This window comes from Choloepus didactylus, chromosome 13 (assembly GCF_015220235.1).
Source record: "Choloepus didactylus isolate mChoDid1 chromosome 13, mChoDid1.pri, whole genome shotgun sequence".
NCBI classification, from domain to species: Eukaryota; Metazoa; Chordata; class Mammalia; order Pilosa; family Megalonychidae; genus Choloepus; species Choloepus didactylus.
In genome coordinates this window covers 95,770,606-95,909,244 of record NC_051319.1, presented here as the reverse complement: position 1 = coordinate 95,909,244, position 138,639 = coordinate 95,770,606, and the positions used below count along the sequence as shown (strand labels likewise).

General features: G+C 41.5%; 3 protein-coding genes across 5 annotated transcripts; 2 read left to right on the top strand and 1 right to left on the bottom strand.

The window, feature by feature from the left end:
- The first annotated feature begins 20,797 nt into the window (after positions 1-20,797).
- SLC36A2 (solute carrier family 36 member 2) lies at positions 20,798-62,084 on the top strand. 3 transcript variants are annotated; one of them, XR_005211435.1, is made up of 11 exons: positions 20,798-21,079; positions 24,022-24,112; positions 24,691-24,779; positions 25,321-25,416; positions 29,014-29,098; positions 32,531-32,749; positions 35,157-35,255; positions 49,140-49,306; positions 51,282-51,451; positions 60,605-61,140; positions 61,677-62,076. XR_005211435.1 is itself a non-coding variant. In XM_037801808.1 (10 exons), exons 1-10 carry the CDS (start codon positions 20,916-20,918, stop codon positions 60,816-60,818), a joined length of 1,362 nt encoding a protein of 453 aa, XP_037657736.1. In that variant the 5' UTR covers positions 20,798-20,915; the 3' UTR covers positions 60,819-62,084. The 3 variants fall into 3 exon arrangements, 2 of the variants coding, with proteins under 2 accessions (XP_037657736.1, XP_037657735.1); XM_037801808.1 differs by having other exon boundaries at positions 49,140-49,274; positions 60,605-62,084; XM_037801807.1 differs by having other exon boundaries at positions 60,605-62,082.
- Positions 62,085-77,048: 14,964 nt separating this feature from the next.
- Positions 77,049-106,591, top strand: SLC36A3 (solute carrier family 36 member 3). The gene is made up of 9 exons (XM_037801449.1): positions 77,049-77,139; positions 79,109-79,197; positions 81,706-81,801; positions 88,219-88,303; positions 89,197-89,415; positions 90,894-90,992; positions 92,674-92,840; positions 103,239-103,408; positions 106,323-106,591. The coding sequence occupies exons 1-9, from the start codon at positions 77,050-77,052 to the stop codon at positions 106,589-106,591; spliced, it is 1,284 nt and encodes a 427-aa protein (XP_037657377.1). The 5' UTR covers position 77,049.
- A 12,103-nt stretch (positions 106,592-118,694) lies between these two features.
- GM2A (GM2 ganglioside activator) lies at positions 118,695-136,341 on the bottom strand. Its single transcript, XM_037802055.1, has 4 exons — positions 135,951-136,341; positions 131,140-131,292; positions 120,761-120,943; positions 118,695-120,397 (listed from the first exon to the last, which is right to left on the bottom strand). Exons 1-4 carry the CDS (start codon positions 136,038-136,040, stop codon positions 120,242-120,244), a joined length of 582 nt encoding a protein of 193 aa, XP_037657983.1. The 5' UTR covers positions 136,041-136,341; the 3' UTR covers positions 118,695-120,241.
- Positions 136,342-138,639: the final 2,298 nt, after the last annotated feature.

The window sequence follows — 138,639 nt, the reverse complement described above, 5'->3', positions numbered from 1 at the left end:
GAGGACACTGGGGTCAAAACAACAGATGTCCACACAAAGTGGACATTGCCATCCAGATGACAGGAATCATCAGGTGAGGATGACAGGACTTATGAGAACCAGTGAGGATTCAGTTGTGACATTAGCCAACTTAAGGAAAGGCTCACAGTATCTTCAAGTAAAGAGTGTTAAAAATTCTAGAGCAGGAGGAAACTAAGTTCAACACTCATCCCTCTATTTTTAAAAGGCTTATTCTGAGAACCTGAACAAAGACCCACAAAATTCCTGGAATTCTTGTTGTGCCAGGAGGGTGATGTGTTCTGACTCCATGTGGAGAAGACATAGAAGCTGGGGTTAAGACCCTCTCAGAACTCACCCTATGTGTCTCTTCTTTGAGTTTCTTCTTATTTGTATCCTTTTACTATAATAAAACTAAAATCATAAGTACAGCACTTTCAGTCAGTTCTGTGAGTCATGCTAGTGAGCAATTGAACCTAAGGGGGTGGTGGGAACCCCTGAATTTGTAGCTAGTTGGTCAGAAGTGTGGACTTGCAACTAGTACCTGGAGGGCCATCTTGTAGCCCTGAAGGGATTGCCCTTAACGTCTCTGGCCTCACTCTGGATAGTAGCTGGTAATTAAAAATACTGCAGTTGCTTTTGAAGTTCTTGTACTCCTTTTAACTACCAATTCCTCCATCCCATCTTTTGTGCTATTTTTGTCATATATTTTGCTTTTATGTATGCTATAAACCCACAATACGTTGCTACTATTTTTGCTTTAAACCAGGGATTATCAAACTTTTTCTTAAAGGGCAAGATAGTAAACATTTTAGGCTTGTGGTCCATACAGCCTCTGTTGCAACTACTCAACTTTGCCATTGTAGCTCAAAATCAGCCACAGACAATATGGAAATGAATGGGCATGGCTGTGTTCCAATAAAACTTTATTCATAAAAAATAGGCAGCTGGTCCATGGGTTATGTTTTGCCAGTCTCTGCTTTAGATAGCCACATCTCTTTTATGGCAATTAAAAATAAGGGAAAAATGTCTTTTAGGTTTTCCTTTATTTTAACTATTTCCAAACATCTTCATTTCTTTTTGTAGATTCACATTTGTGCCTGGTATCATATTCCTTTATTCTGAAAAAGTTCGTTTAACTTTTCTTGTAGCACAGAGTTTATTGTTTTAAAAAAGTCTTTATTTCTCTTTCATTTTTGAACAATATTTTCTCCAATCAAATATATTACCCACAGTTGGGTGGGTTACATCTCCATGGAAACAACCCAATCCAAAGATTCCAACCTAATTAACACTAATACATCTGCCCCAAGACTGCATCAAAGAACATGGCATTTGGGGGGACATAATACATCCAAACTGGCACAATGACCACAAAACAATACTACACAATTTACAAGAGCACATACAGGACAATATATGCTAAATACATCAGAATATTTGCTTTAGTGGGGAAGGGGCTGGTACTAAGCAGCTTTTCTCAACCTCAGCACTATTGATATATTGTATTGGATAATCCTTTGTTGTGGGGGACTGTCCTGTGCGTTGTAGGATGTTTAGCAGCATCCTTGGGTTCTAGACTTTAGAATCCATTGAAATAAGCAAAATGTCTCCAGATATTGTCAAATGTCTCCTAGGAGGCAAAATTGCCCCCAGCTGATAATCACTGGTATAGGTAAAGAGGGAAGATAGATAAATAAACCCAGGGAGCAGCCTCACATGAGCCCATGATGATGGGATAGCAGCGCACCGAGAACATGATTGATTTAACCATTGCCACCTGAGTTCCTGAAAGAGTGGGCAAAAATAAAAAGTTCCTGCCAAATTGCCCTCCAAAGCAGCTACACAAATTTGTATTCCCAGAAGAATATGAAAAGATTTCTTTCCTGACACACTTGCCAACCCGATATTACTAAACTTCTTTTATGTTTTATTTCTAATTTTACCAATCCGAATGGTAAAAATAATTCATTTCATTGTTTCCCTAAAGTTGAGCACTTATTCATATGGTTTTTGGCTATTTTTATCTCTCTTTTGTATCTGAGATATATATATATATATATATATATGCTTATGAGTGAATATTTGATATCCAAGGGAAGAAGACAATGCCTTCTGTGAGAAGTTTTTTCATGAATGTAGAAAACTTCCATTGTTTCATTATACATCAGATGTTTATTAAGTTCTGTTATGCTTTCCTACATGTTTTCCACTTATGTAATTTGGATGCCATAATGGCTAAACTCTTTTCTAATGTAAGAATTATAGAAGATAATTAAGCAACTCTTGAAAACAAAGAAGGTTGAATGAAGTGTGTGGGAAAAAGAGAGCCCTAGATTCAAAGGAGCAGCTGGGCAAAACGGGTCTCTATTTTCAGGGCAGGCTCCTCACAGCTCAGTTTCTCCAGACTCATTCATTCAACACCTACCTATTGAGGGTGAGACCCTGTTCTATGTCCTGGCCAGCTCCTGAAAAGGATGATTCTCTTCTCTAAGAAACAACTAAAGGCAGAAATTCAGCTATTCAGTCTGTAGATTTAAAGATATTTTCTTTAAGATATTCTCTTTAAAGATATTCTCTGTGAACAAAAATATTCCATAATGTTTTATCAAGCTTCCCCCGGCTCTAACATCATTCTGAGAACATTAATGAATTCTTACCTCTAGCTATTTAGTAGACAAAGACAAAGGAGAAGGACTTTTCCCAAGTCCACAAAACAACCAAGGAGAGATAAGACTCATAAAAGCCAGTTTCCAATCTCCTATTCTTAAAGACTTAAGAAAATTTGTCTCTGAGCCTCAGTTTCTTTCATGCCCAACTCACCTCATAAAGCCTATGAAGATCACAGATGCTAACAATATGAAAAAAAGGTATTGCTATATTGATAGATGAGCACTGAAAAATTCAAAACATTGTAGGGATTATATTAGGCCATAGAATATCAAAACTGGAAGAATTTAGTGGTAATTTAGCCCAACTCCATCAAATCATCTTCTCTATCCTACCATTTTATAGACAAGCAAACTGAGGCTCAGAGATAGAATATGACTTATTCAATAGTCACAAAGAAAATGCCAAATATTTTACTGTCATTTTGATTGAGAGGTGTGTTGGTTTGAATGTATTATGTCCCCCAGAAAAAGCCATATTCTTTGAAGCAACCTTGTGGGGCAGACATATTAATGGGGATTAAGTTGGAACATTTGGATTAGGTTGTTTGCATGGAAATGTGCCCCACCCAACTGTAGGTGATAACTCTTAATGGATAATTTCCATGGAGGTGTTACCCTGCCCATTCAGGGTGGGTCTAAATTAATCACTGGAGCCAGATACATGAGCTGACAAACAGAAGGAATGCACCCAGCTGAGAGTGACATTTTGAAGAGGAGCTACAGCCAAGAGGGACATTTTAAAGAATGCACAGAAGCTGAGAGAGTAGCTGCAGATGAGAGACAGTTTGAAGATGGCCGTTGAAAGCAGACTCTTGCTCCAGAGAAGCTAAGAGAGGACAAAGGCCCCAAGAGCAACTAAGAGTGACATTTTTGAGGAACAGCAGCCTAGAGAGGAATGTCCTGGGAGAAAGCCATTTTGAAACCAGAACTTTGGAGCAGATGCCAGCCACGTGCCTTCCCAGCTAACAGAGGTTTTCTGGAAACCATTGGCCATCCTCCAGTGAAGGTACCCGGTTGCTAATGTGTTACCTTGGACACTTTATGGCCTTAAGACTATAACTGTGTAATCAAATAAACCCCCTTTATAAAAGCTGATCCATTTCCAGTGTTTTGCATTCCAGAAGCATTAGCAAACTGGAACAAGAGGACATTGTGTTATTAGTACATCGAAATTCATAAACACTGGCTTTTCTTTCCATGTGATAGTAACAGAGACATTCTTGCCCCTTTCCCCATCCCTGGTGTGCCTCCCATCACAGTATGCCCCAGAGTTGGAACTAAGATAAAGCACAGGAAGGGGGTGAGGAATCTCTGTTTCCCACATTACTTGACTATTTTACCAAAAAAATTGAAAGTTTAATAATTTCTACTTCAGCCTTTATCAAATCCTTGCCCTAAAATAACCACATTAAATTTATCCCACCATAATAACCTGTCAGGTCAAGGACATTCCCTCTCTGTTCCAGTGAAATGTTTTCTAAAGTTCTACCATGCTGGAAGGCTTCAATTCTAGGTGTGCTCCCTGCTGGGGGGCTTTAATTCTACGTGTGCTCCCTTCCAGGGCAATTGGAAACCAGGTGTCCTCTCTCCCCACAGGTGTCTCGGCCATCCTCATCCCTCCGGACCTGGTCCTCTCCCTGGTGGGCTCCATGAGCAGCAGAGCGCTGGCCCTCATCATCCCGCCCCTCCTGGAGATCCTCACCTTCTACCCAGAGGGCCTGAGCCCCCTCACCATCGTGAAAGATACTCTGATCAGCATCCTGGGCTTTGTGGGCTTTGTGGTGGGCACCTACCAGGCCCTCCACGAGCTCATGCAGTCAAGACACTCTCTCACCTTCCCCAACTCCACCAGCACCTTGGAAGAGGGAACAATTTTCAACTTGACCCTTTCTTTTTCACTCTTTATTCCAGTTTGCTAATACTGCCATAATACAAAATACCAGAAATTGAATGGCTTTTATAAAGGGGGGCTATTTGGTTAACAAGTTACAGTCTTAAGGCCATAAAGTGTCTGAGATAAGGTATCTACAATGGGGTACCTTCACTGAAGGATGGCTGATGGCATCTGAAAACCTCTGTTAGCTGGGAAGGCACATGGCTGGCGTCTGCTTGCTCCCAGGTTGCATCTCAAAATGGCGTTCTCCAAAATGTCTTTGTCAGCTTCCAACGGCCACCTTCAAAACGTGTCTCTCAGCTGCAGCTAGCTGTGAGCTCCTTCTGTCTGAGTTTGTATAGGCTCCAGTGAACTAATCAAGGCCCACACTGAGTGGGCGTGGCCACACCTCCATGGAAATTACCTAATCAGAGTCATTACCTACAGTTGTGTGGGTCACATCTCCATGGAAACAACCTAATCAGAAGGTTCCAATCTAATCAACACTAATGCATCTGCCCCCACAAGATTGCATTAAAGAATATGGCTTTTTCTGGGGGATATAATATATGCAAACCAGCACACTCCCCAAGCTTATATTTTAGCCTTGTTTGTGAACAAAGATCCTTCTTCAATTCCTAATATGTATATTTTATGAGGCCACCTCATACTGGGCAAAGAGCACAGGAATAGGGTTGGGAGAGCTGAGTTCTAATCCTGAGCTCTGTCACTTACTTCTCTTCTGATCTGGCCGGGGCCACTTCTCCTTGGAGGCCTCAGTTTTACAAAAGCAGTTGAAGAGCCCAGAATGTTGTTGTGGGGGCATAAGAGAAAGTCTATGGATGAGCACACTTTATAAAGTGTTCTATGAATATCAGTTATTATTAGTTCATTCTTTTTTCTGTGAGGGCTAGTCCAGGAGGCTTGAAGAGAACCTCCCTTTCTCTGAGCCAGGCTGAACTACTTTTTGTCCCAATAGCTTGGGAACTGAGGAAATGCTAATCTGTGAGCCAGGAGACCTGGTTACAGAAATAGTAATGGCCACCATTGGTTAAGTCTTCACTATGGTCCAGGCGATGTACAAAGGGAAAAAGGACCTCACACATACTATCCCATTAAATCATCCTGAGAACCCTGTAAGGTAAATAGTACCTTCTCCATTTTATAGGGGAGGACACTTAGGCTCTGAGATGTGAGGTAACCAGTCTAAGTCATACAATTAGCAAGTGGCAGAAGCCCATGTTCCTAACAATTAAACACTATCACTACCTCAGCTACATGAATTTAGACAAGTGACTTCTCCTTTCTGGGCCTCAGTTTTCCCATCTCTAAAATAAGAGGGTTGACTAGATTATCTCTGAGGGCCCTTTCTAATCCATCTTGGCTTTCCCCACTCAGAGGCTTCTTAGCAAGAGGCTACCTCCCTGCTGGTTTGTGAAGCCAGTTGCCACTTTGCCTCAGCCTTCTGTAGCACCTAGAGCTGGCTGTGTCCCCAAAGCCTGTCAAGTGGGGATTAGAATGCTATTACTGGGCACCTTTACCAGAGGAAGGTGCTGTGAGTTCAAACACAGCATCAGAATTACATGGACAGCATCTTGATTCAGTGGGAACAGCACTAAGCAGCAGTTCTTACAGAACTAGATTTTAGTCCCTGAACTTCCCCTAGCTAGTTGGGGGAATTGGCATATGGTGGGTTCGCCTTCCCAGCATCCTCGCCTTTCTGGAAACAGTGCCCTAATTCTACCTTGGGAACCACCTTTCCTCCACTTCCAGTCTATATGATTTCAGAGGAGTAGACTATACCCTGACTCCAGAGGTGGGCACATGACCCAGGCTTGGAGAATCAGTGCATTCAATCCCCCTGGCCATTGTATTTTTTTTCTGGGATGGGTATATGATTCTAGGGCTTATGAGTCATTGGATTTGATTGAAGATATCAGGAAGGGGGTACTGTTTGTGCTGAGGTTTCCTTAGCTCCCAAACCCTCTTTTTTTTTTTTTTTTCTCCCTTATTGAACATGAGCAGGAAATCATCAGCAGGTAGAAGGGGAAAGACAGGTCCAAAGTTAAATTTGACAAAGAAACGTGTCCCCATTTCTGTAGCAGTCTTGAACTGAATTTATAGCAAATAGCAATGACCAAGAAGAGAAATTGACTTCAATTATAATCCTTCCTAATGCCCAGCATTAAACCTGTCACTGACACCTCACAACGTGGGAGGAATTTTTTGAACTGCTTTCCTTCTTTGCCTCTGTGTGGGTGGATGGGAGAGTGGGTGCTTGAAACTAGACTTAAATGTCTGAACTTCTCCTTTCAGAGGTTCAGGAGGAGAACCAGTCCCTGAGAGGGGCATTTCAGGGAGAAGAATGGGTACATTGGAGATATCTACTATGTGCTGGCACGGCAATAAGAATGAAAAGGATCAAACACAGTCCCTCTCCTCCTAGAGTTTACTGTCTTCTACTGCGACCAGACAGGAGTGAAGCTATAATTCTGACCCCTCTCTTTTTCTTCTAGCACTTTATAAGACCCTCCTGTATCCTTAAAATACTGTTTTCAATTTTTGGATTTTGTTACCAAAATAGCATATATGCCTTTACAACTCAAAACTATTGATATTAAAATATGAAATTCTTACCTCTACTTCCATCTCTAAGTCTCCACTTACACTCCTACAATACAGGATGAACTACTATAGATTCTTCCAGACCTTTTACAAGCATATACAAACATGTATATAATATGTGTGTATATATTGTGTGTGTGTGTTTTGTATATGTGGGTGTTTGTGGGTGTTCATGTATGTGATTTCTTACTTATTTTTAGAAAAATGGGATCATACTAAGTGTAATGAGCATTTAATATTACACAATAATACATCCTTGGCATCCTTCCACATCAGTATATATGGATGTACTTGAGCATTCTTAACAGCTACAGCATTTTACTCAATAGAATTGCAATAATTTATTTAACCATTCCTCCCTTGATGTACATGAAAGAATATATATGCACCCTTGTGTATATGCACCCTTGATGTACATGTCCCTGAAGGACATCTCCAGTGTCTTGCTATGACAGACACTGCTGAAGTAAAAAGCCTGATGTATAAGTGTGCAAGTATTTCTATAGAATAGATTCCTAGAAATGGAATTGCTGAGTTAAATGGAATGTGCTTTTGAAAATTTTGATAGATATTATCAAATTAACTTCCGGTGGTAAGTCATAGTTATTTTATTTTATTTTATTTTTTTATAGTTATTTATTTATTATAGGTGTTGGCTTGTGCGACTATGGGGGTTGGCAAGACAGAACCCTGTAGGCAGGCTGCAAGCCAGAAACACTGATGAAGGAGATGCTGGCTGGCTGGTTGAAACAGAGGAAGAAATTCTTCTTTCTGACTTCTGAAATCTTCACTTTTGTCTTTTAAAACTGCCAACTGATTGGATGAGATTGCTGAAGGCCGTTCACTTTGCTGATTGTAGATGCAATCAGCCATAGATGCAATCAACTGATTATAGGCGCAAATCCATCTACAGAATGCCCTCAGTAACAATGAGGCCAGTGCTTACTTGACCAAACAACCAGACACCATAAGCTGACCAAGCTGACACATGAACTTAACTATCAGTCATAGTTATTTTAATGTGTTTTCTTTGGTCAATGGATCAGTCCTGCTACCATGCTTTATCTTGCATTATAGATTCTAAGATCAAGTTTTATTTCCCCTCTGTGGTCATCGTCTATCTCTGCTACCCAGAGATTCCTTCTTCTGGTAATTTTTCCTTTGGAAAACAACCTCTCCCTACTCCCCAGCTAGTTCTGGTGAGACTGACTCTGTCTTCCAACTCCAGGGGTAGCATATGACCGCAAACCTAAACTATTAGTCACAGTGGTTGGTTCAGGCACATGAATGTGTCCCAATCTCAGTAACAACAGTAAGTACCAAGGTCTATTTCTGGAGTTTCTGGGAAAGGTAGGGTGTATCCATGAAATTATGAGTCCTTCTTGTCCTCCTACCAAGTCAGAGCCTAATCCAAACAACTCCTCACTCCAGCTGAGATCCCCCATGGACAGGGCAGGGGTGATCTCTCCAGACTCCATCCGCCACCCCCCCATCAATAAAATGAGGAGGTGAGGCTCCATGATCTCTAAAGTCATTTTAGCTCATGACTGTGCATGCATGACACACAGAGAAGCAAAGGCACTTGTTGTGGTACAGACATTTATCTAGGTAGGAGAACATTTCAATAAAGAAATAGAAATTATAAAAAGGAACACAAGATCACAAAAACTGAAATAAAAATTCCCAAGAGGGATTTAAAAGCAGATTGGAGGTGGCAGAAAAAAAAGGGTGAGTGAACTTGAAGAAAAGACGATTGAAATAATCCAGTCTGAGGAGCAGAAAGAAAAAGGAAGAAAAGTGAACAGAGCCTAAGCAACCTGTGGGACACAATCAAGTGTACCAATATAGGCATAATGGGAATCTAAAAAGGAGAAGAAAGAATATTTGAAGAAATAATGGCTGAAACTTCCCAAATTTAAAAAAAGACATGAATATACACATCCAAGAAACTTAATAAACTCCAAACAGGAAAACTCAAAGGGAACCACATCTAGACACATAGTCATCAAATTGCTGAATGACAAGGACAAGCAGAGAATTCTGAAGGCTGCGAGAGAGAAGCACTGCATTATGTATAAGTGAGCCTGGATGAGAATAAACATCAATTTCTCATCAGAAGCCATGGAGGCAAGAAGACAGTAGGACAAGTATTTAAAATGCTGAAAGAAAACAATTGTCAAAAAGAACATTACATCTGGTGAGACTGTTTTTCCAAAATGAGGGAGTTATTGAGACATTCCCAGATAAACAAAAGCTGAGGGAGCATGTCACCACTCAATTTGCCCTGCAAGCAATACTAAAAGGAGTTCTTCAGACTGAAAAGAAAAGACACTAGACAGTGGATTGAAGCAGCACAGAGAAATGAAGACCTCCAATAAAGTTAACCATGTGGGTAATTATAAATGACAGTACTGTTGTATTGTAGCTTTTGGCGTGTAACTTCACTTTTTACTTCTTACAGGTTCTAAAAGGCAAATGCATAAAAAGTAATAATAAATCTATGGTTTGGGAAATACAGCATATAAAGGTATAATTTGTAGCATGTACAACAAAAAGGTGGGTGGAATAGTGTTTGTTGTATACTTGAAGTTTAGATGGTAACAAATCAAACATGATTGTTACAGATTTAGGATGTTAAATTTAAGCTCCATCATAAGCACAAAGAAGTTATCTGAAAAATATATACCAAAAAAAATGAAAAGGAACTCAATATGTTATACTACAAAAAAGTCAAATAAATATGAAAGTAAGCATTAATGGGAGATTTGGAGGTTAAAAAGGTAAAAGACTTACAAAGACAAAATAGCAAAATGACAGAAGAAAGTCCTGCATTATCAGTAATTACTTTCAATGTAAAGGGATTAAACTCTCCAGTAAGAAGGTAGAGATTGGCAGAATGGATAAAAAGTCATGACCCAGCTAGATGCTGTTTACAAGACACTCACCTTAAATTCAGAGACACAGGTAGGTGGAAGGTGAAAGGAGGGAAAGAAATATACATGCAAATAGTAGCCAAAAGAGAGCTGGGATAGCAATACTAATATCAGATAAAGCAGACTTTAATTCAAAAACTGTTATGAGGGACAGAGAGGCCACTATATACTGATGAAGAGGTAGTTCAACAACAAGACATAACAATTATAAATATATATACTTTTACTGGTAGAGCCCAAAATATATGAAGCAAATACTGTCTGATTTGAAAAAGGAAATAGACGGATCTACATTAATATTAGGCTATTTCAATGTATTACTTTCAATAATGGATGGACCATCTAGACAGAAGATCAATAAGGAAATAGAAGACTTAAATGATACTCTAAACCAACTAGAGCCAACAGACATATATAGAACTCTTCACTCAACAGCAGCAGAATAGACATTCTTCTTTAATGTACATGGGTCATTCTCCAGGATAGACTATATGTTAGGTCACAAAACAAGTCTCAGTAAATTCCAAAATATTGACATCATACCATGTATCTTCTCTGACCATGTGGAATGAAGCTAGAAATAAATAACAGAGGGAGAACTGGAAAATTCACAGATATGTGGAAATTAAACAACATACTCTTAAACAACCAATAGGTCAAAATAAAATCACAAGAGAAATTAGGAAATATCCTGAGGCAAATGAAAATGAATACATAGCATATCAAAACTTATGGAATGCAGCAAAAGCAGTGCCGAGAAGGACATTTATAGCTCTAAATGTTTATATTTAAAAAGAAGAAGGATCTGAAACCATAGACCTAACCTCACAACCAGAGGATCTAGAAAAAGCAAGCAGAAGGAAGGAAATAACAAAGATTAGAGTGGAGATAAATGAAATAGAGAATTAAAAACAATAAAGAGAATCAAGACAACCGAAAGTTGGTTCTATGAAAGTTCAACAACATTGACAATTATTTAGCTATACAGACAAATTAAAAAGAGAGAGGTTGCAAATAATTAAAATAAAAAATGAAAAGGGGAACATCACTACTAATGCCAAAGAAATAAAAAGGATTATAAGAGGACCCTATAAACAATGATATGACAACAAATTAGATAACCTATATGAAATACACAAATTTCTAAAAACACACAAACTACCTACACAGATGCAAGAAGAAATTTAAGATCTCAACAGACTAAAAACAAGTCACGAGATTGAATCAGTAATTAAAAAAAAAAAAACCTCCCAACAAAGAAAAGTGCTTTTCTTTGTTGGGACCAGATGGCTTCACTGGTAAATTTTGCCCAACATTCCAAGAATTAACACCAATCCTGCTCATACTCTTCCAAAAAATTGAAGAGGAAGGAACAGTTCCTAGCTCATTATATGATGACAGCATTACCCTAATACCAAAGCCAAAAACAAAAAAATTGCAGACCAATATCCCTTACGAATATAGATGCAAAAATCCTAAAAAAAAAAAGAAACAAACAAACAAAAAAAACTAGCAAACCAAAGCCAACAGCACATTAAAAGGAGTATACACTATAACAAATGTACTTTACCCCAGGAATCCAAGAGCTGTTCAACATAAAAAATCAATTAATGTAATACGCTGCATTAATGGAATGAAGGAGGAAAAAAACATGTGATCATCTCGATGCAGAAAAGGCATTTGACAAAATCCAGCACCCCTTCTTGATTAAAAAATACTCAGAAAACTAAGAATAGAAGGAAACTTCCTCAACGTAATAAAGGACATATCATATATGAAAAATCCACAGCTAATATCATCATATTCAACAGTGAAAAACTGAAAGTTTTCCCCCTAAGATCAGGATCAAGACAAGGATGCCCACTTTCACCACTGCTATTCAACATTGTACTGAGAGTTCTAGCCAAAGCAATTAGGGGGGAAAAGAAAGACAGAAAAAAAAAAAGGCATCTGAATTAGAATTGAAGAAGTAAATCTTTCCCTATTTGCAGATGAAATGACCCTATATATAGGAAACCCCCAAAAATCTACAAGTAAGCTACCAGAGCTAATAAAAATTTCAAAAAAGTGTGAAGGTTCTAGACAAACATGGAAAAATCAGTGGTATTTGTATACACCAGCAATGAAAAATCCAAAACGGAAATCAAGAAAACAATTCAATTTACAATAGCAACTAAAAGCATCAAATATCTAGGAATAAATTTAAGCAAGTATGTAAAGGACTTGAACACGGAAAAATACAATACATTGCTGAAAGAAATTAAAGAAAGACATTCTATGTCCATGGATGGAAAAACTAACTATAGGTAATATGTCAATGCTACCAAAAGAAATTTACAGATTCAACACAGTCCCAATCAAAATTACAACAGCCTTCCTCACAGAAATTTAGAAGGCCTCATCAAATTCATGTGGAAGGTAAGGGGCCCCAAATAGCTAAAACCCTTTTGAAAAAGATGAACACAGTTGGAGGACTCACACTTCCCAATTTCAAAACTTACTGCAAAGCTACTGTAACCAAAACAATTTGGTATAAGCACAAGGAGAGTCATGAAGGCCAATGGGATAGAATTGTGAGTCCAAAAATAAGCCCTCAGGTCTATGTTTAATTGATTTTTGACAAGGATGCCAAGTCCACCCAGTGGAGAAAAAAAGTCTCTTCAACAAAATGGTGCTGGGAATACTGGATATCCACATGCAAAAGAATGAAAGTGGACCCCTACCTCAAGTCATATACAAAAATTTACTCAAAACTGATCAAATACCAAAATGTAAGACCTAAAACTATTAAACTCCTAGAAGAAAACATAGGGGAATATCTTCAGGACCTTATATTAGGCAAGGGGTTCTTAGACTTAACACTGAATTGCATGAACATCAAAAGAAAAAATAGATAAATTGGACCTCATCAAAATTACAAACTTTTTTGCATCAAAGGACGTTATCAAGAAAGTGAAAGGACAACCTTTACAATGGGAGAAAATATTTGGAAATTGTTCAAGTTTGTTTATGCGCCATTTTGCAAAACATCAGAAATGGATTGGCTTTTATACGGGGGTTGATTTGAGTACAAAGTTACAGTCTTAAGGCTGTAAAGTGTCCAAGGAAGGCATCAACAATAGGATACCTTCACTGGAGAAAGGCCATTGGCATCCAGAAAACCTCTGTTAGCTGGGAAGGCACATGGCTGGCATCTGCTCGCTCCCAGGTTGCATTTCAAAAGGGTGTTCTCCAAAATGTCAGCTTTCAACGACTGTCTTCAAAATGTCTCTCAGCTGCAGCAAGCATCTGGGCATGCGTGGCTCTTTTAAAAGTACTCCAGTAACCAATCAAGATCCATGCTGAGCGGGTGGGGCCACACCTCCATGGAAATAATCCAATCAAAGGTATTAGTGGGTCACATCTCCATAAAAACAACCTAGTCCAAAGGTTCCAACCTATTCAACACTAGTACATCTGCCCCCACAAGATTGCATTAAAGAACATGGCTTTTTTTCTGGGGGACATAATATATCCAAAGTGACCCAGAAACCATATATATTATGAGGATATAATATCCACAATATATAAAAGCATTCCCATCACTCATAAACCAAAAAAAAAAAAAAAAAAAAAATCTAATTTAAAAATGGGCCAGACACTTGAATGCACATTTCTCCAAAGATATACAAATGGCCAAAAAGCATATGAAAATATGCTCAACATCATTAGCCATTAGGGAAATACAAATGAAAACCACAATAAGATACTTCCTCATACCCCTTAGAATGGTGATTATTAAAAAGGAGAAAATAGCAGGTCTTGGTGAGGATATGGAGAATTAGGAAACTGCATACGTTGTTGGGAATATAAAATGTTGCAGCCACTGTGGAAAACAGTTTGATGTTTCCTCAGACAGTTAAGTGTAGAATTACCATATAACCTGGCAATCCCGTTTCTTGGTATATATCCAAAAGCACTGAAAGCCAGGGACTCGGCTATAAGCACCAATGTTCATAGCAGCTTTATTTACTATTGCCAAAATTTGGAAGCAACCCAAGTATCCATCAACAGATGAATGGATAAATAAAATGTAGTATAGTCATACAATGGAATATTATTCCACCATAAAGTAGAATGTAATTTGATACACGCTACAACATGGATGAAACTTGAGGACATCATATTGAGTAAAAAAGCGAGACACAAAAGGACAAATACTGTATGATATCATTTATATGAAGTAACCCGAATTTGCAAATTCAAAGAGGCAGGTAATAGATTACAGGATACTGGGGGCAGGCACGAGGTGGGGAATGCTGAGTTAATGCTTAATGAATACAGAATTTCTGTTTGGGTGATGGAAAGTTTTGGTAATGGATGGTGGTGATGTTAGCACAACAGTTGAATGTAATTAGCACCTCTGCATTGTATACATGAAAGTGGTTAAAATGGGAAATGTTATATTATATATATGTAACCACAATAAAAAGTTTTTAAAGAAGGAAATGAGGAAAACGTCATTGGAAACTGAAAGAAAGGGAATCCTTGTTATATAGTGTCAGAAAGTTTACCTAAATTGTGTCCTACAGGTCTGTGAAAAGCATAACTTATAAGCAATGAAGCTGAATGTTTAGTTGAGGAGATTTCCAAGCAAGGTCCTGAAGGTGTAGCCTGGTTTCTTCTTGGTGCTTATAGTAAAATGGGAGAGGAAAGAGATAAATTGAAGAAAGAACTGTTAAGCCAAAAAGGAATCAGCACTTGGTGATTTGGAAAATTCTCAGCCTATTCAGACTGCAAAAGACAGTAAAATTAGGAGATTCACTTTCAGAAAGGTGTGCTCTGAAGAGAAAGAGCGTTTAGCTGAATACAGCCTTTTACTAGTACTTAGTGTTTAAAGATACAGCTATTCATTCACACAAAGGGCTCTCTGAAGAGATTAGGTGTGTGACTCGATCAGCAGAAGCCAGGAAAGGAGACGGAATTATCCAGGAAAGATCTGTGGAGGACCCTCTTATCTAATGGAGTGAATCCCAAGCCATACAATTTGGAGCAGGAAGAGATTTTGGGAAGGTGAGTTGCTTCATCACTGGCTGCTGTGAGGAAATAGTTGGTAGGCAAGGAAGAGCGGAAGCTAGGAAACTAGTTAGGAGGCTATTGCTCTCTTCAAGTGAGAGATGACGCTGGCTTGGACAAGGATGAAGGTGGTGAAGATGAAGGATCACAGTGAATATTAAGTAATACAATGTGCGTTAAGTACCTGGCACACAGGAAATGCTCAATAAAGGGTAACCCTCTTTATGGTATTTATTACTATTATCAATATCATTATCATTATTATTACTTACTTCTGCTGAAAGCATAAGCTTGGCTGAAAGAACACTGCTGGATAGTATGAGCAGAGTTGACACCTGCAGCAGATAAGGAAAGCCCCACTGCGTCCTCATTCCCATTCACCAGGAAAAGTCATTTGCTGAAACCACTGACCTTTTCCCCCTTCGCAAGTGACTCCCCCTGCAACAAGTTTGGAAACATAGAAATGTGTCTGAGCCTATACACACATATATAAATTACCTAAGTACATAATTAGGCCACTTGAGGGAGTTGGGGGAATATTTCTTAATTTTACAAATGCACGGTAAATCAGATGGACCTTTGGAGATTAGACCTAATCCTCCAGAGATTTACCTAGTATTATAATATTTGCATGAAAACTCCTCAGGATATTATTAACTGGGGTTCTCTCTCTCTCTTTCTCTCTCTCAGTCACACGCACACGCACACGCACACACCTCTTCATTTCCACCAGCACCTTAGTCCAAGCCACTATCATCTCTTACTTGGTCAGCAATCACCTTCTCTCTTCTCTCCTCACCTCCTGTCTTGCTCTGCCACCATCCTTTCTCCACCCAGACCTTCAGTCCAGACCCCTCCGTTGACTTCCCAGCACACTCAGAATAACATGCAAACTCTTTGCCATGGCCCACACAGCCCCACCTTCCCCTGGCCTCCTCTCGAGCTCCGTCCCCACCCTCTCAGGATTCCAGCCTCCTTTCAGCTTCTGGAACTCTCGGCCACTCCCTGCCCAGGGCCGTCTCCCTTATGCTTGCTCAGCCTGGAACACCCTGCCCAGTTCCTCACCCCCACCCCAGCCCGATTCACAGCAGCTGGCTCCTCTTCTTTTTGGTTCTTGGCTCAGATGCCACCTCCGCAAAACCCTTCCCTGACCAATTTAACTAAATTGCCTCTTTGCCTGCCCACCCCCTTCATCCTCCATGACTATGCCTGTCCCTTTTCCTCGTGGCGTTTACCATCATTTGCAATTATTTGTTTCTTTTCTGGTTTGTTGTCTGCCTTCCCCACTAGCTGGTGAACTATCTGACAGGTACTTGTTTGGTTTGTTCACCACTTTCTCCTGAGTTCCGGTTTAATTAATCAAGAGGCAGGGACTTGGTAAATATTTGTTGAAAGAATGAATGACTCTTCCTATCTGAACTGCATTTCAAGCAGTTGGGAAGTAGTGGAAACAGCAGAGCTTGAATCAACAGCACTGGGCTGGGTTGCAGTCCCAACACTACTTGCACACCAGTGATCTCAGAGTGTCCCTTCCCCTCTCCGAGCTCAGTTTCCCAACTGGTAAGATACTCAACCTCCACAAAGTGACTTTTGAAGTTCCCCAGTGGTGATAAAGTGATGTCATAAAAAATAGCTGCCCTGTCCAGCTGCTAAGTGTGACCCAGGCACAGTACTGGTCCTTTTTCTCATTCTCTCCTCTCACCTGCCTAGAGAGGTATGAATGGCATCGTCAGCATTTTACAGAAGAGGAAACCAAGGCACAGAGTGGTGACCAAGCCAGAAAGGGGAGGAGTACTGGTCAGATTGAAAACATTGCCCTTTATCCGTGGATTATGTCCTTCACCAGCTTTGGCAGGGGGAGGGGTAAGAAATGATGGTGAATGATGAACGTGTTCTGGAAATAGTGGTGATGGTTATGCAACATTGTGAATGTACTTAAAGCCATTGAGCTCTAAACTTCAAAATGGTTAAAATGGTCAATTGTATGTTATATATGTTTTACCACAACAAAAACTGGGGAAAAAGCAGAAAAATTAAAAGAAATAATGGTGATATTTTTAATGCCCTTACAGGGAACAATAACAATTTGGCAATCTATGCCAGTCTCTAAAATTTATTTGGAAATTGTACTGACGTATGAAATCCCAAAGTCTTGGAACCACATAAACTATGTACATGAGAGTCTTTAATTATTTTGAAGTTTCCACCATGTACTAGGCATAGTGGGGGGATGCAGAAATGGTTAACTACAGTTTCAGAGGTGCACTGCAGAGGCCTGATTCTAGTACTAACTGGGTCACTTAGGGCAAATCAAACAACCTCTTTGAGTTCTGTTTCCTCATCTTTACAATAGGGGCAGTAAGAATGTCCAGCTCATGAAATGTACTTAGTCTAGATCTTGGCACATAGAAAATATTCAGTACACATGAATTGTTATTTTCATTATTATATAGATGAGGGAGGAACCATAATCATTATCCCCAGGCTAGTAGCTACCTGAAGAACACTCTGGGGGACAAGGATGGGTGGTTAATTTCAACCTGGGCAGGGTTTTCATTTTGTCTCTGGACTCACCAGCTTCTAGCCCGTAGGAGTACTTGTATTCAGTCCCACCAGATAACATGGCCTCAGTTAAGTCCTTTCCCAGATTCCTTCCTTGGTTCTCTAATCTATTAAAAGGGGGAAATAATTCCCACTCCATAGAACAGTGGAGCTCAGACTTTGATCTGTATCAGAATCACCTGGGGCACTCGGTAGACATTAGAAGGCTCAGACCCTATATGACTTCAATGGATCTGGGTCTCTGTGTTCTTTATTATCCCCTCCACATGGTTCTGATAAACCCCAAGTTTCAGAACTGCCATAAAAGAATAAAAGAAATAAGGCTCTCCGCTCACTCTAAAGAGTCATGGAAGATTAAAATCATTATTCAAATCCCGTTTGTTCCACCTTCTATGGCGATGTCAAGTGCACAGGTTGTCCTCACACAAGTCACACGTGCTCCCACCCCAGGGAAGCTGGGAACTGCCCCCTGGCACTCAGTGGGGATGAAAGACACAAGCATCACAGAAGACCCCACCTAAGTCCCTGGGGTCCTTGGTCCTTCAGAAGTCATCCATAGTCTAGTCCTCATCTCACGAAGGGGAAAACTGAGGCCCAAAGAGGGGAAATACCTTTCCCAGGATGACAACAAATTTGGGGAAGAGCCATAAACCCAGGGCTCTGGATACCTGGACTAATTTTAGAAGGGCTTATTTTGGGGCCTCCACCCTGGGAGAAACACTCTGAACTGCTAACAGGTAGTACAACAAGTTGGGGCTCTGCAGGAAGGGGCCTCCAAATTTTCTTTCCAGCTGATGATGTCTGGAAAGGGCCCCAGCTAAACTCTGATAATCCAGCAGCCCTTCTCCAAAAAGTTTAAAGATTAACTCAGGGTTCTTGTCACTGCCTGGAGAGAAAAGCAAGGACTAGCATCATATCTAAGAAGCTCAAGCTTCTTAACAATGTTATTTACTAATCTTGTTGCCTGAGCAGAGATCTGAGATTATAATTGAATTACGGAATCTGGGATTTGTGAATGGATAGGTTGCATCATGCAGGAATACTTGCATGTGATGGTGCAGAGTTGACCATGCAAGTGAATAGACAATGTTTTTCTAAGTACAAGTGTTTCAGTTGATTCAGGGCAAGAAACTTGAAAGGTAGAGCCAGGATTCAAACCAAGGAGGCGGCATTGTGGTCAATCCTGCAGGCTTCAGATGTGAAAAGACCTGGCTAGGGTTGAGTTCTGCTTGGCCGAGCACTGGCTGTGATCTTGGGCAAACCATTCTTTACATCCCTGAGCCTCAGTTTCTAAATCTGTAAAAACAAATAGCAATGCTCCCCAGAGAAGTAGCCAGACTTTTTGGGGCCAGACACTTATCCATTGGGCAGGGGACAGGTGTTAGTAGTGGAGAAGACACTCTTCAAGAAAAAGAATACAAAATTACCCTTACCCACGGGACCTTAGCAAGAGTCCCATGCAAGGAAGGGACCTAACAAATCTGCCTCTATTGCTCCCACTTAGAAATTGATGTAAATTTACGTAACACTCTTAGCACATAGAAAGCACTTAATAAAGGTTAATTGTTGTGATGAGATGATGGTAGGGACCGTGCTATAGCTTGAGTGAAATGCTGACTTTTTTTTTTTTAATTCAGTTTTATTGAAATACATTCACACACCATACAATCATCCATGGTATACAATCCACTGTCCACAGTATGATAACATAGTTATGCATTCATCACCACAATCTATCTCTGAACATTTTTCTTACACAGAAAGAACCAGAACAAGAATAAAAAATGAAAGTGAAAAAAGAACACCCAAACCATCCCCCATCCCACCCCATTTGTCCTTTAGTTTTTATCCCCATTTTTCTACTTATCCATACACTAGATAAAGGGGGTATGATCCACAAGGCCTTCACAATCACACTGTCACCCCTTGTAATCTACATTATTATATAATTGTCTTCAGGAGTCTGGACTACTGGGTTGGAGTTTGGTAGTTTCAGGTATTTACTTCTAGCTATTCCAATACATTAAAGCCTAAGAGGTGTTATCTATATAGTGCATAAGAATGTCCACCAGAGTGACCTCTCGACTCCATTTGAAATCTCTCAGCCACTGAAACTATTTCGTCTCATTTTGCATCCCCCTTTTGGTCAAGAAGATACTCTCAGTCCCACGATGCCAGGTCCAGATTCATCCCCAGGAGTCATATTCTGCATTGCCAGGGAGATTTACAACCCTGGGAGTCAGGTCCCACGTAGGGGGGAGGGCAGAAATGCTGACATTTTTGAAGGAGGAAGATGGTCTAAGCCATTTGTCTGTCACTGAAGCAGAGATAAAACGGCAGGGAATAGGATGCTAGAGAAATGCCCAAAACCTTTATATGCTGAGGTTCTTTCCTCATGCCCTGTGTGACCTTAGGCTACTCACACCCTGTCTAGACCCCAGTGTCCTCCTAGTAAAATGGGCTGTCCAAAACAATATCTTCTGCTCTCTCTGGAGTATCACAAAAAGCTAAGAAGTAGTTACAGGTGAACAATTGTTCCCTTTTTCCAGGAAAGCAGAGCTCCCAGAAGTGACATCTTATACCAGATGGCACAGCCAGTGAGAAGTGGAAACCACCAGCCTGGGCTGAATAAAGAGCTTGGGAAGTATAAGTGTTCTCCTGGAGGCAGTAATAGGGTACCTGTTAAAATCTCTGATAATTTGGGCTCAGGTCCCAACTCTGTCACTTTCTAGCTGTGTGACTCAGGCTGGTTCCTTTAGTTAAAGGAAGCTCAGGTTCCTCTTTATTTAATTTATGGGATTAAACAAGAATGTATAGGTAAAGAACTTAGAAGAGTGTCTACCCTTAGTAAAGTGCTTAATATTAAATATTAATTATTAATTATTAAAATTACCAGCATAATGGTCATTGCCATTAGGTAATACCCGTAAAGGTGAGTGACTCCTTTCCCAAATCCTTCCCCTCCCCTCCTCCTCATCTTCCCAGGAAAGGCAGTTCCTCCACTGGGCTTCCTCAGGCCCAGAGGAAGAGGAGGTACCCTGTGGGGGAGGTGGGCGGGGCCTCACTCTTGCTTGGCCAGAGCCTGCTAAGGCACAGGCCACTGATCTGCGGTTTGGACCTGCAGTAGACACCCTCCTGCTTGTCTCCTTCCAGGACAGACCTCCTTTTCATCTTGAACCCTTCCTTTCTGAAGCAATCATGCCTGTGACAAAGAGTGTTGAGAGTGCCCCTGGAACTGTTGCCCACAAACTGGACCTCATGTCCCCTCCAGAAAATGCCAAGAAGCTGCAGAACAAAGATGCCATTTTCTTGGACAGAAGCCCTTCAGACTCGCTGTGCTCGGAGAAGACCGAAAGCATAACGTGAGTGCTGTTTTCTTCCATCCCCCTTTCTTGACTTCTCTCCTGGAAGCTTGCATTGATTGGCAAAATCCTTGAGAAGGGTACATCTGATCCTATCCATTATACAGATGGAGAAACTAAGGTTGCAAAAGGTGAAGTCAGAGGCTGAGTGGAGATGAGATCTTAAAGGTGCAGGAGTGGAGAATGTCATAAAAGCCTCTAGGGTAATCCAACCCCCAAGGTGTGCAGTGGGGAAAACTAATCCTAATGATCTCAGGCCATACACTGAGTCATTGGGAGGATAAGGGCTAGACCCCAGTGCTGGTCCTAAAGCCGATTTTGCTCCTAACCCAGCTAATGCTGAGAGGAGGGCAAAAGCCCCAACCTCTTGGAGGAAAAGGTATGACCTGAGTTTAGAATTTTAGTGACCTTCCTGACAACCAAAAATAAGTTCTTCCCCTATTTTTACTCTTCTGGGGTATCCTGCAGTTTCCCCAGACTCTACTCCTTCAGATGGGAATTGCAATGATGACACCAAAAAGCACAGTATATGGAAGATTCCTGTTTCTTCCATTTCCCCTGGGCAGGCTTTCAAACAATGGCAATGAGGGGGTCTACTGAAAAAGAATGAGCAGAGAGGCCGAGCTGCAGGACTCCAGCTCCCCTTCCCTCCATCTCCCTTAAAAAAGAAAGAAAAAAAGAAAAAGGAGGAGGGTGGAGTAGAGATGTTCTGCTGCTTTAAGAAGAAAGTAGAGAAGAAAGAGCACTGGACAGAGAATCAGAAGGCTTGAGTTCAAGTTGTGAGTGGCTCCTTCCCTTCTCTAAGCCTGTTTTGCCATATGCAAAATGGGGATAGATTACTGGGCAGTGTGAATTAAAGGAAACTGGATCTGAAGCTGTGGGGGAGTAGGGGAGGGATCTGGGAGGGAGAAGTCACTATAAGGGGAAGGCAAAGCCCCTCTCCACTGCCACCCTGGGGGACAACTTAGGGGCTGGAAGCAGTGCCTGGCACTGCCTCAGTTTCATCTGCCCCACGGAGAGTCCTAAGGGCTGCCAAGAACCAGGGCAGTCTCTCCGGGTCTTGGCGCCATCCACCGCCAAGTGAGGGTATTTCTCAGTCAGAGCTCTGGTGTCCTGAGCTGGCACAGGGGTTGGTGGCAGTTTCGGCTGGTTAAGAATCATAGGATTAAAGCAAGTCAGAGCTGGAGGGGCCTGGTGGGTTGCAGGGAAGTAGTGGGACAGACTGGGCAACCATGGTGCCTCCAGTCACATTACCCGGGTTGGATTTCCCACCTTGCTGCTTACCAGCTTGGGAAAGCAATGTAACTTCTCTGTGCCCCATTTCTCCGTGTAAAATAAGACTCCGAGACTCCGGAGAGTTTGCACCTCCCAGAGTGGCTGTAAAGGTCATTTGTGCGTAAACCCACTGGGTGCAGTGGCTGCAGGACTATGATGGGTGATGGTCTGAGGTCACCAGGGGAGTTTGTCCTAGAACCCAGGTCCCCTGACTCCCAGTCTGGTGCTTTGCACAACTAACCACACCATATTTTTAGGCTGGCTGAGTGGTCCAAAGTTCAATTCTGATTCCCTAAGACCTTTAGTTAGAAATTTCCAAAGTGACCAGTTGACCCTTTCCTATTTGCAAAACAAACTCGCCACTGGCCCACTGTACGTTTGCAGGGCTTTGTCAGCGATATCGACACCCACAGTTACAGAGAAAGGCACGCGGGGACTCTCCACCCCCCTCTTTCCCTTCAATTGTTCTCTTTAACTCTTAAAAGATTGAAGGGAAGATCCTCAAGAAATTAGAGGATTTAGGAGTTTAGCATAAAAATAAATAGGGGTTTGGGGCAGTTTTTTCAAAATGTCAGTGCTCCTGACATTTACAGAGGCTCAGCAAAGTTGACCACGCTGCCCAAGATGACATAGCTTGTCATCCCTGGTTTGTCCAGACCCAGAGACCAGGCTCCTTCCAAAATACCTCTGCTGCTATTCAGAATAAGTCTCCTAGTTTCCAAGGATATAAACCCAATGCTCACCTTGGTTCAACCTTGTCCAGGTACAAAGAGGTGTAGAAATAGGCTTGTTTTGTAATTCACCAACAGAGAGGGTACCTCCCTGGAATTTCTTTCCATGATGGTGTAGACCATGTCTCATGGACCCACCCTTACATCTGCCTTAAAGAAAGGATCTGAATGTTTTCTTGGGGAATCTATGCTGTTCCCCAGCCCTGGTGTCCTGAGCTCGAAAATAAATACCTCTGGAGCCCAAGCTCCAAACCACCCTGTCCCACCAGACTCCACCTGGGAATCCAACCTATTTATGGAGAAATCACAATGATTTTTTTTTTTTTTTTGCCTGCCCTTTTCTCTGAGTTTAATCCTGTCTCTGCTACTAATTTTATGACCTTGAGCTGGTCACTGCCACTTCTCTGAGTCTCAGTTTCCTCAGTTATGAAATGGGGTTGGTCCATTACTCATTCTGTCAGGCTATTTCTGGGAGGCAGTGCAGTAGAGGTGGGGGTGAAGAACAGGGTCTCTGAAGCAGCCCTTGATTCAAATCCTGGCTCCTCAATATATCCTTGGGCAAGTCACTAATAAAACTCGGTGTCTAAGTTTCCCCAGCTGCAAAATAAGGAAAATAAGAGCACCTACTTCATTGTCTCAAAAGAGAGTTAAGTGACATAATTTATGTAAAGTACTTAGCACAGTGCCTGGCATATAGTGAGTGTTATAATGGCACATAATGAGTGTTAGCGGCTGAAACCAGCACAGTTCCAGGAAAACCAGGATGCTTGGTCACCCTACAGGAGGCCCCAAACTGGCAGGCAAGGACAAGGGGACTGAGAGATGGCCAGGGCCCACCTACCCAGCTGAACTCAGAAGTCGGTCTGCTGTGGGGAGCTAACTGCTGCATGTCACCTCCACAACTCCACATCCTCACATCTATTTCTTCTCATTTAGATGGTTCCAGGCTTTGGTTCACCTGGTGAAAGGCAACATGGGCACAGGGATCCTGGGGCTCCCCCTGGCTATGAAGAATGCAGGCCTCCTGGTAAGAGGGCTGCTGCTGGGGAGGCCACTTGACCTGGGTAGCAGGCGAGGAGGTGGGAGGAGACGCCTTCACCGTTTATAGCCTGACATGAGTGGTCTGTCTGGGGGGCAGCTTGGTCCAGACCTGGTACTGAGACATCTAGCCTGGCTTTGAGTTCGGCTCTGCCATGGACTGCGAGTGGCCTTAGCAAGTTGTTTGTCCAGTCTCAGGGCTTTAGTTTCCTCCCTAGTAGAAAACAGGTTGGAGCGTGGTCAGTGTTCTAATTGTGCTCTATAGAGCCCTGCATCTCCTCCAGGACACCTCAGAGGCCACCATGGGGGCACGTGGGCAGGATCCTGGGTCCCCTACTCCCTCCCACAGCACCCCATTGTAATTGCTTCATGTAGTTCAACAGAGTTCCACCAGAGAATATATTTGAAAAAGTAGCTTTTGCTGTGACAAAGGGATTGCAAACCTGTTTGCTAGAAAATCCCTTGGGTTCTTAATGTTATCTGAGCTACCAAATCCCTCCTCACAGCTTTCTTCATGGGCCTGTTCTCTTCCCTCTTTCCTTGCCCCTTGCCTCCCCCTTCCTGCAGTTGGGCCCCCTCAGTTTGCTGGCAATGGGAGCCATCGCCTGCCACTGCATGCACATCCTGGTCAGGTGTGCCCAGCGCTTCTGTTGCAGGTGAGGAAAACAGCTCCTTCATGTCAGTTCCTTTGGTATGTGGTTATCAAGGACACCCCTGAAACATCCTGCACATAATAAGAGTTTAATTCTTCATTTTCTCCAAGAAGGCTAAGAAAAAGAGAAAAGCACTCAGGGCAGGGGCATAAGGTGGGTTCTCCCATATTACTCAATAGGTGATCTCAGTCAGGCCATGGTGCTTAACTGGTGGCCTCATCTGTCAATCAAGCATAAATAATCCATACCCAACCCTGCCTCAGAGAACAGCTGATGGGATCACAGCTATGAAAGCCACTACCCCTGCAAGGTGTGCGTTATACTCTTGTTATCTAGTAACCATGTCATTTGATAGATGAGGAAAGAGTGCCGCCAAGGAAATGCCACCAGGCATCACAGCCTGTACTGGAATTTAGGTCTCTGCACCAGTGTTCCTCCAGTCTCCAGCTGCGCCCTGTCTTCCTTTGTGTGTTTCCTGAATTTTGAGTATGTGATCATAATTTAAATTATTTCTTGTTGACTATGTATGCCGTCCCTCCTGCAGACTTAACAAACCCTTCATGGACTATGGCGATACTGTGTTGCATGGGCTAGAAGCCAGCCCCAGCACCTGGCTCCGGAGCCACGCCCAGTGGGGAAGGTACCTTGATCTTCCTTCACCTGCAGTGGGGTAGGATCCAGGAGGAGGGCGTGCTGGTGTGAGGGATGTCGTCTTCCCTGGAAAGTGGTTCATGTGGCACAGAATGGTGGACTTTCCAAATGGAAGAGATTCAGTGGCAACATCCCTGACCCAGCCCCTCCTTGTATACTCCCAATGGCAGGGTGCTCACTCATCTGCTATGCACCCTTAATATTATTTATGCTTTTATTCAACAAGATTTATCCTGTTGCTATCTACCAGGCACTGGAAATACTGTGGGGAAAAAAGACAAATAATGAGGTCTTACCCTCACAGAGACTATAGGCCAGTGGGAAAGACAGACAACTGAGAACACAGGAATTTAATAACCACTGGGATAAGTAGTATGAAGGACAGAAGTACTGGTTGCTACCGAGCAGGTAAGGAGACGTGTGTGGGCTGGGGTGGGGGCTTCCTAGGATGGGACAGTTGAGAGGAGTTCTGAAGGAAGGGGTTCTGAAGGGTGAGGGATTACCTATGGCAAAGTGGAGAGGAGACTTCTCTCCAAGAAGAAGGGAGCATCCGTGTGAAGGCCCCAGAGCAGAGAAGAGTGTGTGACAGGTTCAAGGTAGAGAAAGAATAGGTGGCTTGAGGACAGAGTCAGAGAGGGGAAACTGAAGAAGGATCTAAAATATCTGGATCAGGTGCCAGATCAAGCTGGACATTTTAGAGCCTCTTAAAGATTTTCTATTCTTAAAAGCAACTAGGAAGTCTTTGGAGGGTTTTTAGCAGGGTTGTGATCATATTTACATTGTTTAAAGATCTGTTTGGCTTCTGTGAGAACAGATTGCAAGGGTGCAAGAGTAAATTTAGTCAGACCATTGAGGAGGCTGGTCACAGGTCCAGGCAGGCAGCACTGGTGGCTTGGACAAAGCTGGTGGCAGTGGGATGGAGAAAAGAGAACTTGGTCGTGAATTGCTCCCTGAAATTGAGGGAAAAGGATTCAAGGATGACTCAGAGTTCTGACAACTTCTATTTTGGACAGGTTGGGTTTGAGTGCCTGAGAGACATCCAAGTAGATGTGGAGATGTCCAGTGGGTAGTTGTAGGTATAGGTTTTAGCCTATCTTCATATACAGAATTGAAGTCATCCAACCTTGAAGCCAGGGTGCAGAGAAGTTCTCATAGGGAGAGAGTATATAGTGAGAAGAAAAGAGAGAAAAAACCAAGACTTAGACTTTCATTGAGCTAAAGTTTTTCTCCCTGCAACTTCCACCTTTTAGCTCTCAGGAATAACAGAGACCATCAACCCCTCTGTCCTCTGGTACTTGGGACTAAATTTATTCCTTTGTCTTTGTTTTCAGTCCTGCCTTCCTGTTTTTCTGAACACAATCTAGATTGTCAATGGCTGTCTTGAACTATGATACATCAAACCAGTGCAGTACTGGAGATGTGTCCTGCCCATGTAGTGTAATCTGAAAGGGCACCATGGGCCTAGCACCCCACCCCCACCCCCAACCCCCAGCCCAAAGCCCATAGTCTTATTAATTCAGCCTGTGAGAAGACTAGGAAGGCTATGAGATGATAACCAGAATTTTCCCAATTTTGTGACCTTAGAGGAGATTTTTACCCAAATCCACACACAGCCCCCAAGTCCCACAGTACCTCAAATCCTTCAATTCAGGATTTGGCATATATGTTGGGCATATAAAGTAGCTTTTCCTACCCCATTTAGGAACCTTGCTCCACTAATTATCTCCTCCTACAACTGGAACTTCTTTCTTATGGGCTCTTCATCTCAGCAGCTAAGTGTATTCACATATCTCCATCTTGCAAATAAAAAATAAATAAATAAGTAAGTAAGTAAGTAAGTAAATAAATAAATAATAAATAATGCTTCCCGGACCTTACACCATCCTCTAGCCTCCAACCTATCTCATGTTGAACATATTGCCGCTGAAAAAAATTTTACTGTATACCTACAAGATGTCAGGAAGTGCTTTAGGGAATCAGTCTACAATGATGAACAAAATGAACACCATCTAGACAGGAGATCATGCTCTGGCTTCTTAGAAGTCCAGCCCACCAACTGACTTTACCTCCTCACAGCACATTCACACCTCTTTCACAGGTCATCAGGCTTTTCCATCCTTATAAATTCTACTGAAGTTCTTTCTACCAATGTCCTCAAAGACCTCCTTGTTGTACTTTTCATAGCCAAAAGAACTTCTCAGTAGCAGTGGGTACAATGGACTATTCTCTTCTTGAAACATTCTCTCCCCACTTGACTTCTATTAAACCCTTTTTTTTCCTGGAGTCTCTCCTACTTTCTCACCATTCCTTAGTACTCATCATAAAGTTCTTTGTTTTCATCTTCCCTTTAAACGTTGATGTTCTCCACAGTTTGGAATCCTGCCTTCTCCTCTTCTCACTCTTCACAATCTCCAATAAGTGATCTTCTGCCTTCTCAAGACTTTATCCGCTATCCACAAATAAAAAGTTCCAGGTGCTAACATACAGTCCTTCCAGAACATCTCCTATAGGAAACTCAAGCTCAACAATTCAGATACTGTATGCGTCATTCTGTCCCTTCCCATAAAACCTGTTCTTCCTTCTGAGCTTCCTAGTTCATTTTGTTGCCCAAACCAAAAATCTATAAATCCCCTTAGAATATTTCCTTTCTCTTTCCCCTCAGATACAGGGGGTCATCAGGCTTTGTAAGTTCTAGCTCCTGAGTATCTCTTAAAATGCTTTAATTCTCTCAATTCTAATGGTCCTGTTTCAGTCCAGCCTGCTGCCATCCTCTGCCCCCTTTATTTCCTCTCCAGCCAGTCTCCCCATCCTTGGTCCTGCCTCTTCCAATGGACTGGCCATGTGGCAGCCAGAGAAGCTCTCTTTTCCGAGTGCTGAAAGACCTCACTTGGTCCTTCTCTCTGTCATCTTCATCACCTTCTTTTCTTCTTCTTCCCCTCCTCCTCCTCCATTTCCTTCTCTCCCCTCGTCCATGCCCCACCTCACTCTTCCCCTTCCAATTCTTCTTTATCCTTTAAAACTCTTGCTCAGGTATCCATTTTTCTAGGAAGGCTTTCTGTATGCCCTGTAATTTGGGTAAAATCCCTTTTTTATGTGTGTGCCTTCATGCCATATTATACTATCCTTTGTTCGTCTCACCCATTAGTCTACAAACTAGACAGGAAAGGACTATGTGTTATCTGTCTGTGTAGCTTCAGTGCCTAGTGGTATCTGGCACATGGTAGAAAAAAATTTTTTTAGTTAATGACAGCTTATAAAAAATCTTGTATCTATTGTCTGACACCAATTAGCATAAATTATGGGGAATGCCAGAGAGTATGTTTCTGAGGGGAGGCTCCCAACCATGAGGAATTTTACGACTTGCTGAGCTGCGAGTGTGAGGGTGTTGAAAAACATTTCTTTAAAAGAACCATTGTTGCCTCATTTCTTACTGCCACATTGTTGATTGTGGTGGCAGAACCGAGGGTGCTGGTACAGGGCCACCAACCCCTGGGGACAGAGGGATAGAACAGCAAGAACTAGAACTGGCAAGCCAACTTCTTTTATAACAAGTTTTCTTTTCCTCTCTCTCTCTCCTCCCTTCTAGGCATATTGTGAGCTTCTTCCTTATAGTCACCCAGCTGGGCTTCTGCTGTGTGTACATTGTGTTTCTGGCTGATAATTTAAAGCAGGTAGAGTATTCTGGAAGAGGTGGGAGGAAGAGGACAGGGAAAAGGAGAATTCTCTGGTAGTTGTTTGTTTAATAAACAATTGCTTCTTCTTTTTTTGGGCCCTGGTGCTCTCAACATTAAAACAAGGGACGTTAAACTTGATGCTATCGAAGAAACTAAATTCTCCCTAGTCCATGTATCTGTGAATTTCTGTAAGTGGTTACTTTGGCCACAGTATCCTTTGTCCAGTATCTTGGAACCTGTCCTCAAGGTTAGTCTTTGAAATCCTGAGCTCTAAGGACCTTTGGATTTTATCAGTCCTCCTGCCTTGTTGTGTAATTGTCCTTGACCCTTCTAAAATTTACATGGGTCGTTTTTTATGATAACTAATCTCCTTTGGGTCATCTTTTCCTATCTTTAGTCACATATTTATGTCTTAAAAGTAACAGTTGTCCCCAGGAAGTTCTTTTGATTTAATCTAAAGGTTATCTTGCAGCAATTTGAGCAAAAAAATAAAATAAAATACCAAAGGTCATCCTTAGTCAAACAAAAAATTTTAAAAAGAAAACCATTCTTTGGGCTTTTTATCTAATTGTAAAAGTAATACCAGAAGTTAGGAAATTTAAAAAAGTTAAAAAGAAGGAAAAGACCTAGTAAGAATGCAGTTAGCTTCTTTTTGTGTCAGGTTAAGTGGGAAGCATTTTTACATGCTGCTCTTCACTTACTTCTCTCCACAACCTTATCAGAGTAGGTTTGTGTTAGGTCCGGAGCTGTTCAAGAATCCACACAACACAGCGAGTCGTAGTTTAAGTAGAGAGTTTAAGGTTTATCAGAGGAAGAAAACAGGTGGGAGCCATAAGAAAAGAAAAAGGAAGAAAATGGCTCCAGCCCTCTATCTGAGAGCAGCATTTTTTAAAGGAAAAACCCACGTGGGGAGGGAAGGGTGTTGGGGGAGAAGGGTGCCTGCTGAGTGCGTCCTGTGCCTCGATTGGGCGAGTGCCTATCAATTTCTAGGCTGACAGGGTTGCTAGGATTTTGGCACATTATTCTTCTTAGAAAAGCAGCTGCGTTATCTATCGAGGGAGAGCAGGCCTTTTCGGTTGTTCATCTTATGGAGATATCTGACCTTGCGTTACCCGCCCTTGAGGCACCACTGTGGCTGGAACAGCCTTGAACAGTCTTCATTCTTTAGTTTATGGGGCACCTATTTCCTGTGAGATAAGCAGCAGGGCCCCTGGATCAGACATTCTTCTATACGTTAGACTCTTTTTTGGTGGGTCTGACAGTTTGTTATGCCCATTTTGCAGATGAGAAAATGGAAGCAATACGCTCTGTAATGCATATATGGCCACAGGGTCAGGATTAAAAACTCAGGCCTTTTGACACCAGAGCTCAAGTTCTTAAACACTATGCTATATTGCTTCTCAACACACACACACACACACACACAATAAATTAAAATAAAATATTTTTAATGCAACTACTCATGGTCATTTTAACACAGCATTCACTAGTTAGCATTTTGCAATGTCCTTAAAGTTTTTATCCTAACTTCTAATAGTTCCATAATATCCCATCACACAGATTGACCATAGCTTAATCAGCCTCCTCTCTCTCTACTATAATCTATTGCAGTAGCATGCAAATCTTTGTGCACCCCTTTATTTCCTTAGTATATATTTCTTAAAGTGGAACTACTGGGTCAAAGCATCTGATTGTTTTAAAGGTTTTTAAAACACATTATAGACTGCTCTTTAGAAAGATGATATCTGCAAACTTTATTCATCATCTGCCTAGAGACAAGGCAAGCACTCTCTTGAGGAATTTTTAGGCTATGTTTGTTTTAAAATATCTAAAAAGCTAAATATCAATATAATATTTAGGTATAGGGTCACGACATCACCAACAACAGCCTGAGGTCATGGAAGTGTAATTCTGAACTAAATGGGAGACATAGTTTTCCAAACGTGCAGGGATAGGAAAGATCACTAGAGCAAGGGAAGGCTACCTCAAGGAGCCTTTTGAGCATCTGCACTGGGCATTAAAAGGCATATTGGGGGAGAAGTGGTGGCAGCTAAGGCAGGAGAAGTGAGTGAAAACATGGAGGCAGAATGTATAGCACTTGCCCAAAAGCAACAGACTGGTTTTGTTTAAGAAGGTGTGGGCTTTCACAAAGGAATAGCCTTGAGGGTTGGGTGAGGTTCATTTATGGAGAGCCTTGAATGTCCAGCTAATGTTCCAGGTATTTTTTCCCTTCCGTAATGAGGAATCAGATAAAAACAAGATTTACTGATTCATTTAAGTATCTATGGTCTGTCATTAAGTGGAAAGAGGATTTCACAATAAAAGAGTATAGACTATGATCCCAGTTTTGTAAAATAAAACAGATATGTATGATACATGTAATTTGTGATATTGGATAGAATGTATAGATAAATATATATTCTGAGGTGATATCATGGCTAGCCATGGATACTGAGATTATCAATGCTTTTACATTTTCTTCTTGTTTACCTATGATTTCTCATTGTTCTACAGTGAATTGTATTGCTTGCATAGTAAGACTGTCAGTTAGCTCATCCTGAGTCTAAACCAAGGGTTTCTCCACCCTGACAGGGGGTGTTTGAAAATGTGGGTGCAGTGTTTCTTGTTTTTCACAATGACTGGGGATGGTAATAACTTTTGTTGGGTGGAGTCCAGGAATGTTGAATATTCTGCAATGAATGGGCCGGTCCACCCAAGGAAGAGTTCTCTCATTCAAAATGCCAGGAGGGTTCCAACTGAGAATAGTAAGTTTTGTGTTTTTGGTTATAAGTAAAAGAAACAGATTCTAGGGGACCTAAGCAGACTTTAGGTTCTGTGGAAGGATACTGGATGACTTACAAAATGACAGGGAATGCTAAGATACAGGGCTTGGAAAAGAACAGGAGCCAGGGCAGCTAGGGGTGTCTAGATAGTAGAATAATGCACAGTTTCTTCAGGGGTGCACGATCAGATTTAATTTTTACCTTCATATAGTTCTGTCCTTGTGTTACTTTGCTTGAGATTTAGATTCCCGAGAGAAATTCTGAATGCCCTAGTTTGAGTCAAGGGCCCATCCTTAAGCTCTACCATGTGGTTGTGATTTAGAGTCCTCCAAGTCTGCATTTAGTGGTGAGAGATAATTCACCAAAAATAAATCGAAATCGGGAGGAATGGATGTTGGGTTGGCAAAAGCCAACAAATAGCCACTATAAATCCAGTTATTTCTTTTTTTATTAAAGTTATTCATGCAGCCTCTTTAAGGAAGAATGGGGCAGAATGTTCAGAATAAGTCCTAAATTCACTCTAACTCACCCAGAGACCTTGGCATGAGATACTCCACCTCTTTGTGTGAGAGAGTTAGGCAGTGCCTAACCGTGTGGCCAGAAGCTTTATCCTCTCCTCCTCTGGCTTTTCCTGCACCTTCCTCAGGTAGTGGAAGCTGTTAACGGAACAACCAACAACTGCCATCGCAATGAGACCATCATGCCGACCCCCACCATGGACTCGCGCCTCTACATGCTTGCCTTCCTGCCCGTCCTGGTGCTGCTGGTTCTCGTCCGGAACCTCAGGGTCCTGGCCATCTTCTCCATGTTGGCCAACATCAGCATGCTGGTCAGCCTGGTCATCATCGCTCAGTACATTGCCCAGGTCAGTCACATCACACCCCTCCAGGGGGCAGGCCTTTGTGTCAATAACAGACAGAGCTTTTAGACACCTGGGGCGCACCCTGAGGGTGGGCGTCTCAGTTTACCAGGGCTGCTATGGCAAAAACCTCGAAATGGGTTGGCTTAAGCAACACAGAAATTTATTCTCTCAAGGTTTTGGAGACTAGATGCCCAAAATCAAGGTCTGAACACTGTGCTTTCCCCTGGAGTCTGTAGCATTCTGGTGCTGACTTGCCACAGTCTTTGGGGTTCCTTAGCTTGCATCTCTGCTTGTGTCTTCTTCTGGCTTCTACTTCTCCTGCTCAGTCATCTGTTGTCTCTGTCTAGATTTCATCTCCTTATGAGAACTTCAGTCATTTGATTAAGACACAACCCAATTCAATCTGGCCTCATCTAAATGGGATCCTTAGAGATCCTCTTCACAAATCAGTCCACACCTTGACTAATACTAACATCTTTAAAGTCCTATTTTCAAATGGGTTCACACCCATGGAAACATGGGTTTTAAGACTTGAACCTATCTTTATGCAGGGCATGGTTCCATCCCCAACAGAGGGTAAGTGTGTTCTGTACTCTTCAGCCTGGTACCTACCACAGGGTAGTGATCCTTCTGTCAGGATGTCACTATGGAATCTCATCCTTCTGGAGATCTCCTCTCATATCATTTCTCCAACACCTGCTTTTATGTCAAATTGTAATTATTTTTAAAAAATGATCCTTTGGGGGGAAAACATCTTTATTGGGGAACCAATTCACCAGTTCATCAACCATTCATTTAAGGCAGATGAAAAGCAGATTTTTCTAACATAGCTAAAATGTATTGAATTTGCATCTTATATACACTAGTCTACAGGCAACCCCTAGGGAACTCAAGAGAATAAAGCTAATACTTAATCACAGAGGTATAAATAGAAGTCTCAAAAGGACCGTGAACAAATCTATCACAATGTTAACTAAAATGTCTTTGAGGCTGAGTTATGGATATTGATTCCCCCTCAATTTCCTACTTTTCTATCCTTTCCAGTTTTTCTTTTTATAAAGGACAAAATTACATAGAAATTTAAATCCCAGAACCCCTTGGCATACAATTACCTTTCAGATGTTTTTCTCTTTCTGAAAACTTAAGAAAAAAAAAGTTATATTGTCCATAAAATTTAGTGAAGGTAATGAATTAGATATTTCCGAATAATTGCATATTAGTTTTGTATTTCTCAGACAGTACAGATGATTTCTGCAAAACTGAATTTCCTAATTAGATAGCTGTCTCTGAATTATTTTTGGATTCTTCCATGGGCAGAGAATAGAGAAATGGTTTTGTGATTATTTGCACATTCTAGGGCACAGGAAATATGAACCATTTTTCCACACACTTCCCTCCCCTTCAATTTATAGCTCATTGAAAAAGTAAAGTAGATGTTCGTATTTAAGTAATTGCTTTGGGCTCCCTAGAAAGTCATTGTAACTATAGTCACAGTGACTTCCAACAGCCTTGACCACTGTCCATTAAAAGGTGTTCTTCCATGCTTTATGCCAGGACTAACCTGTGGTGTGTAAGATTTTCTTTTAGAGACTTTTTTTGGGGGGGGGGGTGAGGTCAGGTAATATGAATTTAATTCTAGTGCTATTTTATTTTTTAATTTTTTGCAAACACTCCTCCTTCCTCCCCTCCCCATCTCCCTTCCCACATAACTTGTAATCTGCTTTCTATCTCTGCAAATTTGCTATTTCCAGTCATCTCTTATAAGTGATATCATATAATTTTTGTCCTTATGTATTTGCTTGTTTCGCTGAGCATAATGTTTTCAAGTTCTTTCATGTTGTAGCATGTCTTATAACTTCATTTTTTTCTTATGGCCAAATAATACTCAATTGTGTATGTGTACCACATAATGTTTTTTCATTCATTTGTTGATAGGCATTTGGGTTGTTCCCAGCTTTTGGCTATTATGATTGATGCTGCTATAAACAGTGGTGTACAAGTATCTGTTTGCAGCCCTGTTTTCACTCTCTTAGGGTATGTATCTAGAAGTGGGATTTCTAGTGATATGGTAATTCGATATTAACTTTTTGAGGAACCACCATATGCTTTCCACAGTGATTGCACCATTTTACATTCCCACCAACAATGCATTAGAGTTCCAATTTCTGATAAATCAGACTCCCTCCGTGATCCTTCAGAACTTTGACAATACCTCAATGTTGCTATGTGCTGGCTTTTTGGTTTTGTGCAGTGTTAGAACCAACTGATCTGTGTGTGGCTTCCTTTGAAGTTTTCTGAGCTTTTTGACATTCTATTAAAAATATTTAGGTCTACTCTCAGAGTACTCACCTCTTAAAGGAGCTCAAGTGTACTTTGAGAGTGAACATCATCCTATTTTTCTCTCCTGTAGGGAATTCCAGAGCCCAGCAGGTTGCCCCTGGTAGCAAGTTGGAAGACCTACCCTCTCTTCTTTGGAACGGCTATTTTTTCATTTGAAAGCATTGGTGTGGTAAGGTTTGACTTGGGGTGGACTTTCCTTGGTGTTCTGAGTGGCCTTTGGAAAGGGACCTCAGAGCTCTGAGTTTCTGTGTCCTCTTGGCCATTGTTTTGGGCCTCCTGGAAAATGCACATGGGAGAAAGTGACCTCTCGTCTCACTTGGGCCTGTTGTCATCAGCAGGAGAACAGTAAGTTACAACAGAGAGGCAGTCAGGAGACAGTTTTATTTTCATTCCAATACATCTATTAAACATTTGTCTCCATGTCACATAACCTTCTTGGACGTCAATTTCCTAATCTTTTAAAGTCAAGAATTTAATTAAGCATAAATGAATTTTAAAGTGGAAAGTACTGTACAGGTATATTTACAATGGGTTATTATATAGTCTCTACTTTCAATTTGAGGAAGGGTAAGACCATTTATATATATTTTAAATTTATTTATAATTTTCATATAATAAAACGCACTTTATGGTATACATTCCTATGACATCAGAAACGTATTTTCATGTAACCACTACATAATCAGGCTACAGAACAATTCCCCAATCACCAAAAACTCTCTCATGCTGCCCTGTTATTGTAACTTCTTCACCTACCACTGACCCCTAGCAACCAACAATCTCTTCTGTTTAAATTGTTTTATCTTTTCCAGAGTTTCATGTAAGTGGAATCATGCAGTGTATAACCTTTTGAGACTGGCTTCTTTCACTTAGCCTGATGTATTTAAGATTCATCCATGTCATGTCATGTATTAATAACTTCTTGCTTTCTGTTGCATGGACAGAACCACAGTATGTTTATCCATTCATCTAAGGGCATTTGGGCTGTTTCTAATTTTAGGCAATTATGAGTAATGCTGCTATAATCATGTGTATACAGGGTTTTGTGTGAACCTAAATTTTCATTTCTCAAGGAGTTGGATTGCTAGGTCACAGGGTAATGTATGTTTAACTTTATAAGAAATCGCCAAACAGTTTTTCATAATGGCTGAACCATTTTACATTCCCATCAGTTTCTCTGCATCTTTGCTAACTTGGTATTTTTTTATTTTAACCATTCTAATAGCCACGTAGTAGAATTTCATTGTCATTTACTAATGGCCAATAGTTTTGAACACCTTTTTATTTGCTTACTTGACATCTGCATATCCTCTTTGATGAAGCATCTATTCAAATCATTTGCAATATTTTTTAAATCAAATTGTTTTCTTATTGTTGAATTTTTTAAGTTCTTTAGATATTCCAGATGCAAGTCCTTTCTTGGTTGTGTAATTTGTAATATTTCCCCCAGTCTGTAACTTGTTTTTTCAGCCTCTTAGTGTCTCTCACAGAGAAAAAGTTTTTAATTTTGATAAAGTCCAATTTATCAAAATTTTTCTTTTATGGATCATGCTTTTGGTGTTGTATCTAAAAAAATTTGCTTAACTCAAGGTCACAAAGATTTTCTCCTATGTTTTGTTCTAAACGTTTTATAGTTGCCATTGTACATTTAGATCTATGATCCATCCTGAGTTAATTTTTGTCTAAGATATTTAAGCACTGAAGTTCCTTTTTTTTTTTTTTTGGAATAGCATGCCCAATTGTTCTAGCATTATTTGTTGAAAAGACCATCCATTCTCCATTTAATTGCCTTTGCACCTTTGTAAAAAGTTACTTTACCACATATGTATAGGTCTATTTCCAGACTTTACATATTATACGTTGATTCATGTGCATCCTTTCAGCAACACAAAACAGTGTCGATAACAAAAGATTTATCTTAAAATCAGGTAGTGTGAGTGGTCCAACTTTGTTCTTCTCTATCTAGGTCCTTTGCCTTTCCGTGTAAATTTAAAAATCAGCTTGTCAATATCTATAAAAATTCCTGTATGGATTTTAATTGGGATTGTGATTTTGATTAGCTTTAGCTTGTTTTGTTTTGTTTTGTTTTGTTTGTAGATATCCTTTAAGTTAAGGAACTTTCCTTGTATCCCTAGTTGGCTGAGAGTTTTAGCATGAATAGATGTTGAATTTTGTCAAATGAATTTTCTGCCTCTATTTATATGATAATATGATTTTTCTCCTTAGTCTGTTAAAAGGCTAAAAGACATTGCTTAGTTTTCAATGTGTGAACCAGCCGTACATTTCCAGGAGAAACCCCATTTTGCCATGCTGTATTATCCTTTTTATATATTGATGTATTCTATTTTCTAATATTTGGTTGAGGATTTTTGCATCATATTCATGAGGGTATTGATCTGTATTTTTATTTTCTTGTACTATCTTTATCTGTTTTGATATTGTGCTAATGCTGGCCTCATAAATAAGTTAGGAAGTGTTTCTTTTTCTGTCTTCTGGAATAGATTGTGTAAAATTGGTATTATTTCTCCCTTAAGTATTTGGTAGAATTCACTGTGAAGCCATCTGCAACAGGGGTTTTCTTTGTTGGAAAGTTTGTAACTACAAAGTCAATTTCTTCAATATGTATAAATTTATTAGGTTATCTATTTCTTCTTGAGTGATTTTTGATAGTTTGCGCTTTGTAAGGAATTGGCCACTTTCATTTAAGTTGTCAAATTTATGGGTCTGGAATTTTTCTTAGTGTTTCTTTATTATTTTAATGTCTGTGGAGTCAGTGGGCTCTTTTGTTCCCTATATTGGTAATTTATATCTTCTCTCTTTTTTTTTTTGTCAGTACAACATGAGGGTTATCAATTTTATTAATCTTTTCCAAAACTAGCTTTTGGTTTCATTAGCTTTGCCTATTATTTTTTCTGTTTTTGATGTCATTGATTTGTGTTCTTTTATTATTTTCTTTTTTCTGTTTGCTTTAGGTTTAATTTGCACCTATTTTTCTGGTGAAGTGAAAACTTAGATTATTGATTTGAGACCTTTCTTCTCATCTAATATATAAATTTAATTTTCTGTATTTCCCTCTAAGCACTGCTTTCACTGCATCCACAAATTGTTTTTATTTTATTTTCATTTTCTAATTTCCCTGAGACTTATTTCTTCTTTGACTCATACATTATTTACAAGTGGGTTGTTTCTCTTTAAAAATTTGGGGATTTTCCAGATACTTTCCGGAATTGATTTCTAGTTTAATTATTTTTAATTCAGAGAATGTACTTGGTATGATTTCAATTCTTTGAGCTTTGCTAAGGTTTATTTTTATGACCCAGAATATGGCCTATCTCAGTGAATATTCTATGTACACTTGAAAAGAATATCCAAGCTGTTGACTTGAGTGCCATATAGCAATTAGATCTAGTTGTTTGAGGATCTAATTGACTTCACCTGCATCCTTGCTGATTTTCAACCTACTTATTCTATTGATCACTAAGTATCACAGCCCAAGAGGGCCATGCCAGTCCAGAGGCCAAAGAAGACAATGAGCATTTTCTGATACATGAAACAGGGTGAGAAGTCCTGGAGAAATCATTAGGGCTCTCTCAGGCCAGGCAGGCCTCGCCTTCACAGGGAAATCAACCATGTGTTGCAAAAAGGGTAGAAAGCCTCTTATAAGGGTTTAAGACAAAGGCTTTCCTAAGGGTGGGGGGAGCATAGATGCAGGAATAGGTCACTTTGACCTGGGGGGTGGTGCAGGAAGGACTAGAATAGCACTTGAACAATTACATTTTGCTCTTTTTGTGAGACTAAGAGCCTCTCACTTCCTGCCTGCTTGCATAAAGTTGCTTTTTTTCTTAAAAAAGATCAATTTACCCTTTTTCTCTTTACTGGTTTAGAAAGACAATAGGTTAAACATCTAGCTGCCTAGGTCATGCAGACTGCTGGGCACCAAAGACCTGCAGGTCTGTTTTGCTCAGGCCAGGGGTTGCCACACTCAGAGAAGATTGTTGCAATTTCAAAGTATTTCATAGATTTTTCTATTTCTCCTTTAAATTCTGTTAGTTTTGTTTCATGTATTTTGAGGCATTATTGTTCAAGTATTGTTTGAGGCATACACATTTAGAATTGCTATGTCCTTTTGTTGAATTGACCCCTTTAATCCTCTATATCCTTAGTAAATTTTCTTGTTTCAAATTCCATTTTGTGTAATATTATTATAGCCACTACAGCTTTCTTTTGATGAGTATTTGTATGATATATCTTTTTCCATCTTTTCAATGTTTTTTATTGAGGCAAAATTCACATAACATAAAATTCACTATTTTAACCATTTTGAAGTACACGATTCTTTGGCTTTTAATACGTTCACAATGTTTTATAACCGTCACCACTATTTTAATTCCAGAACATTTTCACCACCACAAAAAGACACCCAATACCCATTAAACACTCACTCCCAGCCCCTGGAAATCACTAATCAGCTTTCTATCTCTATGGATTTGCCTATTCAGGACATTTCATCTAAATAGAATCCTAAAATTTGGCCTTTTGTACCTGGGATCTTTCACATAGCATGATGCTTTCAAGGTTCATCCACCTTGTAGCATTTATCAGGATTCCATTCCTTTTTAGGACTGAATAATTATTCAATTGTTTGGGGATACCATATTTGGTTTATCCATTCATCCATTGATGCACATTTGGATTGTTTCCATTTTTGGCTATTATAAACCATGCTATAAATATGTGTACAAATTTTAGTTGAATGCCTTTTTTCAATTCTTTTAGGTATCTATCCAGAAATGGGATTGCTGGATGTAATGGTTAAGTTCATGTGTCAACTAGGCTGGGTTACGGTGCCCAGTTGCTTAGTCAAGCAAGCATTGGCCTGATTGTTACTGTGAAGGTATTTCATGGATTTAAATCATTGGTCAGTTGATTACATCTCTGGTTGATTGCATTCTATAATCAACAAAGGAGATTGCCTTCAGCAATAAGGGAAGTCTCTTCAATCAGTTGAATGTGTTAAAGGAAGAACTGATGATTTCAGCAGGATATATATATCCTGTCAGTTCTGTTTCTCTGGAGAATCCTGGCTAACACACTGGGTCATGTGGTAATCCTATGTTTAACTTTTTGAAGAACTGCCAAACTGTTTTCCACAGTGGCTGCACCATTTTACATTCCAACCAGCAATATATGAGGGTTCCAATTTCTCCACATACTCACCAACTCTTGTTATTTTCCATTTAAGTTTTTTTTTAAATAATAGCCATCCTAGCAGGTTTGAAATGGTATATCATTTCATGTGCTTCTTGGGCATTCATATATCTACTTTGAATAAATAGCTACTCAAGTCCTTTGCCCATTTTTTAATTGGGTTTTTATCTTTTTGTTGTTAAGCTGTAAGGGATCTTTATTTATTCTGGATTCTGAACCCTTATTGGAGATATGATTTGCTAATATGTTCTTCCATTCTGGGTCATCTTTTTAATTTCTTGGTAAGTGTCCTTTGAACAAAAGTTTTTTTTTTTTTTTTATTTTAATGAAGTCCAATTTTTGTATTTTTTCTTTTGTTGCTCATGCTTTTGGTGTCATATCTAAGAATCCACTGCCAAATCAAAGGTCATGAAGATTTACTCCTATGTATTCTTCTAAGAGTTTCATGGTTTTAGCTATTACATTTAGATCTAGGAGTCATTTTGAGTTAATTTTTGTATTTGGTGTGGTTAAGTTTCAACTTCATTATTTTGCATGTGGATATCCAGTTGTGCCACCACCATTTGTTGGAAAGACTATTCTTTCCCCACTGAATGGTGTCAGGGGTTTGTCTCTTTACACCTCTAACCTGTGATCTCCTTTAGAAAAGGCCTGAGACATCAGGTTGTGATTCAGTCAGTTTTGGCTTCATTCAAGCAATCACCCACTCAAATAAGCGTATAGAGACAGACAATGGTTTAAAAGTAATGAGCACTCAAGACAAGAATTCAAATTCAACACATATTTACTAAAGGAGTACTCAAGGTAAAAGGAACAAGTTTACAAAGTAAAAATAAATTGATACATTATCAAGCTTGGGGACTTCTGCCCCTTCCAGATGCAGCTGGATATGAGATCAGAAGACCCCTCCAGTTTAAGTTACAGAATGGTTATAGAACTTTTTATTTAGGATACTTTCAATTAAATCATATTCTATTTTTATATTTGAACCATGGATGATGACTACAGGTGGTGAACTACGGGTGAGTCAAAAACAAGGGAGGGTATTTACAACATTATTAGAGATTCAAACTTAATTTGATGTAAGGCTTCATTTCTGGACTTTCAATTCTATTCTGTTGATCTATATGTCTAGCCTTATGTTAGTACCACACCGTTTTGATGATGGTAGCTTTGAAGTAAGTTTTGAATTTGGGAAGTATGAGTCCTCCAATTTGCTCTTCTTTTTCAAGATTGTTTCAGCCATTCAGGATCCCTGGCAATTCCTCATGAATTTTAGGATCAGCTCATCCATTTCTGGAAGAAAAAAAAAGCAGTTGGAATTATGATAGGGATTGCATTGAATCTGGAGATCAATTTGGGAAATGTTGCCATCTTAACAATATTACATCTTCCAGTCCATGAACACAGGATGTGTTTCCATTTATTTAGCTTTTCTTTGATTTCCTTCAGCAATATCTCATAATTTTCAGTATACAGGCCTTAAACTTCCCTGAATGATTTTATTCCTAATCATTTTGTTCATTTTGATGCTTATGTAATTACACTTTTGTACTGTTCATTTGCTAGTATATTGAAATACAACTGATTTAGTTATGTTGCTCTTTATCCTGCAACTTTGTTGAATTCATTTATTAGCTTTAATACTTTTATGTGGATTGTTCCACTTTGCTAATGTTGCCATTATGCAAAATACCAGAAATGGATTTGCTTTTATAAAGGGGGTTTATTTGGTTACAAGTTTATAGTCCTAAGGACATAAAAGTGTCCAAACTAAGGCATCAAAAAGAGGATACCTTCACTGAAGAACAGCTGATGGCATCTGGAACTGCTCTGTCTAATTGCCCTGTCTAGGACTTCCAATACATGTTGAATAGAGGTGGGAAAAGCGGACATCCTTGTCTTGTCCCTGATCTTAAGGGGCAAGTATTCACTCTTTCACCAATAAGTATTATGTTAGCTTGGGTTTTTCATAGATGTCCTTTATCAGGTTGAAGAAGTTCCTTTCTATTCCTAGCTTGTTTTTGTCATGAAAGGGTATTGTATTCTGTCAATGCTTTCTCTATATCAATTGAGATGATCATGTAGGGTTTTTTCCTTCATTCTATTAATATGGTATATTACACTGATAGGTTTTTATTTGTTGAAACAAAGTTGCTCTCCTTGGATAAATCCCAGTTATTCATGGTTTATAATCCTTTTAATATGCTGCTGGATTCAATTTGCTAGCTTTTTGTGGAGGATTTTTAAAATCTATATGCATAAGGGTTACTGATCTGTAGTTTACATGTGATGTGCCATTCTTTTTTTTTTAACCTATTTAAGGCATTGTGTTAAAAGTGGGTTTCTTATAGATAGGATATAGTTGGGTCCTGTTTTTTATTCAATCTGACAAGCTCTGCCCTTTATTTGGTGTGGTTAGACCATTTGCAGTTAACGTAACTATTATGGTTGGATTTAGGTCTACATTATTTATTTATTTTCTGTTTTACCATTCTTTTCATTTTATCTGTTTGCCCTTTCTTAAGCTTTCTTTTGTCTTATTTTAATACATTTTAGTATTGCATTTTAATTTCCCTGTTGGGTTTTTTACTATATGTCTTTCTGTAATGCTTTTAGTGGTGCTCTACAGATTACAATAAACAGATATAACTTTTCAGTCTATTTAGAGTTAATATTTTATTACTTCAAGTAAAATGTAGAAATCTTATAATCACATAGGTCCTTTACTCCTCCCCCTACTTTATGTTGTATTGCCATATATATTATATCTAAATACATTTAAAAATCATCAGATAATGTTATATTTGTTGCTTTCAACAAACATACATAGTCCTTTTGATAAACTTCCTAGGAGAAAAATAGTCTATTATATTTACCCAGTTTGCTGGTTTGAATCTGTTATGTACCCCATAAAAGACTTATGTTCTTTTAATCCACTCTTGTGGGGGCAGACCTGTTGTGGATGAGATCTTTTGTTTAGGTTGTTTCCATGGAGATGTGACCCACCCAATTAGGGGTGGGACCTTTTGATTAGATTATTTCCATGGAAATGTGACCCTGCCCATTCAAGGTGGGTCTTAGTTTACTGGAGACCTTAAGAGAGGATCCCCAGATGCTTGCAGAGAAACACCCCAGGAGAAACAAGCAAGGATGCGCAGAGATGCTGAGAGACATTTTGGAGAGAAGCTAAGAGATGTAGTCCAGAGTTTGCCCCTGGGAGAAGCTAAGACAGAAACCCAGAGACATATTGGAGAAAGCCATGGAAAAAGCTAAACCCAGGAAAGAAGGTTCAGCAGATCCAGCCATGTGCTTTCCCGTGTGATAGAGGAACCCAAGACGCCATCAGCCTTTCCTCAGAGAAGGTATCTACATCTTGATGCCTTAATTTGGACATTTTCATGGCCTTAAAGCTGTAAATTTGTGAACTAATAAACGTCCATTGTAAAAGCCGATCCATTTCTGGTATTTTTGCATTCCAGCAGCTTTAGCAAACTGGAACACCCAGATATTTGCCATTTCTGTTGCTCTTTTCTTGTCCCTGAAATCCCAAGTTTCCCTCTGGTATCATTTCCCTTCACATGAAGAACATCCATTAGCACTTATTTTAGAGCAGGTTTTCTGGTGATTCATTCTCTTAGTTTTCTTCATCTGAAAATGTATTTACTTTGCCTTCATTACTGAAGAAAATTATTGCTTGTATAGAATTCTTGGTTAACAGATATCTTTTATCTAGCTTTTAAAAAATATGGTCTTCCTTCCTTTTGTCCTCAATGGTTTCTGATGAGAAATCTTTGGTCATTTGAATTATTTCTCTTTAATATGTAATATATTGGTTTTTTGTTTATTTTTAAGACTTTTTTCTTTATCTTTCTTTTTTAGTAATTTGATTGTGATGTGCCTGGTGTAGTTTTCTTTGAGTTTGTCCTGTTTGGTGTTCACTTAATTTCTTGACTCTGTGAGTGTATGTCTTTTAATTTAGGAAGTTTTCACTTTTTTTTTTTGTTTTTTTTTCTGCACATATCTCTTTCTCTTCTCCTTCTGGGACTTCAGTAACATAAATGTTAGACCTTCTGATATATCCCCCACAAGTTTCTGAGGTTGTAATTATTTCTTTCCATCTTCTTTCTCTCTGTTGTTAAGATTTGATCACTTCTATTGCTCTATCTTCAAGTTCACTAGTTGTGTTTTTCCATTTCCATTCTGCTTTTGGGCCCATCCAGTTGATTTCTTGTTTCTGTCATTGTATTTTTCTCTTCTAAAATTTCCGTTTGGTTTTTTAGATTACTTCTACTTTTTTGGTGAGAACTTATCTTTCCATTCATTTCCATCATGCTTTTTCTTACTTCCTGGAGTGTGGTTACAATAGCTGCTTTAAAGTCTTTGTCTGATATTTCCAGCATTTGAGTCATATTAGGGCTGGCATCTATTGTCTTTTCCCTTGGGAGTTGTTAAGATTTTCCTGTTTCTTTCTTTATAACATAGGTTTGGACTATATTCTGCACATTTTGAAAATTATTTTATGAGAATCTGGGGCCTGTTAAAGTCCTCAAGAGAATGTCTTTTTTTTTTTTTTGGTTTTGGTAGGCAATCACCCTGGTTAGATTCAGATTACAAGTCCTGACCCACTTTCTGTGGGTTGTGGTTCCAATGTCAGATTAGTTTTCTGAGCCTTGCCAGTGATATTCAGGTCCACCCTGCATGTGCTACCCAAGAACCAGACTGGGATGTGGATAAAGGTCTACATGATAGTCAGTTATCAAAGACTTTGCTTTAATGCACAGCTCTGGGCTGAGCCCAGGACTTCATTCACAGATTTGTTATTGGGCCAAGGTGGTGGATTCTTTTACCTGATGTACTCAAATTACCAATTCCTGAGACACTGGGGCTTCAAAGAGAGAAAGAGTTTTATTGCTAGGCAACGAAGCAGAACAGATGGCCTATCAGCCCAAAATCTGTCTCCCCAAACTGCAGTAATTCTGATAGTTTTAAAGCATCAAAAGATGGGCAGGTTTTAGGATAATGAGTACAGTGGCCCCAAATGATGTAATTAGAGGTGATCTACTTACTGAGCATGCGCAGATTGATTACATGCTTACTCACAGAATGTATGTAAGAAAATGGCAGCTTAATATGATGTGTGATTTTTAGTATTATAATGAGGTATAGGTGACTTGTAGGTTAAAGTCTAAGCTACTATGCATGTCAGGCAGGCCCATTTTGGTTAGATCCAGCTTCGGTTAGCAAGATAACTTTGGACTTGGGGTAGGTTAGTTCTGGGCTGACCAAAGACCCTTCATTAGTAAACATTAGGGGCTATCTTTGGTGATCAAAAGACTTCAAAGTTGAAAAACTGGATGAATGGGTACAAGTGAAGATTAGTCACGATATTTTTACAATCAAAAGGGCACAAGATAAAGGCTGTATAGTCATTATCAGAGATCAAGGAAGCTGGATTGCAGTTCAGGTTTCAGGTATTTCCCTGTGTCTACTCTAATGTACCAGAAAGTAAAAAGGAATATCTATATAATGATTCGGTAATCATCATCAGTCCTTAAATCCTAACTTCTCGGTTACAGATTTAGAGGTTCCATTATCTAGCTCCCTCCTCTCCATGATTTCCTGTACTCACCACTCCCAGAGCTCCTTCTTCCTGGTTCTCTGGCTAGAAAGCCAGGGTTTTAGCCTCCCCATGCTATCATGCACTTTCTGGGACTGCATCTGCCTCCTGGGTTAAGCACTGAGAGAAAAGAGAGAAAAAAGAGAAAATATATGCAAGGATTCCCCTCAGGGCCGGCTTCACAAATGAGCACCCTGTACAGTTACACAGGACCTCACCCTCAAAAGGCCCCACATTTGGTTTGAAGCTCTGTTGTTAGTATCTTGACATTCTTGATTTTGAATAAGGGGACATGCATTTTCATTTTGCAGTGGGTCTCTCAAATTATGTAACCAGACCTGATTCCCCCACTTGTTCTTTGGACTCCCAAAGCCACTTTTCCCAGTTCCTCTGGTCTCAGAGAAGGTTTTATCTCAGACTTTTAGGTGCCCCTGTGACCACCACTGCCACTGATACCACCAGAATATTGCTTTGTACCTCTGGCTTGTCTTGAGGCCAAGACCTGGAGAGTAAAAAAGAAACAAGAAACAGGGATTCTCTCCACACTCTGTCCCACAGGGGCCCCTACTCTAGGTCCTCTGGCCAGAAAGGGAAGGTTTCTCTTGGAACTTTTTCTCTTTGCATCCACTGCATAGTTCTAGGATTTAGGTTGCCCTTGAGTCTCAATTGGAAGATATGGGGAAAACATCAGGAAATTCATTGCCATATAATCATTTTTCTCATTTCGATTTCCCTCCTTTATCTGTTACCAGACAAACATGGTAGATTCTCTGCCTGATGCACTTAAATGATCAATTCCTGAGACACCAGGGTTTCAAAGAAAGAGTTTATTGCTAGACATGAAACAGGAGATCAGATGGTCTACAGGCCTGAAAAACAAATCTGTCTCCCCAAGACTAGGGAGTTCAAGGCTTTTGTGGATTCTAACAAGGGGAGATGAAGTCATTACAACTTCAATAGCAAGTATAAGCAGAAAGGGAGAGAGACATTGCTTTTATCATTTCAAAAGCAGATATAGGCAGAAACAATTTACAAATGTAAAGAGTGAAACTGTGCTGCAGCCAGTTAATGGTTGGGTCTGAGATGATTCAATTTCCTCCAGTTGGGGAATTTGCCCCTACAAGTTACTTTGAGAAAAAGAGGAGATAAAGGGAGTACCAGCTTTTACAATCACAAAGGCACAAGGTAAAGGCTTTTACAATCATTATCAGAGATTTCTTTTGATGCTCTTTTGTTAGTATCTGAATTATGGTTCAGAGATTTCAGATATTTCCCTCTCTCTACTCTAATATACCAGAAATTTGAAAGGAATATTTATATAATGATTCAGTTGTGATAATCATTCTTTAAATATCAACCTCTCCATTACAAATCCACCTGCTATTATTTACTTTTCAGAGTGGCTTTTATGTATTCTATCCAGGGTTTTTAGTTATAATCAGGGAGAGTGCCGTCTTACACGGCATTGGAAGCACTTTGTTTTCAGAATTATAGACACTCATGGCAAAAAGCAGAGTGCAGTGTTTAAGGGAATGATTTTGGAGGCAGAATTTGCTTGACTTTTATCTTAGCCACTGCTATTCTCTGAACCCCAATTTCCCAACTATAAAATGATGATAATATTTGTTCAACAGTATTTATGCAGCACCTATTATGTGCTGGTGATTCTTAGTATCAGAATTTAAATTACCTTTAGAAGTTTCCTAGCCCAATATCCCATTTTACAGGTGAGCAATCTAAGCCCCAGGCAGGAAGGGGACTTTGGCTAAATCATGAGGTAGGAATTGCTATGTCTGTGACCAAAACCCTGTACTCCTGACTCCAGTCCCAGAGACCTTTCCACTTTGTCAATGGCCATTTATCTCTGATTGATTGATTGTGGTGAGAGGAAGAGAGCCAGCAGTTAGGGCTGGATAATTATGAAGCAAAAATGTGTTGCAGGGTGGGAGGGCTCAGGTTGGATTGTCTGCTCTCCACATTAATTCCTCCAAACACTTTCCTGACCACCTGCCAGGGCTCGGGACCTACACCCAGCCCAGAAGACAGTGGAGGGGCACAGCGATGACACAGCAGAGCACTCCCCTCAAGCATCTTCCATTGGTTGAGGGTGAGGGTGGTGAGCACATGTAGGACAAAAAAAGGTTTTAATAGTACAAAGGACTATACACTGAGTCTCTATTTAGTAATAAACATACCCAATGTTATGGGACTATAGGCTTTTGGACTTTGAAGGACACCCCTGGTCTGCAACCTGGATCTGCCACTTACAAGTTGTGGAAACTGGGCAAGTTATTTCATCTTCAGAATCTTGCAAATACCAGCCTTCTAGAGTTGTGATCTTCACAGTATTAAAAATAATAACAGCTGACATTTATTGTGTCCTTATTATGTGCCATTAAGGGGTCATGTGCTCATGTAATTCTCCAAAAAAAAAAAAAAAAATTCCCAAAGGTCAAGTTTACTTTTGTGCCCGTTTTCAGATAAGAAAACTGAGGCACAGAACAGTTAAATAAGACTATGCATGTAAAGTGTGCTTATTCCAGAGCATATAAAGGAGAAGATGGGGGCAGTCTCTCAGCCAATAGTAAGAAGAAATTGTCTGTGATGAAAGGCTGGAGGTTTGGTTTAAAAAATAGAGGTGATTCTCAGACGACCAAGAGGCCCAAGAAACAGACTGCTCTCAACCTGGGGGAAGAAGTGTCCTGAGACAATAAGAGTAAGACATTAATTGAGGGAAAATAAACTGCTGGGGAAACCAGGAAGCCAGTCTCCAATCCCAGCTCTGTCTCAGCCCACGGTGTAAAACTCAAGGGGCACTTCCCTTCTCTGGATCTCAGCCTCCCCATCTGCAGAGTAACGAGAGGAGTGCACTAGAATTGGGAGTCTCACTCAAATGCCTTGGAAAGAGGCCAGGATAAGTCAGTGAGAGAGGGAGAGGTGGGGAAGGTGGGGACTGGTGAAGTAGAAGAATGAGAAGAATGCTGTGCTCAAAGGCATTCATAACCCATTGTCTAAAAACTGATGCTGGGGAAAAAAAAAAAAAAAAAAAGCAGCTGCTGACCAGATCCAGTGGCCTACCCCAAGGTAAGATCTTGGTCTAGATAACCTGATGGGCCCTTCCAGCTCTGAATAGCCCAGGGCTCATATTGTGACTCCATGCCTTCCTTCCCTGTGTTCAGGTCTCTCTTTTTCCTCCACTCTCCCTACACGGTGGTATTTCTATAGGTTCTGCCCCTGGAGAACAAGATGAAGGACGCCCGCCGCTTCCCAGCCGCCCTGTATCTGGGAATGTCCATCATCACTGCCCTGTACGTCAGCATCGGGGTCCTGGGCTACCTGCAGTTTGGAGATGACATCAAGGCCAGCATAACCCTTAACCTGCCCAACTGCTGGTACCTTCTCAGGGTCTCAGGCATTGGGGAGTCAGGGCTCGGTGGGACTGAGTAGGTCACTTGTGCCTCCCTTCCACAAATGGGAGACTGAGGTCTGGAGGGCCTCCACCGAGAGAAGCAGAGTTGTCACTGGAAACCTGGGCTCCAGGTTCTCCATCAGGGGGCTCTTCCTTAGACAGCAGCCTCCCAAGTTGAGTTAAACCTTGATACCTTAGTGTGAGGAGAACATGATTTGACAAAAGAGGGAAAAGGCAAGAGAAGGAAGGGACACTGGGGAAGAGCAAGAGGTAGAGAGAGGAGCAGGTGGGTGGCAGCACTTCCGATTACATTTGACAAGACTGCATTACCATGGCCAATGGTGCAATCCTCCGTGTCAGAGTAGTGAGAATGAAAAAGCAGTAAAACAGACATTTTGGGGAGACATTGAAATATGTAAAAATTTTATGCTCAAATGTGCCCAATTCATGCAACAAATAATTAGCTGGCACAGACTTCAATAGCACCATATTCAAATAGGCACATGAACACACATTTGTACTGTAGGGCCTTTTCTCCTACACTGGTGTGTGTTGTTAATTACAAAGCCTCTGTCTTTTTGTGGGGGCTCTCACATGGAAGCTTAATTTGCCTAAATGGAGCTCCTTTCCCAACTCAATTAATGTCATCAACAAAGTATTACTGCATGCCAATCATGTGCTGGTGTCATTCTAGACACGTAGGTGTGGAGGGTGCAGATGTGAGTAGACTATGATCTTGGTGCTTCATTACCTTCATCATCTGTGATCCTGTGGAATGGGAAGGGGTAGATCGTGTATGTACACAAACTATAACATGGAGCAGAAAAAGAAGCCTCCAGAGGAGCAAACAGGCCTTAGAGATTTCCAAGGAAAAAAAGCCCATCCAAATGGGACAACAAGGAAACACAGCATATGAATGAGGGTTCAAGCTTCAGGTTCTGGTACTCCTGGGACTTAGTGCCACTTAACTTCTATAAGCCTTAGTTTTCTCATCTATAAAGCAGAGTTGTTGTGAGGATTAAGCTGGCCAATGTCTAAAAGCATCTGGCGTGCAGTACCTGCTAAAAATGGGAATTTTTAAAAACGGGTGGAGTTTGGACAGATGGAAATGGGGTAGATGGTGTCCTAGGCAGCTGGACTGATGTGAGAAAAAGCCACAGAAATATGGAATTTAGACTTTTTAAGGAATGGCCAACACACACACACACACACACACACACAGTTTTACTAAACATAAGAGATGCATCCACCATATCAATGGACCAAAGGAAAAAAATTATCTTGATGAGTCCAAAAAGCCTTTGATGAAACCAAACAGTCCCCTGAATCCTCACACACCCTCTGCCCCTAGCTCAAGTTCTGCAAGCAAACCTCTGTCTCTCCTTTACACGCTAACACACACCCCCAAAACACACATCTTATTAATAGACTGCCTCTTCCTCCAAATGATTTTGGATTCTGCAGTTCTCTCTCTCAACCAACTAGAAGCATTTGTTGAGCGCAGGTTATGGGCCAAGAGCTTTGGGGGACCCAGGGAATTCCAAAAGACTGACAGGTATCACAAAGGACCAGAGTCTTACAGCCCAAGGTTTTTGCTCTTAGTCACCACCTGTCTTCCTGGCCAAGGAACTGGTCTGAGCCTCTCTTTCCTAGAGTCTCATGTTGAGCTTCTTATGAGACTGGTTGTGAAGGTGCTGTGTACATCCACACTCAAAGATTCTTTCTATTTCATTTAGAGATGACCCTTTCAACTGCTCCCATTTAAATCCATGACACTTCACTCTATTGTCACCACATGCCCTGGTGTGACTTCTTGACTCTCAGGAGCTCCCTCCTCATCATTTCAGACAGAGAAACAGAGGCCCAAGGAATTGTCCCAAGTCAGAGGTTAAGGGTCCATGGGGCCCAGTGTCACAGAGCAGCAGCCTCAGAGAGCCTTGCTGTGGTTTGTCCTGCAGGTTGTACCAGTCGGTCAATCTCCTCTACCTAGTTGGCATCCTGTGCACCTATGCCCTGCAGTTCTACGTTCCCGCAGAAATCATCATCCCCTTCATCCTCTCCCGGGTGTCGATGCGCTGGGCACTGACAGTGGACTTGTCCATCCGCCTCGCCATGGTCTGCCTGACCTGTGAGTAGAAGGCAGGGTACACCGTTTCTTTGTTCTTTGGCTGAGGGCCATCAGGAACCAGCCAGGTGATAGATGGAGGATGGTCATGATAAGCAAAACTTATTGAGCACTTAGTGTATTTCAGATACCATGCTAAGGCTTTGCAAGTATTAACTATTTAAACTCAACAACCCTTTCTTACATGTACCTAATTAGACAGATTGTGTGTATGTGTGTCCATTCCGAAGGGGTGGCACAGTTTGTGGAATAAGAAGCATCATAGTAAGAACTGACATTTATTGAACACCTACTGTCTTCACAGGTACACTTATGAGGTAGGACTATTTATTATAAACCCTCATTTACAAATGAAACTGTGGCAGGGAGAGATTAATTGGCCAAGAGGTGCCATAGGTGGGATTTGAACCCAAGTCATCTAAGTCTACAGCCAGCACCATCCCCTCTAGCACAGAGGTTGAAAATGGACAGCCAGTGAGTCTAATAAGGTAATAGATGTGTTTTGCTTGCTCCACAATGGTTTATCAATTTGGGCCAACATTAAAATTTTGGGTGATCTCACAAATCCAAATTTCTAATGTTTCTTGGGGGAAAAAATGAATAAAACTATTTGAGAAGCTTGGGGTCATATTCCCCATTGATTGCCATCACCTGGAACTCCTTGCTTCCTGATCTTGTAAAGGATAGTCTAGTACTGCTTTGTTCTTTTAAAGAGAAAAAAGCCCATTTTGTCTATTTTTGTATCAACTTAAGAATGCACATATTCTCTTATTCAGAAATTCCACTTGTAGGAATTGATCTAGAGCTACAGTGCCTCATATGCTTAGTGATAATATACAAGGATGCTCCTTCTAGCATTGTTTATAACCAAGAATTGGCAATAACCTAGGTGTCCATCAAAGGGGGATTGATTTAATAATTCCCTATTAAAGAATGTCATATACCTGTTTAAAAGATAGCGATAGAGGGGGTGGGGCAAGATGGTAGAATGATGAGGTGCAGGTTTTAGTTACTCCTCCAGGGCAGTAGGTAGAAAGCCAGGAACTGTGTGGACCAGACACCAGAGATCAATTTGACTTTGGGCATACTTCATACAACATGCATGAACACGTGGAAAAGCTGAGATCAGTGAAACCTGTAAGTTCTCGTGGCCAGGGGACCTGTGCCCCTCCCTGCCAGGCTCAGTCCCATGCGAGGAGGGGCCATCGGTGCTGGGAACCAGGAGGGAGAAGTGCAGTTGTGGCTCTTATTGACACCTCAGATGGCTGATCCAAACTTCAAACACAGAGACTGAGACCAGACACCAGAGAATCTGGGAGCAGTCAGCCCAGCAGAGAGGAGATAGGGCTAGCAAAAACAGCAAACAAACAAACAAACAAACAAAAAACCCAAAAATAAAAACAGAGACTTTTTGGAGTTCTGGTGATCATATACTGGAGAAGGGCAGGGCTCAAACAGAGTCAGGCTCATATGCAAATCCAGAGTGTGAGTTTCCTTGTCTGAAGAGCTGGTTTCTCTGCTTTCTTGATTGTTCCTTAATGACCCTAATCTCCTTGTCTCTTAGCATTTCAATAGCCCATTAGATCTGCAAGGAGGGCTCTTTTTTTTTTTTAATCTTTTTCTAAGATAGTTACTTTAAGAAACTCATTACAGAAAGCCTCAAAGACTTGCAATTTGGGCCCAGACAAGAGCAGAGCTAAGAGGGCTCTGAGACACAGAGCAATAAGTCCAGTGGCTGAGAAAATTCGCTAAACACCACAACTTCCCAAGAAAAGGGGAGTGTCCCCTTACAGCCATCTTTCGAGTGGGCTGGGAATGCTCCTGCCCAGCACCAGTGCCACAGCTCAGAGCTGCCCCAAACAACCCAGTGTGATGGAAGTGTTTCCATCAACACATGCACACCCCACAATATTGGGCATGGACAATAGCCTTTCCCACACCCTCAGCTAATTTGTCCCAGAGCTGGGAAGGCAGAGCTGTGTGAAAAGGGGAAAATTAACATGCCCCATTCAGCCATCCTTTCAGCAGACTGGGAACACCCCTACACAGCCCTGCGGCCCAGAACCTCCCTTGGGGGATGGCACTCACCTGTGACATAATACAGTTGTCCCTCAGCAGAGAACCTGGGAGTGCCCGGCTTGGAACAGGGACCCACTTGCAAGTCCCAGGGACCATATGCCAATACTAAGGACTTGTGGGTCAGTGGCAGAGACAAACTGTGGCAAGACTGAACTGAAGGATTAGACTATTGCAACAGCTTTAAATCTCCAGGAACACCTGGGAGATGTGATTATTAAAGCCGCCCCCCCGCCAACTGCTTAGACACACACCCCATATGCAGGGTGGGCAACACCAACTACACACGCAAGCTTGGTGCACCAATTGGACCCCACAAGACTCACACCCCCACTCACCACAAAGACAAAATGGGGGAGAACTGGCTTGAGGGGCAGGTGGCTTGCAGATGCCACCTGCTGATTAGTTAGAGAAAGTGTACTCCACGAAGCTGGAGAACTGAAAAATTAGAGATAAGGGCTTGAACCAGTCTACATATTCTAAAAGAACCATATCAAGTTAAGCAAATGCCAAGAGGCCAAAAACTACAGAAAATTTAAAGCATATGAAAAAACCAGATGATATGGATAACCCAAGCCCAAACACCCAATCAAAAGATCAGAGGAGACACAGTACTTGGAGCAATTAATCAAAGAACTAAAGACAAACAACAAGAGCATGGCACGGGATATAAAGGACATAAAGAAGACCCTAGAAGAGCATAACAAAGAAATTGCAAGAGTAAATAAAAAAACAGATGATCTTATGTAAATAAAAGAAACTGTTGACTAAATTAAAGAGATTCTGGATACTCATAGTACAAGACTAGAGAAAGCTGAACAGCAAATCAGTGACCTAGAGGACAACAGAATGGAAAATGAAAAAACAAAAGAAAGACTGGGGAAAAAAATTGAAAAAATCAAAATGGACCTCAGGGATATGATAGATAATATAAAACATCCAAATATAAGACTCATTGGTGTTCCAGAAAGGGAAGAGAAGGGTAAAGGTCTAGGAAGAGTATTCAAAGAAATTGTTTGGGAAAACTTCCCAAATTGTCTAAACATCATAAATACACAAATCGTAAATGCCCAGTGAACTCCAAATAGAATAAATCCAAATAAACACATCCCAAGACATATTCTGATCAGACTGTCAAATACTGAAGAGAACCATCAGTATGTTGCACACAAGAGCAAGTTCTGAAAGCAGCAAGAGAAAAGCAATTCACCACATACAAAGGAAACAACATAAGACTAAGTAGTGACTACTCAGCAGCCACCATGGAGGCAAGAGGCAGTGGCATGACGTATTTAAAATTCTGAGAGAGAAAAATTGCCAACCAAGAATTCTTTATCAAGCAAAGCTCTCCTTAAAATTTGATGGAGAGCTTAAATTTTTCACAGACAAACAAATGCTGAGAGAATTTGCTAACAAGAGACCTGCCCTACTTGAGACACTAAAGGGAGCCCTACCGACAGAGAAACAAAGAAAGGCGAGCGAGATCTGGAGAAAGATTCAGTACTAAAGAGATTCAGTATGGGTACATTAAAGAACATTAAGAGAGAGAGAGAAAAAATATATCTGACAAACATAAACCAAAGGATAGGACGGCTAATTCAAGAAATGCCTTCACAGTAATAACATTGAATGTAAATGGATTAAACTCCCAATCAAAAGATATAGATTGGCAGAATGGATAAAAAAAAATGAACCATCAATATGTTGCATACAAGAAACTCATCTTAGACACAGGGACACAAAGAAACTGAAAGTGAAAGAATGGAAAAAATATTTCATGCAAGCTACAGCCAAAAGAAAGCAGGTGTAGCAATATTAATCTCAGATAAAATAGACTTTAAATGCAAGGATGTTATGAGAGACAAAGAAAACCACTACATACCAACAAAAGGGGCAATTTAACAAGAAGAAATAACAATCATAAGTGTTTATGCACCCATCAAGGTGCCACAAAATACATGAGAGAAACACTGGCAAAACTAAAGGAAGCAATTGATGTTTCCACAATAATTGTGTGAGACTTCAACACATCACTCTCTCCTATTGATAGATCAACCAGACAGAAGACCAATAAGGAAATTGGAAACCTAAACAATCTGATAAATGCATGGGATTTAACAGACATATATAAAACATTACATCCCAAATCACCAAGATACACATTCTTCTCTTGTGCTCACGGAACTTTCTCCAGAATAGATCATATGCTGGGACATAAAACAAGCCTCAATAAATTTAAAAAAAAATTTAATTATTCAAAGCACATTCTCTGACCACAATGGAATACAATTAGAAGTCAATAAACATCAGAGACTTAGAAAATTCACAAATACCTGGAGGTTAAACAACATGATCCTAAACAATCAGTGGGTTAAAGAAGAAATAGCAAGAGAAATTGCTAAATATATAGAGACAAATGAAAATGAGAACACAGCATACCAAAACCTATGGGATGCAGCAAAAGTGGTACTGAGGGGGAAATTTATAGCACTAATTGCATACATTAAAAAGAAAGGAAGAGCTAAAATCAAAGGACTAATAGATCAAATGAAGAAGCTAGAAAATGAACAGCAAACCAATCCTAAACCAAGTAGAAGAAGAGAGATAACAAGGATTAAAGCAGAAATAAATGACATAGAGAACAAAAAAATATAATAGAGAGGATAAATAACACCAAAATTGGTTCTTTGAGAAAATCAACAAGATTGACAAGCCCCTAGCTAGACTGACAAAATCAAAAAGGGAGAAGACCATATAAACAAAATAATGAATGAGAAAGGTGACATTACCGCGGGTCCCAAATAAATGAAAAAAAATTATAAGAGGATACTATGAACAACTGTATGCCAACAAACTGGATAATGTAGAGGAAATGGACAATTTCCTGGAAACATATGAACAACCTAGACTGACCAGAGAAGAAACAGAAGACCTCAACCAACCAATCACAAGCAAAGAGATCCAATCAGTCATCAAAAAGCTTCCCACAAACAAATGCCCAGGGCCAGATGGCTTCACAGGGGAATTCTACCAAACTTTCCAAAAAGAACTGACACCAATCTTACTTAAACTCTTTCAAAACTTTGAAGAAAATGGAACACTACCTAACTCATTTTATGAAGCTAACATCAATCTAATACCAAAACCAGGCAAAGATGCTACAAAAAAGCAAAACTACAGGCCTATCTCCCTAATGAATATAGATGCAAAAATTCTCAGCAAAATACTTGCAAATCGAATCCAAAGACACATTAAAAAAATCATACACCATGACCAAGTGGGATTCATTCCAGGCATGCAAGGATCGTTCAACATAAGAAAATCAATCAATATATTGCAATATGTTAAGAAATCAAAAGAGAAAAATCAAATGATCATCTCAATAGATGCTGAAAAAGCATTCAGCAAAATCCAACATCTCTTTTTGATAAAAACATTTCAAAAGGTAGGAATTGAAGGAAACTTCCTCAATATGATAAAGAGCATATATGAAAAACCCACAGCCAGCATAGTACTTAATGGTGAGAGACTGAAAGCCTTCCCTCTAAGATCAGGAAAGAGACAAGGATGCCTGCTATCACCACTCTTACTCAACATTCTGCTGGAAGTGCTAGCCAGGGCAATCTGGCAAAAAAAAAGAAATAAAAGGCATCCAAATTGGAAAGAAAGAAGTAAAACTGTCATTGTTTGCAGATGATATGTTCTTATATCTGGAAAACCCTGAGAAATCGACAATACAGCTACTAGAGCTAATAAATTGAGCAAAGTAGCGGGATACAAGATTAATGCACATAAGTCAGTAATGTTTCTGTATGCTAGAAATGAACAAATTGAAGAGACCTCAAGAAAAAGATACCATTTTCAAAAGCAATTAAAAAAATCAAGTACCTAGCAAAAATCTTAACCAAAGATGTAAAAGACCTATACAAAGAAAACTATATAACTCTACTAAAAGAAATAGAAGGGGACCTTAAAAGATGGAAAAATATTCCATGTTCATGGATAGGAAGGCTAAATGTCATTAAGATGTCAATTCTACCCAAACTCATCTACAGATTCAATGCAATTCCAATCAAAATTCCAACAATCTACTTTGCAGACTTGGAAAAACTAGTTATCAAATTTATTTGGAAAGGTAAGATAACTCAAATCGCTAAAAACAATCTAAAAGAGAAAAACGAAGTGGGAGGACTTACACTCCCTGACTTTGAAGCTTATTATAAAGCCACAATTGTCAAAACAGCATGGTACTGGCACAAAGATAGACATATTGATCAATGGAATCAAATTGAGAATTCAAAGATAGTCCCCCAGATCTATGACTGACTGATCTTTGATAAGGCCCCCCAAAGTAACTGAACTGGGACATAGCAGTCTTTTCAACAAATGGGGCTGGGGGAGTTGGATATCCATATCCAAAAGAATGAAAGAGGACCCCTACCTCACACCCTACACAAATTAACTCAAAATGGATCCAAGATCTCCATATAAAAGACAGTACCATAAAACTCCTAGAAGATAATGTAGGGAAACATCAAGACCTTGTATTAGGTGGCCACTTCCTAGACCTTACACCCAAAGCACAAGCAACAAAAGAAAAAAATAGATAAATGGGAACTCCTCAAGCTTAGAAGTTTCTGTACCTCAAAGGAATTTGTCAAAAAGGTGAAGAGGCAGCCAACTCAATGGGAAAAAATTTTTGGAAACCATGTATGTGAAAAAAGACTGGCATCTTGCTTATATAAAGAAATCCTACAACTCAATGACAATAGTACAGACAACCCAATTATAAACTGGGCAAAAGATATGAAAAGACAGTTGTCTGAAGAGGAAATACAAATGGCCAAGAAACACATGAAAAAATGTTCAGCTTCACTAGCTATTAGAGAGATGCAAATTAAGACCACAGTGAGATACTATCTCACACCAGTTAGAATGGCTGCCATTAAACAAACAGGAAACTACAAATGCTGGAGAGGATGTGGAGAAATTGGAACTCTTATTCATTGTTGGTGGGACTGTATAATGGTTCACCCACTCTGGAAGTCAGTCTGGCACTTCCTTAGAAAACTAGACACAGAGTTACCCTTCAATCCAGCTATTGCACTTCTCGGTATATACCCGGAAGATCTGAAAGCAGTGACACAAACAGATATCTGCAAGCCAATGTTCATAGCAACATGATTCACAACTGCCAAGAGATGGAAACAACCCAAATGTCCTTCAACAGATGAGTGGATAAATAAAATGTGGTATATACACACGATGGAATACTACGCGGCAGTAAGAAGGAACAATGTCGTGAAACATATGACAACATGGATGAACCTTGAAGACATAATGCTGAGCAAAGTAAGCCATGCACAAAAAGAGAAATATTATATGTTACCACTAATGTGAACATTGAAAAATGTAAAACAAATGGTTTATAATGTAGAATGTAGGGAAACTAGTGATAGAGAGCAATTAAAGAAGGAGGAATGATAACCTAATAAGAACAGATAAGCTGTCGTGGGTAAATTTAGCATTCTGGGAATGCCCAGGAATGACTATGGTCTGTTAATATCTGATGGGTATGGTAGGAACAAGTTCACAGAATTGTTGCTATATTAGGTTATTTTCTTGGGGTAGAGTAGGAACATGTTGGAAGTAAAGTAGTTATCTCAGGTTAGTTTTCTTTTTCTTACTTCCTTGTTATGGTTTGTTTGAAATGTTTTTTTTTTTTTATTTTTTATTTTTGATATAGCTGATTTAAAAAAAAAAAAGGCTTAATTAAAAGAAATGAAAAAAAGTATGCAGACCCCCCTTGAGGAGCTGGTGGAGAATGCAGGGGTGTTGGGCTTCCCCACCTCGATGGTTGCTGATGTGCTCACAGACATAGGGGACTGGTGGTTTGATGGGTTGAGCCCTCTACCATAGGTTTTACCCTTGGGAAGATGGCTGCTGCAAAGGAGAGGCTAGGCCTCTCTATAATTGTGCCTAAGAGCCTCCTCCTGAATGCCTCTTTGTTGCTCAGATGTGGCCCTCTCTCTCTAGCTAAGCCAACTTGGCAGGTGAAATCACTGACCTTCCCCCTAAGTGGGATCTGACACCCAGGGGAGTGAATCTCCCTGGCAACGTGGAATATGACTCCCGGGGAGGAATCTAGAGCCAGTAATGTGGGATGGAGAACATCTTCTTGACCAAAAGAGGGATGTGAAAGGAAATAAAATAAGCTTCCGTGGCAGAGAGATTCCAAAAGGAGCCGAGAGGTCACTGTGGTGGGCACTTTTACGCACAATATAGACAGCCCTTTTTTGGTTCTAATGAATTGGAATAGCTAGCAGTAAATACCTGAAACAAGCTACAACCCAGAACCCATGAATCTTGAAGATGATTGTAAAGAAATGTAGCTTATGAGGGGTAACAGTGTGATTGCGAAAGCCATAAGGACTGCACTTCCCTTTGTCTAGTTTATGGATGGATGAGTAGAAAAATGGGGGAAGAAAAAAAAAAAGGCACCCAGTGTTCCTTTTTACTTTAATTGTTCTTTTTCAATTTAATTTTTATTCTTATTACTTTTGTGTGTATGGTAATGAAAATGTCAAAAATTAATTTTGGTGATGAATGCACAACTATATAATGGTACTGTGAACAATTGAATGTACACTTTGTTTTGTATGACTGCACGGTATGTGAATATATCTCAATAAAAATGAATTTTTAAAAAAAAGATAGCTGTAGACCTATACCTTGACATGGTAAGAGAGAAAGGAAAATCAGCAAGTATTCTAAGAGTATCCTATAATTATTTTTGTTTTTTAAAATGCCACAAGCGTAGGTATATGTTTATATTAATGTATATACTTGGAAAATGATTGGAAAGAGATATGCCAAATTTTTAATGTGTACCTCTAGGGAGTGTGACTGGAGGTTTTAGAGGACTTTTAAGTTTCACTTTATGTCTGTACCATTTGACTGTATAAGAAATGAATATTTTTTAAAAAAAGAAAGGGTATTAAAAGCAAACTTTAGAGTCTTGGCTGAGCATGAGATCATTTCTCGGCTTACCTATAGGGCTGGGTCTTTTATCTCTCACAGGTGTCTTGGCCATCCTCATCCCCTGCCTGGACCTCGTCATCTCCCTGGTGGGCTCCGTGAGCAGCAGCGCCCTGGCCCTCATCATCCCGCCCCTCCTGGAGATCCTCACCTTCTACCCAGAGGGCCTGAGCCCCCTCACCATCGTGAAGGACACTCTGATCAGCATCCTGGGCTTTGTGGGCTTTGTGGTGGGCACCTACCAGGCCCTCCATGAGCTCATGCAGTCAAGACACTCTCTCACCTTCCCCAACTCCACCATTTTTATTCAGTGAGAAGAGCACCCTGCCTTAGCCATCAATCTCTGGATTTTAATGATATGGATCTCTTTTCTATGTATTATCTTCATTTTGCTGCTTTACCTTTTCTCTGGACCAAGTTATGGTGAAACAAGCAAGCACTCACCAGCTACAAGGTCTAAGTGGTTATTAAAAATTTGTTTTGTTTATTCCTTTTCTTTTCATCTCTAGATTCCACTACTTTGAGAGCTCTCCCATGGAAGGCTCTACATTTTGTCCAACTTTTTGGCCATTCAAAAGGTGAATTTCACATCTGGATTGAGGCCATAAAAGAAGAGGCCACTAGGGGGCACCCAAGTGGCAGCAACTGGTAGAGGGAGGAGCTGTCAGCTAAGGCTGGCCAGGCTTGGGTGAACAAACAGTTTCCCCTCTTCCTGATCTGTTTAAAGTGCAAAGATAGAGGTGGAGACACAATCTCCAGCCCAGCAAGCTATGCACAGCTCCAGCGTCTAGAGGTTCGATGTGAGATTTGACTCTCAAACAGACAGAAGTAACCACCCACATTAAGCCAAGTGCAATCATCTTTCCAAACCGCTGGATAAAGTTTAGGGCCAGCTCAAAGATCCCAACAGTGGACAGGAGGCGTGGAAGTAGATGTGCCTATAGGAGCGGGGGTGCTCGGACATTAGTCAAATAGACCTTACCTCTGAATTCTTGCAACAAGCATTTCTTGATTGCCTGCTTTGTGCCAAGCAGAGTGCAAGGCTCTTGTGGAAGATTGCAAAATCGACCACAGATTTCCCTTGATCATGTGACTTTGCAATTCCTCTTTTTAGGAGATGGGGTCTCTAACTCCACTCCCTGAACCGGGGCTTGGCCTGGTAACTCGTTTGGGTCAACGATGCATTAGTAAATGTGCTGCAAGCAAAGCTTTGGAAACAGCTTGTGCATCAGCACTTGCATCTCTTGCTGCTCCGTGGAGCTGAGACCACCAAGTGAAGAAGCCCAGGCTACCCCATCAGAGAAGGAGAGACCATGTGAAGCAAGATGAGTCCTCTCCGCTGAGCCCCATCCCAAAGAGTGACCAGCGTGCTGTCTTCCAGACTCGTGTGTCTATCCATGACCATCCAACCCCAGCCAAGCTGATTGCCCAGATGACCCACAGAATTGTGGGAAATAAAAAATTGTTGTGGTTTGGAGCCATAAGGGGGGTGTGTGTGTGTCTGTGTGTGTGTGTGTGTGTGTGTGTGTGTGTGTGTGTGTGTGTGTGTTTAATGCAGCAAAAACTAACTGATACATCTCCAAAGGGGATACATTATGAAAGAGAAAAGGCTTCCTGCCCTGAAGAATCTAATCCACTGTCCACTGGGAAAGAATGACAGGTGATTGATTAAGTAAAATACCATCATAGATTACCATCACTGCCCTGGGGAACCAGAGCAGGCTTCCTACGGGTGGTACCATTTGAGCTGGACTTTAAGTAGAACTTAGTTCTCCCGCTGCTGAACCTGGCCCTCTTTACTCTGCACTGCTGCCTTGACATCCAGCATCTTTTCTCATGTCTGACCTGTGCTGGTGGCAAGGCCCAGTCAACCAGAGGCACCAACTCAACCTTCCTGCTGGTGACTGCAACCTCCCTCCCCAAAAACTTACAAATATTGGAGAAGTGTACTTAAATAACTGAGTAGATGTTGAAGGAAGTTCTATAGTCCCCAGAGGGGAAACATTTCTCATAGTACTGTCTATGGTTTATGGGGGTAATCCATGCTTGTTTCAGCCTCATTTTTTAAAATTAAATTCTGTTTTATTGAGATATATTCACATACCATACAGTCATCCATGGTGTACAGTCAACTGTTCACAGTACCATCATATAGTTATGCCTTCATCACCCCAATCTATTTTCGAATATTTTTCTTACACCGGAAAGAATCAGAATCAGAATAAAAAAATAGAAATAAAAAAGAACACCCAAATCATCCCCCCCATACCACCTTATTTTTCATTTAGCTTTTGTCCCCATTTTTCTACTCATCCATCCATACACTGGATAAAGGGAGTATGATCCACAAGGCTTTCACAATCACACTGTCACCCCTTGTAGGCTACATTGCTATACAATCGTCTTCAAGAGTCAAGGCTACTGGGCTGGAGTTTGATAGTTTCAGGTATTTACTTCTAACTATTCCAGTGAATTAAAACCTAAAAAGTGTTATCTATATAGTGCGTAAGAATGTCCTCTTGACTCCATTTGAAATCTCTCAGCCACTGAAACTTTATTTCGTTTCATTTTGCATTCAGCCTCATGTTTTAAGGGAAAATTTGAAAAAGCCCCTTCCTGCTTATTTTCATCCACTCATCCTTCCTGTGCAGGGAAGATGGGGAAGTGGGGATGGGGAGATCACCCCAATTCCTAAGGCCTCGTATACTCTGCAGTGTTACTTTCAGAGCTGATAATAAAGTAGCCTACTCTTTTGGGGGGTCACTGTCTACCTCCTGGGCTTCCAGAAGACACTTCATGAGCACAGATCCTGCTTAAACTGGGTAAGAGCTGGCCATCTATAACACAGACCCCTAGCCTCCAGAGTCCCTATTGTGTGAGGGAACTATCATAGCCTGAGCAGACTAAAATGCAGACTCCATCAAAATGGTTTGTCTTGTTTGTTGTTCAGTCTGCAGTGTCTAACATGGAGCAAGCCCTCACTCAGTAAGGATTGGAGCAATGAATGAATGAAATGGGGGAGAGGAAATTATGCTCCTTTTTAGGGCATAAGAGGTTGGAGAGATTTCCACTGACACTCAGAGGAGGGGCAGGCTCAGAACATTGATGTAGTAGCAGCACTCAAGGTTGATCTGGGCAGCACCTTGCCCACCGCCTCCCTCATAATCTTCCCAAGCAGCTCCTCCCTGCCATCCTCAAATAAATCTGCAAAGCGCAGTGGTCTCCAGCTTGCTATACAAGGGCAGCTTCAAGACCAGACTGCTGATGCCCATGCCATCCTTCCTGCTGCTCCGGAGTCACCCTTGCCTCCTCTTTCTGACACCCCCCGTCAAGTCCATCAGCACAACCTCTAGGCTTTATCTTAAGACTATATCCATGTCTTGGTTTCCTGGCTGCTCTCCATTTCAGAAGTTAGAAAGCTTGCTTCTCCCCAGGGTCAATATCTTCTAGTTGGCCGGCAACACTTGGTGTTTCTTGGCTTCTTCATCACATGGCAATGTCCTCTCCCTTCTCTTTCAGGTTCTGTTGACTTTCCGCTTTTTTCCCCTCCACATGGCTTTCTCCTCATAAAGTCTCCATTAGTAGGATTAAGGCCCTACCTCATTTGGTTGGGCCACACCTGAATTAAGAAGGACATTTTCAAAAAGTCCTGTTTACTAGGGGTTCACACTTGCAGGGATGGATTAAGAACCATTTTTCTGGGGTACATGATTCAACCTACCATGGTCCAGAATCCTTCAGCTTTCTCCCTGCCCTAAACCATAACAGACTGTCCCCTGGGTCATTGAAAAAGCCTCCTAGATGATTGCCATCACCTCCTCATCCAACCCCCTGCTTTTGCCCTTGTCGCCGTTCAGTCTGTTCCCAACAAAATGGCCGGAGCAGTCCTGTTAAAATATCCTGTCACCTGTACCTCAGATGCACTTCCTTTTCAAAGCTGTTGGTGTTCAAAGCAGCTGGCACTTTCTCTCTAGTGTCAGCAGGTGGCACTGTTGTTTTCCAGTGGATTTAGGATTATAGACCAGAAACAGGATCATGTGTTTCTCATTTTATTAAAACCTAATCATATACTATTTTTCTTCTTATAAACTCCACAAATGTTCAACTGTGCATACTTAATTCATAGGTTAGGAATGAACTGCTGTGCATATTTGTCATGGCATACTCTTGACTGTGATTTATCTTCAGTGCTTTGAACAGAGGGATGGACCCCTTTATGTAAAAGCCATTATTCTAAGGAACATATGGTTGTGCATATTTCATTCCTGAAATTCCAAATTGCAAATCCTTTACTATATATTAAAATATATGACTACAATGTGGAATAACTCTATACAAAAATAATATTTAACTTTTGGACTATATTCAGAAAATGGTAAAATATTATAAAAATTACTCTTGGGGTCTGTGATTGAAGTGGGTCCTCCTCACGTCCTGGCAGAACTCCCCCGGGTCCATAGGAGCTGAGAAGAGGAGCCGTGGTTGCGCAAGGCTGCCAGATGGACATGGGATCTAAGATGGCAGCATAGAGAGGAGTGGAAGCTAAGTAGCCCCCTGGAACAACTGAAAAAAAACACAGAAACAACTAGTAAATAATCTGGAATAACTGCAGGGGGACAAATGTGACCGACCACTTGTCATACACTAACCTGAATTGGGAGGAATGCCCAAGATCACAGCATAAAATCTGTAAGTAAAAACTGCGGATCCAAATCGGGAGACTCCCTCCCTCACAGACCAAGCTACAAAACCTCATGGTGCCAGAGAGAAGCTTTCTCCCAGGAAGCGAACATAGCTCAGCTGACCTTGGAGAGCCGGAGGGTAGCCTCAGACTAGCTCTGTTCCTTTTTCAACTCAGTGGAGGAGGCCTCTGCCATTTTCAGTTCCCAGTTCTGTGACCCAGACAAGGGTATAGCACAGGCAGAGAGAGACCATTGAAATGCTAATGATCTCCCCCTAAGGCATCTATCGTCTCTAAGAGGAAAGGGGTGGGGCCCAGCTCTACTACCTGCCTTTCATTCAGAACTTACACCAGTCAAAAATTATAGGCTAATTTTTGCATCAGGCAGAGAGCGCCCCTGCACGACCCAGGGGCCCAGGGCCTCCCTTGAGGGATGGCGCGCACTAGTGATGTAGCACAGCCTTCCCTCAGCAGAGGTCCTGGAAGATCACAGCTGAGAAGGGGGGCCCACTCGGAAAACCCAGGGACGCTATGTCAATGCTGGTGGTTTGTGGGTCAGCGACAGAGAAAATCTGGGGCAAAACTGAAATGAAGGCTTAAACTCTTCCAACAGCCTTGAATCTCTGGGGACACCTGGAAGGTTTGAATATTAAAGCTGCCCCGCCTCTCTAACCACCCAGACACACGCCCCACGTTCAGGGTGGACAGCTCCAACAACAAACACAAACTGAGTTCACCAACTGAACTCCACAAAAATCATTTCCCCATGCACCACAGAGCCAGAGTTGGGGAGAACTGACTTGAGGGGTATAGATGACTCACAGACACCATCTGCTGGTTAGTTGGAGAAAGTGTAGACCACCAACTTGTATTTCTGAAAAATTAGATTGGTATTTTTTTACAACTTGAAAGAAGCCTATCAAGCAAAGCAAATGCCAAGAGGCCAAAAACAACAGAAAATCTTAATGCATATGATAAAACCAGATGATATGGAGAACCTGATCCCAAATACCCAAATCAAAATATCAGAAGAGACACAATACTTGGACAATTAATCGAATAATTACAATCGAGGAACAAAAACATGGCACAGGATATAAAAGACATGAATAAGACCATGGAACAGGATAAAAGGGACGTACAGAAGACCCTAGAAGAGCATAAAGAAGAAATTGCAAGATTAAATAAAAAAATAGAAGAACTTACGGAAATAAAAGAAATTATTGGCCAAATTAAAAAGACTCTGGATACTCATAATACAAGATTAGAGGAAGTTGAACAATGACTCAGTGTCCTAGAGGTCCACAGAACAGAAAATGAAAGAACAAAAGAAAGAATGGAGAAAAAAATTGAAAAAATCGAAAAGGATCTCAGGGATACGATAGATAAAATAAAACGTGCAAATGTAAGACTCATTGGTGTCCCAGAAGGGGAAGAGAAGGGTAAAGGTCTAGAAAGCATATTCAAAGAAATTGTTGGGGAAAACTTCCCAAACCTTCTACACAATATAAATACACAAAGCATAAATGCCCAGGAAACTCCAAAGAAAATAAATCCAAATAAACCCACTCCAAGACATATTCTGATCAGACTGTCAAATACTGAAGAGAGGGAGCAAGTTCTGAAAGCAGCAAGAGAAAAGCAATTCACCACATACAAAGGAAACAACATAAGACTAAGTTGTGACTACTCAGCGGCCACCATGGAGGTGAGAAGGCAGTGGCATGACATAGTTAAAACTCTGAGAGAGAAAAATTTCCAACCAAGAATACTTTATCCAGCAAAACTCTCCTTCATATTTGAGGGAGAGCTTAAATTTTTCACAGACAAATGCTGAGAGAGTTTGCCAATAAAAGACCTGCCGTACTTCAGATACTAAAGGGAGCCCTACCCACAGAGAAACAAAGAAAGGAGAAAGAGATATAGAGAATTTTAACAGACATATATAGAACCTTACATCCCAAATCATCAGGACACTCATTTTTCTCTAGTGATCACGGATCTTTCCCCAGAATGGACCATATGCTGGGACATAAAACAAGGCTCAATAAATAAAAAAAAAAACAAAAAACAATTGAACATATTCAAAGCACAATCTCTGACCACAATGCAATACAAATAGAAGTCAATAATTTTTGAACTGTAACTCCACTATTTACTTCCTACATGATATAAAATACACAAACTCTAATGACAAATCAGTGGTTTTGAACTCAATGTAAAATACATAATTTTTGACAAGAACTATATAGAGGTGGGGGAATGGAGGAGTATAGGTACATAGTTTATGTGTCCTATTGAAATTAAGTTGGTATCAAAGAAAAACAAGATTGTATGGATTTAAAAGTTTAACTTTAAGCCCCACAGTAAACACAAAGAAATTATCAGAGAATATGACCATAGAGATGAAAAGTAGAGTACGGGTTAAGAGAAATGGGGGAAGGGGCAATGGGGAGTTAAGAAATGAGTGTAGGGTTGCTGTTTGAGGTGAAGGGAAATTTCTAGTAATGGATGGTGGGAAGGTGATAGCACTACAACGTTCTAAATGTGATTAATCCCACTAACGGAATGCTAGGGAGGGGGTGGAATGGGAAGATTTAGGCTGTACATATGTTTCCACAATTGAAAAAAAAAAAAAAAGTCAGTCTAAATAGATGACAATTGAATGCCAAGGATTCAATGCCCTGGGTGGGATCTGAGGATGGAGGACAGGAGGCTCAAAGGGACACAGTTGAGACATAAGGAAAAGGACATATAGAATGTAAGCTTTGTATCATTGTTGAATCTCTTGTACTTCTTAGCTGTGCCTAATAGGATTGCATAAAAGAATGTTCTTGTTCATGGGAAGTGTATATGTGAATTATAGTGTTTGTTCAAGGATGTGTGCAGCTAGCTCTCATATATTCAGAAGACAGAGCAATAGATGATGGATGATAGGGAGGGAGGGAGGGAAAGAAATAGCGATGTGACAGCATGTTAACATTAGTGGATCGGGGTATCGGGGGAGGGGGGTCAGGGAATGCTGGAGTTCTGTGTATGGGGTTTGTATTGTTTTTGCAACTGTTCCTGTAAGTTTGAATTTATTTCAAAATAAAATTTAAAAAAAAATTACTCTTGACTTCATTGTAAACCCCTGCAGAACTGAACTTACCATACTTCCTCTACCTTGAGTGATGCTCACCTAGACACGGGACTGAATATCACATTTTGAGTTTCATCACCTGGATGGCCTTTTGACTTTTCATGCATCTTGCTGAATTAGTAAGGTGGAATTTGAAAGTTGTATGTTTTGTGGCCCTGTGTATATTCTGGAATAAAGTTTGTATTTTTCTAATTAACACCTCTTTTTTTGCCATACATAAAAATGCTTCAGAGCTCTGCCTAATATTAATTATGGCTGAGTGCAAGGTGCCAATAAATGATCAGCATCTCCAAGTAGTAATTGACATATGAAAGAATAAATCATTAATATACACAAATTTGTAGACTGAGCCCTGGAAATATTAATTGGTAGTGCACTTAAATGCATTCAAACAAAAAGATTAATTATTTACCTAAAAAGGCACCAGACAGTCCTTGGATATACTTTTGCCTATTTTAATTCTAATACAAACAAATAGTATGAGGGGAAAAAAGTCATGTCACTTCCCTGCTCAAAACCCTTTGTGATTTCTCATCAGAATAAAACCAAGGCATTACGATGGCCTGCGAGACCCTGCCCACCCCCTTCCAATCCTTTCCCATTACCTTTTTAACTGTGTCTCTGGGGTGACCATGTGATTTATCATCCAACCAGGATACTTTTGATAGTGAAGAGGGGGCATGGTTAAATTATTCCAGGGCAACAGGCACAAACTAGACACAGGTCCACTCTACTCACCTCCCCTCTCCTGGGTTTACTCCACACTGGCATCATTGCCATTCTTAAAATCCTCTCCTGCCTCAGGAACTTTGCACTTACTGTTTCCTCTGCTTGAAGTCTTAGGCAGGACATACACATGGCTTGCTCCCTCACCTCATTCAACTCTTTACCCAAATGTCACTTCCTCAGTGAGGCCCTCTCTGACCACCCACCTTAAAATTGCAACCCTCCCCCTGGCTGGCACCCCTCGCCCCCCATTTCTGCAATATTTTTTTCTCTATAGTACTTGTGTCAGTTTGAATGTATTGTATCCCCCCAAATGCCATTATCTTTGATGCAATCTTGTGTGGGCAGACCTATCAATGTTAATTAGATTGTAATTCTCTGAGTGTTTCCACAGAGATGTGCCCCATCCAACTGTGGGTGATGACTCTGATTGGATAATTTCCATGGAGGTGTCAGCCCACCCATTCAGGGTAGGTCTGAATTAAATTACTGGAGCACTATATAAACTTAGACAGAAGGAGTGAGCTTACTACAGCCAAGAGAGACACTTTGAAGAATGCACAGAAGCTGAGAGAGTAGCTGCAGATGAAAGACAGTTTGAAGACAGCCGTTGAAAGCAGACTTTTGCTCTGGAGAAGCTAAGAGAGGACAAATGCCACAAGAGCAACTGAGAGTGACATTTTTGAGGAACTGCAGCTTAGAGAGGAACGTCCTGGGAGAAAGCCATTTTGAACCCAGAACCTTGGAGCAGATGCCAGCCACATGCCTTCCCAGCTAACAGAGGTTTTCCGGACACCATTGGCCATCCTCCAGTGAAGGTACCCAGTTGTTGATGTGTTACCTTGGACACTTTATGGCCTTAAGACTGTAATTGTGTAACCAAATAAAGCTACTTTTATAAAAGCCAATCCGTTTCTGGTGTTTTGCACTGTGGCAGCATTAGCAAACTAGAACAGTACTTTTTACCAACTAACATATGTTAGACATATTCATTTTATTTTATTGTCTGTGTCCCTCAGCCCCAATAGATCGAAGGTTCAATGAAGGCTGAGAATTCAGGAGGTTTTCCAACTACCCTAATGTATGCCCAACAGGGAGAACAGTGCCTAGCATATAGTAAGTGCTCAGAAAGTTTTTGAATAAATAATGTTTTTTAAGGCTAATTGCACTCCCTTCTGAATAGGTGACAGCCCATAAACTTCTCCTGTAGCAGGTGGCATTTGAACTGGGCCTTGAGAGGCACTCTTTACCTCCACACAAAGAAAGTGTTAGCTAGAGTTTCTCTCTGGGCCCCACCTGCATCCTGGGATTCTGCAGCACCTTATTGGCTGGGGCATTGTGAGGTAGCTCTGGGATCCTGTTGGCCAGAGGCAGATGAGCAGTGAGCCTGGCTGTACATCCAGGACCTCCAGTCCAATGGTGCCTTCATCCTCCCAGGCACACTGTCCACTTTGTCTTACAGCAGCGAGGACTTAGTTGGGAGCCCGGGCGAGTCCTGGCATGTGGCTGAGAGATCGCATGGGAAACGGAGGATCATCTTGAGAGGAGACTCTTGTAAGGTCCCCAAGGGCCAGTTGAGGTATCATCAGCATCAGTTTCTCCCGCAACCAACGTTTCTCTGATTCACACACTTTGGGCTTCAGCCAACGTCAGGCACCCTTGGGAATTAGGAGCCGGCATCTCAGGTCTGCAGCCATGGTTTCTCCGGAGAAAAACCCGAGGGGGTCTAGTTCAAAGCTGTTACAGGCCTTAGCCCTGAACTGCCGCCACCTCCCTGCTACAGTCAAGTCCTCGTTGCTTGGAAGGGACCATAACAGTAACCTGAACTCCTCAGAACATGTACCTGCATCCTCCTTGGAGAGTGCCCATCCTGTCGGCGAAGCCTGTCAGTTATCGTAAGTGGCCGCACTGTCCTTCCCGCAGCTCTGGACTACACATTCCTACATCCTCTCTTCTTAACACTCTTATTCCTATTGTGTAGAAGGAGATGCGTGGGTTTAAGACAAGACCTTCTGCAGCTGAGAAGGTTGATCCCAGCGGCTCTCAGAACTGTCTTCTTTCCTGAATTTCACAAAGAGCCCAGATCATAAAGCAGCCACCCCAACATGAGCTTCTTGGTTCTATATTCACTACCTTTCTCTCTCTCTCCTATGGACCCAAGTTCCCCTTCTAGCCCCGGTCCCTGCCTTTACTGCCGCAAACAGGCACATGGAGCTTTTTCTCTTTGGACTTTCTTGCCAATCAGACTGTTACCCAAAAATCGTATTAGATAACAGCCATGGGCATTAATGAGATTATAAATGACAATACCCGGTATTGATAAAGATGTCAGGAAATGCCCTCTCTCATGTCCTTTTGGGAAGAATTAAACCAGTACCTTTCTAGACGGCAATATTGCAATGTACATCAAACCCTGAAATACCATTTGTATAAAGCATGCAAACTTATTTGGCGTATGATATCTTTGAATGCACACACACAGAGACAGTGGCTGGCTCTGGGGAGGAACAATGGGAGGTTGGGAGACAGAAGTAGGAGATTTATATTCACTTTATATGGTTTTTTTGTTTTTTTTTTGTTTTGTTTTACCTTTTGAATTTTGTACTGTGGGTTTTACTTCCTAGTGTTTATTTTTAAGTATGGATAAATATAAGTAAATATATCCCTTGATTAATAATACCTCTTCTAGAAATTTTTCCTAATGAGATAATGGAATAGATATTCATGCTCATTTTTACTGAAGCTCTGGTTATGATATTGAAAATTTGGAAACAATAAGAAATTGATTAAATAAAGTATAGTACAAACATACAGTGGAATAGAATACAGCCATTACAATTGATGAAGGAAGTCTCTGGACATGGAAAAATGTGCAGGACATATTATTCCTAGAGGAAATTGGTTTAGGGCACTGTACATACAATGGTTCTCTTTGTATAAAATTGTATGCATTTACGAGCAAGTAGGGTTGCCCAGAATAATGTTAATCAAAATGTTAAAAGTGGTTATCACCAGTCTGTGGAATGTTGACATTTTCTTGTATAATAATATTATACTGTTTTTCAAGGAGAAAAAATGTAAAGCTAATGGCTTTACAAAGTCCCAGGGGAACTCTAGTGTGTGCTTTACTCTCCAAGGTGAGTTAAAGCACAGCCATTTCTCCAAAACCTTGTCTTACCTTTCCTAAGAGATCTGATCCAAAGTGGATTTCTTTCACAGTTAAAGGAAAGAAGTGAAGGAGGGAGAGGGGGCAGGAAGAGGAGAGAGAGTGGGAATTAACAAAAGGGAAAAAAACAGGTTTATTTTGCTTTGATATCTTTTTCAAATAACTGCAGTTATCAAGATATAAAAGTTCTCTCTCAGAAGCGAAGGGCAACAGGTACTCCCCTACCCCCATCCTTAGTTGAATTTATTTCATGAATGAGGATGCAGGATGCCACCGAGGCCCCGACGGTCCACCCCTGTCTCTGGACCAACCCTCTCCCAGGTGCATATTGAGATGTGAGCGCCGGGCACAGGTTCCTCGAAGCATGTTGCCCTGACTCCCTTATCGGTGGGAAAAAGAGCCCTGGAGACCTGAGTCCAGAGATGAGCATCGTCGTTGTCAGATTTGCTGTGTGACCTTGGGCAGTTCCTTTCTGCTCTCCCAGCTGCTTTCAAACAATGCAAGCCAGTCGGCCTCAGCTCTGAGACTAGGACTGAACCTCCAGTGACCTCCTCAAGGTACCCTTTTGTCCCAGGAGGAGGGGGCACCTCTACCTGCTTCAACCAGCCCCTTACCTGCCTGCATCCTATTCACCCAGCTCTGCTTCTCTTTCAAGGGACCCTTTCTAACAGGTGAGCCCACTAAGGCCAAACCAAAGGTGGTGATGAAAATAATGTCTCATCATGTCTTACATCTGTGAAGAGCTTCATGATTCCAAAATTCATCATGTCATTATTTCCTCTGATTCTCACAGCATCCCTGGAAAGCAGGCTGGAGGCAGGGCAAGAATTATTATTATTACTTTTTTTGGGGGGGCAGAGGAGGAAACCATATCTAAGTAATTTATAGGGCTTCCCAAAGATCACACAGTAGGTTAACAGAACTGGAACTCAACATCCAGCACTCCTATCTCTGACCTCAGTGCTCTTGCACTCAGCTTTTCATTTGCGTTCTTTTTGAAGGTCTTATGACCCTGTTCCCACCATCCTGTTCCCCAACCCTATCCACCTCAGGGTTGGAGCTGCCTGGGCAAGAAGCTGCTGGCACAGGTCTGGATTGTGTTTTTTTTTTTTTTTTTTTTTTTTTATTCCCAAGCATAATCTTTTTATTCATCTATACTGAGCCCCACTGACATCCAACAAAGAAAAGAAAAAAATATAGCTAATACATAATACTTACTATAGTGTATTCGTAGTATATGTTTATTATTTGTGTTTATTATACACGAATTTATCTTAGACTCTGACATCTCCTCTTAAGTTCAAGTCAGTACTGTTTTAAGCACAATATCAGTTCCTGTGGGTATGGGGCCAAACTTCATTTCTCCCAGGCCACTCTAACCTTTCTGTGAAAGAATCAAGCACCTCAAGTCACTTTATATAGTTTTTAAAACATTAATTAACAAGAAGGAGGAGGAGGAGGACAAGGGAGGGGTAGAGAGAGAAGCTACCATGCTGCATAATTTACTGTGACATAATTTACTATGTGCCTGGCACTGTGCCTAACACTACTGATGTAGAAATCCTTGAATGTATTTGTCTGGATTGTGTTTTGAGCCCTAGTCCCTAGCACCCTGCCAGGCTCATTGTAAGCACTCTGAATACACAGTAGCAATTGTCATTAAATTTTATCCAGTGCATAGCACAGAATAAGTTCACGATGAATCTCGGCTGAATAAATGAATGAAAAAACAAACTAGAATCAGTAAATCCTCCATATGGGGGAAAAGATTTTATTACTTTTTTCCTGAGTTAATTAGTAAATGATCTGATACAAATAAATACTCTGTAAATTGAGGCAATTGTAATTAATTTCTCTATTATCTAGCTAAATGCCAGGCAGGTAGTAGGTCTCAATAAATATTTGTTGAGTAAATGAATCATGAAAGAATCATTGGGTGAATTAACAAATAAACTGGCAACAGGGAGTTATCCAGAATAGTAGATGATGGTTAAGTTCATGTGTCAACTTGACCAGGTTATGGTGTCCTATTGCTTGGTGAAGCAAGCAATGGCCTGATTGTTACTGCAAGGGTAACTAATCATTAATTAGTTGATTGTATCTGCAGCTTTGTAATTGGGTCATGGGTAGAGGCTAGAAGAATTGTGAGGCACTTGACAGAAAATCCTGGATTGCTTTGAAGAGACCGTTGGTGGAAATATGGACGTTAAGTGTACTTTTGATGGGGCTTAGATGGAAATGATGAATGTGTTATTGGAAACTGGAAGAAAGGCTATCCTGGTTTTAAAGTGGCAGAGAACTTAGAACTTAGTAAAATTGTGTTCTGATGTCAGATTGAAAGTGGAACTTCTAAGCAATAAACTTGGATATTTAGCTGAGGACATTTCCAAGTTAAGCGTGGAAGAGGCAGCCTGGCTTCTCCTTACAGCTTATAGTAAAATGTGAGAGGAAAGGGATAAACTGAAAATAAAACTCTTAAGCACAAAGAAGCCATCAATTGATGATTCTGAAAATTCTCAGCCTATCTATATAGTGGCCAGAAGCAGCTCCATCAGGGACCTACCTGAGCTTCCAGGGCGTGACTCCCAGAGAACAGGATTCCATGTAACGGGTTAACTAAACAACTCTTTGCTAAAGAAGGTTTGGCTGAACATGGATCCAGTCGGCCATTTCTGTGGAAGTCAGGATTGGAAATGCAGCTATCCGGGAAGGATCTGTGGAAAGTTATATTGTCTGATGGTTCAGAACCCCTGGAATTGCATGCAAAGCCAACGAGGTTTTGAAGGGGGGACCCTGTGGGTCTTTGGGGTCCTTGCCCGGTGTAGCAAAATTGACATGTCACACAGTTTGGTCTCAAAGGAAAGGGATTTAATAGCCAGTGTAGACAGGGACCTCACGTTCTAAGACCTGCCTCCCCGAAGGAGTGCAGGAACCAGGTTTCCATGCATTATTTGGATCAAAGAAAATTGGGGAGGAACAAAGGAAAATCAGGGAGGTGACATTTACGGATTCATTGGGAAATGAGGAAAGTTAGAGTGTAATCAAGTTTTTGGTTTTTTTTTGTTTGTTTGTTTGTTTGTTTTTTTGGTGGGGGGCAATCTGGTTTCCTTTTTGGTTTGCTAAAATGTAACCAAGATGCATAGGTAAACATTTTGTCAGGGAACCATTGATGGAGGCCTGTTTACAGTTCAAGTTGACCAATCCTGCCTTTGTCAGAAAAGGTCTGTGCAGCTGGGAGAGGTTAAAGAGAATAGTATAGTTTTATTACCTCCCTTGGGGATGAGGGAACTTAACTACGAGGGCTTTTACAAAGATTAACACAGTGTTGCTGTCATCAAAGTTGGGAACTCTGATACTTTGGTTGCAGGGGCTCTTTCAGTTTTGCAAAATTTGAACAGAAACACTGCTTGAAAGGGACAGAGAAGGGACAAATAGAAGGAAGAATGACTTCAATAGTAAAGCCAAAGTCTGGACCGAAGAGATCTCCTCAGGCCAAAAAAGCAGGCCCACCCATGTGTATGAAAAAGGCAGGTTGGCCCATGCACTGGGAGGGGGCAGGCCTTGCACCCTATTGTTCTGGGAGAGTGCCGCCATGCCAATGCTCAGAGAGTGTGGGGCCTACTCCCCGGTGGTTGGGGAGAGCTTGGGCACTTTGCAAACTCTTGGAAGGGGTGGGGCTGCCACTCCATCAGGCCTGGAAGACAAAGAATCAAGTCACAGATGGCTCTCAGACCTAGATCTAATGGAGTTTGTCCTGCTGAGTTTTGAACTTGTTTGGGACCGGTGACCCCTGTTTTCCTTCTAATTTCTCCCTTCTGCAATGGGAATGCTTATCTTATGACCCAACCACCAATATATAGTGGAAGCAGATAATTTGTTTTCTAGATTGCCCACATCCATCAGACAGAGGACAGACCAAACCCATAACTGATTTTGATGAGACTTTGTACTTAGCATTGTTCTAAAATGACTTAAAGGCTTTGTGATGTTGTGATGGAATTGATGTATTTTGCATGCAGGAAGAACACATTTTTTGGGGGTCCAGAAGGTGGAATGCTGGGGATTGAATCACGTCCCCCACAAAATGTATATTTAGGTCCCAAACCCTGGTACGATGGGTGTGAGAACCCCTTTGTAAATAGGACCTTTGAAGATGTTACTAGATAAGGTGTATCCAAACTGAAATGAGGTGGGTGTTAACCCAACATGGCTGAAGTCCTAAGAAGCAAAGGAAATTGGATACAGGAGAAACCACAGGGAGCCACCAGAAGCTGGAAGTCAATGGAAACTAGAAGAGAAAGGAGAAGATGCCGCCATGTGCATTGTCATGTGATGGAAAACCCAGAAACCCCAAAGACTGCTGGCCAGCCAGATCATACTGCCCCTGGGAGGAAGCAAGCCTTCTAGCCTCTGAAACTGTGAGCCAATAAAATCCTGTTGGTAAGCTGACCCATTGTATGGTATTTGTTTTAGCAGCTAGGAAACTAATACAGGTAGCAATTTGTATTAACTTTTCATCAGAGTCCAGTGTGTGTTAAATAAATATTTGTAGAGTCACCAGATCTAATACCAGGCCTGGATCAGATGTTCCAGGACAGATCCCTGAAACTGAGAGTTGCAACCACGTCCACTTCATCTGGTTTGTTTTCCTCTTTCCAACAAGGGGCACTGAGATGCTGGAAGGGAGCTGAACTTAGGGCCATCCTACCCTTCCCTTCCCACTAACAAACCCCTCCTTATCCCCCTTACCTCCCTTCTCTCCTCCACCCAGGATGATGCAAACCTTGATCCACTTGCTGAAATGCAACATTGGCACAGGGCTCCTGGGGCTTCCTCTGGCCATGAAAAATGCAGGCCTACTGGTAAGAGGGATGGGGGGGTGGGCAGTGTGTATGACACAAGATGACTAGCTTTAGCCCTTGGAGGGGGGCAGGCAGGGTGATGGGTCCCTAAGGCCTTTGCACTGTTTATCAATGGGCAATTTGGGGCCACCTTCTGCAATAGGAAATGTGCCTAATGGGATCAATACACTGAGCAAAAATCCAAGGCCCTGAGATTAGGCACCCCTTGGCTGGGAAAGAAAAGAAGATAGCACACCTCTGGCTCAAAATGGATGACCCCTGGAGGGGTACAGGCCATTATTATTAAAGAACCACCTATGGATTATATTCAGCTAATTTCCCTTATTTTCATTAGCTGCATGGTCCCTGCAGGCATTTGAATGTGCAACTTCTGTTGCAAACCTTTGAATCCACTGTGAGAAGGTGGCTGGGACTGAAAGAATAAAGATCCTTTCACATTCCCACACTTCCCTCTCTCTCATTTATGCTGTTCTCTTCTCCTGAAATGCCTTTGCCTCATTTCTGTCTTCTGGAATTTTGCCTCCTCTACAAAACTTTGCTGTTCTTTTTTGGAATTAACACCACCGCCACCTTAAGTCTTTCTAGAACTTGTTATCTACCTCACCTGGAATTCTTAAAGCACTTACTAAGATGAGACATTATCATTTTTTAGCATATCTTCCTACCTTACTTAATTGAAAGCTCTGAGGGCAGGTGCTTTCTAATTTCTATTTACATCTCCCCAGGGTGCCTGCTAGAAAACCTGGCACATGGCAATTAATGTCTATTGAATTTAACTGATACCAAATAGATGATTTCCATTTGGTTGCAGCAAAGTGTTCCTTCTCCCCAGGCCTGGTGAGTTGCCCCCATGTCTAAAGGAAGCATGCTGAGACTCTTAGTTCCTCTGATATGACTTCTAATCTACAGAGGTTCCCATCCAGAGATGGAACTTTCTCCTTCGGAGTCTTCTGGATTCTAGGACTTCTGTTAAAGAGTATTATGGCCACGTGGCCTTCAGCCAAGAAGCTGTCTTTGCTCATGTAGTATATACCTTTTTTAGACAGATCTTTTTTCCTTTGACTTTTGCTTCTCAATAATTATTGAGCACCTACTATGTTCATTCTTAGGCCCTGAGAATACAGAAATAAACAAGAGAGGAAAAAAAAAACCTCCCCCACGTGGAGGCTACATTCTAGTGGAGTCTTTGTGGTGGTGCTTGCGACTCTCATTTGCTTCTTTGCAATAAGATAACATTATCTCAGGTCACAGCTATAAAGCAAGTATCCAGAACAAAGAAGGGCATCTGCTCTATGCCCTTCTGATTACATCTGGACTATTGTGAGTAACTATGGGTGCCACTCTTTAAAGAGATATTGACAAACTAGACATAACTAGAGCAGTGATTCTCAACTGGGGTTGACTTTGCACACACACACATACCAGCACCCCGAAGACATGTACAGTGTCTAGAGACATTTTTGGTTATCACAACTAGGGGAGAGGAGTGCTACTGGCGTCTGGTGGATAGAGGCCAGAGAGGTTGCTAAGTACCCTACAATGCACAGAACAGACCCCACAGCAAAGACTTTTCCAGCTTAAAATGCTAACAGTGCCCTGCTGAGAACTCCTGTACTAGAGAAGGAGTACCGAGTCATACCAGGAAGCTTGGAAGGTCTTCAAGTATCTTGAAGGAGGTGAGGGCTAGGGTTTGGGAAAGGAATTAGACTTACCATGAGCAACCCTAGAAGGCAGAACTCGGGGCAGAGGAGAAAAGGCATAGGCTGTCTGGGAGGTAGTGAGCTCTCTGTCACTGGCAGTATACTAGCAAAGGTTGGGCAGTCACTTTGCAGCGATGCTAAGAAGTGCATTCAAGTCAGAACATCCCAGTGGCAACTTGATTATGAGAGGGCCCCCAGTACCCAGGCTGCAGGGGCAGGGGATGGGAGCGGTCAGTTTGTGACTCAACATCCCCCTCACTCCCCTCCAGGTGGGCCCTCTCAGCCTGCTGGCCATCGGGATTCTCACTGTGCACTGCATGGTCATCCTGCTGAACTGTGGTGATCACCTCAGCCAGAGGTGAGTGCTGCTTTTCTCTCACCCCGGCCCCAGGCGCCATCGGAGGGTGTGTTGAATTTCCTTTGACGCTGACCCAACTAACTCTCCAGGCCACGCTCCCTGCTGTTCTGTAGTCTATCCAGGGACAGCAGAGGGGATGAGAAAGAATCCCAACTGGACATTTTTACATTCTAGCTGAACCCTGATGCTAGCTAGCTGGATGGCCGTGTCAAGTTCCTGCTCCCTCTGAGCCTAGACTTCTTCACCCGGAATAATCAAAAGCGATAAAAGATGCAAAAAAGTGCTCTGAAAACTACCATGCATGTGCGAGATACTTAGACATGTCCTCCTTTTCCTCTTATCCTCCCACCCTCACTCCCCATCTCTCCCCCACACACCTTGTAAGGGTAATTTAATCCAGGCAAACCCCTTTTAGAACATTAAGTGAAAGAAAAAAAGCACAGTTACAAATGAAATGAATAGTTCATGTGTGCAATACCCAATTTATATGTATTTGAAACTTAAATGCAAAATATTTTCAGAAAGAAAACAAAATGCCAGAAAAACAATGTTTAAAAAATGCTGACGGTTTCATCTTTATAAACTAGCACCCCACAAGTACTCTGAGAGGGGCACTTACTTAACCTGGGCCAACTTGGCAGATGACTGCCTTTTGTTTCTGGATCTGCAGCACTCAGGAGGCATCCAAAAAGGTCTTTGTAAAACTGCAGCAAGGCCTCGCAAATCAAAGAAGAGATATTATATGAAACTCCTTGTAAATTCAAATTATCATAGCTCAGATAGGTGTATCTGGAGTATGTCAGTCACATGTAACTCAATGGAGCACTTTCCAGCTCACAAAATACTTTTAAGAGCATTTATGCATTGGGTAGTTAGTTAGATTTATTGTACAATTACACCATGCCAGGAACCAGGCCAAGAGCTTTGCAAGCCTTCTTCTATTTACTTCTTACAGTAAACCTCTATCGTGGACACTATTATTATTCCCATTTCACAGATGAGTAAAATGAGGTTTAGAGGAGTTAAATGCCTTGCACAGAGTCACACAGCTAGGAAGTAGCAGAGCCAGTATTCAAAGACCTGCCTGATTTTACTGTAAACCATTTTGAAACCTTCCCTTCCCTAACGCCTGCTGGGATCATTATGTCACCTCGTGGGCTTCTGACATCTGTGCCACTCATACTGGCCTTTCCCTGATTTTTCTGATGACTTGTTATTCATTTTAAACTTATACATAGTTTACCAGCTAATGGCCTAATGGTTGTTTATTACCTTCAGATATATTTGGGGGGAACTGCACAGTGTTTTGTTTTGTTTTAGCCAGTGTTTAAAAACCTAGAGATTTTAAATATATATTTAAAAAATCTCTGCTTTCTCCTTACCAGACAGACAATCTGACACCTAAAGCAGAGTCTCCACCAACCCCTTTTCGAATGGGGCATGTACTCTATGGTTTGCCATTTTCTCCCCAACCCCCTATTCTGTCTTGTACCCAGCTCCTGTCACCATATTACTGATACCAGTCTGTTCCCCCCCAGCTTTTGAATTTATTGAATTTATGAGTAAAGCATTTGCTAATCCTACGCAATGTGACCTCATTTATTATATTCCAAACGGTCAAGCACAGTGAGTAATCCTAAAAATAGAAGGACTGTGCTGTGTTCCCTGTGCATTTCCATACACATTATCTCACTGGCTCCTTTCCCCAAATCTAGGCTGTGTATGAAAAAAAAAAAAAAAACCACGAAAAATGGAGGCTCAGAGACTTGTTCAAGGCTTCCCAGCCAGCTGTTCGGAGGGACATGTTGGGATTTAAACCCTGATTTCCTGACATGTCTGGAGCGTTTCCCCTCTCCCATCCGCTCTGCTCCTTGGTTGTATAATTCACAATGGAGTCTGGGATTTCGGCACCTTGAAGCTTCTTCCTTTTGCTCCTGACAGAAACAGTCCTGCGGCAGGGCTTTCCCCACCCCAGGGAAGAGGGAGGAGGGCGGAGGGACTGACCACAACTTGGGCGACACCCTGCAGGGGTGCTGGGCAGGAGCCTAAGCAGCGTCTCTGCTTGGGATGTGGTCCAGCACAGCAGCTCAAATGCTCCGGCACCCTCAGCAGTGGGAAGGAGGGAATGCAAATCCAGAAAAGACAGAATTGCTGGCTTGTCCATACCCACACCCCTCTCACTGTGTACCTTCCTCCCTCCCTGACCGGGTGTGCCCACCTCACTGCTCTCATGTCCCCTCTTTCCTGTTTGCAGAACGAAATGAATACACAGCTATGGTTCACTTAAAAAGCTAATCCAATAATATCCACTTAAATTGTAGTGTTTATAGAGACAACTGCAAATAAAGAAAAAAAAGCAGACTCCTGAAAATTTAAAAAGTATATGGCTATCAAATATCTCAATAATGCCATTGCTAGAAAATTGTCAGAATGCTCCATGTTAGCACACACATATACAGTAATTATACACCTTTGGTAGGTTACACATGGCTTGTCTTTCCCCCCTAGACTGCAAAAGACTTTCGTGAACTATGGAGAAGCCATGATGTACGGCCTCGAAAGCTGCCCTAACAGCTGGCTGAGGACCCACTCGGTGTGGGGAAGGTAGTTGCTATAGATGTAGTAGTGATAGAGGCAGTAGTAGCAAAATTCTTCACCTGTTATCCTTTATCATAGTTATGCAAGCTCTAAATGAATATTTTCTTATTGTAAACATCCAAACAATATAGGTAATTTCCCCTGATAGCCACACACCCTTCCCTGTCCTCTCCCTAGAGGCAATCACTGGTATCTATTCAGTAAATATCCCTCTAGACACTTTTTTCTCTGCATGCGCATGAATATATGTGCGTGAATGGAAATATATACTTGTTTTGTATTATCTTTTTTATGAGTTAGAATATTGTTTGGCAATTGCTTTTTCATTTAGAATATGCCTCCAGTTTCTTTCCATGTTGGGACATATAGATCTACCACATTTTTTTTTTCACTGATAGATGTGCTTTATTTCAACGTCTGCATAAATATGAGGTAATGTGGAACAATAACAGTTTTCTCTAAAGGGTTAAAATTTGTTTATTCAACAATAGAACTTGGTCCTGCCCTTCAGTTTGTCTCTGAATTCAGATGACCAACACATGATTATTAGTAGTTCCCTATCACTAATTGCTTTTACCATGCACAAAATCTAGAATCTTTGGGTGGCACTTCTCATCTCTCTAGAAATCTTTTAAACTGCTTCCAGTTGCAATAAGGCAAGGTTTTTATCTGCTCATATGCACTCCATTGGAGGCATAAACATTTTTTAATTCTCTTGTTTAAATTTGCAAACATGTAATATACAAACATAGACTTAATGTTAACACACAAAAAAGAGGTGTAATCTCTGTATGCTGTAATAACCTGGGTTTTAAGTTTTTTCATTAAATACTATTTCTATTATCTCTTGACAATGAGTTATAAAAATTCTAAAGTATAAATTATCACAAATCTCAATTCACAAATAAGAATAAAATGTTAAATTCTACAGATGAGAATTTCTAAATAACATTGATGGGCATTTACTCAAAGGAATCAAACCTTAAATATTTTCTATTTCAACCCCAATTAAATTTTTGAAAAACTATCAATTTGTTGACAAGTACAGTCAACTCAGTAATCTGGTGGATGGAGATTTGCATGCTAGGGGTGCAAGGCCCTTCCATGCAACTAATTGCAGTGGTCGTCTTTTAATTTTTTGCCCTATGTGTTAAGTAAAATTAATTATATACATGGTAAAAATTGTAAGCAGTACAGAAAGGTCTAAAACAACAAGTAATTTAGTAATTGTCCTTTTCTCCATTAACCGGCAAATTTGATGTCTTCAAAATTATTAAAAGAGTCATACAAGTAATTTGCCAAATGAAAACAACCTTGGAGTCTCTGTATCTGAAAATAATTTTGAGATGTTTGGAATTGTGTTGATTGTTTCATATATTACCTCTGTTGCAGAGGAAAGCCATGAAATCTTCAATCTTCTTCTTAAAAAAAAAAGAAAAAAGAAAAAAAGAGCAAAGCAACATGGCAACATGCACATACTGCCTAGAGACAGCTAACTCAAGTCGCACTCAGCTCCATGGATATGGTCATGGATATTACCATCCTTGAAATTTTCTAACACATTTACTAAAAAGGCATTTTCACAAGTAAGAACAACTTCTCTTAATAAAAATGAGATCATCTTGTCCTTATAATATGGAGAAGCTTAACTCCATCAGGGATTCAGGTCATCTGGTCATTACTTCATAGAAAAATATTTTTAACATTGTTCAAAAAGGCCTTAGCCATTGGGTCCCAAGCATAATGTTAAAAACAGGTCCAACCTTTTCTAAAGAGCAAAGGGAAGGCAAGACAACAGAGACTAGGGAGGGAGAAGGGAAATTCCTTCGGAGAAACTCCAGCTCCAGCGATGAGAAGTTATGTTTTTTCTCCAAAACGCACTTGCTCCCTGGGCGAGCAGGCAAGGCTTACAGAGACACCTGCAGGAGCTCAGCCAGGTCCCTCTCGAGCGGCTCGGGTCCTCCGGGCCAGTGGCACGACCTTGGGGGAAGGCAGGCGTCCTCAAAGAGATGACCCAGAAACGTCCCTGCTGCCTCTCACGGGGCTAACCGAGCCTGTGCCTGCCAACTCAAGTCCACACCGCGAGAGAATTTAGCACATCTTTCTCTTGGCGGGAGGCTGAAGGGCAGCTTCCTTACCAGCAGATCCCTGATCTCTTGAAGTTTACGGATCTCCAGAATCCGATGTCTCCACAGACCACGTAGACGGAAGGAAGCGCCAGAGGAGTCGCTCCGCCGCGGGGTGCCGGGGGGCGCGCTCGCCGGACGCCCTCGGGGGTTTCGGGCTTGCGGCTACGGTGGCGCGGGCCCATAGCGGGGCGCGGAGGGGTCCCGGAGCCCGCCCCCGCACCAGCGTGGGGGGCCCCCGCTCGCTCTATGACTTCGGGGGGCGAAAGGGGTCTTCCGAGGGAGGCCCCTGGGGGAGGCCTGGAGAGCGCTCCGGAGAACCTGGCGCTCAGGGGAAGTCGGCGCCGAGCCCCTGTTCCAGCCGGCCGCCTAAGCTCTTGGGGTTCCCCAGTGTTGCTGTATCCATAGCTTTATTTAATCATTCCCCTGTTGGTGAACGCTTGGGTTGTTCCCTTGCTTGATGAAAGGACTCTAGATGTACAAAATGCTCTCTATGCCTTAGCCCCTTTGATCATCTCAACAACCTTGTTGAGAGGTAAGCAGGACCATAAAGATAAAATAACGTGCCCAAGGACAGAGACATAGATAGGAGGGCAGCATAAATTTGACCAAGAGCCTAAAGCTGCAGCCTTTCCCAGCAGAGCCACTCAGGAGGTAACGGGTCCACATTGTGACCAACATCCCTTCTGCAGCCCCTCTCTTGGGAGTCTCAGTGGGTCTTCAGTCTCCTGACCAGAAGTCACACTGATAATCGGACAGGTGAGGTCATGGGACAGTAATCATGGAAGCCTTGCCATTATCCATCCTTTCTCATCAAGGTTCGATGACACCCTGAATAAATATTTAGGAGGTTATTGGCAGAGCAAGGACTGGAGCCCAGAGCCTCCAGCTCCCCATCCATTACACTGTATCATTTGTCTGCAGGGCCAGTGACTGAGAAAGGGTCAGAAGCATTTGGGAAAAGACTTTATTCGAATCAGTAATTTGTCATTTTAGTGAGCTAAGAGATACCCACCGAGCTTGAGTAAAAACTCCGTATACCATCTAGGCAATAATCATCAACGGATGCTCAAGCCATTAGGTGGGAGATTCTAACGGAGGAATCGCACTGCCACCACTGAGCCCCTTACTGGTCTTTGCATGTCCATCCCATGTTTAGACAGGGAACACCAGACGTGGTGTGTCTCATAATGGGATACAATAGCGAGTAGAGAGCACCACCTCTGAAATATTCCTTCCAGGAAAAAAAAAAAAGAACCTGAATCTAATAAAGTCATTAGAATTGATATCAGTTTACAGGAAACACAGGTGATAGGGTGACAAGGTAAATGACATCAAAAGGAAATCATCAACCAAATCTAGAAAGTGGGACACTACAGGACCAAATAATCTGGTCTCCTCAACAACAACAAAGCAAGGGAAAAAAATGGAAACAGAAATACAATATTTTAAAAGAAACTTAAGAGACTTAATAACAAAAGGCAATGTACAGACTTATTTGGATTCTAATTTGAAACCAACTATAAAATAGACGTTTGGAGACAATTAGAGAAGTCTGAATAAGGACTGGGTATTTGATGATATAAAGGGTATGTCACCAGGATGAATCTGACCCTGAAGGTTGCTCATAGAAACTTCTAACTTCTGTCTTTCCTTGAGTTGTGCTTATTTTCAGAAAAATGTAACTGCAAACACCTGCAAAGAAGCTGAGTTGCTAAAACCTCCAGCTCCTGCCACCATTGCCCCCTTGCCCTGCGGTGAACCACAAAGTCCCCAGCCAATGAAAAAGCAAGAACCTATCTCAGGGCTAACCTCAAGTTACCGCCTTGCTGCAGCTGGGAAAGTCCCCTTCCGGGAGCGTGTGCACACTAAACCCCCAATCCTGATCCTACTTTATTTTTGTTCATTATAATGGTAAACTCTGCACCTCTGGGTGGGATTTAGTTGCCATTTTCTGAACATGCTTTGTATGTAGAAGCATGTTCTAGTGTGACCAAAGACTGCACATGCTCAAAATCAATTCTTCAAAAAACTCCTTGAATTCTTTAGAAGTCTCCTTGCCCACTTGCCCCAACCACCTGCATGCGTATTCCCCAATCACCTATAAAAGAATCCCACTCACCTCCCTTCTGGGAGAAGGTGACTTTTGGGCATGGGTCCACCCTTCTCCATTCTTTGGCCAAAGAATAAAGCGCTGCTCTGCTTTACCAAACCTGGTTTCATTCTATTGGTGGGAGCGACAGCGGACAGGAGACTCGTTTTAGAGGTTCTGGCCCATAGAGGGTCAGTAACAGGTATAAAGGGATTATTGTTCATTTGTTAGGGATGATGATGGCATGATGGGTATATATTTTTTAAAAGTGTTTATCCATCAGAGCTGCATCCTGTATTATTTATATGAAAAATAACTCAATGTCTCTGGTTTGCTATAAAATACTCCAACAGATTAAGTGTATCTGTTGTGGGGGTGAAGGGATGGATGAAAGAGGATTGGCATAAAGTTAATAATTGTTGAGGCTGGGGTGGGTATAGGAGGATTCATTAAATTATTCTCTTTGTTTTTGTGTATGCTTGAAAATCTCCATAATAAAGAGTGAAAAACAAGCCTCAATCCAAAGTCTCCTGTGACACCAAGATTCTGAATCAATTAGCCTGATAGGAGACCTACATGATTGTGATGCGATTGGCGCCAAAGCCCCATTGTGAAAAACACTGAGCTGAACATTAGGATCTACTTAGAGGAACATCTTTTGGTTTCCTTAAAAAATAAATGTGCCTCCAAACTTGAGCCACTTTAAGAATCCAATAGAATAATGACAACAATGAATTATAATATACTGAATAGAAAAATAAAGATACCAAAGAGCAAGAGAGAGAAAGGAAGAATATCTCTTTTTTAAATGCCAGGTAATAAATTTAGAAGAAAGAAGAGACAAAATTAGAGAAGTCCACCTTGCAAACACCGGTGAAATAATTGATTCAGGCAAGTATCATCAATGACTGTTAAAACCAATGATTTGGAGAATGGGATGTTCATGCAATCTTAAAAGTTTACCCCACAGATTGCAGAGGGGAAAATGTACCTTTACAATGGAGAGACCTAGCAGTCAGCTCGGTAGTGGGACAATAGGGCATCAAGTACCACTTAACAAGATGAAATAGAAGAACAAAATATCATCCATGTAGTATTACCTCTAATTTTGAGGAAACAATCAGATAATCCCAGAATGTGGTACATTCTGCAATTGTCCCAGGATTCTTAAAGAAAAAAAAAGTCAATGTCATGAAAAGCAAAGAACTTGGATGTATATGGGGTGGTTCTGTATGAAAGATGAATCAAGAGAGACAACCAAATGCAGTGCAGAAAACCTGCTTAGCCCCTGTTGGGGATTGAATCATGTTGCCCTCAAAAGGCATGTTCAGGTCACAACCCTTGGTTCTGTGGGTACGGACCCATGGTAATTAGAACCTTTGAAAATGTCACTTCAGTTAACATGTGGTCCAACTGAATCAGGTTGAGCTTTAATCTGGAATCCTGGAGTCCTTTATAAGCAGAATGAAATCTAGACACAGAGAAAAAAAAAAAAAAAAAGCCACAAGGAGCAGCAAGAAGCTAGAAGTCAATGGCACCCAGAAGACAGAGGAAAAGACCCTTCATGTGCATGACCATGTGACAGAAAAGCCAAGGATGAAGGATCACCAGAGCCAGCCCTGGAATGCCGCAGTCTTCAGGAAGAAAACATCACCTCAATTTTAGACGACTACTACTCTCAAAACCATGAGCCAATAAAGTCCTGCTGTTCAAGCCAACCTATCATATGGTACTTGTTTTAGCAGCCAAGAAACTAAAACAGATCCTGAATCAAAACCAAATAAAAGGGCCACGAAAAGATATTTTGGAGAAATTTGGGGTGTTTTGAACATGGACTATCTATTCAAGGATATTAAAGTTAATTTTCTGGCCTTAAGATAGACCTGTTGAAGTATTTCAGATTGATGTGTAATGATCTGCAATTTGACTTTCAAAAGGTTCTGAAAAAAAAAAAATGTGTCTGTGGGGAGGCAGGAAGAGAGAATGCAATAACTGCCACCAAAATTGAGGATTGGTATGAGTCAAAAGGTGCATGGATGCTAATTGTACTTTATTTTCAATTTTTTCTGTGGGCTTGAAATTCTCAAAATAAAAAAGTTGGGGATAAGTAAAACCGATAGATATAATTGTTTCAAAAAATAAAAATAAATGCTCGCTAAAAAAATTTAATGTTTGTTTTCTCCCTCTGCTTCTTTTTCTTCCCAGGTATACGGTCAGCTTCTTATTGATAATCACCCAGCTGGGCTTCTGCAGTGTTTATTTTATGTTTATGGCAGACAATTTACAACAGGTAACAGGACAGTTCTGGGCAGTGGGAATGAAGTAGGCCTGCTGCTTAGGGCTCATTAGCAAAAGTACAGTGTTCTAATCATGGAGAAGAGGGCTCCATTCCACTCCCTGATCAGACCACACTTGGGAGTTCTCTCCATCCTGGGAATCATCAAGAAGGTAAAGCAACTTCTGAGGCATATAACCAGGATGGAAAGAGAGGCTCGTAACCTTATCTGATCAGAAATTGTCAAAATAATTGAGTAGTTTTAGCCTGAAGAGCATTGGTGAGATTTACCTGAGGTATCTCAGGGCTTTCACGTAGAAGTTGCCTAACTAAATTTTAGGCAAACAAGCTGCTGCCTTCCCTTCATTGCAGGCCTAGCAGCCATTACAGATCAAGCATGGTGGTCCTTCTTGGCTTCATGGCATTATTTTTGTGCACCCAAACAGGGAGCACCATAACAAGTATGGTGGATGGAGCACCCAAGCAGACCAATTTTGTTCAGTATTCAGAGCTGTCTAAATTGAAGAGGCTGTTCCTGTGTTGTAATGAACTCTCCTTCTCTGGACACATAAAAGAAAACAACCATTTGGTGGGGAAGAAGAGGCTGGGCTAGGTCACAAAAGATCCCTTCAGCCTTGAGATTTTATGATTCTAAGGGTTTCAGGTTGTCACAATCACTGGCACTGCAGTTAGGGTTGCCAGACTTGATAAAATTACAGGACGCCCAGTTAAATTTGAATTTCAGGTCAACAACAAATAATTTTTACTCTAAGTATATCCCATGCAATATTTGGGACATACTTATTCTAAGAAATTATTTGTTTATATGTGAAATTCAAATTTAACTGAGCATCCATGTTTTATCTGACAACCCTAACTACACTTGCCTTCATCATGCTCCCCACCAGATTGTGGAAGAAGCCCATGTGACCTCCAACACCTGCCACCCCAGGAAGATCATGGTGCTGACCCCCATCCTGGACATCCGCTTGTACATGCTTACAATCCTGCCCTTCCTGATCCTGCTGGTGTTCATCCAGAACTTCAAGGTGCTGTCCGTCTTCTCAACACTGGCCAACATCACCACCCTGGGGAGCATGATTCTGATCTTTGAGTATATAGTACAGGTCTGTGCCTGAAGCCACCACAGCAGGGGGGCAACGCCCAGGGCCGTGAGACTACTGGGGAGGCTATTACCATGAGGGCAGGTGGAGGCGAGGGAGATGACTGCTTTGAGCAGCCCCTGCCAAGATGACGTGTGAGCACTTCTGCCCCCCAAGCTGTAAAACTAATCATTGTCATCATCAGCATTATCATCACTGTCAACTTGGATACCAATGAGTCATTTGACAAAAAATTATTGATACCCCCTGTGACTTAGGAGTTGTGCAAGGAGCTGGGGATTCAGTAATAAATTAAAGCAGACAGGGTGCCTTCTCTCATAGAGGTTACATTTCAGTTGGCGAGATAAACACTGACTAAATAACCAACAAAAATTGCAACAGTGGTAAGTTGACAAGGAATACAGGTATAATAGAAGAATTTGATTTACTTGGTGCCAAGCTCTTTACATCTATTAACCTATTAAATCTTCACAATAATACTATTTGGTAAGTAGTCTTTTCCCCCAGTTTACAGTCAAGGAAACTGATACAGTATACAGAAAGTAATTGTCTCACTAATCCCAGTTTGTCTCTCAAGCCAATAATATACTATCACAGACCCTTAATTCCACCATTATAGTTTCATTTCTTTGCATATTTGGGGTTATATTAAGTTCCTATTTCTGCTGTAACAAATTACCACAAATTTAGTGGCTGATAACAATGTAAATTTATATCCTATAGTTCCAAATGTCTCCATGGACATAACTCAAACCAAGGTATTGGCAGGGCTGCGTTGCCTTCTGGAGGCTCTAGTAGAGAATCCATTTTCTTTCCTTTTCCGGCTTCCAGAGGCTGCCTTGGCTCGTGACCCCTTCCCAAGGCCTCCTTTCTATCTTCAAAGCCAGCAACTGCAGGCTGAGTCTTTCTCATGCTGACTTCTCTTTGGACCTCTCTTCCAATTCCCTCTTCCCTTTAAGGGCCCTTGTGATTGCACTAGGCCCACCTAGATAATCCAGGACCATCTCATTTTAAGATCAGCTGATTATCAACCTTAATTCCACCTACAAATTTAATTCCCCTTTGCCATGTTACATAACATATTTACAGGTTTGGGGATTGGGATGTGGACATTTTTGGGGGGCCTTTATTCTGTCTCCCATTCCCCCTAGATTCAGCTGCAACAGCTAGTGGACTGCACGGCCCTGAGAAAAGTGATGGGAAAGAGGTATTTGGGGCTGGGAAACAGGAGATCTGACCCCCATCCCAGGCTGTGCCACTGACTTTCAGAGTGGCCTTGGGAAATTCCCATCTCCTCCCTGGATCCCTCTTTACCCACAGGCAAACGTGAGAGCTGGCTGAGCTCCCCATATTTTATGGGTGCTCCTTACACTGATGGTCTCTATGGAGAGGTTAGGTATGACTCGGCTTTTAACCAGGCAATGATTTGAGATGACTTCTATGTTATGGCAAAGCTAAAGCTCTTTTCTGCTCCCTTTCAGGGAATCCCAGATCCCAGGAACCTGCCCTTGATGGCAGGCTGGAAGACATTCTTGCTGTTCTTTGGTACAGCCATCTTCACATTTGAAGGCGTTGGTATGGTAAGATTGACATGGGCTTTGAATGAATGGTCCCTGCTGTTCTTTAGGGCAGTGGCTTATTGTTCCAGACACTTAAATACTAATATTTATGAAAAGTGTAGAATATAATCTCCTGGTGGAAAGGAAAGTCAGAACTCATAGGGCAGCTCCTGCTCCATACACCACACTAAGCTCCAGGGCAGCATTTGTAAATGTAAATGCCTACAAAGACCAGGCCCATAATACAAGTGAGTAAAATGAGCCTATGTTATACGATAGGGAAGGGTGTGGACTGTGGCAAATTAGAGAACATATGCCCATCTCAGGGGAGCAGGTGCTACTCAGTTCCAGCCAATTATTGCCATGGAGGTTTGTCAGCACTGTTATTGACAACTCTCCTGATTTTCCAAAGAAGCCAGAATCTCAATTTTATGCACATTTTCCTGATTTTTAAATTTCACATTATTTAATAAGTGAAAACACTGTAAAGGTCAAACAAAATGCAGCCCACCAGTTTTTGACATGTGCAGTAGATCACTGAAAGATGATAGAATGACTAAAATTAAAAAGACTGATCATAGAAAGTGTTAACAAGGATATAGAGCCAGTAGAGCTTTCATACATTTCCTGTAGGCATGTAAAATGGTCCAACAACTTTGGAAAACAGTAACGGTAAAAGTTAAACATACACTTATCAACTATTCTATTGGTATTTACCCAGGAGCTATGAAAGCACATGCTCATACAAGGACTCGTAGATGAATGTTCATAGCAACTTTCTTTGTAATAGCTCAAAGCTGCAAACAACTAAAATATCCCTCAATAGGTGAACAGATAAACAACTTGTGATATGTCCATACAAAGGAATACTGGTCAACAACAAAAAGACCAAACTATTGATACAACCACATGGATGAGTCTCAAAATAATTATGCTGAGTGACAGAAGCCAGACCAAAAAAAAAAGAGTACAGACTGGATAAACCATATTAGAAGTTATAGAAAATGCAAACTAATGTAGAGTGTCAGAAAACACATCACATCAGTGGTTGCCAAGAGGTATGGATGGTGTGGGGGGTGGGGAGGGGTGCAAAGGAGGGATTTACAATGGGGCATGAGGCGACTTTGGCGAGTGATGATATTTTCACATCTTGAACATGGCAACGATTTTCAGGTATGTATATGTGTGTATGTGTATATATGTGTGCATGCATGTGTAAAACTTATCAAATTGTACACTTAAACATGTACAGTTTATTTTTTATCAACTATACCTCAATAAGGCTGTTAAAAAAAAAAAAAGATAAGATGTGGTAGCTGTCCTGAGGGAATTCACAGTCTACCATGGAAGACAGACCCATGTGCTATGTCTTGCAATGGAGGATAGTCATAATTGAAAGCACAGAGAAGGGCGTGGTGCATTTTGCCTGAGGAGATGAGGTAAAAATGGTTTCAAAAAGGAGGGTCACCAGACTGAGGCCATGAAGACTGAGTGATAATTTACTAATCAGCCATGACAGGGATGGGCACTCCCGGCAATAGAGAGCACAAGAGAAAATGAAAAGGGGTTGAATGTGTGGAGAGGCCACTTCCTGCTCTGGGCCCACCTGGAGAGGGAAGTCCGTGATTTGGGGGAACCCTGCTCCATCACAACATACCCCATCCCTCCCTACCTTTTCTTTCCCACCTCCTGTTACCTCCAGGTTCTGTCTCTCAAAAACCAGATGAAGCATCCACAACAGTTTTCCTTTGTCCTGTACTTGGGGATGTCCATTGTCATCATCCTCTACATATGCCTGGGAACGTTGGGCTACATGAAGTTTGGGTCGGGCACTCAGGCCAGCGTCACCCTCAACTTGCCCAATTGCTGGTATGTCCATCCCTGCCCAGGGTGATGGTGGGGAGAGGTTTGGGATCTGAGCCTTGGCAACAGAACAGTAATATCAGTATTATTTATAAGAAAAGCTAAGTTGAATAGTACAGGCACTGTGCATTATCTCATTATCTCATTTAATCCTCACAACAGTTCTATGAGTTAGCATTATTATTGTCAATGCCATTTAATAGATGAGGCAGTTGGTATTTGGAGAGGCTGTGAGTAACTTGCCCAGCCCACACCATGAGAAGCTGATTAGGAAAGATCTGGGAGTGGTTGTGGGATGGAAACGCCAACAGAAAAGAGTGACTGAGGGTCCCACAGAAGGACCTCCACTCAGACCCCCAAAACTGGACCTAGGCTGCCATTGCTATGCCCAGCTGGAACTGGGTCAGGAGACCTTGTATCTGACCATACAGTCATTCATTCAACAAATATTTTGGGGGCTGACGTTTGGGCACATATTGACTAAGATGTCAGTATAGCCAAGTGCTTAAGAACACAGGCTCTAAAGCCAACCAATGGAATTTACATCCTGGCTTAGGTGACCTTAAACAAGCTACCTAATCTTCTTAAACACCTCTTTAAAATGAGAATCATACTAATGCCAATCTGCATCAGTCAGGAAAGACTAGGTGGTGCTCCAGTAACAAACAGCTCCAAAATCTCAATGGCTGAACACACAGATGCTTAATTCTTGCTCATGCTACATGTCCATTATGGATGGCTGGGGATCAGCTCAGCACCACCCCCATCTAGGAGGCAGGCTGATGGAACAGCTGCTCTCTGAAAGGTTGCTGGCTGCCATACAGAGAGCACAGTGAAACACTCACTTTAAAATCTTTACCTGGAAGTGACACACCTCTCTTCTGCTCACACGTCTTCGGTCAAAGCAAATCACATGGCCATACCTCACTCCAAGGGGGCAGGGAGCTGCGATTCTCCCCTGTGCCAGGAAGAACTGGGAATACTTGGTGAGCAGCACAAATGGCTGCTTTGCTATCTCATGGAGTTATTGTTAAGATGAATTGGTTTAATACACATAAAATGCTGAGAAGAGTGCCTGGCACATAGTAAGCACTCTCTGGGTGTTAGATATTATTCAGTGAAGTAAGTGGGTCCTTCTGAGGTAAGTAGGATGATGGGGTATTCATTTCCCACAAAGCCACACCAATAAAATCAGAAAAATATCACCAACCCCACCACCTCACTGCGTTGTGGTAATGATTTGATGAGATAATAGATGTGGAATTTCCTTGAAGTTGTGAAGTGTTGTATGTAAGTAAGATCTCATCCTAATATGCAGTTCTTTCTTTTGGGCAAGTCAGGCTGCCACTGGCTACCTTGGGTAGGACATTTTCCAGGGGCTTCACCTGAAAAAACTAAACAAAACAAAATACCCCTTCCCGAGAGAAAATGGGCAAAGGGCATGAATAAACAGTTCACAAGAAATTTTTTTAATTGCCATTTTGTGTTTGAAAAAGATTCTTTGTCTCCCTAATGATAGCAGAAGTCCAGTTTGAAAGAACAAAATGGCGAAGACCAGCTCGTGGTCACATACTGTGTCTTGGCAAGGGTGTAGGGAAGCAGGCACTCCTGTAAACAACAAATGGGCAATGTGTCAATAGCTGTCAGAATTTTAAATCACATATACTTTTACCCAAACATTTCTACTTCTGAGATTGCATCCTATGTGTACATAGATACGGGTTCAAGGATATTCTTTGCATCACTGTTTACTTGGCTAGAAATGAGAAATAATCTAAACATCCATCAACTAGGGACTGGTTAAATAAATAATATGTCCATGCAACTGAAATGCCAAGCAGTTCTTAAATAGAGGAAACAGGTCTATGGGTACTAAGAGGAAACGATCTCCAAGAAAGAGTTAATGACCAAAAAAAAAAAAAGGGAGTGGGCAGGGAATGCTGCCACCATGTGCTTCTGTGTGTGTAATAAGTGTGTGCCTACTTTTTTTTTTTTTTTTTTTGGAAATAAATTCAAACTCACAGAAACAGTTGCAAAAACAATACAAACCCCATACACAGAACTCCAGCATACCCCGACCCCCCTCCCCCGATACCCCAATCCACCAACTTTAACATCCTGTCACACCACCATTTCTTTCTTTCCCTCCCTCCCTCTCTATCATCCATCATCTATTGCTCTGTCTTCTGAACATATGAGAGCAACCTGCACACATCCTTGAACAAAGAATATAATTCACATATACATTTCCCATGAACAAGAACTTTCTTTTATGCAATCCCGTTAAGTACAGCTAAGAAGTTCTAAGAAATTCAACATTGATACAAAGCTTATATTCTGTATTTCCTTGTTTTACTTTCTTGTGTCCCATCTGTGTCCCTTTGAGCCTCCTCTTCTCCATCCTCAGATCCCACCCAAGATCATCCTTGGCATTTAATTGTCATCTATTTAGACTGTCTTTTCTTTTTTTCTTTTCAATTGTGGAAACATATGTACAGCCTAAATCTTCCCATTCCAAGCCCTCCCTAGCATTCCATTAGTGGGATTAATCACATTTAGAATGTTGCAATGCTATCACCTTCCCACCATCCATTACTAGAAATTTCCCTTCACCCCAATCAGAAACCCTACACTCATTTCTTAACTCCCCATTGCCCCTTCTCCCACTTCTCATAACCCAGACTCTACTTTTCATCTCTATGGTCATATTCTCTGATACTTTCTTTGTGTTTACCGTGGGGCTTAAATTTAACCTCTTAAATCTATCACAATATTGTTTTTCTTTGATACCAACTTAACTTCAATAGGACATATAAACTATGTTCCTGTACTCCTCCATTCCCCCACCTTTATGTAGTTCTTGTCAAAAATTGCCTACTTTATATTGAGTCCAAAACCACTGATCTATCATTACAGTTTATGTATTTTAGATCCTGTAGGAAGTAAATAGTGGAGTTACGAATCAAAAATACAGTAGTATTGGTATTTATATTTACCATGTGATCTTTACTGGAAAGCTTTATTTCTTCACATAGTTTCAGTCAATTGTTTAGTGTCCCTTCCTTTCAGCCTGCCCAACTCCCTTTAGCATTTCTTATAGGACTGATTACTGGTGATGAAGTCCCTCAGCTTTTGATTATCCAGGAATGTTTTCATCTCCCCCTCATTTTTATCCTCCAGGTGTTTGTGAATTCTCCAAGTCTCTGATGGTTATTGACTTCTATTTGTATTCCACTGTGGTCAGAGAATGTGCTTTGAAAAAATTCAATTTTTTTTTTTAATTTATTGAGGCTTGTTTTATGTCCCAGCATACGGCCCATTCTGGAGAAAGATCCATAATCACTAGAGAAGAATGTGTGTCCCAGTGACCTGGGATGTAATGTTATATATATGTCTGTTAAAATTCTCTCTAGCTCTCTCTCCTTTCTTTGTTTCTCTGTCAGTAGGGCTCACTTTAGTATCTGAAGTAGGGCAGGTCTTTTATTAGCAAAATCTCTCAGCATTTGTTTGTTTGTGAAAAACTTAAGCTCTCCCTCAAATTTGAAGGAGAGTTTTGCTGGATAAAGTATTCTTGGTTGGAAATTTTTCTCTCTCAGAATTTTAAATACGTCATGCCACTGCCTTCTCGCCTCCATGGTGGCCGCTGAGTAGTCACTATTTAGTCTTATGTTGTTTCCTTTGTATGTGGTGAATTGCTTTTCTCTTGCTGCTTTCAGAACTTGCTCCTTCTCTTCAGTATTTGACAGTCTGATCAGAATATGTCTTGGAATGGGTTTATTTGGATTTACTCTATTTGGAGTTCGCTGGGCATTTGTGCTTTGTGTATTTATATTGTGTAGAAGGTTTGGGAAGTTTTCCCCAACAATTTCTTTGAGTACTCTTTCTAGACCTTTACCCTTCTCTTCCCCTTCTGGGACACCAATGAGTCTTAAATTTGGATGTTTTATTTTATCTATCATATCCCTGAGATCCTTTTTGATTTTTTTTATTTTTTTCCCCATTCTTTCTTTTGTTCTTTCATTTTCTGCTCTGTGGTCCTCGAGGACTCTGAATCATTATTCAGCTTCTCTAATCTTGTATTATGAGTATCCAGAGTCTTTTTAATTTGGCCAACAGTTTCTTTTATTTCCATAAGATCTTCTATTTTTTTTCTCTTGCAATTTCTTCTTTATGCTCTTCTAGGGTCTTCTTTATGTCCTTTGTATCACGTGCCATGCTCTTGTTGTTTGTCTTTAGTTCTTTGATTAATTGTGCCAAGTACTGTGTCTCTTCTCATCTTTCGATTTGTTTGTTTGGGTTTGGATTCTCCATATAGTCTGGTTGTACCACATGCTCTAAGATTTTCTGTTGTTTTTGGCCTCTTGGCATTTGCTTCACTTGATAGGGTTCTTTCAGGTTATAAAAAATACCAATCTCTAATTTGTCGGATCTACAGCTTGGTGGCGTACACTTTCTCTAACTAACGTGCACTAAGTTTGGGTGTGTTGTTGGTGCTGTCCACCCTGAATGTGGGGCATGTTTCTGGGTGGGTAGGGAGGCAGGGGAGCTTTAATAATCAAACCTCCCAGGTGTTCCTGGAGATTTAAGGCTGTTGCAAGAGTCTAAGACTTCATTTCAGTCTTGCCACAGATTGTCTCTGCCGCTGACCCACAAGTCCTTGGTACTGGCATAGGGTCCTGGGATTTCTGAGTGGGTCCCCCTTCTCAGCCGTGCTCTTCCAGGACCTCTGCTGAGGGAAGGTTGTGCCACATCACAAGTGCGCGCCAGCACTCCAGGGAAGCCCTGGGCTGCCAAGCTGTGCAGAGGCGTTCCCAGCCTGATATAAAGACGGTTGAACGGGGCGTGTTAATTTCCCCCTTTTCACACAGCTCCACCTTCCCAGCTCCAGGACAATTAGCTGTGGGTGCACTAAAGGCCACTGTCCATGGCCAATATTGTGGCATGTGCACGGTGCTGCGGGAAACACTCCCTGTCATACTGGGCTGTGGGTCCGGCCCTGGGTAGGAGTGTCCCCAGCCCGCTGGGTTGATGGCTGCAAGGGGTGCAGTTTCTTTCTCCTTTTGGCTCCCCTCTGCCCCCCGGCCCCGAGACAATCAGCAGCAGGTGTGGGAAGGACTATCCTCCATGCCAGACACCAAGGCATTGGTACAGCCCGCTCCTGCTGTGCTTCACTGTGCAGTTCTCACCGCTGTATCCACAGCCGCTCCAGGGTTTTGTTTTGTTTTTTTAAAGAACTAGGTAGAAGGGAAGATGGCAGCATAGAGAGGAGTGGAAGCTAAGTAGTCCCCCGGAACAACTGAAAAAAAAACAGAAATAACTAATGAACGATCCAGAATAACTGTGGGGGAGGGGGGAGGCAAACGAGACCAACTACTCATCATACACCAACCCGCATTGGGAGGAATGCCCAAGATCACAGCATAAAATCTGTAAGTAAAACCTGCGGATCCAAGTCGTGAGACCCCCCTACCCCGTAGCCTGAGCTGCAAAGCCTCATGGTGCCAGAGAGAAGCTCTCTCCCACCAAGCAAATATAGCTCAGCTAAGCTGCAACTGGGGTTTTAATTAGTGAGTGTGAACTGCTCAGTACGAGGTACAAATCCCCAACAATTAGAGGCTTTGGGTGACTACTGACCTTGGAGAGCCAGAGGGTCACTTTGGACTAGGTCTGAAGGGGACTATCTGTTTCTTTTTTGGCTCAGTGAAGAAAGCCCAGCCATTTTCAGTTCCCAGTGCTGTGACTCCGAGAAGGGTGGAGATAGCACAAGCAGAGAGCGAGACCATTGAAATGCTAATGACCTTCCCCTAGGGGGTCTATCTTCTCCAAGAGGAAAGGGGTGGGGCCCTTTCCATTCAGAACTAGACCTCAGAGCCTGGGGGAACACGACCATATCTCCTCACACCAGTCAAGAATTATAAGCTAAAAAGGAGAAAAAAATGACTTGCAGCCATCTCCCCAGTGGGCAGGGACACTCCTGCCCGGGGCCAAACCCACAGCACAGAGCAGCATCAAGAAACCCAGTGTGACAGGGAGTCTTTCCCGCAGCACCGCTCACATACCACAATATCAGCTGTGGACAGTGGCCTTGAATACACCCATGGCTGATTGTCCCGGAGCTGGGAGGGTGGAGCTGCGCGGAAGCGGGAAGTTAACATGTCCCATTCAACCATCTTTGAAGTGGGCTGAGAATGCCCCTGCACAGCCTAGAGTCCCAGGGCTTCCCTGGAAGACGGTGTGCATTTGTGACATTGCATGGCCCTCCCTCTCTCAGCAGAGGTCCTGGAAGAGCACAGCAGAGAAGGGGGAACCGCTTGGAAATCCCAGGGAACCTACGCCAATCCCAAGGACTTTTGGGTCAGCAGCAGAGAACAGCCTTAAATCTATGGGAACACCTGGGAGGTTCGATTATTAAAGCTGCCCCTCCTCCCTAACTGCTCAGATGCACACCCCTCATTTGGGGCAGATGGCACGGACACCACACCCAAATTAAGTGCACCAAGTGGACCCCATGGGGGTCAGATCCCCACACACCACAAAGACAGGGTTGGGGACAGCTGACTTGAGGGGAATTGGTGACTCACAGACGCCATCTGCTGGTTGGTTGGAGAGAGCATATGCCACCAAGCTGCAATTCTGACAAATTAAAGATCAAGTAAAGCAAATGCCAAGAGGCCAAAAACCACAGAAAATCTTAAAGCTTATGATAAAACCAGACAATATGGAGAACCAAAACTTAAACACCCAAATCGAAAGATCAGAAGACACACAGTACTTGGTGCAATTAATCAAAGAACTACAGACAGGCAATGAGAGCATGGCAAGGGGTATAAAGGACATGAGGAAGAGCATGATACAGGATACAAAAGACATAAAGAAGATCCTAGAAGACTGTAAAGAAGATATTTCAAGACTAAATAAAAAAAAATAGAAGATCTTATGGAAATTAAAGAAACTGTTGGCCAAATTAAAAAGACTCTGGATACTCATAATACAAGATTAGAGGAAGCTGAACAACAACTCAGCCTCCTCGAGGACCACAGAACAGAAAATGAAAGAACAAAAGAAAGAATGGGGAAAAAAATAAAAAAAAAATTGAAATGGATCTCAGGGATATGATAGATAAAATAAAACATCCAAATTTAAGACTCATTGGTGTCCCAGAAGGGGAAGAGAAGGGTAAAGCTCTAGAAAGAGTATTCAAAGAAATTTTGGGGGAAAACTTCCCAAACCTTCAACACAACATAAATACACAAAGCATAAATGCCCAGCAAACTCCAAATAGAGTAAATCCAAATAAACCCACTCCAAGACATATTCTGATCAGACTGTCAAATACTGAAGAGAAGGAGCAAGTTCTGAAAGCAGCAAGAGAAAAGCAATTCACCACATACAAAGGAAACAACATAAGACTAAGTAGTGACTACTCAGCGGCCACCATGGAGGCGAGAAGGCAGTGGCATGACGTATTTAAAATTCTGAGAGAGAAAAATTTCCAACCAAGAATACTTTATCCAGCAAAACTCTCCTTCAAATTTGAGGGAGAGCTTAAGTTTTTCACAAACAAACAAATGCTGAGAGATTTTGCTAATAAAAGACCTGCCCTACTTCAGATACTAAAGTGAGCCCTACTGACAGAGAAACAAAGAAAGGAGAGAGAGCTAGAGAGAATTTTAACAGACATATATAGAATATTACATCCCAGGTCACCGGCACACACATTCTTCTCTAGTGATCACGGATCTTTCTCCAGAATGGACCATATGCTGGGACATAAAAATAAGCCTCAGTAAAAAAAAAAATGAATTTGTTCAAAGCACATTCTCTGACCACAGTGGAATACAAATAGAAGTCAATAACCATCAGAGACTTGGAGAATTCACAAACACCTGGAGGATAAAAATGAGGGGGAGATGAAAACATTCCCGGATAATCAAAAGCTGAGGGACTTCATCACCAGTAATCAGTCCTATAAGAAATGCTAAAGGGAGTTGAGCAGGCTGAAAGGGACACTAAACAATTGACTGAAACTACATGAAGAAATAAAGCTTTCTAGTAAAGATCACATGGTAAATATAAATACCAATACTACTGTATTTTTGATTTATAACTCCACTGTTTACTTCCTACAGGATCTAAAATACATAAACTGTAATGATAGATCAGTGGTTTTGGACTCAATATAAAATAGGTAATTTTTTTTTAATCTTCATTTTATTGAGATATATTCACATACCACGCAGTCATACAAAACAAATCGCACTTTCGATTGTTCACAGTACCATTACATAGTTGTACATTCATCACCTAAATCAATCCCTTACACCTTCATTAGCACACACACAAAAATAACAAGAATAATAATTAGAGTGAAAAAGAGCAATTGAAGTAAAAAAGAACACTGGGTACCTTTGTCTGTTTGTTTCCTTCCCCTATTTTTCTACTCATCCATCCATAAACTAGACAAAGTGGAGTGTGGTCCTTATGGCTTTCCCAATCCCATTGTCACCCCTCATAAGCTACATTTTTATACAACTGTCTTTGAGATTCATGGGTTCTGGGTTGTAGTTTGATAGTTTCAGGTATCCACCACCAGCTACCCCAATTCTTTAGAACCTAAAAAGGGTTGTCTAAAGTGTGCGTAAGAGTGCCCACCAGAGTGACCTCTCGGCTCCTTTTGGAATCTCTCTGCCACTGAAGCTTATTTCATTTCCTTTCACATCCCCCTTTTGGTCAAGAAGATGTTCTCCGTCCCACGATGCCGGGTCTACATTCCTCCCCGGGAGTCATTATAATAGGTAATTTTTGACAACAACTACATAAAGGTGAGGGAATGATGGACTATAGGAGGATAGTTTATGTGTCCTATTGAAGTTAAGTTGGTACCAAAGAAAAACAAGGTTGTTATAGATTTAAGATGTTAAATTTAAACCCCATGGTAAACACAAAGATAGTATCAGAGAATATGACCATAGAGATGAAAAGTAGAGTCTGGGTTATGAGAAGTGGGGGAAGGGGCAATGGGGAGTTAAGAAATGAGTGTAGGGTTTCTGTTTGGGGTGAAGGGAAACTTCTAGAAATGAATGGTGGGAAGATGATAGCATTGCAACATTCTAAATGTGATTAATCCCACTAATGGAATGCTAGGGAGGGGTTGGAATGGGAAGATTTAGGCTATATATATGTTTCCTCAATTGAAAAAAAAAAAAAAAAAGACAGTCTAAATAGATGACAATTAAATGCCAAGGTTGATCCTGGATGGGATCTGAGGATGGAGGAGAGGGGGCTCAAAGGGACACAGATGGGACACAAGAAAAAAAAAAGGAAATACAGAATGTAAGCATTATATCAATGTTGAATTTCTTGAACTTCTTAGCTGCGCTTAATGAGATTACATAAAAAAATGTTCTTGTCCATGGGAAAGGTATATGTGAATTAGATTGTTCAAAGATATGTGCAGCTTGCTCTCATATGTTCAGAGGACAGAGCAATAGATGATGGATGATAGATAGGGAGGGATGGAGGGAAGGAGAGAGGGAGGGAAAGAAAGAGATCGTGGTGTGACAGGATCTGAAAGGTGATGGATCGGGGTACCAGGGGAGGGGGGGTCAGGGTATGATGGATTTCTATGTATGGGGGTTGTACTGTTTTTGCAACTGTTCCTGTAAGATTGAATTTATTTCAAAATAAAATTTATTAAATTAAAAAAAAATCCTATAAAAAAGAACTAGTCCATCTCCAAACACCAACCCATGGTTTCCCCACACTGCAGTGCAGCCACTGGACTTTCAGCCAGTTCACTCACTCATTTCAGAATGCAGACTCCCAGTTTCACCAAATGCATGGTCCCTGTTGATTTAGCAGATTTGTCTGGCTGGTGCATTGCTGGAACTGGTGCTCTGGGTCACTTTCTGGTTTTTATCCAGTATTTTTCATGGAGGTGTTTTTTTGCCCTGTCTCACCTAGCTGCCATCTTATTTTCCTCCCCTGTGCCTACATTCTTATCAGCTGGCATAGACACAGTTTACTTCTGGAAGGGCCACAAGAAAACTTAAGAGTGGTTGTCTGTGGAAAAGGGAATGGAAAACTGAATCAGGGTTTGAGGAAGGTTTTTCACTGTATAACTTTTAGACTGAATTTTACTCTATGCAAATATTACTTTAAAACAATAAAAGTAAAAAAGGCACAAGTTGCTGAGCCCCAGGCCTGTCAAATCAGAATCTCCAGGAATGTGAGCTTTTAGAAATCTCCCCAGGCAACTCTGATGCTCAGTCTCACCTGAGTCATTGCAAGTTAGCCTGTTCTATAACTCAGGGACAATCACTGGCTTCCAAGCGATGTGTAAGTCCTAAATGACCTTTCCCAGGGAGCCACATCCCATTTCATGTCCTCTCGATCTGTCTGCAGGTTGTACCAGTCAGTCAAGTTGATGTACTCTATTGGCATCTTCTTCACCTACGCCCTCCAGTTTCACGTCCCGGCTGAGATCATCATCCCCTTCGCCATCTCCAAGGTGTCAGAGAGCTGGGCACTGTTTGCAGACTTGTCTGTCCGCACAGCCTTGGTCTGTCTGACCTGTGAGTAGGATAAAATGGCACTCTTTTCCCAAAGCTGTGGCTAGGAGCCACGCTGGTGCCCACCCCACCATCACTGGCTCGGCCATTTGCCTTCTTTGTGACCTTGGGTAGGATACTTCACCTCCCTGAACCTCAACTTGTCTTCCTGAAAAAAATGGGCTTAACATAACTACCATATAGAAATTATTACAGTAATCTCTACTGCCCACACATAGAAAGAACATGTTGGCTGGTTTATGGGGAAAGAGACATCATTCATTCAATCATCCATTCTTATAACATACAGAGTGCTTCTTATATGTTGGACACCACACTGACATTACCTAATACCCACAAGGGAACTGTGGTCCAGAGAAATTAAGTAACAAGCCCAAGTCATGAAGCAAGTAAGTAAAGGAGCTGGGATTTGAACTCAAGCTGGCAGCACCCAAACCTAAGTCTCTCCATGATACCATACCCCTTCCTATCATAAATTAAGTTCAAGTCCCATATCATAAAGTGGTGTTTAACCATAGAAAAACCCCAAGGAGCAGGATTGTTAGAAATCTTGGAAAACGTTGTTGGATGCACCCTTTTCTCCTCCCTCCCTTTCTTCTTTCCTTCATGCTTCCTTCTATTCATTCATTCACTGATTGACTCTAAGTTAGGTGCCATAGTGGGTGTTTGGGGAACATCGTGAACAGAGCTGGTGAATTCTTTCTCTGGAGCATATCCAGAGAAGGAGAATAAGAAAAGATGCCCCATGAGGAATGAGCAAAAGAAGTAGGGATGTTTTATCTGTGGAAAAAAAAGGCTCAGGAAGAATTTCTGTCTTTCCTTAAACACCTGTGTGATTATTGTGCAGGGAAGAGAGCAAGCTTGGTCTTAAAGGAGTCAGAGTTCAAAGTTGAGGGAATCAAGTCTTGGCTCAGGGTCAGGAGAAATGTAATTCTTGGAGCTGTCCAGCAGAGAACATGCTATGGGATCATAATCTTCCCTACAAATAGGGTTCTGTAAGCAGAAATTGCACCCCACTTGATTTAAGGTATTACAGAGGGTTCCCTGTCTGTACGAAGCCAGGAAGGTCATGTAAACACACTGTTTTGAGATTCTTGATACAAAGGGTGTATGTTGAAGAGAAAGACAGAGTAGCCCAGGCCCCAAAGGATCAGAGGAATGGCTAGAGACAGCTGGCTTTCTAAAGACATGTCCTATTTCTGGTATACACTGAATGACCACTTCCTCCTCCTTTATTCACTTATCAATTCCTTTACCTTCCATTCATTCATTGCACATTTGCTGAGCACCCACTACACGCCCAGCATTGTGCTAGGCACCTGGGATACAATAGTGAGTAATGAAGAAGATGTAGCCCCTTCCCTCATGGGGCTTACAGTTGAGTGGGAAATACATGCAAGGAATTAATTCCAGCACCTTGTGATACATGTGAAGATGGAGGTAAGTAGAGAATACCTCAAGAGCACATAGGAAGGTCCTGTAACTCAGCCTGCGCCAGGTCAGGGCATCCTCTCCAGGGAGATGATATTTCAGTTAAGACCTAAAAGATAAGTAGGAGATAGATGGAGGATTGAAGAATGTTGCAGGCTTAGGGAGCAGGCTGTATACAAATCTGAGGCAAGTACTTACATGTGGCCCCTTTGGAGAAGGAAAAGCAGTGAGGAGTGATGAGAGATGAGGCCAGAGCATTTGGCAGGGCCCAAGCGCTTCAGGGTCTTGAGCTAAGGTAGTTTGGGCCATGGGCAGCCATGAGCAGTGGTTAGCATGACCAGACATGAGTCTTCTTAGAACACTCTTCTGGTGTGCCTTGCATTACAGCTTTTTTTTTTTTTTTGAACACATCTCTGTCCCTTTGTCATAAGTTCTTCTGGGGGACAAACACTTATTTTTCTCAGTACCTTCTCTGGTAAGCAGCTTATTAAACATTTGATAAAGGAAAGCTGTGGGCTAGGATTTACATCAGCAGAGTGATGGACTTCCAACTGTGACGGTCTATGAGTCTCTCTCATTCCCTGATCGGATATGTTGGAAATATGTTAGAACACTGTCAGAAAGAGGTGATGTTTCTATCAAGAATCCAGCCAGTTATACTTGCTTTCCAGAACAGTTTTCCCCTAATTATTTCATAGGAAAATAATCTCGTTATATAAGATTAAATCACACAAAGTGTTTATTTACTCATTCAAATATTATTGAAGTTGGGACTCTTCTGGAAAATCCACAACATATGTTCATCAAATGTATAAGACAAGAAGATTCAGGAGTGTTTGTAGAAGATAAGGGAAGGGGGGTGGTGAGCAGACTAATGCCATCTTCATGTTTTATGTCCAGGATCATTTTAAGAATAGGAAAACAAGTGGTTGAAATTCCCACAGCAAAAGGGCTGACTCTTGTTCTGTATCCATCCTTGCTTCTAGATAGTGGCTACATTATATAGATAGTAAAAAAGGTTGATTCAGTATCTGGGTGAGGTTCAGACATCTGTGGAGTCCTTACTGTGTGCCATGTTCTTTCATTTACATAGGAGGCAACACGGTAGATAGGAAAGGACCTTAGATTGGACATCTCAGTGGATTCTCATCTCAGCCCTTGGACCTTGGGCAAGTCCTGTTGCCTCTGTAGCTCTATATTTCCCTGTCTCTACAATGAGGAGGTTATAATAGATGAGTGTAGCCCTTCCAGTAAAGATTATATGTGAAAATCCAATAGATAAAACATAAAAGGAAAGCATCTTATTGGTGGTTAAAGCACGGGTTGGCATCCAGGGCCGTGGTTCCTGGCCCGCTGCTCAAACCCACAGTGGGCTCCCCACCTCCCCGGAGCAGTCTCTCAGGCTCCTAGGGCTCCAAGAAGATGGTGTACTTCTTAGCTTCCTGCAGGGACATTCAGTGGCTCTCAATTTCTTCTTTGCTTGCAGGTGTCTCGGCCATCATCATCCCCCGCCTGGACATGATCATCTCCCTGGTGGGCTCCGTGAGCAGCAGTGCACTGGCCCTCATCATCCCACCCTTCCTGGAGATCCTCACCTTCTACCCTGAAGACATGAGCTGCATCACCATTGCAAAGGACATCATGATTAGCATCATGGGCCTTTTGGGGTGTATATTTGGGACATACCAAGCCATCTATGAGCTGAACCAACCCATCAACCATTCCATAGCCAACTCCACAGGTGTCTATGCATAATTATCTATTTTTACTCTGATAGCTCTCCCTTCTTCCCATCCCTAATTTGACTTTCATTGTGGAACTCATATACATTCATCAAACCCCAACATCTCTATATTAATTAGCAACTTCTTTATCCTTCCAAGAGAAATGCAGGTGACACAAATTAGTACTGATAACTCTCAGGCTCTACGTATTTAGTTTTGGATTTCTTTGGGGGTCTTTTGTACCCCTGAACCAATCACATACAAACATCTGTAGTATCAGCCTCACTTAATGGGAAAAGGGATGCCATTTGCCCATGGTATCCCTGGAAACACAGATCAAGCATAAATGCAAGTGCAAAAGCAGTTGCTTTCTCTTATGCTTAGGCAGCTGCCTTTAAAGCATCAGATTTAGAAAAGTGTATGTTGGGGAGAGGGATTTTCTATTTAGATACTATTCTCAGTCATAGAGTCAGAGCAAAATTAGACCTTAGCAGTAATTTTGCTCAACTCTGCCTCTGCCACTGATTTCCTGTGGGATCATAGTTTCCCTATCTATAAAATGCAGGGTTGGACTAATTGATTCTTAAGGGCTCTTGCAGCTCTGGCATTCTGAAAGTCAAAAAAAAAAAAAAACAAAAAGAAAAGAAAAGAAAGAAAGAAAACAGTCTATCCTTCCACCACGCGTGTGCAAATAGATGAGTTTCCCATCAGCGAGTTACTCTGTTGCCCTGGAGATACAAGTGTATAAGAAAGTAGGTTAAGGGACAAAAACATATCTCTTGGTGATCTTTCATTATATTTTCATGTTTCAGCAAGACTTACATTCCTGTTAATACCTCAATGATATGCGTGTTCCCTGCTTAGAAGATCACCTCTTTTTTTGTAACTTCTTTGCTATGTTAAGGCCATTTGAGTTGATTTAGGTTGAAGGGGCTGGAGCAGTTTGTATGAGGGAAAGGGATTTCATTGTGTGCAAGGACTACTGATCTGCTTTTAAAAATAATACTAAGTTTGGGAACAGGTTTTTTTTTTTTCAGTTTTTGTTTCTCTGTTTTAAAGACAATATTATACCCTGCAATGGGAGTATATATTCTTAAGGCTTTTCAGAAGGACAGTTTTGCAACACCAAAGTCTTAAAATGTATGATCATGGTGAGGAATGCACAACTGTGTGAAGATACTGTGAACCATTGATTGTATACTTGGGATGGATTGTATGGTGTATGAATATATCTCAATAAAATTGCATTTTAAAAATGTCACCCTCTGACCCACAAACTTCACTATTGAAACTATCCTAAGAATCTCTTTTGTCTGCAAAGATGTATGCAAAAGGAGAGTTTAATACTGTTTGTAATAGTAAGAAAGTTGGAAGCAGACACCCAACATTAAGTTAAATAAATTATGATTCATCCACAACAAAATGATATGATGTCCCCAAACATGCAAAAGTATACCTATTGATGTGCAAAGATATTTGTGATTTATCAGTAGTTAAAAAAAAAGGTGCTAAAAACAGTATGTTACTTAAAACCAAGCAAAGGCATTACAAGAAAATAAAGCTACAGATCAAAATCCTTCATGGGGACATAGATGTAAAAATTCTGAATAAAACTTTAGCAAACAAAATCCCACAGTATATTTAAAGGATAATACATCATGACTGAGTGGAGTTTATCTCAGGAATGCAAGGTTGGTTTAACATTTGAAAATCAATCAACACGATTCACCATATTAATAAACTAAAAAGGAAAAACGTGATTATTTTGATAGGCACAGAAAAGCATTTGACAAAATCTAATGTCTATTCCTGATGTAAAACTCCCAGCAACTAAAAAAAGAAGGTAACTTTTTCAACTGATAAAAGGTATCTACAAGAAATCTATAGCTAATATCAGACTTAAATGGGGAAAGACTAAATGTTTTCCCCTTAAGGTCAGAAACAAACAGAAATGTCCACTCTCATCACTTATATTCAATATTTTACCAGATATTGTAGACAATGAAATCAGGGAGAAAAATAAAAAGGCCTCTAGATTGGAAAGGAAGAAGCAAAACTGTCTTTATTTGAAGATGACATGATCATAAATTAGAAAATCCAATACCAACTACAAAATTGCTACTAGAACTAATATGTCAGCTTAGCAAAGTGGCAGGATACAAAATCAATGTTAAAAAGCCAATTATATTTCCATACACTAGCTGAGAACAATCAGAAATCAAAATTTAAAACACTACCATTTACAATAGCTGCAAAATATGCAATAATTTATGTGCATACTGAAAACAATAACATTTCACTAAAAGAAATTAAAGAAGATCTAAATAAATGGAGAGACCTTGTTCATGGATGAAAAGACTCATTAAGATATCAATTCTCCCCAAACTGATCTATAGGTTTAATGCAATACCAATCAAAATTTCAGCAGGATTTTTTGTATAAATTGGCAAGCCAATTCTAAAATTCATATGGAAACGCAAAGAAACTAGAATAGGCAAAATATCTTTGAAAAAGAACAAAGTTGGGGGATTAATATTTTCTGATTTCAAGAATTATTACAAAGTTGCAATGATCAGAACTGAATGGAGTTGGCATCAATATAGACAAATAGATCAATGGACCAGAAGTAAACTCCACCCATATGTGGGCAACTGATTATTGACAAAGGTGAAAAGGCAACGAAGTGGAGAAAGTGTAGCCTTTTCAAGATATGGCACTCCAAAAATTGGATATCCATATGCAAAATAAATAGAGAAATGAATGAATGGACATGGATCTGTACTTAGACCCTGTTTTAGTTTACTAAAGTTGATGAAATGCAATATACCAGAAATGAGCTGGCTTTTAACAATGGGAATTTGCAAGCTTACAGTTCTGAGGCTGTGAAAATGTCCAAATCAAGGCATCAACAGGCAATGCAGCAACGCTGTTCTCTGTTTTCACATGGCAAGGCACATGGTGGCATCTGCTGGTCCTTCTCTCCTGGATTTCATTGCTTTCAGCTTCTGGCTGCTCAGTCTGTGGCTTTCTTTATGAGCTTCTGTTCATGTCCTCCTCTCTCTGCTTCTGCACTTTCTCTCTATTTCATGCTCTTATAAAGGGTCCAGTAAGAGGATTAAGACCCACTTGGGGTATGCCTCAACTGAAATGACCTAACAAAAGGTCCCACTCACATAGGTCTACATCCAGAGGAAGGGGTTAGCTTTAAGAACATGATCTTTTCTGGGGTACACAACAGCTTCAAACCATCACAGCCCCAAATACAAAAATTAACTCAAAGAGAGTCATAGACCTAAATTGAAAACCTGAAACTATAAAAAATTTTGGGAGAAAATGCAGAGAAAAAATTTTGTTCCCTTGTGATATGCAAAGATTTCTTAGATACCACGCCAAAAGCACAACCCATAAAAGAAGAAATTGCTAAATTGTGTTTCATCAAAATTAAAACTTTTGCTCCTAAAAAGGCTGCCTATTAAAAGGATGAAAAGAAAGCCACTATGGGAGAAAATCTTTGCAAATCATAGAGCTGATGAAAGACTCATGTCCAGAAGTCATGAAGAACTACGAAAGTCAACAATAAGAAACAACTCAATTCTTGAAAATGGGCAAAAGATTTTAATAGACACTACATTACTACACTAAAGAAAACATATTAAAGGATGTTCAACATCATTAGTGATTAGGTAAATGCAAATTAAAACCATAATGAGATACTACTGTACACCTATCAGAATGGCTAAAATTCAAAATACTATACTAAGTGTTGGCAAGGCTGTGGAGGAACTGAAACTCCACATATTGCTGTTGTGACTGGGAAGTGGTGCAAACTCTTTGATAAGCAGTTTGGTAGTTCCTTAAAAAGTTAAACATTCACTTACCAAGTGATTCAACCATTCCATCTGTGATATTTACTTTAATGAAAAGGAAATACATATAAAAGACTTGTACACAAATGCTCATGTTGGCTTATTTATAGTACCAAAACATTGGAAACAATCCAAGTGTCCATCAACAAGTGAATGGATAAACAAATTGTAGACTATCCATGCAGTGGAATACTACTTAGCAATAAAAAAGACCAAACTACTGATGTACACAATCACATGGATAACTCTCATAGTAATTATTCTGAGTGACAGAACCCAGACCAAGTGGTATGATTCCATTCATATGAAAATCCAGAAAATGCAGACTGACCTATAGTGACAGAAAGATTAGTGGTGTGTTGGTGCAGAGAGGGGTGAGAGGGAGGTATTTCAAAGAGGTGTGAGGAAACTTTGGGGGTGATGGATGTGCTCACTATCATGGTTGTGGGAATGGTTTCACAGGTGTGTACATATGTCAAAACATCAAACTGTACACTTTAAATGTGTACAGTTTACTGTATACCAAGTATATCTCAATAAAACTTTTTAAAAAAGATCCTTGTTTTGGTTTGTTTGAAATGTTTTTTTTATTGTATGTTTTTTTAATTTTTTGATATAGTTAATAGTTAATTAAAAAAAGAATGTGAAGCATAATTCCATTTTGCTGTTAAAAAGCAATCATAAAAAAATGAACAGAAAGTTTAAAAACAAAGAACAAAAAACAGCAATCATATGCATATGGTCAAGTAATTTTGAAGTACATGCAGAACATAAGATGTTAATAGGAATTATCTCTGAGTGGATTGAATTATGAGTAAAAGTTTATGCTCTTTTTTTGTTTGCCTGTGTTGTTGCATTTTTTAAAAAGGAGTATTGTTTTTATAATTAAAGAAACTTCATTTGAGGGGATGAAAGAAAATGATTTGTTTCACCCTAAAGGAAACACCACTTTTTAAAAACTTTTTGTTGTGAAATGTAACACCCATACATGAAAGTATGAAACATATTGATCTAAGGTATAATGAGTATTTATTAGGAACATCACTTTTCAACCCCACCTTCTATGAGATGATTGGTATTAGGGTTTGAATAACAGGAACCCCATTTGGAGTTAGCAGAGTTCCCATTCTGTAATATATCGCCATATACCAGTGGTTGAAATATCAAACAATAACCTTTCAGAGGAGATGTGAGGTGGCTGAGGTATCATGAAGAAAAGGCAGGGAGTCTATGAGATAAGACAGTTACAAGCCAAAAACAAAATCTTTCCTCTGATGGGACCCTGGTCATAAGCCCAGGGGTGAGGCTTTGGGAAGTGTATTAGAAAACTAATTCCACTGGTTTCTAGCTAACGTTTCCTGCATTTATTTTTCCACAGAATACAGAGCAATAGAATGTGGGTGAGGCAGGTCGTGTAACTTTTGCGGGGGCAGTCATAAATCTCATTAACATTCTAAACGAAGTTATGGATCATCCTTCCACATATATTCACACTCGCTAAATTTTGCATACAATTTCAGAGGTGAGCACAAACCCCATGAAGTTAATAGACTCTGAGTTGCAGAGAACCTCTGGGAAAAGGGATGCAAAAATTGCTGCTTCTCATAGCAATGAACAATCTGCAGATGGTGGATAGGCCAATCCTGGGACTAAGGTTTGAGTACAGATTAGGGCAATGTGCAAAATCAGATTAGGGAAGTAAGCTACCAGATAAGGAAACTCGGCCACCATGTGGCTGGTACAGAAAACACTTTCTGATTGTAGCAAGCATGCTGAGATCTCTGACAGGTCCCAAACGGATCATTCCGATTGTGGTATTGCAGGCTGAATTCTCTGCTGCCATGTGCTTCTTTGGTATAAACCGGAACCTGATAGACTAGTGATATTTGAAAAGATAGAGAGGATGTGGGGGTGGGGGGTGAGGCACTCCTGGCCACCAGGATCCCCAGAATTATTTCCCATTGCACTCCTTTACTGGACAAATGTCATCTGTCTTAACATGTTTGAGCTGGACTATGAATAGGGCATAGAGGGGAATGAGATTCAAAATCATATTTAAAAGAAGCTAAACTTGAATCTTCAACAAGGCCATTGAATGAAAGAGGGACAGAAGAGTTGATTTTGCTGAGCAAGAAACCCTGTGTCTGGGGGGCAGGGGGTGGGGTGGTGGCAAGGGAAGTTACCCACATGCAGTTGAGGGTTTAAGCGTTGGCCACTGAGGGATCTAAGGGCAGTGGCTAATAAGCCTGTGACCCTGGGAATGAAACTGATAGGCCACTCTCTAAGGATCTACAAGATCTGTTGTTGGCAAACAATGTCTAGGTTGTACCTGGCTTAACCCCAAACAGGACCCCTCAAACAATTCCCAGGTGTGATTTCAAAGGTCAAAAAAGGCAGAACCTCTATCTGGCATGCCAATACCAGTTGGAAGTGAAATTGTGGTGCTATGACCTTCTCAAGGGGAAATTCTCAAGTGAACTCAGCCTTAAGAAGTTGGACTCGATCAGGGAAACGTGCATTTGAACCAAAGGTTGTGGGTGATCTGGTCCCTCCCACTCCTCCAGCTTCTTGCACCAATGGCACCCGTTCCTTCCAGCCATGCGGGCCTTTGCCCAATTCCCCCAAAGCCCCATGCTCCCCTAGCTGCAGGGACTCTGCATATGCTATCCCTCCACTTGAAACTCTTTCCCTCTCTCTTTACCTACTTATTTCCTACTCACTGATCCGATCTCAACAATCACTTTCTCAGGAGACTCCTCTCTGACCCCGTCCACTGCACTCCCCAATGACCTCTCTTTTGCAACACATCACCATTATAATGCTTATTTGCAGAACCGTTTATCTGCCTCCCTTCCTGTACTGAAGTTGCATGCAAGCAGGACTCATTTCTCCTTTTTCCATCCAAAACTGAAATTGAAAAATAATAGAGTTCCCATACACCCTTCACTTAGCTTTCAATCTTAACGTTAACATCTTAACTATAGCTATAATTACCAAAACCAAGTAACTAACATTGGTGCAATCCTACTTCTGGTCCTTTTTGTGGCCCAGGATTCAATTCAGTATTCCACAACGCATTTAGTCATCATACCTCTTTATTCTCTTCCAATCTGTGACTATTCCTGTCTTTCCTTGTCCTTCCTGACCTTGACACTTTTGAAAGAGATTATCAGCCAGTTATTCTGTAGTTGTTCTAGTTTGCTAATGCTGCCAGAGTGCAAAACACCAGAAATGGATTGGCTTTTTTAAAGGGGGTTTATTTGGTTACACAGTTACAGTCTTAAGGCCATAAAATTCCAAGGTAACACATCAGCAATCGGGTACCTTCACTGGAGGATGGCCAATGGCGTCCAGAAAATCTCTGTTAGCTGGGAAGGCACGTGGCTGGCGTCTGCTCCAAAGTTCTGGTTTCAAAATGGCTTTCTCCCAGGATGCTCCTCTCTAGGCTGCAGCTTCTCAAAAATGTCACTCTTAGTTGCACTTGGGGTATTTGTCCTCTCTTAGCTTCTCTGGAGCAAAAGTCTGCTTTCAACGGCTGTCTTCAAACTGTCTCTCATCTGCAGCTCCTGTGCTTTCTTCAAAGTGTCCCTCTTGGCCGTAACTCCTCTTCAGAATGTCACTCACAGCTGCACTGAGCTCCTTCTGTTTGTCAGCTCATTTACAGGGCTCCAGTGATTTAATTTAGACCCACCCTGAATGGGTGGGGTAACACCTCCATGGAAATTATCCAATCAGAGTCATCACCCACAGTTGAATGGGGCACATTTCCATGGAAACACTCAAAGAATTACAATCTAATTAACACTGACAGGTCTGTCCACACAAGATTACATCAAAGATAATGGCATTTGGGGGGACATAATACAAACTGGCACAGTAGTCTATCTCTCAATTTGGGTTTTCTGATCTTTTCTCATGATTAGATTGAGATCATACATTTTTGGCAAGAATACCACAGAAGTGACGTGTGCCCTTATCAGTATATCACATTGGGAGGTACACAGCGTCGGTACGTCTTACTACTGGCGAGAACACTTTGATCACTTGGTGAAGATGATGTCTGCCAGTTTTCTCAACTGTAACGTGAAAAATTTTCCCTTTGCAATTAATAAATATCTTGTGAGGAGATATTTTGAGACTCTGAAAATCCTGTTTCTCATCATACTTTCATCCACTAATTTTAAAATCCTGAGATGCTACTGTCAGCAACAATTATTACTATGGTGTTAGCCTAAGGATGGCCTTTCTATTTCTCATTCTTTCTACATTTGAGATTCTACTGTATATGAATGTATACAGTATATATACATATACATGTATATGAATACATAAAAATTTATTTTATTCAACAGATTATAAGCCATTCCTATCCTTATTATGTTTTTTGCTCAAATTGCCTTAGATTTGGGCATCAGGAGCTCCATCAAGTCGGCTTCTGTGTCCTGTTGACATGTCCCCATCCTCTCATTATCCACAATATAACTACTTTTCTCATTCCTACTATACACATAATTTCAGAATTGCTCACCTCTACTCTTGTAGGGGAAAAAAAATGACTAACAAGAGTACAGTATTTGGGTACTCTTCCTTTTGTCTCTAGCTTTATAGTATCCCATCAAAATTAACAGGTTAATTTTTTTTCCCTGCCGCTTCCGGTGTGTTTATATTATTCATCTGAAAATTATATTTGTTCTTGTATTATTCTGATTTCCTCTCACATCTGGGTTGATTTTGATTATTTTGGGGGTTTGAGAAACATTACTGTGGTTCTAAGATGCAGCTTCACAGAAAGATACACAAAAAGAAGTGTCCCTGGCGGTTTGATGTGCTGAGCCCTCGATCATGGGACTTGCCCTTATGAAGCTTGTTACTGCAAAGGAAGAGGCTAAACTTGCATATAATTGTGCCCAAGAGTCTCCCCCTGAGTACCTCTTTGTTGCTCAGATGTGGCCCTCTCTCTCTCTAACCGAGCCACCTCAACAGGTGAACTCACTGCCCTCCCCCCTATGTGGGACCCGACTCCCAGGGGTGTAAATCTCCCTGGCAATGCAGAATATGACTCCCAGGGATGAATCTGGACCCAGCATCGTGGGACTGAGAGTATCTTCTTGACCAAAAGGGGGATGCAAAATGAGACGAATAGTTTCAGTGGCTGAGAGATTTCAAATGGAGTCGAGAGGTCACTCTGGTGGACATTCTTATGTGCTGTATAGATAACACCTCTTAGGTTTTAATGTATTGGAATAGCTAGAAGTAAATACCTGAAACTACCAAACTCCAACCCAGCAGTCTGGACTTCTGAAGATGATTATATAATAATGTAGATTACAAGGGGTGACAGTGTGATTGTGAAGACCTTGTAGATCACACCCCCTTTATCTAGTGTATGGATGAGTAGAAAAATGGTGATAAAACCTAAAGGACAAATGGGGTGGGATGGGGGGATGATTTAGGTGTTCTTTTTTCACTTTTATTTTTTATTCTTGTTCTGGTTCTTTCTGATGCAAGGAAAATGTTCAGAGATAGATTGTGGTGATGAACGCATAACTGTTATCATACTGTGGACAGTGGATTGTATACCATGGATGACTGTACGGTGTGTGAATGTATTTCAATAGAACTGAATTTAAAAAAAAAAAAAAAGTGTCCCACCCCCATCATCCTTTTTACCCTGTCATCATTTCGCCTTTCTTTTCACCCCCTGTAGAAAACTAATTCCATTGATTTCTAGTTAATATTTCCTGCATTTATTTTTCCACAATGAACAGATACGTGTATATTATCTTACATCCCCTTTTTTCCTACATGAAAAGTGCACACTATACTTTTTTGCACTTTGTTTTTCACACTTAAAAATATATCCTGGAAACAACTTCATATCGATTCAGAGATGTTCCTCATTCTTTTTAACAGCTAAATGGTACTCCGTTGTGTGGCTGCACTACGGTTTATTCAGCTACATTCCTATATGAGTATTTAGGTTATTCCTAATATTTTGCAATTACAAACAATGCTACAATGAACAATCTTGTGCATATGCAATTTTGTGTTGTCAGTGGTGTACCTTCAGAGGAAATTCCCAGAAATGGAACAACTGATCAAAGGGTGAGTGCTTTTGTAGTTTTGTTAGGTACTGACAAACTCCCCTCCAGAAGGGTGTTAACAGTTTGCACTCCTACCAACAATGTATAAGGGCCTGTCTTGCTACAGCCTTGCCTAATAGAATGTATCAACATATTTATTTTTCACCTGAGAGGTATTATTTTAACTTGCATTTCTATAAACATGAGGAAAAACTAAGGGTCCTTGTTAAAAATCTTTGTGTGCGCACGTGTGCATGAATGAGTTGTCTGTCATGTCTTTTCCTCATTTTTCTATCAGGTTTTTGGTCATGTCCTTCAACTTTTAATTTGTTATATATTAGGGATATTGGTCCTTTGTCTATATGTCATAAATATTTTCTCCCAAAACATTTTTTACTTTATGGTGCTTTTGCTAAGCAATTAAAATTTTTTTTTGCAAATTTATGTATCAGTTTGTCAATCGCCTTTCTTTTGCACTTATTTTTTCCCAATATTTGTATGATTTCATTTTTCTACACTTTAGATATCTGATCCATTTGGAGAATATTCTTGCAAATGATATGAAGTTCAGATCTATTTTCATCTTTTTCCAAATTTCTTCCCAGTCAGCTCAGCACCTTAGAAAGTTCATCTTGCCCAGTGACATAAAATGACACCTTTAACATATGAAATTTCCACATGCAGTTGAGTCTATTTCTGAACTTCAGCATGTTTTATGTATGGAAAGGCTAGTTGTGGCTTCGAAGTTTTTCTTTCTCAGTGTTTCCCTGTCTATTCTTGAATGCTAATACATACTTTTGAATGGATGAAATAGAGTAGCCTGGTTGCTCCACATTTATCAGGGATGCTAGAAGTTACATTTGATGTGCATGATTACAAAATAACAAGAAAGAACATCTGGACTGAAACATTGAGACTGATGTTACAGTTCACATGCATGATTGCAAAATAACAAGAAAGAACATCTCTTCTGAAACAACTGAGACCAATAAGAAGACTGGTATGCAATTTTTGATACTACCCCTTGGCCTTGTTCCTGGATGTGTTAGATGGACATGACTTTGGGATTACAGTGGCAGACTCGGGTGGTTATGTACCCAACAGCTACCCTCCGCCCTAACTCCAAGTGGTGTCTTTCAAGGTGGGCTGGGCTTTTCCCTGCCTCCAAGGGGTGAATCACTATTGGTCTAAACTGCTCCTGGTGGTGTAAATCTCCTTGCCAAGAGATTGGCTCAGCTACAACTATGTGACACAATTCTGGACAATAAGCAGAGGGAAAATCCATTAAAGGGCTCCTGGAGAGAATTTTCTGAAGAGATATCACATATACATAATATCTGGAATTGCAAAACAATGGAACCATGAGAGAACTGCCAACACCCTGAGCATGGCAGAGGAACAGATATAAAGAACCTGGGCACTTGTGTCATCGAGACACCAATTAACCACCAACAGCTTGTTATTTGAGATAATAGATGCCTTGTCTAAGTCACCTTTAGTTGAGCTGTTATTTAAAGCTAAAAATATTCTTTTGTAGATACCATCCGATTGCAGGAGTGAATATATTTCTATGGTGACAGACTGTGAGACAAAGGCCTCTTTAGAACTGTATGTATGGGAAGGTTGTGTGCCCTTAGGTAAGAGAATAAATGTACAAATAATGTTAGAAGGGTCTAGTCACCCACAACCCCTTCCAACAGTGGCTAAGCCAGGGTACCCAGGGGCAGCCATATTTGATAGTGTCACTTCTTATTCACAAGAGTTGATTGGACCCGGAGGAGCACTCAACCCAAGGTTGCCATTTTATTCTAAGACATGGCATGGCATGAGAAGATTAACTGAGCTAATCAGATTCCATTCCAGAATACGACACAGGAAACATCTCCAAGAATAAGGCTGAAAGATCCAATGGGAAGGAAGGCTGGGGAGGTTGTGATGTGATGGGAAAACAAAACAGCAGATAGAATATGTTGGATGATGACTGGGCAGGATGAAACAGAAACAACATGCAGCTCATGAAATAGAACAGTTAGTCCCTGGAATCATCTCAGCTTCTCTGTACTCCTGAAACAAATCCTCAAGAGATACTCGAGTCTTTGTTCTTTCTGACAGAAACAGCCCACCACCAACAAGCTTCTGAGATCCCCCGAGATGGATAAATGAAATATACAGCCAAGACAAAAACTTCCCAGCAGGTTAAAAAGATTTATTGCCATTTCAGGCTTCAAATGAGCCCAGACCGGGGGCTGGTCCAGGGTTCAGACATAGCTGAAAGTTGTCATGGGATGATGGAGCAAGTGAACAAACTCGGAGAGCCTGACATCAGAGTCCAACCTCTCTTCGTGGGATCCCTGCTCCTTAGAGCAGCTGCTGGTGGCACCAATTCATCAGCACCTGCCCCATTTACCCCGGCAGGGCTCCAAGGATGGGGCAGGCAAACTCGTGATTCCCTTACAAGGCCGCCTCTACCTCCCCTAGCACCAGAAGAGCCTTTTCCTTGGAGCCAGACATTACAGATTTGACCTATGGAGCAAAAAATGGTGCCAGGAGTTGTCTTGGGACTGAAAGGACAAGGCATCCATGCTCTTAGATCAGAGGTTGCAAATTGACCATCCATGAGCCTGATTTCTCTCACTGACAAGGCTGCTTGGCTCTCTTTGGCCTGCAGTATTTAAAAAAATAATTTGTTGCTGATATTTAAAAATTGTCAGATGTCATAAAAAAGCCTGGATTCCTAGCTTCTCTAAGGGAAAAAATTTAAAATGTTTGGCAATACGGGGCCCACATTCATATGTGGCATGAATTGGTTGGAGCTAGAGAGGAGGTGCCCTACAGACTAGATGTGCCCCCTCCAATCTACTCCAGTCCCCACCATCCTGGATTATAACCCTAACTCAAGATGGGGCATTGGTTGCCTTGTTTCAGTGCATATGTGCTATTTTTTTTTTTTTTTTTGGTATAGTGTAAGAAATATTTATTGTAGCCATGTCTCTATCAAAAAAGAGAAAACGGAAGACATATGGACGATGACATATTTCTCGTGGCCCTTGTCATTCATTTTTATCTCATTTGGCCTTATAGGCCAAACTCTATCTTAAGCACATAGAGCATTCTTCAATATCTCCCCTAAGAGATCTCTTACTAACACATGCCCAGCCTCTCCAGAATACAGCTTACCCCAGTGTTAGTTGGAAAAACCTGGAAAAGAGTACAAAATTAATCATAGAAGCTAACTGAGGAATAGATTATGATAACTACCTCAGTCTCTTTATCGTAAAGGGGATTAGAAAAAAATTTAAAATGTTAGTACTCTTACTCTGCTTTTAAATCAGTGACAAAAGCTTTTTTAAAAAATTAGAGTCATAAAGGTATTTCAGGAAGCCAAGATTGGGACAGTCTGAACTGAGGGTCCAAAACCCCATCCGATGACCACTGAGGAAATGAATGACGCTCTTGGGGAGAACGCCATAGGGGTGGAGAGGAGAGCAAAGGCCCAGCCCAGCTGATGTCCCGGGCTATCGAGAACAGCCAGACTCAGCCTCCCTTAGATCAGGGCTGTTTGTTGAACCTAATATGTGGGTAGCACAAAAGGATTTTAAACAAGGGGAGTGGAAACAGCACCGGAAGGAGTGTGAAGGGGAAAGAGAGTTGGAATCGGGCGTTGACAAACGTAAGATGGAGGAAGAGAGAAGCCTTCCACGGAGCCCTTGCTCTGTTGTGGCTGGTGCCATGTTATTTCCCCTGGAGGGAGGCTGAAATCTTGAGGCAGCCCAGCCGCTTCCCACCGCTGCTCAGGATGCCCAAGACGCGGTAGTTCCCTGAGCTGAGCCAGCTGGGTATCTCCAGGTCAGGCACGGTGAAATCACTCTTGGGCAGTGAGTAGGTGCCCTGTGGGAAAGCCAAGGAGCCATGGGTCAGTGGGAGCCTGCCGATGGGACCCTCTCCAGAGCCACCTCTAGGATTGTAGCCACAACTGCCCCTCCCATTCTCCTAAGAACTACACAAGATCAGAGACTGCCTTAGTGCTGTAGAGCACGGGACATTGTATATCATAGCAAAAGGGCCCTGGAGAGCACATCTAAGTCCAGGTCTCCCATTTCACAGATGGGTAAACTGAGGCCCCCAAAAGTTAAGTGAATTCAAGATGGGTCACATCAATTTGCATCTGTAGGAGGAGAATGCAAGGATCCTTCTCCTAACACCTCTTTATTCTAGCCACACAGTACTGCCCGCCCTCCCCTGAGTACTTACTTCTTTGAAGGGACAGTGGCAGGGGAGCCCGTAGGTATGCAGGGGCTCTGGGCAGGCCTGCCCTGGGGGGATGAGAGTGTTGAGCACATCGCACACGTCGTCATAGGTACAGCTGCCAATCTGATCCAGGCATGGGATCTTCACCCATAAGCCAGCCACCTCCTTCTCCACAGTTAACTCCACCTGCACAGAAATTACACGGGCGAATAGACAGTTCCTCTGCTTCTTTAAAAGGTCAGCATTTTCTTAAGTCACAGATGGGATTTAACTGCACAGGGCCTTAGAGATCATCTGATCAAGGAATTATAATATTGTGGCACATGCCCCAATATTGTCCTTTCCTGTGCCCACAGCAGATATTAATGATCACTTGTGGTTCTGCCCATTTCACTGAACCATGCAGTCTTAGATTTCTTCAAGTAGTCACTCCCCACCGACTGAAGATAACTAACTCTCAAAACCCACCTGTCATCTGACTGCTCCCTGGACTTTCCTTCTGAGTCTAGTCTTGACTCCAGACCCTTTTCCACATAGGACTTCAGGCAGCCACTACCAACTGATTGGAGTTGGTCATCAAGATGCAACTTATTTGATATTCCTGGATCATATTTTCTCTGGAGAGCCACTGAAGACAAAATTAAGAACAGCAGGGTTTGATGGGTTGAGCCCTCTACCATAAGTTTTACCCTTGGGAAGACGGTTGCTGCGGAGGAGAGGCTAGGCCTCCCTATGGTTGTGCCTAAGGGCCTCCTCCCGGGTGCCTCTTTGTTGCTCGGATGTGGCCCTCTCTCTCTGGCTGGGCCAACTTGAAAGGTGGGGTCGCTGCCCTCCCCCCTGCGTGGGATCAGGCACCCAGGGGAGTGAATCTCCCTGGCAACGTGGAGTGTGACTCCCGGGGAGGAATGTAGACCCGGCATCGTGGGACGGAGAACATCTTCTTGGCCGGGAGGGGGATGTGAAAGGAGATGAAGTGGGCTTTGGTGGCGGAGAGATTCCAAGGGGAGCCGAGGGGTCGCTCTGGTGGGCACTCTTACGCACACTTTAGACAACCCTTTTTAGGTTCTAAGGAATTGGGGTAGCTGGTGGTGGATGCCTCAAACTATCGAACTACAGCCCAGAACCCATGAATCTCGAAGACAGTTGTATAAAAATGTGGCTTGTGAGGGGTGACGGTGGGATTGGGAAGGCCATGGGGACCACACTCCACTTTGTCTAGTTTATGGATGGATGAGTAGAAAGATAGGGGAAGGAAACAAACAGACAAAGGTACCCAGTGTTCTTTTTTACTTCAATTGCTCTTTTTCACTCTAATTATTATTCTTGTTATTTTTGTGTGTGTGCTAATGAAGGTGTCAGGGATTGATTTAGGTGATGAATGTACAACTATGTAATGGTACTGTAAACAATCGAAAGTACAATTTGTTTTGTATGAGTGCGTGGTATGTGAATATATCTCAATAAAATGAAGATTAAAAAAATAAATAAATAAATAAAGGAGATGATGTGTGTGAGGTGCTTGGTGCCGAACCTGGCGGATAGTAAGCGCTCAGTAAATAGTGGTTCTTCTAACTGATAATTAAATGACATAACTTTCAAAAAAAAAAAAAGAACAGCAGGAATGTGTAGGGAAATCACTTTGAGATCATTATAAGGAAGATCTTTGGGGCAATCACAGCTACCTTACAACAACTACCTCTAGAAGTGACAGGTTTCCTGGACCTAGTTGGGGAAGGATCCTGCACCCAGACAGAAGCTGGATGAGAAGACCTGTATGTACTTCACACCTCCATGCTGTCATGATTCTGTTCTTGTTTGGGGGTTAGAACTGATCCAGGAGAAGGCTTCAATGCAGAAAGTTCCAGTTGTGCCTGGCATATGCTAAGCATTCACTAAGCACTAGGTGTTCTTAGAACCAAATGAGTTGTCCCTTAGAACCATGTCTATATCCCAACAAAGGTAAAAAGGGAAAACAGTGAAGAAAGGGAAGTACGAAAAGCTAGCTCTCTCTCAAATACCTAATTCCTTGTGGATATTATAGAAGGACACATTCAGGATCCCTTTCAGCTCTAACATTCCAGCACTCTCTGAATCCCAGCCCCCAAGATGGCTTTGTTTGGGGTTTTGTTTCTAAGAGACAAATTCTGGATGGGTCGTTATTCCTCCAGTCTGCTGGGCTCAGGCTGGTTCCCCAGCTGCCCCAGATGTGGGGACACTGGCCACCTCCTCTCTGGCCCAGAGAGAAAGGAGAAGTCAGCACCCTCTGGACCCTGAGTTGCTTCTTCCCCGCCACATCCTGCTCTACAGGCACATGTCCACTGTGCTCACCCCAGCATGCAGAGGTCCCCTCCCAGCCCAACCTGCTCCAATCCTCCAACCCTCCCAGAGCCAGAGGGCTAGGTTGGAATCCTAGTTCTGCCACTCCCTAGTACTGTGCCCTTGGGGAAGTTACTTCTCTCAGCTGCCATTCCCTCATTTCTCCAAAGATGGGATATTTCACAGTGCTGACCTTGCTCACAAGGTCCCAAGTATTGAGTGAGATGAGGCTTACAAAACTCTGAGAACAGTACCAGGAATCCTAAAATTGTCTTTTCCTGATTTCTGTCCTACCTTCTCCCTTAGGTGATACCCCTTCCTTGCTTCACTGATTCCGCACTGAAAATGATCGTGCAGGTTATACCCTGAACGAGCTGAGGGACCCAGCGGGAGCCAAATTCAGCCTAAGCGTCTTCCACCACACACCCACCAAAAGGAGCAGTGCCTTCCTCATCTTCATTCCCACCCCATCCCAGCCCATGCTGCAGGACTAGCATTGCCTAAGAGGCACCCAGTGAAACTGTACTGAATCTAAGTCAACAGGCCGTTCTGAGGCAGCTGCCACACCTCCCATTCAGGGAGTTTTGGGGAATACAAACTATGGCCCACTTCCCGGGCCCGCTTTTCAATCTACTTGCTAACATGGCTCAGAAAAGCAAACCAGGCTCTGTAATAAGATACCTTCATCAATCCCTCTGCCCAGGACTCCCAGAGCACTTCCATAGCAAGACCTAAACTCCTCCATGGCTCTCAGGGGAGTTTGACACAGGACCTGGCTCTCAACAACTAGACAGGTGAAGGCACCAATGAGTAACAGAGTGTATGCTCAGGAGCCAGCAGACTGGGTTCCAGCCTTAGGTCAGCATGCACCTGCTGGGACCTTAGGCAAGTCCCTTCCCCTTTGCCTTCTTTACAATCAGGTATTTAGATCTCATGATCTCAAAGAGACCTATGGGTCCGACATCCTAAGAGTCAAAGTTTCCAAAATAACTTTTCTTGACCCCTAGCACAAGACTGGGCATACAGAGGACTCTAGATAAAGATCGGCTGACAGCAACCAACTTGAAGGGTGACCATTTGATGGAATGGGGGAGGAAGGGAGTTACAGCTGTCACAGTCCTCAGGCAGTGGCATTGCAGCTAAAAGACACTAGAGGCGGGAAAAGCCAAACCATCAGGACTAAAAGCCATGTGTCTGGAAGTCCTAAAACAGTGTATGTACAGGCCAAATACAGTGACAGTTTACAATTCCTGGGAATGGGAAAACCAGAGCCCTGGAGGCTGAAACTTGAGAGAGGGCTGGGCAGATGGCATTTTTTTTTTTTTTTGAAATAAATTCAAAGTTATAGGAACAGTTGCAAAAACAATACTAACCCCATACACAGAATTCCATCATACCCTGACCCCTCTCCCCCGATAGCCCAATCTACCCACTTTAACATGCTGTCACATTGCTATTTCTTTCCCTCCCTCCCTCCCACCGCCCCATCTATCATCCATCATCTATTGCTCTGTCTTCTGAACATATGAGAGCTAGCTGCACACATCCTTGAACATACACTATAATTCACGTATACACTTCCCATGAACAAGAACAATCTTTTATGCAATCCTATTAAGCGCAGCTAAGAAGTACAAGAGATTCAACAATGATACAAAGCTTACATTCTATATTTCCTTTTCCTTATGTCTCAACTGTGTCCCTTTGAGCCATGGGCAGGTGGCATTTTAAAGTATACCAAATCCCTGTGGAGCAGGTGGGAAGTGGCAGAGGGAGCCCCTGCACAGGCCCCAATCCCACTGTGCATCATGGAATCTGGGTCATCCAACTTCTAAAAAATGGCAGCTGGGGTTAAATCCATCCAGGCCCCAGATGGGACTTATGAATAAAGACACTTCACTCCAGCAGAGGAAGAGAAGACCCGAGTTGGATTTCTGCCTTTACTGCTGACAGGCCACATGAGCTAGGACCTTTCACTCTCCTCTCTGGCCTCAGTATAATAAGGGGTTGAAGCCTCTGACCTTAAGACACCTGCCAGGCTCATATGGTGCCTGGGTGTGGGCAGCTCTTGTAAGGGGGGGAGGGGGGTCTTTGTTGGGCGAGGGGAAAGTTCTGGGACTGAACCTGCAGCACTCCCAATCACTCCCCTGCAAGCAAACCAAGCATTAAGTCCAGTGCCCAAGAGCACAGGGACAAGAAACACAAGATAATAACTACCTTAACATCTTTGTGACCCAAGGCAAGTTGTTAACATCCTGTGACCTGAGGTTCTGACCTTGGAGCCTCCTGTCCCTTATCTGTAAAAGGAGGCTAATCATTCTTTCTCCCTCAAGTGGCCAGAGGCACTTTCTTTTAATAGCTGATATACATAGACCCTGAAAAGATAAAAGAACTAAACCAAAAATATATACCCAAGAAAAATGTGGGGAAGGAGATGAGACAGCAGATATTTAAGGCCAATTTTTACAAAGTACAAGTGAGGGCAAAGGTAAAAGAGGTTAATTTGGCCCAAATCTGCGTTAGTTAATAAAGTAACAGAAAAGGGGAGTAGGGAGGCGGATTCGCCTCAATGGTCGGTGAGGAAGCCTGGAAAAGCAGGCTGGGGACTGAAGGGGGAGTCGGCAGATCTTCCCTTCCAAGTCAGCTTCAAAGCATCAGAGCTCTTGGAAACGCCAGCAGTTAGCATGGCAATGGCCAGTAAGCCGGAGAGGAGCGTTGTGTTGCAGCCTAACTGCCAGAGAAGAAAGAGCCCTGTGCTCCAGCCAGATTCTGCAAGGGAACCAGAAATGGTATTTGCATTGCCCCAGCAAATTAGCAGTGCAGGGTCCAGGTCCAGCCAAAGGAACAAATTAAAACTTCAGGAGACATAGAATTTGAAACAACTAAGCAAAGATGTTCGAACAAATATCCAAAATCAATTCAAGGAGATGAAGGAAAATATGGCTAAAGAGATAAAGAGAAGACACTGGGTGAGCATAAAGAATTTGAAAGTATGAAAAGAAACAACAGAACTTACAGGAATGAAAGGCACAATAGAAGAGATTTAAAAATATACTAGAGGCATGTAACAGCAGATTTGAACAGGCAGAAGAAAGAATCAGCAAAAGAGAAGATAGGACAATAGAAATCTTACAGACAGAAGAACAGATAGAGAAAAGAATGGGAAAAACTGAGCAGGGTGTCTCCAGGAATTGAAAAGCACAAACATACAGGTGACAGGTGTCCCAGAAGAACAGAAAGGAAAGGGAGCAGAAAGAATATTCGAGAAAATAATGGCCAAAAATTTCCCAACACACACACACACACATCCAAAAAGAACAACATACTCCAAACAGAATAAATCCTAATATACCTACTCTAAGACACATATTAATCAGAATGTCAAATGCCAAAGATAAAAGAGTGAATCCTGAAAGTGACAAGAGAAAAGCAGTTCATCATATACAAGGGAAATCCAATATAAGTGCCTATTTCTTGTCAGAAGCCATGAAGGTGAGAAGGCAGTAGTATAATATATTTAAGGTACTAAAGAGAAAAACTGCCAGCCAAGAATTCTTTACCCAGCAAAACTGTCCTTAAAAAATGAAGGAGAAAAAAAAATTAAGGTGATAAATATTCACAGATAAACAGAAACTGAGAGAGTTCGTTAACAAGTGATCTACTGTACAAGAAATACTGAAGGGAGTTCTGCAGGCTGTGAGGAAAAGACAGGAGAGAGTGGCTTGGAGTAGTGTGAAGAAACAAAGATCATCAGAAAGGAAAACTAAAAGGGTAAAAAGAGATTGAAAAATAAAATATGACATATAAAAGCCAAAGTATAAAACAGACAAAGTACTGCCTTTGTGGTAATAATATTTAATTTAATGGATTAAACTCACTAATCAAAAGACACAGATTGGCAGAACAGAAAAAAAGTATGATCCATCTACATGCTGTCTACAAGAGACTCACCTGAGACCCAAAGACACAAAGAAGCTGAAAATGAAATGTTGGAAAAATATTCCATGCAAATAACAACCAAAAAAGAGCCGGGGTTGCTATACTAATATCAGACAAAATAGACTTCAACTGCAAAACTGTTATAAGAGACAAAGAAAGACACTATATATTAATAAAAGGGGCAATCTACGAGGAAGAAATACCATAAATATATATGTACATAACCAGAGTGCCCCAAAATACAGGAGTCAAACACTGGCAAAACTGAAGGGAGAAATAGACGTTGGAGACTTCTATACACCACTCTCATCAATAGAACCTCTAGGATCAATAAGGAAACAGAGAACTTGAATAATATGATAACCAAACTAGACCTAACAGACATATACAGAACACTGCACCCCAATGCAGCAAGACATACATTTTTTTCAAGTGTCCATGGATCATTCTCCCGGATAGACCGACCATATGTTGAGTAACAAATCAGGTCTCAATAAATTTAAAGAGATTGAAATTATACAAAGCACTTTCTCTGGCCATAATGGAATGAAGGTGGAAATCAATAACAAGCAGAGAACTGGAAAATTCACAAACATATGAATGTTAAACAACACACTCTAAAAAAATCAGTAAGTCACTGAGAAAAGTGCAAGAGAAATCAGTAAATATCTTGAGACGAATGAAAATGAGAACAAAATTTATGGGATGTAGTGAAGGCAGTGCTGAGACGGAAATTTATAGCCCTAAATGCCTACATTAAAAAAAGAACAAAGAGCTAAAATCAAAGACCTAACTGCACACCTGGAGGAACTAGAAAAAGTACAGCAAACTAATCTCAAAGCAAGCAGAAGGAGAGAAATGACAAAGATTAGAGCATACACAAATGCAGTTGAGAATAAAAAACAATAGAATTAACAAAACCAAAAGTTGGTTCTTTTAGAGGATCAATAAAATTGGCAAGCCCTCAGCTAGATTGAAAAAGACAACAAGAAAAGATACAAATAAATAAAATCAGAAATGAGAGGGGGGAAATTACTATTGACCCCAGAGAAATAAAAAGGATCATAAAAGGATACTATGAACAATTGTATGCCAACAAATTAGATAACATACATGAAATAGAAAGTTCCTAGAAACAAACTACACCAATGTCAGTCCTACCCAAATTGATTTAGAGATTCAATGCAATCCCAATGAAAATTCTAACAGCCTACTTTGCAGAAATGGAAAAGCCAATTATCAAACTTATTTGGAAGGATAAGGGGCCCCGAATAGCCAAAGACATCTTGAAAAAGAAGAACAAAGTTGGAAGACTCCCACTTCCTGACTTTCAAGCATATTATAAACTACAGTGGTCAAAACAGCATGGTATTGGCATAGAGATAGACATATTAATCAATGAAATCGAATTAAGAGTTCATAAATAGACCCTCACATCTATGGCCAATTGATATTTGACAAGGCTGCAAGTCCACTCAACTAGGAGAGAATAGTCTCTTCAACAAATGGTGCTGGGAAAACTGGGTAGCCATATGCAAAAGAATGAAAGAGGTCCCCTATCTCACACCTTATACAAAAATTCACTCAAAATGGATCAAAGATGTAAATATAAGAGCCAGGACTATAAAACTCCTAGACGATAATGTAGGGAAGCCTCTTCCAGACCTACGGTAAGCAATGATTTCTTAGACTTTGCACCCAAAGCACAAGCAACAAAAGAAAAAACAAATTAATGGGACCTCTTCAAAATTAAAAACTTTTGTGCTTCAAAGAACTTTGTCAAGAAAGTGAAAAGGCAACCTACTCAATGGGAGAAAATATTTGGAAACCACATATCTGATAAGGCTTTAATCTCCAGAATATATAAAGAAATCCTACAACTCAAAAATAAAAAGACAAATGACAGAATTGAAAAATAGGCAAAAGACTTGAACAGACACTTCTCCAAGGAGGATAAACAAATGGCTAAAAAGCACATGAAAAGACGTTCAACATCACTAGCCATTAGGGAAATGCAAATCAAAACCACAATGAGATATCATTTCACCCCTACCAGAATGGTTACTAGTAAACAAACAGAAAAGTACAAATGTTAGAGAGGCTGTGGAGAAATAGGAACACCCATTCATTGCTGGTGGGAATGTAAAATGGTGCAGCTGCTATAGAAAACAGTCTGGTGATTCCTCAGGAAGCTAAGTATAGAATTGCCGTATGATCTGGCAATCCCATTACTAGACATATACCCAGAAGAACTGAAAGCAGGGACTTTCATATCAATGTTCATAGTGGTATTATTCACAATTGCCAAAACATGGAAGCAACCCAAGTGTCCATCAGCTGATGAACAGATAAACAGAATGTGGTATATATATTTGATGGATACTATTTAGTTCTAAGGAGTGATGCATGCAACAAACATTAGCCAGACACAAAAGGACAAATATTGTATGATCTCACTGAAATGAAATAGTTAGAATAAGCAAACTCAGAGAATTAGAAACTAGAATATAAGCTACCAGGAGATAGAATGTAGGTAGAGAATGGAGAGCTAATGCTTAATTTGTGCAGAATTAAGATTGTAAATGTTCGGAAATGGATGGTGGTGACGGTAGCACATTACTGTAAGTGTAATTAACAGCAATGAATTTTGTGTGAATGTGGTTGAAAGGGAAAGTTTTGGGTCATGTAAGTTACTAGAAGGCAAGTTAGAAGATAAAACATGGGACTGTGTAACGCAGTGAACACTGTTGTGGATGAGGACTGTGGTTATAATACAAATAAAATAATGTTCTTTCATGAATTATAACAAATGTACGTCACTATTACAAGGTATTGATGATAGGGTGGTATATGGGAAAAAATACACCTAATGCAAACTATGGACTATCAGTAATATTTTAACATTCTTTCATCAATTGTAAACAAAGATACTACACCAATGCAAAGTGTCAACAAAATGAGGGATTTTAGTATTTTTTTACACTTTTATGTAACTTTTTAATGTAAACTTTTATGTAAAAATTTTCATGTAAAAAAACATTTTTTATTTTAAAAAATAACAATTCAAAAAAAATTATGCTAAGTGAAAGTAACCAGATACAAAGCACTACATAGTGTATGATTTGATTTGTACAAAATGCAAATATAAATAAATCTATAGAGAAAGAATCAGATTAGTGATTATGCAGGGCTAGGAAAGGATAGAGGGATTCAGAGGTGACTGCTAAGAGGTGGGGTTTTTCTTTTTGGAGTAATGAAAATGTTCTAAAATTAACTGTGGTGATGAATGTACAACTCTGTCATTATACTGAAAGCCACTGATTGTACACCATGGATGGACTGTATGGTATGTGAAGACATTTCAAAAAACCACTTAAAAATAAAATGATTAGATAGATCTATATCAAATGCCTCAGAAAGAGATATGGAACATACAGTACAGTGCAAAAAAGAGCATATTTAATAGCACATCATATAATCCCATTTGTATAAATGTACACATGTGCTTAAAAATTGACAGGATTTGCAAATAGCTAACAATGACTATCTCTTGAGGAGTAAGACTACAAGGGGATGTTTATAATTAACATTGATCATTTTCACATATATCTATCAAAAATAAATATGTATGTTATTTGTGATTGTTTGGAGGAAAAGTTCCAAAGAATATAATATAAAAAGTTAAATGTGCTTTATCCTTTACCATTAGGCGATGAAATTTCAGATGATCTCTTTTCCATTTTTTTTTTTGTTTGTTTTTGACCAATTGCATTTTCTAAAGTGATTAAATATTACCTGCTAATTAATGTGCCTGTTTTATAATTAACAACAACAACAAAACCAAATTGACCAGAGTTAGTGCATGCTGGGTCTTCACATCCAGCAGAGGCTGGCTGAATTCCTGCTGGTTGTGACATACTGTCATACAAGCCCTAGTCAGGAAGTTGTTGGGATGACATCAGGGATCCCTTCCAATTCCATGATTCTGAGATTCTATGAACCTAAGCAAGAGTCTACGACTCTTTGCAACCTTTGCTTTTCTCTGATTCCAGAATTCTAAACCTCTTCACAGATCCCTGCAAACACTTCCCCTCACCACCCCCCATCCCCGTCCACCCTAGGCTCACCTTCTGAGGAGAAGTGAGGGGGACGCCGGTCTTGACTTCAGCACTCACAGTCAAATTCCCGGGAATGGCAATGGGGTCAGGTTCCAGCGTCAGGCTTTTGACCACCGCAGGGTCTTTTCCCTCATCACAGTTATCCCAGGAAAAGTGACGGAACTGGGACGGCCAGCGACCATCAGGAAGCAAGGAAAGAAGAGAAAAGAAGAATTGACAAAAGGAACTCTCCCAGGTCAGAAGATCCAGCAGAACTGACTGCTGACAAGGCACCTCCTCTCTCCAGGCTTCAGTTTCCAGATCTGTAAACCTAGGCTAACATTTGTCCTGCTAATTTTATAGGCAAGACTAAAATAAGACTCAAAAGACATAATTTCCCAAAAGTATTGTAAACTACAACGCACAATATAACAAATTTTTTACTCAAACAACAAGAACTTCAAAACAAGAGATTAACCTTATGTGCTCTTGGTACCTTCTCTGATCTCCCACCTCCCTGCTCCCCCTTCCCCACTCCCCACCCCTCTCCAGCCTGCCAATCTTGGGATCCAGTCAGAGGGTAAGTTCCTAGAGGATTCCCCTTTGCAGCCCATGTCCAGGACCTTGTTCACATCATACCCCATGTCCAATCCAGGGCCAGAAAGAGTGGGAAACACAAAACACAGCAGGAAAGCCTCCCTTCAGTGGGCATATAATCAACTCAGGGAGAGAATAGGACACTCATGAAAAGATCCCCAGTGGGTCCTTGTTGACTAATAATTTCCAATGAATGGACTTCCCCAATCCTTTCCTACTCCTGTGCCCTTGCTTATGCCAGCCCCCCTCCCCGCACCGAATCACCCTCCTTCACTCTGCTGAGCCATTTGTGATCTTCCTCAAATATCCACCAAGCTCTCTTGCTCCCACCACCATCTTGTCTAACCACCTGTAACCACCCACTCCCCACTTCCACAGGGCCCTGCCTGCCTGTCTCACAATCTTTAACGCTTCTGCCCCCAGGCTCACACCATTCCAAGCCCCCTGAAGGCCACCTCAGGGGGAGACCCTCAGCACTCCCACCATCCACACCCTGTCTTAAAAGAAAACGTGCCAGTCCTACACTCTCAAACTGGTCCCCATCTTCAACACACCAACAACTGGCTGGGCCAGGAGGGACTAACTAACCCAGGCTAGGCTAACAAATTCTCTGTCCCAGAGTTTGGGATTGAGACCCTGATGGGGAGCTGCTTAGAGGACACTGGATTTTTCCCAGTCACTGTGACATAAGCTTTGAGGCAGGGCAGGAGCAGCTGGACCAGTGAGCAAGCTGAAGTTGGGAAGGGTCAAGAACTAAGGGGTCCGCTGGTCAGTGGAAAAGGAAGCTGCTCAAGTCTCTCACTCCAGCCTACCAAGAGGCAGTCGAGGGTAGCAGTGAAGGACATGGCTTTGGAGTGAGAGGGGGAGTAAATCAAGGCTTCAGTCAAACAGACCTGGGTTGAAATCATAGCTCAGCCACATTCCATATGTGATTCTATAGGCAAGTTGGCCCTCTTGAGCCTCAATTTCTACATCTCTTAAATGAAGGCATATATACCTTCCTTTCAGGGTTGTTTTGAGGACAAGAGCCTGCACTTGAAACTCACAGCACAATGCTAGGAACAAAGCATGGGCCTGCTCATAAATAACAGTCATGAGACATTTCAGGGACTTCCCAGCTTTACCTCCCTCCCATTAGTTCCATGAGGTTTCTTGTATACCTATAATAAACTTCCCCTTTACCTGAGCTTCTTGGAATGGGTTTCTGTTTCTTAGAATGAAACATACCATGACTAAGAAAGGAAGGGACAGAGTCTGATTCATCCCTGCATTCCCCATGGCCCCTTGCACAGGGCTGGTGCTAACAGATGCTTCATTCAACATTCATTCCTCAAATATTTATGGAGCAATGATTGCAGGCCCTGGACTAAGCACTGTGTCAATAGTGGTAAACAATTAGACATGGTTCCTGACCTCCCTCATGGAGTTTACAGTCTAATATAAATATTACCTACTAAGATTTCCTCAGCAAGGAGGCTTCGCCACGTTAAACTGCAGAGAGTATACATGTTCCAGGCAGACAAAACATGTGCAAAGGCCCTCAGGCGGAAGGAGCTTAGCTGCTCTGGGCACTATGGGCCAGATGTAGTAGACAAGGCACCCAGATGAGGTTGGAGGTGTGGACATGGTCATTTAATACAGGAACTCAGAGGTCATAATCAGGAGACTGGGTTTTCTACAAGTGCAATGGAATCCTCATTGAAGGAGGGTGTCGTGCTGTGATTTATAGCTGAGAATGGAATGGAGTGGGACAAGATTGGAAAGGGGGAGAGGAGTTAGTTAGAAGGCCACTGTCAAATGAAAGAATGCCTGGAATTAAGAGTTGGGTTGGAGAGTAGGAGGCCCACCCATTTTCTGGGGCTGCTCTCTAAGAGAGGCTGTTCTAAGACAGCCTGATTCGCATTGGCGAGTGGTTCTGGGGTAAGGGAAGTATCCGGAGCACCCTTGGGGCTGATGAACCCTCTCCTCTCTCCTAAACTCCCACCACCACCAGATGCTGAGCCAGGCATAACAAGGTGGTTTCAAGATGGTAGTGCCAGGCCAGAGGTCCCTGTGGCGATGAATTCTGCAGCCAAGTCCGTGTTCATCAGAGAAAGGAAGAGTGATGGATGAGTGATGCCCACCAGGCGTTTGCCATCCCCAGCCTGGGCCAACAACCCACATGGGAAAAGACAGCATATAACAGACGAGAAACGAACCACTATGGAAAGAGAGATAGGGGTATCAATCACAGACTTGGGTTAAAATCGTAGCTCAGTGGCTCTTACTAGCTGAAATAGTGGGTAAGTTAACCCCTTTTGGGCTTCAATTCCCTCACTCATTAAATGGGCATAATTATACCTTCCTCACAAGGCTATTGTGAGGGTTATAAGTTCATATCAAGAAAGTACATAGCACAACTCCTCAAGACCGTCGAGGTCATGAAAAAACAAGGAAAGACTGAGAAGCTGTCATTGGCCAGAGGAGACTAGAGGAGACATGACAACTGAATGCAACATGGTTCCCTGGATGGAATCCTGGTACAGGGAGGACATTATGGAAAAACTGTTGAAATCCAGATATAGTCTGGAATTTAGTTAATAGTAATGTACCAATGTTGGTTTCTCAGTTTTGACAAATGTATGGTGGCAATATAAGATGGCAACATTAGGGGAAACTGGATGAGTAAACAAGAACTCTGTTCTATCTTTGCAACCTTTCTGTAAATATAAAATTATTCCCAAATAGTTTATTGGAAGAAAAGCACATGGCACCATGCATAGGACATGGTATGTGCACAATAAATGACAGTCATTATACAGTATCAGAATCTATTAAGCACCCACTATTTGCCCAGCATTGAGCTAGACATTCTAGAGCTAATGCTCACCACAGACCAGAGTCACAAGACTGGTTAAATGTTGGAAGAGGAATTGGAACCCAGGCTTCCGCAGCTTCAAACACTTACTATCCCCCCTCCACCCTCTTCTGCCTGTGGCCTCCTCAGGTTCAGGGCTCTGAACCACGTGAGCCCAGAGAGGGCCTGCCTGATAGCAGATAACGACTGAAATCCCATTTGCAGTGTGATCTTGGACAGTCGTCCCACCACCTCCATCCTCTCTCTGGCTCTCCAAGGGAGGACAGTGAACTGGATGATGTCCCAGGGCATCTCTGCAAGTGCCTATCTAAGACCCTCTGGTCTGGGATGGTATCCATAGTCAAGACTTGTAGGACAGGAATGGAGGGCCAGCTTAGAGCCCCTAACTTAACTTCAAATCATAGCAGGCAGCCCTGGGGCCAAGAGAACATTCTCAATCTACACTCTGGGAGAAGGTTTGAATCCTCCAGGCAAGGAGGCCAAAGGTCCTGGTTCCTTCAACAGGAAAAACAGACTCCTTGCCCCAGGGCAGGGTGAGGCCCAGCTCCCACCTGTTGAAGATTTTAGAGCTTTTCCACCCATTATTCATTTCCCTTTGCCCACAACCATCTGAGAGGCAGTTTGGCATCATCATGTCCATTCTACAGGTGAGACCAGGACTCAGGGAGCCCATACGCCACATCCATGGAGTAAAGACAAAGAGGAATCAGAAGTCAGCACACCCCCACCCCCACCCCCTGTCCTGTCCACTTCCCCCTACACCACCCTGCTCCCCACCCTCAAACACTTCCAAGGAAGGGAGGGGACCTAGGGTGAGCAGGTCTTTGACTGCTGCCAGAGGTGTTTAAATGTTCTCTCCACAGCCAGGCCACAAAGAAGCAATGAAATTGGGCTTCTCCAGGTCTTAGAATGACAAAACTTCTCTTTTCCAGGGGTCTGTGGCCCGGGGTGAAGAAGAAGTGAAAGGGGAGGCTTGGGGGGCAGGGAGAGGGAGATGCCCTCACGACCAGACACAGGGTGGTCCCGCAAGGGGGGTGAGAGCGGCAGGCGTAAGCTCGGCTGAGTCCCTTAGTCTGGGCAGTTTTGCAGTTCTGCACAATTTCACTTAAGCTCTTGGAAAGAGGGCAGAGGGTACAGACGGGAATGAGATTTACCCCTCCAAAAACGTCTAGAACAGAAGAAGGACTCAAAGCCCACCCTCATTGTTCAGATGGGGAATCTGGGACCCAGAAAGAGAAATGGACCCACTCACAGTCCCGTAACTAGTTATTTTAGGAGGCTGTTTTGAAGAGAAGGAACTCTAGCCACCACTACCCCCTACCCTACTCCACACACCCCGAGCTGGGCCGGGAGGCTGAAGCAGCCTCTAAAGTTGGGGGGCCCTCACCTGGTGCGGCCGGACTTGCGCAGGCGCCGCAGGGCCGACGAGAAGAAAGCTCAGGGCGATCAGGAGCGGAGCCTGCATCAGGGGGTTCATTGCGAAGGGAGGGTCGGTGCAGGGTTGAGTACAAGTTCTGGCGCAGCGGCAGCGCCTTTAAATGCCGGCCAGCATCACTTATGCAAAGCTGAGCCGAGCTACTTCCAGATTCGCCCCTCCCATTCGGAGGCCGAGATTTCCAGGCCAAAGGTAGGATGGATCTCTCTCGGCTCCGCCCCTCTGCGCTTCCTCATCGAACCCTCTCTCCCGGAGTGGGCGTCAAGCCCCTTCAGGGGTTGGAGCTGGAGCAGAGACCGAAAGGGGCAAAACAGCGCCAGTGACAGCAGCTGAGCGCCAGGGAGGGCGGGGCTGAGTACGAGGGTGGGGACAAAGCTGAGCGCGTGGGGGGCGGGGCTGAGCGCGAGGGGCGGGGCTGAGCGCGAGGGGGCGGGGCTGAGCGCGAGGGGGTGGGACTGTGGTTTCTGGACTCGAGCTGTGACTGTCACCGCCGGAAGAACATTTAGGAGCTCGCAGATCCAGTGTTTTCACGCCCATTCCTTATCGACAAAAATGTCGCGCTCCCTGCCAATATTAGGCTTCCCTAATATCCGCATTGTGAATCATTGTGTCTCATCAATCATAATGAATGTTAATAATGACAACTAACATTTAGTAAGTGCTTTAATGCGTGCTAAGCACTGTTCAGCACTCGGTGTGCATTAGTTTATTTACTTTTAACAACTATGAGGGAATCCTTTTTTTTTTTTTTTTTTTCTGCCCCATCTTATTGAGGACACTGATGCAGAGTGAGGTTGCTTTGCTAAGGTCACATAGATAATAAGGAATGTAAGGATTCCACTTGTATGTTCCACCAGCCAAGATTTGTTAAGCTACTACACTTTGTAGTTAAGGTTTGCTTTTAAAAATCCCTGCAAATTACCAGCAGACTGTAAATTCCTCAAGAGGTGGGAACCGTGACTCTTATCACTGGGGTACCTGAACCACAATAGACATTCAATAAATGTCAATTAAATGCATTCATGAGTACAATTAAACTTACCTAATGACTCTTTTTTAAAATAAACTTTTTATTTTGGAAAAAAAATGATTTTGCAAATGTTGCAAAAAGAGTACAGAATTCTACAGCACTCACCTGGTTTACCCCATTGTTAACATCACCATGATATCAATGTACGTTTGTCAAAACTAAGAAACTGATATTAGTACATTACTTTTAACTACCTAATGTTACCTAATAATCTTTTATTACGCTCTTTCAAATTACACAAGTTCCTCCCGTTTTGATAAGCTCTCCCATCTCTCATCTAGCCAACCTCTTCATTATACAAATGAGGAATTTGGGTCCCAGAGAGGAAGATGGGCTTGGCCCAATGCCACACAGAAGAGTTAAGACTAAAAACTCACATCTCCTGAACTGATCCCACAGGTTGTATGAAAGACGCCTGTCTGCTCCTCAGTGGATGTGTGGGTGATGGGTGGGGAAACCGGATGCCAACACCCATATGTCCTGGAACCTCATCGAGAAACAGGAAGAGAACTGCACAGCCTCCCATTCAGCATTATTCCTTCTCCATCCTTGCAGTTGCCAGGTCCCCTCACACCCTATTACCCACTTCCTCCCAACCCCTAAGTCCTCATTCTCTCACCCTCAGATGCACTTCTTCACACAAGAAGTAAATGATAGTGGGCCATAAAAGGTTAACTCTCCCAGCCACCATGGAGAACCTCTCATTGAGTGGGCACATTCCTTGAGGATTCTGCTTCTCCATCTGAAGGACTTTGGAGGAGATTTTGGAAGGCCACAGACATACTGACTAGGAACCAAGAAGATAACCAAGATGGAAGGCAGGCCAGGACAGTGGCTTATTCAGAGTGCTTGCACCTGGCTGCCATCTACAGCTGGGAGACCCGGAACAGGGGCCTTAACCTATTTGGCCTCAGTTTCCTCATTTTCAAAACAAGGGTTAAAAGAAAAAAGACTACCCCCCAGGGCTAGGCTATTTACTCATTCAACAAATACTCATTGATTCAACAATTGAACGAATGGACACAATAAAGACCCTCCACCCACACCACCAAAAGGCTAGGGCCAAGCAAAGGAGAACAATCAAGAAATAAACAAGATTATCAGACAGTGATGATGCCAGAAGACAAGAAACAGGATAAAGGAATAAAGAATGGAGGTGGGACTGCCTCCTTGAAACTGCAATTTGAAAAAGCATGTTAAAAGATAATTAGGCTAAGTCTGGAGTTTACTGAATAAGAACTCTCTGAGGAGGTGAACGTCAATGGAAAAATGAGAAACATTCAGAGGAAGAGCCAGTGTGAAAATTAAACTTGGTCAGGATTATCAGGCCATGGTTCCCAGCCAGGTGGGGGAACTTTTAAAAATCCTGATGCCCAGGCCTCATGGCAGCCCAAGCACGGTGGCCCTCTGAGAGTGGAACCCAAGCATCAAGATTATTTTAAAATTCCAGGAGATTCAAATGTGCAGCTAGGGTCGACAACCAGTGATATAAATACCTGGCATAGAATAGGTGCACACATACGTACAAGCAGCAATTATTAAAGCAAGGTCCCTGCCCTTAAAGAGCCCACATTCTAGGAGTGATGGGTTGGAAAACTGGAAATCTTTGCC

What these genes read in the sequence shown, in the direction of transcription:
- GM2A (XM_037802055.1), bottom strand. Translation starts at nt 136,040, where the DNA reads ATGAACCCCCTGATGCAGGCTCCGCTCCTGATCGCCCTGAGCTTTCTT. An exon ending in CGCAAGTCCGGCCGCACCAG is followed by an intron (nt 131,293 to 135,950) that starts GTGAGGGCCCCC and finishes TGGCCGTCCCAG; the next exon opens with TTCCGTCACTTTTCCTGGGA. An exon ending in GCCACTGTCCCTTCAAAGAA is followed by an intron (nt 120,398 to 120,760) that starts GTAAGTACTCAG and finishes GCTTTCCCACAG; the next exon opens with GGCACCTACTCACTGCCCAA.
- SLC36A3 (XM_037801449.1), top strand. Translation starts at nt 77,050, where the DNA reads ATGATGCAAACCTTGATCCACTTGCTGAAATGCAACATTGGCACAGGG. An exon ending in ACCCACTCGGTGTGGGGAAG is followed by an intron (nt 81,802 to 88,218) that starts GTAGTTGCTATA and finishes TTTTCTTCCCAG; the next exon opens with GTATACGGTCAGCTTCTTAT. An exon ending in CTCAACTTGCCCAATTGCTG is followed by an intron (nt 92,841 to 103,238) that starts GTATGTCCATCC and finishes ATCTGTCTGCAG; the next exon opens with GTTGTACCAGTCAGTCAAGT.
- SLC36A2 (XM_037801807.1), top strand. Translation starts at nt 20,916, where the DNA reads ATGCCTGTGACAAAGAGTGTTGAGAGTGCCCCTGGAACTGTTGCCCAC. An exon ending in TGGCTGATAATTTAAAGCAG is followed by an intron (nt 29,099 to 32,530) that starts GTAGAGTATTCT and finishes CACCTTCCTCAG; the next exon opens with GTAGTGGAAGCTGTTAACGG. An exon ending in CATTTGAAAGCATTGGTGTG is followed by an intron (nt 35,256 to 49,139) that starts GTAAGGTTTGAC and finishes GTATTTCTATAG; the next exon opens with GTTCTGCCCCTGGAGAACAA.